We start from the raw sequence: 139304 nt of genomic DNA on the forward strand, positions 1-139304 counted from the left end.
GCTGAATAATATTCTCCCAAGAGATTGTAACTCGCTTAATTATTTGGCTATTTTTGGAAACCCAGGCAGTCAGATTTATTTTACTCATACGTGAGCTCTGCTGAGGAGCCTCTGTCCTGAGGAGAGGACCAAGACAGAGGTATCTTCTGCCAAATTGTTCTCCAAAAGGGCTTTTTCATCGCACTGGATGGTCTCGCTCACTGCAACCCTGCCAGCATTAGATATTTTAATCAAACAAATTGTCATAAGTATCTAGGTCAAAAATATGTACTTTAGTTTATATGTCTTTAATTGCCGATGAGGGGGCACGTTTTTCCTCATGTTTATAAGTTGTCTTTTCCTTGTGAATTATCTGTTCATCCCTTCTTTTTTTTTTTTTTTTTTTTTTTTCCTGAGACAGTCTCGCTCTGTCACCCAGGCTGGAGTGCAGTGGGGTGATCTCAGCTCACTGCAACCTCCACCTCCAGGGTTCGAGCCATTCTCCTGCCTCAGCCTCCCGAGAAGCTGGGATTACAGGGGTCCGCCACCACACCTGGCTAATGTTTGTATTCTTAATAGACACGGGGTTTTACCATGTTGGCCAGGCTGGTCTCAAACACCTCACCTCAGGTGATCTGCCCACCTCGGCCTCCCAAAGTGCTGGAATGAAAGGTGTTTATTGAAGTCTTAGTGTTTCTTCTGTGGGCTTGAATAAACTGTATGCATGAAAAAACAGTGACAATTTAACAGATTTGTTGCAAATAATTTTTAACACCTTTGTTCTTTGCCATTTTTTTCATGCAAAAGGTAAACACTTTGTTGCTCACAATTATTTGTGATTTCTTCCATTGTTTCTAGGCTTAGAAAATCCCTTTCGGAAATTTGAGAGCTGTTCATTTCTGAGTTTTCCATGTGTCTTCGCGTGTGTGTGTGTGTGTGTGTGTGTGTGTGTGTGTGTGTGTGTGTATTGGGGTGGTGTAGTTGCATTTTTAAGATATTTAACTCTTTAATTTAGGGATTAGCAAGCTTTTTCTGCAAAAGGCCAGATGGTAAATAGGTTTCCAGTTTGCAGGCCACATAGTCTCTGTCCCGACTACTCAACTCTGCATGGTAGCCTGCAAGTCGCCACAGACAATGCAAAATGAGGGGGCGAGGCTGTGTACCAATAAAACTTTATTCACAAGAACACTGGGCTGTCAGATTTGACACTTAAGCTGTAATTTGCCAAACCTGTTGAATCCAGATGAGATGTGTCTTAGGGAAGAGTTTGAGGTGAGGATCTAAGGTGCATCCTTTGCAGATTGCTAACCAGTTGTCTCCATCTCTAGTAGCAAATCGGTTGTTCCCTGGCTCATATGCACGCACTGACACTGGTCTGCAGTCAGACCTGGTGCTGGCTGCCTGTCCTGACCCATGGGCCCATCTGTGTGCTGCTGTGCTGGTGATGTGCTTTTGCCTCTTGTACCTGGTATCGTTTAATACCTGACCTGCCGGCCCCACCTCAGCAATCCTAAAGCTTGCTTCTATGTCCAGTGGACTTTAGAACCACTTTGTCAAGTCCCCCTTCCTCCCTCCCCGCCAAGATAAAGCACTGGGAGATACATTCTCTGGACATCCTCAGAGTTCTGAAGCCGCAGATGACTCCGGTCCCCATGGGGTGGGGTGGCGGCTGGCTCTGTGCAGACGCTGTGGGTTTGACTCTCGACAGATGGGAGGCGGGTGTGGGCAGGAGAGCGCCATCCTGAGTGAAGGCCCCCAGCTGAGGATAGCCAGACGGCCCTGGGAACGCCACAGCCTCCTGACTGAGAAACACGAAAACAAAGCCGGCAGTACAAGAGAGCGCGGGAGATTGGGAAGCCACTGTGGGCCGGCAGAAGATGGCCTCAAATGACAGGACTTTGGCCTTTCTGCTGCTATTTTGGAAATCACTGTCCTGACACTCAGAATTCCCTGCACTCCGGCATTTCAAATCAAACCCTGAACTGGATTAAGGCACATGGAGTGGCCGTTTCGAAACTGAACCTACATTCCCACAGATTGCCGTCCAGGAGTGTGATGGTGGCACAGGGCGTGACCAAATAGGAAGGGGCCCTTTCTCCAGATTGGACCAGCCTGGCGGTAACCGCTTGGCTCCCTCAGAGAGCAGCAGGGGAAGGAGAGTGTGTCCGGCCCCAATTCTCGGGCAGAGCAAGGGCTCACCAGGCACAAGGGTCCATTCCACCCCCCACCATGGGCCTCAGCTCCATTTCTCCTGGAAGCATCCAGGACCAGACACTGCCACATCTTGGCTTGGAGCCACAGGCCCGGGAGAGATGGGCTCAGGAGCAGCTGGTCCTGGCCCCTCTGGCTCCTGGGGTCTCTGGGTGCTCTCCTGTAGTCAGAGGGTGGCTGCCAGCTGATGGTCCCACGCCTGGTGCAGGAGAAGAGGGAGGGCTGTGGACGGGCAGGGCATGTCTCCTACCTAGTCTCGTCTCTCCCTCCTGGCCTGTGGTTCATCTGCCCACAACACTGCGACCAGCAGCTAGGCTTGGAAACCTCTGTCCTGGGGAGTGGAGCAAGAGTCCCCCCTTGTAACCCATCCATGGGGCCAGAGAGTAAGAATGCGCTGACCTGGGGGTCACTGCCCCAGACGCCTGCCCTGGTAGCCCCTAGGGAGGCACTCGTGGCTGTGTCTGTAGGTGGGATGGGGTGGGTCAGGGCTCCCAGGCCACCGCCTGGCCCTCTGCGCCCCATCCGCCCTTCCCCGAAGGAGGAAGCTGGGCTATAGCACAATCGTGGGAGGGGGTATCTGAGATGGAGACGGGCAGCGTTGGGGTCTCCCCTAAGGGAGGAGGGGAGGGGGTGAGCACACAGAGCAGAAGTCCACCCCTCCAGGTCCTGTCCCCAGCCCAGCTGTGCTCTCCCGGTGCCTTCCCAGTGGGGAGAGCGGGCATCTGTCCACAAGCACAGAGGGGGCGGGAAGAATGGTGCTGATGACAGATGACGATAAGAGGGTCAGGAACTGGAGGAGCAGCTGGTGGTGGGAGGGTAGGGGGAGCTGATGGGCTGTGGGGAGCGCTGAGGGAGAGACTCGGAGCCCTGCGTTGGTGTTGGGTCCCGGCCTGAGAGGGGGCCTCTGCCTCTGCACTCCCTTCAGGCACTCCTGGAGCACAGCAGGAGCTTTGTGGTGCTTCCTCTGGGCTTTGCCGGAAAAGCTTCGGGCTCATATGCCGGGTTACTTGGTCAGAAATAGTGTCTTAGGCAATTCAAAAATGAACCAGCAATGCTCAGTTCATGCGATTCAGACAGCAGCCAAGCCCTTGATGACCTTCAGGTCCTGCTGTGACAGCCTTGGCTGCAGCTTCTGAGGTATCCTCTCTCTGGGCACCCTCGCCACTGGCTCTTCCTCCATCACCACATTTGGCAGCAGGCATCCTGCCCCCTCAGCTGGGGAAAGTGGCACGGATATTTCGGTGTGCTCGTTCCTTGGGTCTGGGTCACAGAAGGGCAGGCTTGACTCCCATCTTCAGCTGGAGCCCCCATTTGGAGGTCTGCCTTCCAGATCCTTTTATTGGCCTCTGACCTTGACACCAATGCATCCCCCCAGCCTGTCCTCCCAAGGACTTTGGCCTGCTTCCAGAAACCAGGATGCCCTCTCTACCACCCCTGCCAGGATTCCTGATGGGGCCCCATGGGACTCGTTCCCTAGGAGGACACGCGTGTGTGTCCTGGTAGCTCCTTATTGAGTCACTGCCTGTCCAAGCTGGAAGGACTTTGCCCAGGGCCCACAGCCCCATGGCCTCCAGCTGCCTGTAACTTCCTTAATTACCTATTTAGGCCTTGACGGCTTCCGGTCCTCAGAGCTGGCTCGGAGATTGGAAGCGGGCTGGCACGGGCACTGAGGTACCACAGGAGAGCTGGGGCGACTTGGGGCACCTCTCCTCCCATCCACATGCTCTCTGGCTATGAAGGGCTGGGAGGACAGGGACCCGGCTTCCTATTGGACCCCAAACACCAGGTCTCCGTCCCTTTGCAGGCTAGAGTCTTCCACGCTGGCCACAGCCACAGCGTTTCTAGGTCCCCATGCCGTCCGTGCCTTCGGGGCTGCTGGGCAGGCCCGGGCTGGCAGGAGGGGCGTGGGGAGCGCCTGGGGGCAGGGTAGTGGCTGGCCAGGCTCACGCTGCAATGCAGCTCGCACACCCACTGTAATTGGATAATTAGTGTCATTATGCTTCCTGCTCCCTCGCTCTCTCCTTCTGCAGCTCATGCCTTCTCTGGCGGGAAGCAAATGACTGTCCTCCAACCCTCAGTGTAGACTTCTGGCCCCAATCACAAAGGGGCTTCCAACCTCCCCGTGGGATCCAGGGACACCCAGCATTGTGAGGGCCGCCTGTGTGGGAGACAGGAGCACTGCAGGAGTCCGGGCAAGCTTGGGGAAGCATCCAGAGAGGCACACGGGTTCAGCCCCCGGCCGAACGGAATGTTCTGGCTTCACCGGTCGAGCTTGGTCCTGACCTGTGAACTCTGGGGTCCAGCTGGAGTCCAGCTGAAGACTTCAGGACAAGCCTCGGGAGGGGCGCGTGTGGCGGGAGGGGCTGACTCAGCAAAGAGCATTGCCCTGCTTGGCTTCCTGGAGATCTCATGGGCTTGAAGGAACCTCCGGGAAAATGGGCCCAGTCCCCTGGGGACCAGCCTCAGGGTGTGTGGGTAGGTGGAGCCCTGCCTTCTCACCAACCCAGCAAAAAGGAACGAGGACCATTTCGCAGATTAAAAAGTGAAGGCCCAGAGAACTTGAGTGACCAAAGCCAGCACCTGCACTCTGGGACCCTGAGGTTGATGGGGACAGATTTCCTGTCCAGTCACTTTGCTGAACTCTTTTAATTGGTTCTAATCACTTGCTCGTTGCTTTTCTGGGGTTTTCAGGGCAGTATAACTTGGCAGAGGAGCAATGTAGAATCCTCTGGAGCTAGACCACTTGAGGTCACGTTGGCCTCTGCTCCTGGCTTGCCGTGTGACCTTGAGTAGGCTCTCTAACCACTCTGTGCCTGAGCCGCATGTGCTTTTTGGTGGGGATGGCCACCCCATGCTATAGAGGCTTCTGGCAGAGTGATAGTCATCCTGCCTGTCGTCTGTGGCTCTATCCTCTCCCTTCCGCCTTAGCTAGAACTTCTAGGACAATATCACCCCCCAGGGAGCTCAGGGGAAAGTGGGGATTTGGTAGGTCCTGGAGACCTCAGGGAGGCCTCCTGGCTCTCCCAGAACCAGGCTGGATTTGGGTTAGGAGTGAATATTTACTCAGGCTATGGGCTTGGCCTATCTAACAGAGACCCAGCATAACAGTGGCTTCAGTGAGAGAGAGTTGACTTCTTTCTCATGTAAGAGCCTAGGTGGGCAACCTAGGGCCAGCGCAACAGCTACTTAGCCCTCAGGAATCTGAGCTCCTTTGATTGTGTCATACGTGGACTCCATGTGCAAGACGGCAACAGATCGATAGCTGCGGCAGCACCTGTTCCCACATCAGCATTCCAGCTGGCAGGAAGGAGGGGAAGGGCAGAGGAGAACACATTCCTTCTCTTTAAGGACATGGCCCTTGAATTCGTCCCTGTCACTTTTGCTCATACCCAGTTGGCCAGGACATAGTCGGATGGTCATGGTTAGCTGCAAGGGAGTTGGGGGGATGTAATCATTAGCTGGGTGACAAGACACTTAGCTGAAAATTAAAACATGACGTAGGAAGTGGGAGAGTAGCTAGCAAGTTTCTGCCACACACCTCTGGGGATTCATTAACACCTCCTCAAGACACATTTGAGAAATGGAAGGTACCCATCTTGAGGCCAGGCTTTCCCCAGGTGACCTGGCCAGCCCTTCTGGGGATGGAATGGGGTCAGTACCTCTGAAGAAGTGCAGCAAAAAGAGGGGGCCATTTGTGAGCAAGAGGGCAGGAGCAGTGGTGATGGCCTCTCTCCACTGATCTGGTCCTGTGACACCAAATAGGGCACCCACCTGGCTGGGCAGGATACGGGTGGTGTTAAAAGTCACAGAGGCTGTAGGGTGGGGGTAGGGTGTGTGGGGAAGGGTCTGCTTGGGCTTCCATATCCAGTAGGGGGGTTTCCTGGAAGTTAAAATCCATACAAGCGAACTGCTTGCTGATTGGGCTGGTCAAGGCAGTGAAACTCCTGCAATCACAGCGTGTGGCTTCGGCACCACGGGAGGCCATTCAGGCCCAGTGTCCACCAACCTGGACACAGGGCGAAGTGGCTGGTGGGGGCTGCTTGCGTGTTCTATTGTGGTGACATAGGCATCACATAAAATGTACCAAGTTCACCATTTTTAAGTGTGCGGCCCAGGGGCAGAAGCACATTCACGGTGCTGCGCAGCCATCACCACCATCCAGCCGCAGAACTTGTGCGTCTTCCCAAACTGAAGCTCTGGCCCCGTTCAACCCCAACTCCCCACCCCCCAGCCCCTGGCACCCACCCTTCCACTGTCCGTCCCCTCGGATTTCACAGCTCTCCTACGAGGCCCTCGCAGGAGTGGAATCCTACAGTGTTGGCCTTTCTGTGACTGGCTCCTTCTACTGAGCCCAACATCCTCAAGGGTCGGCCATGTTGAAGCCCGTCTCAGAATGGCCTTACTTTTTAAGGCTGAGTCCTATTCTATGGCCTGGATGGGCCACATCGTGTTTATCCAGCTGCCTATCCATGGACACTGGGTTGCATCCACCTTTTGGCTATTGTGAGTAGTGTTGCAATGAACTTGAGTGGACAAACACGTTCGTGTCCCTGCTTTCAATTCTTTGGGGCCTACCCCAGCAGTGGGGTGGGCAGGTCCTATAGGAATTCCTATGGGAATTCTACTGCTTTCCACGGTGGCTGCACCGTCTTCCATTCTGTAGCAGCGCTTGTTTGAATGAGAATTCCGGGCCCGCCCTGGAGCCTCTGAAGGCAGGCAAATGTGTGGTCTCAAGCTTGGCTAGACACCCAGATCCCCCAGGGGCTGGGGTGCTTTATAGCATTCTGGTCCTCCCGCTTCTTAGTGGGAAGCTCTGGACCCAAGACTCTGTATTCGTGAAGTTCCCTGACTGGGGAGGGGTGCCCACCCCAGTCTGGCATGGGCTGCTGTAGATTAGACTAGAGCGTTGGGCCACCTAGGGGCCAGGAGTGCTGCAGAAGTGCATCCACCCAAAGGCGCAGGCTGAATCGGGCAACCTCCTGGGCTCCTGCCACCTCCAGGGTGTTTCTGTGGGTTCCAGAATCCTCCTTGTCTGGACCCTTGTTAACGAGGACTTCCAATGCCTGTGTCTTTCTGTGGCAGTCGGCGCGCCGGACAGGCGGTTGCTTTGGCTTTGCACGCAGCCGCCAGCGGGTCCCCAAGGTGGCCCCTCCAGGGCTGCCCTGCAGGGCAGAGCTTCAGGCAGGTGGGTGCATGCAGGAGTGGGGAGGGGGCGCCATGGTGACGGCTATTGTTTTTGCCCAAAGCTGTTCCAGGCATGAGAGCCACTTGTCATGTGTACAGACTGCACCAGGAAGACGGGGAGGAAGGAACAGAGCACTGGGGGCCGGTGGGGGGCAGAGGGGGAGCCTGTCCCTTTAAATCTGTTTTCTCGGGTTTTATTTCCTTCTCTTTTCCCATCCTCCTCCCTCCATCAGCACAAGTGGAGCCGTGAGGGCCCAGGAGCTGCAGCGACGGTGCCTCTGAAATATTAATGAGGCTGTTCTCTGCCTCAGCTCCTTCCCTCCCTCTTCCCTGGCTGCATGCAGGCCTTGTCCTTGGAACCCTCCTTTCCCCTCCCGGGTGGTCGCCAAGGTGCGTCAAGCAGAGGGGAGGGGGCAGGGGCGGGCAGGAAGGAGAGGGCCTGGCGCAAGGGCAGGAAGATGTGGGAAATCAGGGATAAAAGGGGTCTCCCAGGTGCACACCAGCCACCAGCATCTCGACCTGCCTAGGATCAGACCAGGCCCAGGAGAGGGCAGGGTGGCTGCCAGACTGGGCGCCCTCCTTCCGTGCCCTTTCCCCACCTGCTCCCCAGCTGGTCCAGGAGCCCACCCCGGGCCTGACCTATGAGGCCTGGGCCACACCTCTCGCTGTTGCCTTGGCTTGCTTTTCTTCTCTGGGTTCTGCCAGGCCTGGCCTGTGTTCTAGGAGCCTGGAAGTGGAGAGAGATGGGGGACTATTGTTCTAAGGAATCTCCGTAGTGAGTCATGTCACTGAGTGATGGGCCCTTCTGAAAGGCGGGCCCTTGCTTGTTGGGTCTGTAGGGAGCAGGTGATGGACAGTCTGCTTCCAGGAGGGCCCACGGTGGAGGGCATGTGCCCAGGTAGGCCCCCAGGCCTCCACCTCCTGCCCTCTGCCCCTGAGTTCTGCTTCCTTCTTGCTTCGGGGCCACGGCATCCTGGGCCTGGCTCTGGCATCCAGATGGTCTGAACGCCCAGGAGCCGCATGTTCTCATCACTGAGGGTCCAGTGACTAGGGAGTGACTCGGGAGCTGGGGCTTCCTGGCAGTATATGCCCCATCATCCCTGTGGAGATATATGTCCACGCAGACCCCAGAAACTGAAGGGGTGCTCGACTGGGGTGCAGTAGGGCCGTTTTCAGGAAAGAGGATGGGGTGAATCCCGATGCGTGCGTCACCTGAGATCTGGAGGACGGTGGTGGGATCTCGCCCTCCATCTGTTCTCTCCTCCATAAAGGCAGAGCAGGTGGCCGAGTGGAATGCAGCCTGGGCCTGCTGGGGAGGCTTTGAGGGGTGTCATCAGAGTGCCCCAGCAACGGCGGCCATGACGCATCTCAAGTCACATGGAAGGCAGGGCTGGGAGAACCAGGGCAAAAGCAGGAGCCTTCCTGAGCCTCAGTTTCTCCCTCTGTAAGGCAGGGAGAGTTCTCCTGGCCCTCGTAGGGTGTTTCCAAGGGTGCAGTGAAAGAAACATGTCTGTCAAGAGCTGGCATGCAGATGTGGGCTCAAAACTCAGTGTGTGCCATGGGGTCCTGGGAGGTGCCCCATGGGAGCGGGGGTGCCCCCTACTTAGAAAGTGCCGAGCCTTCTGGAGGATGCTGGGCTGCCCAGGGCCTGGAGGAAGTCCATGGGGGATTAAGCTGGAGGTGCCGGGAGAGCCCCCAAAGCCAGGGAGGGACAACACAGGGGAAAGAGGACCCCTGGGTCTCTGGTCAGGTGGGTTTGAGTCACTGGCTGGGGAGTAGGCACTCTGTTTGAACCTAGTTGGGAGGTGAGGGTGTCTGGGCCCTGCTGGAGAGAAGAGTCCAGAAGGCGGTTGAGTAACGGGCCTGGACTTGGGCCATCCCCTCCAGCAGCCCCTGGAGGCAGCAGCCAGGGACCCCCCTGGCTGTCTCCCACCACGAGGCCGGCCAGTCTGTGTGGGGATGTTGCAAATGCCGGAAGGTGCAAGGCCCCTCTGTGGAGGTTCTCATTTCAATTAAGCCAGTTAAGGTCAGAAAGATGAAAGAGCACAGAAATGGTATGTTCCCTGCCCTTTTGGTGCCTACAGACCGTTCTCGGCAGCCAGCCTAGGCCGGAAACTCTGTCAGGCCTGCAGAACTGATAGGCCTAGTCACCTCGGTTCTTGGCCATTTCGGCGATGGCGGCTGCTGTCTTTATTGGGCCTCAGGGAGGCCATCGCCCAGGCTTATATAGAACCCAGAAAAGCAAAGTATATGCCATTTGGTCTCTACAGCAGCCAACAGTTGCTCTAAATGGGCCTTACTTTAACTGATGGATCCTGTCCGCCCTATGGCCTGTTGCATTCATGAAGACAAGGAGGGTTAGCAGAGCACCCCGACCCCACCCTGTCCTCCAGGATGGAGACTCCGCCTCCCAGGACTCCAAGTTCCTCCTCTGTGGGCCAGGCCCCCATTCACTCATTCCTCCAGGCCCCCGGCCACATGCAGGACTGACCACGCGGTAGACTTCCTGCGGACTCCATACCACGTGTCTCAAAGAGCTTAGGACCCAGCTCGTGGGAGACATGCTCACAGATCATTGCAGTGCCAAGCAGAGTGAAATAGGAATGGGTCATGGGATTATAGACTCAGGCGCAATCAATTTTGGCTGGGGAACTGGCAGAGACTCCTGGAGAATGTTCCACTTGAATTGTGACTAAGAGGATTCATTGGAGGTCAGCAGGTGGAGCTGGAACAGAGGGCGTGCGGTCAGGGCTCAGAGCTGGCAGGGCTGTGCGGCTGGGGTGGGAGTGGGGCTGGGAGGTGCTCAGAAGGAATCTGGCCTTTTGCTTGATGGGGATGGGAGACTGAAACAGGGGCTCGCTGGAGCGATGGTGCCTGAACCAGGAAAGTGGTGACTCACAGCAGGGTCATGACCAGTTGCTGGACTAGAGAGAGACCTATGAGGTGGTCCACAGGACGTGGAGCTTGCTTGCTGAGGGATGGGGATCCTGCAGTGGGGAGGGCCAGCAGGGCCAGCCGAGGAGAAGGAACTTGGCCCCGCGACCATGGCAGAGGGGAGGACTGCCTCCTCGCCCACTGCCCTCCCCATGAGTCACTGGGGGTCCACTCAGACACAGCCATGGCTGCACCAGTCAGGAGCAGCTGTACGACCTGGTATGGTTCTGTCTGGGCCACTGCTGTGGGGTCAGGGGCAGGGACTGGGTGGGGGAGGACAGAGCTGGCCTTGGGTATGCCCTGGTCAGAGGAGGGAGGATGAGCACGTGCCAGGGGAGGGCCACCAGGCCTCGGTGACCGTGCGTGCCACGAGGAACCCCTGCTCTGAGGAGCAAGCATTTCTCTCATGGCCGCGTGCCACCCAAGAGCCTACCACACAAGCCATTCACTCTGTCACCCGCTGGGGGCACAGAGCCTGAACCTGACAGTGGCACAAAGTTGCTACATGGTGGGATTGTTGAGGCATGAGGTGACTGGAGCTCAGGAAGGCAGGGAGAAGGTGCCCTGGCAGGCGCACCATCACAAGCAAAGGTCCTGGGGTGGGGAGGGGAGGCTGTCTCGAGAAGACGAGGAGTCCAGGTGAGAGCCGAAAGCTGCCATTGCTGCCTTGAGGGGTCAGAAGCGGGACACCCAGCTGTCCTCTGGCTCTGCCACTTCCCCAAGCCAGCCTCAGTTTCCCGCATCAGAAAAGCAAGGGCAATTCGTCCACACAGCACCCCCAGAAGGAGCCCGCCTCACCTGGGACAGCTTCGCTTGCTGTCCTGGCCCCCTCTCCTCAGCTCTCACTCCTTCTAGTCTTTTCCCCCCATGCCTGTCCCCAGACGCCTTGCCTCACCTTTGCCCCAGCTGCAACCCCACAGCTCTTGGCCCTCGGGCCTGCCGTTTTCCCTGTCCCAGCTAGAGAGGGACGGGGTTAGTTGAAACTTGTTGAGCACCTGTCCCAGCACATCAAGCCAGTGCCAGGCATGTAGTAGCTGCTCGGTGAATATGTGTCAGGTGACCAACTGCAAGACAGGGCAGGGAGAGGTGGGGAGAGAGGACGGCACAGGCACATGGCCATCATTTTGTCCCCACATCTCCCAGGAGTGAAGGCTGCTTCATGTGCGAAGTGTCGCGAGAGTAAACACGCAGGTGCCCACGCTTTTCAAACGTGGGTCACCGTGGATGGCTGTTTCGTGAAGTATCCACCAGGGCCTCTCCTGAGAATAAGGCCATGGACTTGGCTGTGTCTGCTTTGGCTGCCTGAGGGCTTTGTCCCCTCTCTTCAGGGCTCTGGGCCACCCGTCTCCAGTGGATGCTTCTGAGCCAGGAGCTTCCCCAGAGACGGGGGGTCAGGGCCCTGCTGAGCTGCCAGGAGGGCTCTTGGCTGATGTCAAGGCCAGGCCACGTGCACTGAGGCCATTTCAGTTCCATGAGGATGTGGCAGGCTTAGCTCGGGCTGGGAAGGAGCGGAGAGAGAGGAGCTGCAGTGGGCCCCGCCAAACACTGCGATGGCTGCAGGAGGGGCAGCCTGGGCCCTAGCGGATCCTTGGGTAAGGTGACGGGGACAGGGAGAGGGATGACAACTTTGCGATGCTCGGCAGAGGGGGGAAGGCAGTGTGGCCAGGGCCGTGGCCTGGATGCTTTCAGTGTGGGGAGACTTTAGCTCCTTACTTTGTCATCTGGAGGGAAGAAGAGCGTGGAGGGGAGTGGGTGGCACCATGCTGTGGGCTGGGACATTGGTAGACTCGCCAGCGACCTGTGGCTGCTTTGGCTTTCTCCTGTGTGCCCTCTCCTCCTCAGCCACTCCCTTTATCCCCTCCCTCTTCTCCCTCCCTCCATCCCCCTTCCCTCCCTCTCTTTGCCCTTCCGTCTTGTCCCTCTCTCCCCTCCCCTGTTTCCCACCCTTCCTCCGGGCCTCCTCCTTTCCTCGCCCCAGCCCCCCAGGTACTCTCAGGGCCACAGAAACCGTGAGCCACTAAGGCCACACCAGAAGACCACCAGGGACTCATGGCATGCCCGCTGCACAGGGCGCATCTTAACCAGGCAAGAGCAGGGAGTGAACCGGAGTGGACAAGCCCAGGACTGGTGGTGGGGCACGGGCAAGACCAGCCACTGATCAGTCCCAGCACACTGCCCTCACTTCAGCGTGGGTTCCCCAATGCATTTGGGGGGCAGTGAGAGCCTCTGCCTCCAGCTAGCTAGTGTTAGCCACTGCAGGGTCCTGGCAGGAGGCATTGACACTTCCCCTCCCCCACCTGGGCAAGCCCTCCAGGTTCTGGGCACCCATGGTGGGCAGGACCCAGGAGTGGCCTGGCTGGTGGGGCCTGGCAGAGCATGAGGGCCACTGGCCCAGCCTGGGAGGTGATTTCTGCACTTCGAGGGTCATGGCATAGACTGAGTGAAGATTTGCAGAGAATATTCTGGAAGATGGGACCTCAGTTTTGTCTCAACCACTCCCCTGGCTTCTTCTCGCCTCCGTCTCCCCAGGTGTCCACGCTTAGCAGCTTTCTCACCACCGCCAAACCTTGCCTGGGCACTGGGACCGTGGGTGGCCGCCTGTCCCTAGCTGTGGCTGAGCCAAGATTGCACTTGTGAGAAGGCCTGACAGGCAGCATGGGCGACATGGCCAATAGTTCCATCGAGTTCCACCCCAAGCCCCAGCAGCAGCGGGATGCCCCCCACGCTGGAGGCTTTGGGTGCACGCTGGCGGAGCTGCGCGCCCTCATGGAGCTGCGAGGGGCCGAAGCGCTGCAGAAGATCGAGGAGGCCTACGGGGATGTCAGCGGGCTCTGCCGGAGGCTGAAGACCTCACCCACAGAGGGTAAGTCCCTCTCAGGCTGCGTGCCAGCCAGCCCTGCTCCCAGCCTTCAGAGGAGCGACCTGAAGGCATCCTTACCCCCAAGGCTGGCCAGGGTAAAGGGCCACCTGTGCCCCTCCTCTCAGCCATTTCCCTTAAGGGGGAGATGCCCCGGGTAACCTGACCTGACCCCCTCATCTCCGCACCTCCACAATCAGGAGTTCTCCGCTCTGTAGAGCGAGACTGGGGAGGAGGAGATGGGAACTTCATGGGACACACATGCAGGCGGAATGGGCCCCAAACAGAAACCCTTCCGAGGAACAGGGCAGGGCAGGGAGGAGGAAGACTGCACCATCTGTATGTTTGGGGATTTCCAGTGTGCTCAACTCTGTGTTCAGTTAAGGGGGATCAGAACAGGAGGAAGGGATGCAGGGTGCAAGCTTTCGGAGTTTCGGGTGACCGGGGCCTCTCCTGGGAAGAGAGAGGATGGCCTGGGGATGGCACGAGCCATTTGGGTCTGGCAGGAAGGGGTGACCAAAGCTGGGGCACGGGAGGCCCAGAGTGCTCATCAGAGGTGGCACTGACTGGCCACAGGCTGTCCCAAAGAGGCACAAGCCCAGGGTAGTGTCGGTCTCACTGCTGAGGGAGGCTCTAGAAAGCCCGGTGAGCACTGTCTAGAAAGATCTGGGGTGGAGGCCTGACTATCCCTGTGGGAGGCAATGCTCCACCAGGCCTTGTGAGGCCTGCCCAGCCCTGGTTGCTGCGGTCTGCCGTGAAGCGGGGACCCCCAGGAGCCAGGCCCAGCCCCAGATTCCAGGAGCCACAGCGTTCTGTGGCCCTGCGTGCCTGGCAGGGCTGCTGGGGCTATCCCAGCCTAGTGCCAGGCCTGTTCCCCAGCCAGTGCGGGCTGATTTGATCTGCTGCCCGTCTGGGCAACGCCTGGGCCCACCCATCTCCTCTGCTCCCAGCCGCGAGGCTCCTTGGCACCTCCAGCCTCCCGCTCTGCCCTCGCCCTCAACCCAGAGACTGTTCTCCTGTGGTTCCGGCCTCGGCCCCGTCTGTCTGCAGGTGGCACTCAGGCTACAGGGAGGAGTGAAGATGGAGGAGCGGGGCTGCGGGCCAGGTCAGGAACTCCAGGGTCTGCCTGGGTCTCCCTAGCTTTGTGCCCTGGAGCTGATGCGCCCGTGACACCCGGCCTCGCCGCCGCACACGCCCTCACAGTGCAGCTGCTGCTGGGGCCGATGGCTTGGCTCTGCTCCCGAGCATCTCTTGCCTTCCCTCCTCCTTGCCCAGCCCCCGAGGAGGCTGTGGAGGGCCATTTATCCACAAGGGCTCTGGCCTCTCCCAGATCAAAGGAAGCAGATGGGCCTCAGCTGTCTGCTCTTCCCCTGTCTGCCAGGCCTTGTTAAATATTTAAAATGTCAAGGCCCCTGGGAACCTGCCCGATTCTGCCATGGAGCTCAGGAGCTCTTGCGTGCCTGTGGAGGCAGGGGCACGGAGGCAGGGGCACATGTGGGTGGCTTGGCCTCTGACGGGCTTCCAAGCACCTGGGTCCCCAAGGCCACAGTGCAGGGAGCCGGCCAGGCCTGGATCTGCTGCCCACAGAATGAGCAGCAGAGGACCGGCCCCTCCCCTCTTCAACCCTCAAGGTCCTCAGGCTTGAGCTGTTGGGCTTGAGCTGTCTGGGTGCCAGGAGCGGGTGACTCGCTCCCCGCATCCCCTGGCCCGGCCGTGCACCCGGACCCTGGTGCTCAGACCCGCCCGTCCCTCAGTCCTCCTCAGACACAAGGGCCTGAGCCATGGGTGCAGCTGGCTTTGTTGTGCCCCAAGCCCTATGCCAACCCCCTGACAAGGTGGGCAGACTTGGGGCTGCCCAGGAGGCAGGCACTCCCCCGTGGGGCAGGTGCTTTATGGTGCACAGTGCATTGCGGGAAGGGGACTTTATCTTCTGGCGGTACACTCATCAATCCACTGCCCTCCCTGCCTTGGGAGCACTCCAAGAGGATTCCGGAACCCATCCTGGAAATTGCGCTGCTGTTGTCAGGAAACCTGGGTCTCAGGCTGAACTTAGAGGTGGGTTTGCCTGGGAACCTGGCCCCGCCCAGTCCCCCTCTGGGCTCCACAGGCAGTCCTGGAAAGGAGGGGGCGGATTAGCTGGGAACCGAGACGATATGCTCCTAATCCAATTCCGATGGCATCTGGCCTCTGCTCCGGGCAGGCCGCCCATCTGTGTCCATGCCAACCGGCCAGCCCCTGCCCCCATGCCCTGGACCTGGACTGCCCTCGGGCCTGCTGGGGAAACGTGCTCAGAGCCAGAGGGGCCGCAGCTGTGTTCCTCCCCCCCATCAATGGGTGCTGCGGCGGGGCAGCCGTCGGGACTCCAAGCCCACAGGAAGGCTAAGGAGAAACGAGCAAGGCTACAGCTGCAAGGGCAGGTCAAGGCCAAGGGAGAGGCTGGCGAGGGCGAGGGAGCTCCTGGGGAATGGGCCAGGGGTCCTGGCTGCTCTCAGGGACAAACTGGGCATGTGAGGAGGGGCAGGCAGGAGAGAGCCCTCCCCTGCTCCTCTCCCTCCGCAGAAGCCCCACGGTTAGCACGTGCTTGTTCTTAAGTCACCTGGGGGGTCTTGTACTCCCTAGTACTGTCCCCACCTGGCTTAGCTCCTGTAATTCCAGGAGACAGTCCCAGTCCAGAGCGAGGTGCACACCCCTCAGTTGGGTCCCTGGTCCCCAGCTCCCTCGCCACCACCCAGGAGCTGAGGTTGTGAGTTAACCCCAGGCTCCCGATTGGGGCAGGCTCGGGCCTCAGCAAGAGGCCTTTGGCTCCCGAAGAAACCTGAGCCAGGGGGAGAGAGGCACGGACAGCTGCGGCTCTTCTGGGTGGGGAGGACGCCATGTGGCCATCGCCTAGCTGGGGTGAATGAGCCACGGCTGTGCGGGCGGCAGCTTCTGTTCCACTGCAGCCAGGGCTACCCCTGCCCCTCCTCAGAAGCCCCAAGGTTAGCATGCGCCTGTTCTCCAGGCATCTGGAGGGTCTTGTGTGCCTTCCCAGATCCACTGTGAGTACCCCATGGGCTGGGGCTGGGCTCTCTGGTCATCCCGTCCCTGCAGCACATGGCAGGCGTGAGCCCAGCTGCCCAGGGCTGGGAGCTGCAAGCTGCTGTCTGTCCACTAGGTGTCAGTGTGGGTCTGGTCATGGCCGAGACAGCACTGGGTGCCGGGTGAGCGCTCGGGAGGGCTCCTCCGGATCAGCTGGGGCTGAGAATCCTGGGGCCAAGGGTGGGGCCAGAGGAGGGTGTCATCCCACATGCCTGCCCCGGTAGAAGGTGGCTGAGTGGGTGTCCAGGCCTGGATGCCAGTCACGCATGTAAGCTTCCAGTACCTTCAGGCCAAGGAAGACTGAGAAGTGAGCGTCCTCAAGGATGACAAGTGACAGAATTGGATAGGGACAGGTGGCTCTGATTGTGAAGGCAAAGCCAATTTGGGGGCTTCTGAGTGGCTTTGGGTGTCATTCAAGTCGCCATGTAGACAAGCTGTGAGCCCTGGCTGAGGGATCAAAGTTGGCGCTGGAGCTGCGTTAGAACCAAGGCGGCTGGGTCCTGAGGGCCCTGTGCTCACCGGGTCCTGTCGGGCAGCATAGGTTCTGTCCTGACCTGGGCCACTGGCCAGAGCTCTGACTCATGGTTACAGGGCCCTCTCCACCTCCAGCCTCAGTGGCCTTGTCTGCACCCTGCAGACAGCAGCTGATCAGCAGCCCAGGGTGGGCAGTGTCTCCCCGACCCCTGCAAGGCCATGCAGCCCAGAAAAGGCTTGAAGACTTCCCAGTCCCCTCCCTCAGCACCGTGACTCTGGTTTGGCTTCTCCCCGCCTGTTCCCCACCGGGAACCCACTCCCACTCCCGTGCCTCTCTCTCTCCTCGCGTGACACCGTTCTTCTTCTTTGGGTCTCCGGACCCAAGAACTTGCATCTCCCATTAGCTCTCATGCTCCCTCCCCACTGCTTCTTCCCCGAGAAACTTCTGGAAAGTAAGCCTCCGCTCCCTGTCGCCAGCAGCCACAGGCACCCTGGAGACTCCTGATCCCTTGGCACTGGCCGTGCTCATGCCCCCATCCCTCAGGCCCTGCCCACCCTCTTTGCAGGCTGTTCCTGTCCCCACAGGTTGGGCTGTGTGACACTGCCAGTCTTTGGGACCGGCTGGCCCCATCTTACAGAGCTGGGGAGGGGGGTGTTGGTGACAAGCCTGCTCAGGGAATTCATAGGCTGGGAGCTAGAGAGGTGTTTCCTGACAGGCACAGAGCCCTGGTCTAGTCTTTGGCATCTGGTGCCATCCCAGCCTCCCCTGATTGGTGGCCCTCCCCATGTCTCCACTAAAGTCCCCTGGACACTTGCTCTCCTCCCCAGGGGACCATTGGCTGTACTCTTCTGTCCTGTCTCCTAGTAACCCTTGTTTACCTGGTCATACCCTGCTGGGTCACCTCTGCGCCCCCTTGTTGGGTCCTGTCCCCTGCCTTCCAGTGCCCCCTCAGCGGTAGTGTGGAGGTGGCCAGGACAGCACAGGGACCTGGGACCCGCTGGAGTCCGGGAGCCTCCTGGCCTGTTTTGTCATCTGTGTGTCAGGAGGAGGATGGCTAGGGACTCCCTGTGACAGCAGCCAGAGAGCCGCATGCTCACTCCCATGTGCACGCCCCCAGCAGTCCGCAGAAAGGCTCCTGTCTAGAGGGAGAGTCAGGCGCTGGCCAGACGGCCCCAGAGGGCTGCTGCCACCCCAGGAGCAGTCAGGCAGGGCCACATAGGAGGCCTGGGACACAAAAGGCCGACCCGTCCCATCCCATCCTCCCCTTCTGTGCTTCCCGGGCACTGTGCAGGCCTGGCGGACAACACCAATGACCTGGAGAAGCGCAGGCAGATCTACGGGCAGAACTTCATCCCCCCGAAGCAACCCAAGACCTTCCTGCAGCTGGTGTGGGAGGCCCTGCAGGACGTGACCCTCATCATCCTGGAGGTGGCTGCCATCGTCTCTCTGGGCCTCTCGTTCTATGCGCCGCCGGGAGAGGAGAGTGAAGGTAAGGCCCGGGGACCTGGGCTGGAAGGAGGAAGAGGAATGGGGCTTGAGATGAGGGACGGTCACAGGATGGTGACGTCTCCTCCACTGCTTCCCTTCTGTCCTCCGCACAGCCTGTGGGAATGTGTCGGGAGGCGCAGAAGATGAGGGCGAGGCCGAGGCTGGCTGGATCGAGGGGGCTGCCATCCTGCTGTCCGTCATCTGTGTGGTGCTGGTCACGGCCTTCAATGACTGGAGCAAGGAGAAGCAGTTCCGAGGCCTGCAGAGCCGAATTGAGCAGGAGCAGAAGTTCACGGTCATCCGGAACGGGCAGCTCCTCCAGGTCCCCGTGGCTGCGCTGGTGGTGGGGGACATTGCCCAGGTCAAGTACGGTGAGTGCCCTGGTCTTCACCCAACCCTGTCAAGGAAGCTCGGCTCCTGCTTCTGGGGAGGGTGAGCCAGAGGAGGCCCCCAGCACAGGTTCTCCCCGGTGGCCTGGGTGTCGTCACCTGCAGGAGGCGGGAGGTGGCGGAGGTGGGGGAGGTGGGGGAACACAGGGCAGGGCAGAGTGGGAGAGTTTCAGACACAGCAGGCCCCCGAAGAATCAACTGTCGCCACAGCCTCCACGGCGGGCTTTCCCCCTACAAAGGATGCAAATGTCCTCGTTCCCCAGAAGGAGGAGGGCTCCCAAGTCCCTTTCCCAGGCGGCCCATGGCACCTGACGGGACCTCCCCTGGGGCAGCCGGGAGGAGGCGGTGGGGAGAAAGGCCTCTGCTTCCCGGTGCTCTAGGCGACCTGCTGCCAGCCGACGGCGTGCTCATCCAGGCCAATGACCTCAAGATCGACGAGAGCTCCCTGACGGGCGAGTCTGACCATGTGCGCAAGTCAGCCGACAAAGATCCCATGCTGCTTTCAGGTGAGGGCCACCCTCCTGGCCAGCCTGGCACCAAGGAGTGTCGGCAGCCATGTGGCCCAGCATCCTGTCCACCTCCACCAGGGCCTTCCAGCATAACCTTCAGGTTGGGAATCTGAAGACTCCGCCCATCATGAGGCCTGATGGTGGCAGCTCCAGCCACAGGGCGAGGAAGCTGGCCCTCCAGGCCCAGGAGAGTGCTTTGTGTCCTGAATGGGAAGCCCCAAGCGGAGAGGCTTTCGGAGACCAGCACAGCGCTGTGCTTCTCCCAAATCCAGACCCTCGACAATATCCAGTGGGGGTAGTGTTCCCTTTCCAGAAGGTTTCAATGTAGTTCGGTGTTTATCCCAGTTGGAAACGTAGTGTGAAACGGGACAGGAAGGCTGGAGGCCCTAGGTGGGCCCTGTGGGCCTCGGGGCCTCCTCCAAGCCAGGGAGGAGGCTTCAGCCTATTTTTAAAGTGGACACCGCGTCCCTGCTTCCGGGAGACCCTGGGAGACAAGTTGTGGGCACTGAATATGTCTCCCACTGGGTGGTGCAAATTCCTGTCTCAGACTCTGTGTTGCTATTCCAGGCACTCATGTCATGGAAGGTTCTGGAAGAATGGTGGTGACCGCCGTTGGCGTGAATTCCCAGACAGGCATCATCTTCACGCTGCTTGGAGCTGGCGGAGAGGAGGAAGAGAAGAAAGATAAGAAAGGTAGCACAGCAGTGCCACCAGTCCCTGGTGCTGGTGGGGGCTCCTTCCACGCAGCCCATTCTTTCTTTGCGGGCTGGTGCCATTGGGGGCTCAGGGAGAGCCAGCCCAAGTGGGTGGGAGGCCGGGCCCTCTCTTCTGATTCTCCTTGGAGACTCCTCTTCTGAGGATTTCCCCCCCTGAGAGCCGGCAGGCCAAGGGCCCCTCCAGTGCCGTGGACGGGGAGCTTCCCTGAGACCACCATCCCCAAAGGTTTCGGGATCCCATACCTACCTGGGCAGGAATGGGGTCAGAGGGACAGGGGCTACAGGGAGCCTCATGCTCACCCTCAGGGCCCGTGCCCAGTAAGGTGCCAGCGTGGGAGGCAGCCAGGGAGGTGGGGGTCAGAGGTCAGAGGAGGCTGGGACAGGTGAGGGCCAGGCAGCCCACCTGTGGGTGGTGGCCCTGCCCTGGGGCTTACAAAGCTAGGCAAGCCTGACCAGGAGGGCCCATTCCTCGCCCTGTGGCTGGAGCTGCCACCATCAGGCCCTGCAGCGGGCGGAGTCCTCAGACCTTCTAACCTGAGGACTATTCAGGGAGGCCCTGATGGACAAGATCAAATGGCTGCCACCGCCCCTTCTGGCTGGGCAGCCTTGCTCTGGCCTGGGCTTGCCTTCTGGCCTCTCCTGCAGCCACAACATGGTAGGGAGCCACACCCGCATGGGAAAGCTCTGCTTCCTGCCAGCGACCTCCAGCCAGGGCCCTGGGGCCAGTGCGCGGGGCGTGGGGGCGTGGGGGCGTGGGGGCGTGGGGGCGTGGGGGCATGGGGGCGTGGGGGCATGGGGGCGTGGGGCAGGCAGTCAGGGCCCAGGTAAAAGGTCAGCCCTGAGCCCAAAGCTCCCTGGAGGCAGCAAGGGAGTAGCTGGATGACCCTCTGTGGCCTAGAAGCTTCGCCCAGCCCTGCCTTCTGGCAGCCTGGGCCTGTGTCTCCCTGCACCGGCTCTTCTTTGTGGCACCAAGTCCTGTAGGGCTCAGTGCAGTGCCTCACCCCAGTGAGTGCCCTGGGGGTGCACAGGCAGATGGGCGGCCCTGGGCCTCGTCTGAGCTGGGCTGGAGTCCCTGCCTGGGCTGCCTCCTCATGCCTTGCACACAATGGCCCTCTCCCATTGTCCACAGGAACCCACACTCACTCCTCTGGAGTCTCCAGCCACCCTTCTCAGGCTGCTCACCTTCCCTGTACCTTAAATGAGTGTGTCCTTCCTAACTGTTCCAGGCCTCTCCTTTTTTTTTTTTTGAAATTGACAAGACCATTCAGCCCCTCCCAGGCCCCACCTGGCCCTCCTCTCCAGCACCCTCAGGCTGTGCTACTTAGGAGTCAGAGCTGGAGGGCTTCCTGGAGGAAGGGAACCCTGAGGGGGCCCTGGAGGGAGAGCAGCAGCTGGCCAGCTGGGGAGAGGGTACCAGCAAGACCAGGGGGCTCCCTGCTCGCCCTCCCCGTCTCTCTCGCCCCATCCCCATTGTTTGGTGCAGCCTGCCCGGTACACGCTTAGGATACTTGCCTTCTACCTGCACCCAACCCCCTATTTCTTGTCTCTTGACCTTGACTCCTATGCACCTTTCTCCAAGCGTGCTTCTCCTCCTCACCTTCCCCGCATTCCTGCCTCTTCTGGCGGGGCCCAGCCCTCCTCTTCCAGCAATGCTCATCCCAGACTTCCCCCTGCCTCCCTCCTCCAGAGGCCTCCCAGGGCCTGTGTGCAGGCTGGGTCCGGAGTCCATGCTTCCTTCGGGCCCCCACGGCCCCAAGGCTCTGCCATCTCCCCTGCTGTGCTGTGCGGTCATCGCACTGCCATCTTGTGTCCATGGGGGTCTCCCCTCCCTGCAAGAAGGGCCCTCTGTGCCCACAGGAACCCTGGGCGGAGAGGGCCTGATCAAATGCCCCACCCCTGGCCGAGTTGCGGGGGGGGCCCCTCCCTGCTCCCTGGGGACCCCGGATCCCAACCCCAACTGCCTGGGAATGCAGATGTGGCCCCCAGGAAGCTCCTCTAACTGCAGCTCTCAGAAGGGGTGACTGTGCCCACCACCTGAGCCCCTGGATAGGGCCACTTGGGGCCCAGCCTGGTCTTGCTGGGCTGCTGGGTGCCAGTGCTCAGGCTGGCGCTCCTGTGCTGTAGCCCTGGGTTGACCAATGACCTAAAAGCGCCCCACAGAGTCCTACAGTCTCATTCCTTTGTCCCTTTAAAACACACACTGGGGCCAGGCACAGTGGCTCATGCCTGTAATCCCAACACTTTGAGAGGTCAAGGCGGGTGAATCACTTGAGATCAGGAGTTCAAGACCAGCCTGGCCAACATGGCGAAACCCCGTCTCTATTAAAAGTACAAAAATTAACTGGGCATGGTGGTGTGCGCCTGTAGTCCCAGCTACTTGGGAGGCTGAGGCAGGAGGATCGCTTAAACCTGGGAGGTGGAGGTTGCAGTGCTCAAACACACACACACTGAGCTAACTGCTGGACGTGACTGCAGGGAAAACCGATCCCTAGGCAAGGGCAGCTGGGTGCTGTCTGCCTGGCTTCCAGGGGTTAGGGGCCATCTAAGTGAACCCCTTGAGCTGGTTTGCAGGGAGCAGACATCCCAACTTGGGGAGGTTCCAGCTTCCGGGAACCTCCCACTGCCAGCCATGTGTGACCCAGGGCCCTTCCAAGGCTGGCTTTAGGGGTTCACTGTAGGGCTGAGCTTAAGGCCCAAGGGGGAGCCCTGGGCAGAGGTCTGGCTCAGGAATGCCAGTGTTCATGGTGACCGTGTGCTGGGAGGTGGTGACGGGGTGAGCCTGGAGAGGATGGGGCATGAAGAAGGTGCTGCGGTGGGCAGTGCTTAAGGCCACCAGCAATCAGACCCCTCCTCCCCAACCCCCCTGCCACGCGGCCCCCAGGCTGTGCTGTGCATGTGCCTGTGTGTGCCACACGGTGTCCTCAACCCTTCGTGTCTGTCATCCCTCTTCCATTGTAGGCAAGCAGCAGGATGGGGCCATGGAGAGTAGCCAGACCAAAGGTAACGGGCGCCGCTGCTTGGGCACAACTAGCTTGGAGCCCTGGGGGTGGGGCTGGCGGAGGGCACAGTGTGGGGGGAGGGTCACCTGCCTCGGTGGCAGGAGCAACACTTGGAGACCAGGTGAGTGGGCTGCACAGTCCCGTCCCAGTGCAGAGGGAGGAGAGAGCACACCCCTGGGGCTGCTCAGGGCATCCTGGCCACAGACACTGCTGGCAGCTCAGCCCAGCCACCTAGAGGAGACCTTAGCCCAGCACAGGCGTAAGGATCACCTGTGAGTGGGCGCCCCGAGTCCACTCTGGCCAGATGAGAAAACTGAGGCCCAGAAGGGCTGACTCACCTGAAGCTCTGGGTCCCATTCAGTGTGTTTCCCAGGCCAGCTTCCTCTCAGCCAAGCCTGTGGACCTGGGAGACAGAGTGGTCGGCTGAGGGCCAGAGGCCCGGCTCTCCTCTCAGCCCCGGACACATGGCAGGTGCCAACACCCTGGGGCCAGCATGAGCCTGGCTATGAGACGCAGGAAGCAGGAGAAGGGGTGGGAGGAAGGGGGAGGAGGCCGTCCGTGGCCCACGGAGGACAGGAGATGTCGGCCAATGCAGCAGCCAGCTCTAGGTGCTGGAGTCCATGGGGGACAAGGCAGGTCCTGACCCTCAGGAAGGTCACAGGCAGAGATGACCCAGGCAACGCCCTGTGTGGAGCTGGGTTTGGGAGGGCACTGGGGGGACAGCCTGATGGCTGCAGCCCTGGGTTTAGGAGGTGGCGGCAGGTGGGGCACAAAGCTAGAGGGGCCCAGCTGGATGGGGCAATTGTGTCCTGACGCCACTGGGAAGAGGAGCCGTGGCGAATGGCCTCAGGCTGGCAGGTGAGGAGGAACAGGAGGAGGCAGAAGTGATGGCGGTAGTGCCAAGAGCCCCAGTGGATGGGGGACCAGAGTAGTGAGGGAGAAAGACGAGTCTGCTCTCCCCAGGTCGCTGCATCGGTCCCAGGGCAGAAGAGGGAGGTGGGGTGGCCAGGATTACTCTGGGCCGTGGAGTGGGTGCGGCCAGAGCTTGGCAGGGAGGGAGATGAGGAAGTGACAGAAGCAGAGGAGTGGGGAGAGGAGGGAGCCGGAGTGGGGGACACACCACCACCACGTCGAGGGCAGCAAGGATGAGGAGCACAGGACCCACCAGGGAAGAAGGGAGAGGAGCCGTCTGCTCCAGGGGAGAGGCAGGGAGGGTGCTGGAGGGACAGATGGAGCCCGAACAGGCGCAGGGCTGGCTGGTGGGAGGAGAGTGCATGGGGCTCCTGGGCCTCCCTAAGGGAGGTAGGAGGTGGCTCGGACACCAGTAGGCAGATGAGTCAGCTCAGGGTTCTGGAACATTCCTTGGGCCACAGGCCTCTGCTCTCAGGTATTATTTGAGGCATTCCAGGACCAGTCACCCTGTCTGTGTGCCCAAATTCCTTGTGCTGTGTTTGTCCTCCCTTCTCCTGAGAGAACCATCTCTGTCCCACCTAGAACAGTGCTGGAGCCACTGCACCCACCCCAAGAGGGCCTGGGCTTGGGAGGCGAGAGAAGGGAAGCTGATAGACTTGGAAATAGGAGAGCTCCACTGAATCCCGTCTCCTCTCTATGGCGTGGCACGTCTTTCCCCCACGAAAGCCCCTTATAACCCCTTCTCCCCAGCCAGGCACTGACCTTGGCCATGGGGTTCCTCTGTGTGCAGCTAAGAAGCAGGATGGTGCAGTGGCCATGGAGATGCAGCCCCTGAAGAGCGCGGAGGGTGGGGAGATGGAGGAGCGGGAGAAGAAGAAAGCCAACGCACCCAAGAAGGAGAAGTCTGTCCTTCAGGGGAAGCTCACAAAGCTAGCCGTGCAGATTGGGAAAGCAGGTAGGGACAGCAGGAGGTGGAGGGCCCAGGCCATTGACTGGGCATGGAGGATGCTGGGCTCCTGGAGATGAGCCCAGGCTGTGTAGAGCAGGTGGGAAGGAATGTGGCAGGTGATGTGTGGGCCAGGCAGCCAGGGGCACAGGCCAGGCCGGCAGTGGCCATCAGGGCCTGGTGCAGCCCTTCCCTAGTGAGCCTAAGTCCCAAACCCTCGACGAAGGCCCCGGGTCACACACTGAGCCACTGCCCATGAGGTGCCCCTACCCAAGGCTTCAGGCTCTGCCCCTGGCACACTCAAAAGGCAGCTGGGGGCATGCAGGGCTGGTACCCCAACTTCTGGGGGGCAGTGGGGGATAGACGCTTGCTAGTCCTCCCCGGTGGTGCTTCTCCTGCCATCAGACCACAAAGTCCACTCCCCAACCCCAGCAGCACTCCAGAAGAGGGCACACAGAGCCCCCTTGCAAACAGGCCCCAGCTCACCTGCTGAGCCAAACCCGGGCTGTTTATCCTGAAACGCAAGGCAAATCTACAAGGCCTTCACAAATGCCTCCGAGACCGTGTCCATACCTCCTCTTCCCTCTTCCTGTCCCCCTCCTTCCCTCACCCGTGGCAACCCCTTTCCTCTCCTCCCCGCTCTGTGGCAGGGCTGGTGATGTCTGCCATCACCGTCATCATCCTGGTCCTCTACTTTGTGATCGAGACGTTTGTCGTGGAAGGCCGGACATGGCTGGCAGAGTGCACGCCGGTCTATGTGCAATACTTCGTGAAGTTCTTCATCATTGGTGTCACTGTGCTGGTCGTGGCTGTCCCAGAGGGCCTGCCTCTTGCTGTCACCATCTCCTTAGCTTACTCTGTCAAGGTAATCATAAAACTTACAGTTGATACTGTTTATAGACTCGGAAACTGGGGTAAGAAGTCATTGGGCGCCTTGGTGGCAGTATAAACTGGGGACGTTTGGGATAGCTCAAGGGAGGAGAGGAGGTGCCGAGCAGGGACCCAGGGGGCAGCTTTGCTGATCTGTCAGCTCAGGTCCCTGGGCATGAGATGGGCCAGAAAGCAGGCAGGCGGTGAGGTACCCAGGGGGTCAGCATCTGCACAATGTGGGCAGTAGGACGGAGGGGCTGGGAGGCAGTGGGGAGGCGGAGAATCAGCAGAAGGCCCGGGACACTGGGAGGCAGTGGGAGGAGGTGGGGGGAGCCAGGCGTGGGGTGGTGGGGTGGGAGAGCTGCAGGGCTGGTGGGTAACTGAGAGGGGGCTCGGGCAGGGGAGGTCCCGGGTGCGCATCCCGCCCCCACCATTAGATGAGGTTGCTGATGCCTTACAGCCTTGCTATTGGCTCAGGGCTGACCAGGTCCCCAGTGGGCTTAGTGCCACACATGGCGCTAGCTGAGCAAAACAGAGTCGCGCGATGTTTGTGTTGACATCTCTCACTCCTCCACCCCAACAAGCACCTGGGCCAAATGCCCACACCCTCGCCCTTTGCAGAAAATGATGAAAGACAACAACCTGGTGCGCCACCTGGATGCCTGCGAGACCATGGGCAACGCCACAGCCATCTGCTCCGACAAGACGGGCACACTCACCACCAACCGTATGACCGTGGTCCAGTCCTACCTAGGGGACACCCACTACAAAGAGATTCCGGCCCCCAGCGCCCTGACCCCTAAGATCCTCGACCTCCTGGTCCATGCCATCTCCATCAACAGTGCCTATACCACCAAAATACTAGTGAGCTGGGGCAGGAGCGGGCGGGCAGGGCCGGGGGCAGGAGCAGGGGAGGGGCCTGGCCAGGGTGCCAGGTGAGCTGTTGCAAGGTGCTCATTAGGCCCCCCCTTAAGAACTTTTGCCCATCCCTGGCCTCACAGGTGGCTCTGGCCGGAAAACTGCCTGTAGCTAAGGCAGCCCTTCCTCTGCTCCCTGCCGCCCACACGCTGACAATGTGGTGACCACGAGGGGGCAGAGCTGGGGCTCCAGGGGCAGCATGGAGGGTGGTCTCAGGCCCCCAGCGCCATGCTAGCCCTCCTCATCTTGCAGCCTCCTGAGAAGGAAGGCGCCCTCCCACGCCAGGTGGGCAATAAGACGGAGTGCGCCCTGCTGGGCTTCATCTTGGACCTGAAGCGGGACTTCCAGCCCGTGCGCGAGCAGATCCCAGAAGACAAGCTTTACAAAGTGTACACCTTCAACTCCGTCCGCAAGTCCATGAGCACGGTCATCCGCATGCCCGACGGTGGCTTCCGCCTCTTCAGCAAGGGGGCCTCAGAGATCCTGTTGAAAAAGTGAGTGAGCAGCAGGGAGGCGCCGGGGTATGCACAGAGGTTCTGATTCTATTGTCGTGGTAAAAGAGGCCAAACATAAAATTCACAATTTCAACCACTTTACAGTGTACAGTTGAATGGCATTAAGCACATTCACAATATCACGCAACCATCACCACTACCCAGTTCCAAAACACCTCCATCAACCCGGAAAGAAACCCCAGGCCCATGAGCAGCCCTCCCCAAGCCCCTCCCCAGCCCTGGCACCCACTCATGTGCTTCCTGTCTGTATGGATTTGCCTGTCTGGACATTTCCTATCAAGGGACTCATACACTGTGTGGCCTTTTGTGTCTGGCTTCTTTCCTTAGTGTCAAGGTTTTCAGTTTCCCCCAGGTATTAGACCTCCCTTTCTTTTTTTGTTTTGTTTTGTTTTGTTTTGTTTTGTTTTGTTTTGTTTTGTTTTTTCGCTCAAGCCATCCTCCTACCTCAGTGTCCCGAGTAGCTGGGATTACATGTGCATGCCACCACGCCCAGCTAACTTTTAAATTTTTTGTAGAGCTGGGGTCTCGTCATGTTGCCCAGGGTGGTCTTGGAAGTCTTGGGCTCAAGCGATCCACCCACCCTGGCCTCCCTAAGTGCTAGGATTACAGGAATGAGCCACTGCACCCAGCCTGAACTTCCATTCTTTCTAAGGCTGAGTAATATCCATTGTATGCTAAAGCACATTGTGTTGGTCCATCCATCCATTCGTCCGTCTACCAGCACGTCTACCAGCACGTGAGTCGTTTCCACCTTTTGGCTGTCGCGAGTCACGCTGCTGTGAATATTCACGTACAAGTTTTTGTTTGAACTCATGTTTTCAGTTCTTTTGCGTGGACATCTAGGAGAGGAATGGCTGGGTCGTGGTGTCCACCAAACTGTTTTCCACAGGGGCAGCACCGTTTCATATTCCCACCAGCGACATAGGAGGGTTCCACCTTCTCCCCATCTTCAACAGCACTTATTTTCTGGTGTGACAATGCTGATGGGGGCCATCCTTGTGGGTGTGAGGCAATATCTCCTGGTGGTTTTGATCTGTGTTTCCTTGATGACTAACGACGCTGAGCCTCTTTTGCTGTGCTGAGTGGCCATTTGCCTGTCTTCCTTGGGGAAATGTCTGTCCTAGCCCTTTGCTCATTGCTGAGTTGGGTTGTTTGTCTTCTTATTGTTGGGCTGTAACATTCTTTCTGTATTCTGGATCCTAGATCCTTATCAGCTATGCGATTTCTACACATTCTGTCCCCTTCTGTGGCCTGTCTTCACTCTCTTGATAGTGTCCTTAGATGCACAAATGTTTTAAATCGTGATGACGTCCAGTTGATCTATTTTCTTGTTGTTGCTTAGAGATGATGAAAATTTTCTTAGAGATGATGAAAATTTTCTGGAATTGGAGACTGGTGATGGTTGTGCAGCTCTGTGACTATACTAAAAACCGTTGAATTATCTACTTTAAATGGGTGGACTGTGTGATGCGTGAATTATATCCCAATAAAGCTATTAGAACAAAGTGAGGGAGAGTGCACAGCGTCACCTCCAAATGCCCTGGCTTCCCCACTCCCACTCAGCCTTCCCGGACTCCACACCCTTGGCCTTGGCGTCTCTGTCCCCCACTGACCTGGCCCCTCATGACTGCCGTCCCAGGTCCCTCAGGGCAAGGTCCTCTGCAGGACGCCCAGGGCTCCCCAAAGGCCCAGGCCCACCCTCCTTCCTGGGTTCAGCGGACTGGACCACCAAGTGCACCCTGCCTGGCCGCCCCACCCACAGCGCTCTCCGAGAACTCTGCCAGGTGCAGCGCTCACCGCCAGGGCCAGGACCACCTCCTCCCTGGAGCCATCCCTGCTGGTGTGGGGGCCTCAGCCCTCTTTCTGTGCTTCTTTTTTGGTGGGCACTGAGGGACACTGAGGCACTGCGGACAAAAGGCCCGGCCCAGCTTCACTCTGCTGGCTGTGCATAAATGAGCCAGTTACTCCCCGCTACTCCCATGCCTCAGTTTCCCCGGTGGCATGGAAATCACAGAATACTTATCTCTGGGGAGGGGTGTGAGGGTTCCGTGGGTGAATCCACATCTGTAGGAGGCCCTCCGTCCACACAGCTTCTGTTATGATCATTTCCTTCATCACCAGCCTCCCGTGCAGTGGCAGCACCTGGCACTCGCAGCCCCACTGGCTTCTTCCGCCATGCCTGCCTCTGTGGCCCTCGGCTCCTTTGCTCCCTCCTCCCCCACCTGAATCCTCCCAAGTCCTGTCCCTTTTGAGAAGCTCCCGGAGTCATAAGCGCTCTACTGAGGCTGTGGCTGCCTGGACATGGTTATAGTGATTGTCCACAGACTTCAGTTTTTGCCCATGTTCCACCCCCTTGCCCCATGAAGTCTGTGGTGGAGCTGCCATGAGCCACATGCTCCTGCCTCCCTCCCGGTCTCTCAGCCTGCAGCAGTGCATGAGTGTCCTGGTGCCCTCAAGCAACAGAAATGGATTCTCCCCCAGTTCTGGAGGCCAGAAGTCCAAAAGCAGGGTGTGGGCAGGGCCAAAGCGCCTCCAAAGCATCTCAGAGAGGATGCATCCCGCATCCTCCAGCTTCTGGAGGTGGCCGCCAGTCCTCGCATTCCTCAGCTTGCAGCTGCCCCTCTCTAATCTCTGCCTGTTGTCACACACCCTTCTCCCTGTGTGTCTGTGTTCCCACACGGGGCTCTCCTCTCTGATAAGGACCCCAGTCCTTGGCTAAGCCCCCAATCCAGTGTGACCAGCGCTGTTTCTTGTTGTTCTCTCCCCACCTCCGCCTCATCTCTGCCCACCCCCTGCCTAGGTGCACCAACATCTTGAATAGCAATGGCGAACTCCGGGGCTTTCGGCCTCGGGACCGGGACGACATGGTGAGGAAGATCATCGAGCCGATGGCTTGCGATGGCCTCCGCACCATCTGCATCGCCTACCGGGACTTCTCTGCAGGCCAGGAGCCCGACTGGGACAACGAGAATGAGGTCGTGGGTGACCTCACCTGCATAGCTGTCGTGGGCATTGAGGACCCTGTGCGGCCCGAGGTAGCCACCACCTTCTCTGTGAGCTGCCCTGGTAACTGTGCCCTCTGCCCGAGCTTGTCCGAACTGGTAGGGGCGGCCTTCCGTCACACATAGCTGCTGCGGTCCCTCCGTAGTACACTTGAGCCCCGTCCTGGGTGCTCTCACCCTGACACCCACACAAAGGCTCTGTCCTGCCTGCTGGAAGGCCCTTCCTGCTTGACCTATGGGCCCAGCTCAGGCTCCACCTTCTACCAGGTGAGAAGGTGGCAGTGGCAGGGAGACCGTCGACATTTGGGATCTGATCCACCCAGGACCAATGGACTGGAGGTGGTGCTGAAGCCTGAGGGGACACAGGTTTGGGGGACAGGGTGTGCGCTTATTGGTTGAGGGTTTGGCTGGGGCCACTCTACGGTCAGGACGTCCTGTGGGGAGCTCACAGCAAAGGTCCTGGCGGGAAAGGGAGCCCAGAAGCATATCTCCATATGGACGATGCCACCAGGGGAGTCCAGATGAGGGGACCCCGAGGGCCGCGTGGCAGATGCCATGGCCTGGACACTGGGAAGTCACTTTGTTGTTGAAAGATCCCAGACCCTGGAGAGTGTGGAGGATGGCCGGCCCCGGAGGGAGAGTGCAAGGCATGGGGTGCCCCTCTGTCTCCCCAGGGCCTCTGCATGGCACCCACCTGTGTCAGAAGCAGGGCCACTTTGATCCTGCTGATTACCCTGAGAACTTATATTTGTAGGAGCCACCCTGGGGGGTGGAGGTGCAACCTGGGAGGAGAAGCTTCTGGGCTCTCCTTCGGGAGACAGGCATTCATGTATTGGATGACGTAGCAAAGACACTCAATTCAAAGACAGTGCATCTAAACGCCAGCCATGGCTCATGTCAACAGAGCAGCCTGTGCCCCGAGAAGAACATGGTCACTACGCCCAGAGAGGGAGCACCTCGAGCCTGCCCCGGGAGAAAATGGGTGGTAGCGGAGGAGAGGGGACAGAAGTCCAGCGAGGGAAATGGGCCCCGCAAAGGTGGGCAGCGGCATGAGTCCCGGGCCCCGCTGAGCCTGGGAGAGCAGGAGGAGAGGGCGCTGGTGAGGTGAAGCAAGGCCACACTTGGGGACAGGCTTAGAGGCCTTTCCCTTCAGGAGCCATCGAGTCCCTCTGTTGGACCAGGGAGCAACTGAAGCACGGAGCAGAGGAAGGAATCTTGCCAGAGGGGCCCGGGGAATAGGGACAGCTCCTTTCCAGCTTGAGAGTGGCTGAGAGAGAGTCCAAGTGACAGGGCCAGGCTGCGGAGTCTGGGCAGACCCCCACAAAGACTGGCCAGCCTGCTGGTGGCTGAGGAGGACGCACAGAGGGCCCAGCGAAGTCCTGGGTGCCGGCAACAGGCAGTAGGACACAAGGGCCTCACTGAAACCTGCCAGGGTGCTTGGAGATGCGGCACGGCTGCAGCCAGAGGAGGGCCCGCGAGGCTGGGCCCTGGGGGGCCACAGGAAGCCTGTGGCTGCAGTGGTATTGATGCTGCTGGCGCTGGGCCTGCCGGGGGCACTGGCAACTTCTCCAGACACCTGGCTGGCTGCTGTGCTGTGGGGCCTTGGGGAGAAGGCAGGGAGCAGGGCTGAGCAGGCGAGAAAGGACAGCCTGGCCTGGCCCTTTGGGGCCATGGGGAAAGAACTGGGCTACACACACTGGGCCTGAGGAGGCAGGAGGCCTGGGTTCGCAGCTGCTGGTTTTGAGGTTCGTCACGGCCACTTGGTGGCAGCAGAGGGGTGGCTTCCAGACTTTTCAGGGACAGGCATTCACTGGCTCAAAGGAGAATTGTCTTCCTGTGGCTCGTGATCTTGTTATCCAGCACCCCAAGATCCTCAGAGAGTAGGAAGTGTCCCCGAGGCTGGCAGTGAGGCCAGTTGGTGGTATATGCTGCAGGAACCATTGGATCACCCTGCCACAGCTTAGAGTGGGGTCCCCAGCTGTCCCTCCCTGGCAAAGATCACAGCCCCCCTGCCCATGGCCTCATGGGGCGCCAGGATGCGGGGACTCCCAGGTCAATGTCCTCCCCTGGTGTCTCCCGGCTGCCCTACGCCTGGCTCCGGCTCCTGCGTGTCTACTCCCCCCCCGCCGCCGCAGGCTCCCTAGGCCTGGGGGCTCGGCCACACCTAGGCTTCTGCACTTACCCGACGGTGCTCACAAGCCCCACTGCCTAGGCTTGACCTCCTCATTCAGGTTCCCAGACTGTGAACCTGGCTCCTCCTCTCCCCCTGCCCGTCCACCTCAGTGGCATCAGCTGCCTGACCCTGTCTCTCTGTCCCCGAGCCTGAAGAGCCACATACCTCTTCATTTGGGAACTGTCTTCCCTGTCCCCCCACCACTGGGACAATGCCACCACCTCCCGGCCGGTCTCCTGGCTTCCCGCTCTCAACCCCTTGCAGGCTGTTCGCTTTCTACTCAGCACTGGGGAACCTCTTTCTCTTTCTCCAGAATCTAATATGATGCAGGTGGTCCCCAACTTTTAACAATTTTTTAACTTGGTGCAAAGGTGATGCACATTCAGCAGAAACTTTACTTCGAGTCCCATACAACCATTCTGTTTTTCCCTTTCAGTGCAGTATTCAATGAGTTACATGAGATAATCAGCACTGTTTTCCACAGTAGGCTTTGTGTTCAATGCTTTTGCCCAGCTGTAGGCTAACATAAGTGTTCTGAGCACGTGAATCGGATGGCTTTACTGTCACCTCTGGCGGACCTTGGGCCACCTGCAGATCTGATGGAGGAAGGGGTACTGCCTCAACCCAAAATACGTCTTGCCTCGATGGCCCCACCCACCTCTCGTGTCTTCTAGGTCCCTGAAGCTATCCGAAAATGCCAGCGTGCTGGCATCACAGTCCGCATGGTGACTGGGGACAACATCAACACGGCCCGGGCCATCGCAGCCAAATGTGGCATCATCCAGCCCGGGGAGGACTTCCTGTGCCTAGAAGGGAAGGAGTTCAACCGGCGGATCCGCAATGAGAAAGGCGAGGTAGCACCCGGCTGTCTGCCACCCCAGATCCCCCTTCTCCTCCCCCAGCCCCCTGCGTGCCCGCCCTAGCTCTGCAGCATCCTTGTGCTTCCCCTCCCCAGATAGAACAGGAGCGGCTGGACAAGGTGTGGCCCAAGCTGAGGGTGCTGGCCCGGTCGTCTCCCACCGACAAGCACACACTGGTCAAAGGTAGCCAAGCTCCCACACCCCTTTCCTGGGGTGGCCAGCCCGAGGTTGTCTGCTTCCTGACACCAAAAGCCAGGTTCCCAAACAGGTCCCCAGGGCCTGCCTAGGAAGCCGGGTCCATTTGTCCCATTAGCCCAGAGCAGCAGGGCAGGGGCCCATGAGGAAACCAGGGTTCGGGGAGGGCCAGTGACTCACTCCAAGTCACACAGTGAGTCTCTAGAAGCAGTGGGTCTAGAGCCAGGGACCCAGGATTGTGTCCCCAGGCCCTGACCAGATCCCTATCTTCCCACCCTGGAAGATGATCCAGGTGACGGGGAGCACAGATAATTGGGACAGTCAGGACGGGGTAATCCCAAAGGGTTTTCACAGCCAACCTACCCCCATAGCTCCCTGGGCAGGGCTACACAGGGTTGTGGTGACAGATGGCCCCAGCCCTGCCCTGCCCTGATCTGTCTTCCAGGGATTATCGACAGCACCACTGGCGAGCAGCGGCAGGTGGTGGCTGTGACAGGGGATGGCACCAACGATGGGCCGGCCCTCAAGAAGGCAGACGTGGGCTTCGCCATGGTAAGCCACCTGGTGCCCGCCCAGCTCACCACGGCAGATGGGGCCTGCGTCTGTCCCATGGACATTAGCTTTGTACCAGGAAGTGGGAGCCAGTGTTGGGGCAGGTTACAGAGTGCCTGAAGGGTCTTTCTTTCACATCCTGGCCACTTGGGCCTGCGTGGGCTCTGCCAGTCAGGGGACATGTGGTTAAAGGCATCTGCTGTGATGCCCAAGGTGACAGTGGGCCCCAGACATACTGTGGAGAGGAAGGGGAATGGGGGGGGTGGGGGCTCATCACTGATGGCATTGCCCACCCCCTGTCCTCTCTAAATGGACTCTCAGCCCCAGATGAGGTGAGCAGAGTCCCCAGATGTGCTCTTCCTCCGCACTTCCTTCCCGTTGCTCACCCACTGAGCAGGGTAGCCCTGAAGACACCACCCACACGGCTGGTTGCGGCCCCTCAGTGGCCCCACAGCCACTGAACGCAACAACCTGGCGAGCCCCTCTCCCTGCCCTACCAAAAAGGAGTGTCACCCGGGGAACCCAGCCCAGTCCTTCCCAGCACCCGTAGCCCAGAAGGGAGCTCCAGCCCAAGCTTCAAGAGGTGGCAGCTCTCACAGGGCCAGGCTTGGGGCAGAGGAGAGGACTGCGCAGCTTGGCACAGCTGCAGCTGCGCCTCCATGGGACAGGGACTCCTCTGCAAAGACCCGGCCCGCCCAGGGTGTCCCCACGCAGGACTTCCCAGGGCTCCTTAGCCAGCAAGCCTCTCTGGAGTGGTAAGAACAGACCACGCTGCTTGGTGGCCACATGGTGGCAGCTGGGCTTTATGTGTAAAGCTGTGTTGATGCCATGTCATCAGCACCCTCTGTGTTTATGAGCAAAGCCCCCCCTCACCGTGACACGTGACAACTTACTGTTTGTAGTACAAGAATGTGTTGCATAAAAAAACAAAAAAAAACAGTGTTGTTCTTGGTTTTGGGAGGCGGGGTGGGATGTTATTCAGAAGGGGAGAGCAAGGAGCCAGCCCAGGCGGGCCAGGTGATCAAGGGGGGCTGGGGAAGGGGCCCCCACAAACATTCTGTGTGTGTGAGTGTGTGTGTCACCCCCCCAGGGCATCGCAGGGACCGACGTGGCCAAGGAGGCCTCCGACATCATCCTGACCGATGACAACTTCACCAGCATCGTCAAGGCAGTGATGTGGGGCCGTAACGTCTATGACAGCATCTCCAAGTTCCTGCAGTTTCAACTGACGGTCAATGTGGTGGCCGTGATCGTGGCCTTCACAGGCGCCTGCATTACTCAGGTGGGACACCCGGGCTCAGGCCTGAGGGCCAGATTGTGAGAGTGAGGGTTTTGTTTTCTTTGCTGCAGATTATTTTAATTGAGATCAAATTCACATGCCAAAAATTCACCATTTTCCAGTACATAATTCAGCACTCGAATTTTTAGGACATTCACCACGTTGTGCAACCATTGGCTCTATCTAGTTCCAGAAGATTGTCATCATCTTAAAAAGAAACCCTGTGCTCTTGAGCAGTCATTTCCCCATTTCTCCCCCAAACATCCCAGCCCCCGGCAGCCACTCACAGGCTTCCTGAGTCTATGGATTTGCCTGTTCCGGACATTTCATTCCTATGGGATCAAATAATATGTGGCCTCTTGTGTCTGGCATCTCGCTTAGCACCGTGTTTTCAGGCTCACACACACCGTAGCAGGACTTTCGGCCTTTTCATGGCCTCATAACACTCCACGGCACAGACTGCCACATTATGTCTGTCTGTCCTGATGGACACATGGCTCGTTCCCACTTTTTGGCTCTTGTGAATGGTGCTGCCAGGAGCATCTGTGTATGAGTTTCTGCGTGGGCTATGCGTCCCATGGGAACCCTTTCTCAAGAGTCCCGTTTTCCCCATTGGTGAGTGTCCAGATTTTCTTCGCCCCCCCCTTAGAAAGGGGGTGCAAATAAATAACTGTTTGTTGCTGACAGGGACTTAAATTGCCTGCTGATCAACTTGGTCTTTTCAAAACAATTTTTTTAATTGACATAAAAATCACATAACAAACTTCACCAGAACCATTTTAACCTTTTGAAAGTACATAACTCAGAGGTTTATATCCCTCCACTGTCTATTCCCAGAACACTCTCATCACCCCAGAAGGACACCCAGACCCCGTGAGCAGTCACTCTCTACTCCCCAAACCCCAGCCCCTGGCACCCACTCATCTGCTTTCTCTCTCTATGGATTTGTCAGTTCTGGAAGTTTCCTATGAATGGAATCAGACAGTACGTGGCCTTGTGTGTCTGGCTTCTGTGAGGCTGATTTTTAACCAACAACTCAGAGGAGCTGAGAAGGAAAGTCCAGTTCAGAGTTTCTGCCTCCTCCTGCCCCTGAGGTGCAGGAGACAAGGAGAGCAGCCCTCACTCTGTTGCCCCAGATGGCAGACCCCATCGTCGGGCTGTTTTGTGGTCTGGGGTTTTTCACCTCCGGCGAGGGATTTGGAGCACACCTGCTGCCAGGTGAGAGAAGGGAGGCGGGCACGTGACAGCCCAAAGAAAACGCCCCGCTAGCGTAAAGGCGATGTAGGGATGGAGATGTCTGTTTTCATGGGCATGAAATCCTGGTGATGTGGACCCCATGAGGAGCCCCCAGGAGCTACTGGGTCTCCACCCCCAACCTTCCCGGGCAGGCAGCCCATGGAAAGGTGACTGCCTCCTCTCCGTAGGACTCTCCTCTCAAAGCCGTGCAGATGTTGTGGGTGAACTTGATCATGGACACGTTTGCCTCTCTGGCCCTGGCGACGGAGCCACCCACGGAGTCGCTGCTGCTGCGGAAGCCGTACGGCCGCGACAAGCCCCTCATCTCCCGCACCATGATGAAGAACATTCTGGGCCACGCCGTGTACCAGCTCGCCATCATCTTCACCCTGCTGTTTGTCGGTAGGCTGGCCAGGGGCACCCGGGAGGCCTTCGGGACACTGTTGCCACCACCTCGGGCTCAGATTCTATCTGGTGTGCCTCCACCTGTGTCTCCGCAGCCAGTACGGGTTGGGACGCTGCAGTTCTTGACTGGACAGCACACGGGGGAAGGAGCAGATGGGCCAGGCTAACAACCCTGCAGCCAGGCCTGCCGGTGGCCTGCAGCTCTTTCTCAGCCTCTCCTCCCAGGCCCCTGAGCAGCTGAGAAACAGTTCATGTCTTGACATCCTGCCCACGGCTGTGTAGCTGTGTAGAGTAGGCAGCTTCTACCCAGCCCCAGAGTGGCCACGGTAACCCTAGGAACAGAACAGCCCTCATTTACCCTGTGAAGATTGCTACTGTGGAGTGACCGGGGTGCTGTGCTGGAAGCTGTGAGGTGGGTGGGGGGTGACCGCAAGAGAGAGGAAGAGGAAGAGGGCGTCTGAGGAAAGCCAGCATTGCATTAAGAACATCCCTTCTTAATCCCTTCCTTCCTGCCCTCAGGCTCAGGGTCTGGCCCCTGGCCCAGAGGGGTCTCAGGACTCTGGTTGGTTGAGCCTGGGGTGGGTGTGGCTGCCTTGGGCCTTGGCTGTGAGCCAGAAGTGGCCGTCCCCTGGGACAAGGGACCCATCTCGGGAGCTACACACCGCAGTCTCGCTCCTGAGTAATGCATCATGCGCTGAGATGACTGTGCGTGAGTGGGGAATGTTGCTTTCCAGGGGAGCTCTTCTTCGACATCGACAGCGGGAGGAACGCGCCGCTGCACTCACCACCCTCAGAGCACTACACCATCATCTTCAACACCTTCGTCATGATGCAGCTCTTTAACGAGATCAACGCCCGCAAGATCCACGGCGAGAGGAACGTGTTCGACGGCATCTTCAGCAACCCCATCTTCTGCACCATCGTTTTGGGCACTTTCGGGATTCAGGTAGGAGGGGCGGCTCCACTCTTGGCCTCTGACACTTGCAAAAAGTGGAGGTGGTGGGTTTCAAGACCCCACGTCCACCCCTAATACTGGCCTCCCCACCTCCACTCTCAGAAGGAGCCCCACCCCACCTGGCTTTCCTGTAGCCCCTGTCCTCTCTGCATGTCGGCGAGGGCCTTCTTCATCTTCCAAACGTTGCTGGCCTTGCCCTAGGTTAGCGCGCTGGCTTCCAGAAGGGTTTCGTGAGCCTTCATCAGAACTAAGTTTTCTCACAGATGCTGGAAGGAGTCCTCCCTGGCTTCCTCTAGGTCTGCCATTCTCATTTCTAGCACTTAATTCCTTGGCATGAGGCTGCCATAACTCCAGAAGTTTCTTTTGGAGATGCCCTCTGTGCCCAGTGCTGACACACTAACCTCTGCTTCCCACAGTGCTTTGGACAGGCTGGTTAGCCCCACTGTCTAGGAGGGGCTAAGTGTTCTAAAATATAGTGTATTTGTAGAAAAATTGAGGTACAGTAAGGCCAACAGGTCAAGAGACACTTGCCACTGAAAGACAGTTTATGACTCACAGACCCCAGGAGGAGGGCACATGCCACACCATAGGGGCCCACATGGGAGAGCGCCAGGCAGGAGGTGGGGTGTGAGAGCTGTGGTTCCCTCGGGGAGGAGCGGGTGAGGCAGGGCTGGTAGGCTCAGGACTGGCTAGGCTGCGTCATTGCAGCGGTTCTAGGGCATAGGGGTGCTCCCTGGCTGTCTGGTACCTGGTCCTGGGCAATGAGCGCAAGGGGATAGTGGCCCGGAATGTGACAGTCCAACAGAGGACGGGGTCAGTTTGCATTTGGACAGCTTGCCCCTGCGAATTGGATGCCTCCCGAGGAGGCAGGAGGCCAAGACAAGGTGAACCCGGCAGGTTCTAGGGTCCTCCAGAATGAGGCGTGTCCAGCGTGCCCGCAGAGTGGGTGTCACAGCCTCTGTCTTGCTGAAAATAGGAGCATGGTCAGTGGAGCTGGGCCCCACTCCGAGGCTGGAGTCAGTAGGTGCCTGGCACCCAGGGGAGGTGGGGGCCATGCACTGCTCTGTCATCGCACCCCGGCCTTGTGGTCCTCTCGCAAGGAGCAGCCCGTGCAACTGGGGGAACCAACCAGGGTGGCTGGGCCTTCAAGGGGCTGGAGGACAAGGGTGGCTCAGGAGCCGCGGCTGGACCTGCCTCTCTCCCACTTGCCCTTCGCAGATTGTCATCGTCCAGTTCGGCGGGAAGCCCTTCAGCTGCTCCCCACTATCCACGGAACAGTGGCTCTGGTGCCTGTTTGTTGGTGTTGGGGAGCTGGTCTGGGGACAGGTGAGTGACAGCCCTGCCCCTCATTTCAGACTGCCCTGCAGACAGCTTCTGTAATGGGCCCACTTGCCCTAACCCTGCTTCAGAGCCTTGGGGTCCACACCCTAGGAAGCACACTGAGGGCTCAGGCCTGTGACACACCAGGACCCAGGGACAGGCCACAAGGGAAGGTGTCAGCAAAAGAATGCAAAAGAACACGGCTGGGATGTGACAGGGCCCAGGAAAACTGCCCACAGCTCCCCTTTCTATGATAAGAGCCAAAAATTGCCCCTTCAAACTGGGTGGGTAGCTTGGGAAATCCCCACATATTTTAAAGCAATCAAACAGCACCCTGATCAATAATCCATGGGGCGAAAAGAAAGTCTCCAGAGAAATTAGGAAATATTTTGACCTGATGGAAAGGACAGAGAGTCCCACATCGAGCTCTGTGGGCCTGCAGCTGAAGCTGCACACTGGGAGGTTTCTAGGACCCCACAATTAGATCAGGAAGAAACAGCCTGGGTATTTAGGATCCGCTTATCTCTGTCTTCATCAGCTCCGACTGCCATAGCAAAATACCATAGACTGGGAGGCTTAGACAACAGACACTTACTTTCTCGAAGTCCCGGAGGCTGGATATCCGAAGCCAGGGAGCCAGCGGGGCCAGTTCCTGGTGAGGGCTCCTTCCTGGCTTGCAGACAGCCGCCTCCTCACTCTGTGCTCACGCAAGGTCTCTGGTGTCTCCTCTCCTAGGAGCATTAATGCAGTAGGATCAGGGCCCCACCTTGGTGACCTCATCTAACCTTGATCACTTCCTTACTCCAAATCCAGCCACACTGGGCACTAGGACTTCAACACATGAACTGGAGAGCACAGTTCAGTCCATAGCACTCTGGCTTTTCCTTTTTTTTTTTTTCTTTTTTTTTTTTTTGAGACAGGGTCTTGTTCTGTTGCCCAATGTGGAGTGCAGTGGTACAATCACAGCTCACTGTAGCCTCGAACTCCCAGGCTCAAGTGATCCTCCTATCTCAGCCTCCCAAGCAGCTGGGACCACTGGCACATGCCACCACACCAGGCTAAGTTTTGTATTTTTTGTAGAGATGTGTTGTGCCATGTTGCCCAGGCTGGTCTTGAACTCCTGACCTCAAGTGATCTGCCTGCCTCAGCCTCCCAAAGTGCTGGGATTACAGGCATGAGCCACCACGCTCGGCCTGGCTTTTGTTTCTTGATCTCTGTGCCGGCCTTCTTGCTGGCCCCAGCATTAGTGTCCTCGGGGACAGCCCACCCAGTTCCTCTGTTTCATTTTCAGAATTCTCCTTTCCCTCTGCTACTGCACCTCACCTCCCAATCACACTTGAACCTGGTTGCTCCATGGAGTCCCTTCACTTCCCGAAACCTGGACTCTAACCACAGCCCAGAGGGGTGCCAAGCCCTCTTCTTGCTCTTCAAGCTCCCAGGCCACTGGCCTTCTGGTCCCCCCAGGAATGTGGCACCAGCCTGTAGCTCGGCCTCTCAGGGCTACTGGGTTGTCCTTTTCATTTTTAACCTTGTTCAGTTACAAAGATAAAACAGGTTCAAGTGAAAAACGAATAGAAGGGAATCTCTGTGAACCAGTCCTCAAGTCCCCTCCTGGCCACATTCGACAAATACACTGGCATAGACACACAAGACAGACGAGACGTCTTGTTCTAGAACTCCAGATGCCCATCATCCCTTTCTGTGGCTTCCCCTGCGTCCTTCTAGACTGTTCCCCCCACTTCCCAGTGGCCTACAATATGCAAAGCCATGCCCTCTCTTTACTCCTGCCAGGCTCCTTATCCAGTCACCCTTTCCAGCTGTCACCCTCCTTGTCACCTCCCACCCTCCCTAGCCCCCAATGCACAGGTCTTCTCTAGGCTGGTGTTCCTCCGGGAGATGCCCTCTCCAGGAGAGACTAGGCCAGAGCTCCAGCTGTCCTCTCCCAGGGGAGTTGCGCAAACAGCACCTGTGTCTCCCGGCAACGGTGTGGAGCAACATGCAGGGAGTATTGTCAACCAGGGCAGCTCACCCAGGCCCCGGTGTCCAGGGCTTTTCTTGCGGTGGTTCACAGAGCCATGCTGTGGTCACGTGGCTGGCCTCCGTCTCCAGCCCTCTGGAGGTCCAGCTGTTAGTGTAGACTACGGGGCACGGTCCCCAGCCCCCTGCCCCAGTGAGCCATGCTGCTCTCAAGCAGGATGTTCCAGGGGCTTAGCGATCCCTCCCAGGAGCCCTTGCTGCACAGCGTTCCACTCGGGCCACTCCCCGGGACCTTTGGCTGAATGGAGCTCCATGGAGGATCCGCTTATCTCTGTCTTCATCAGCTCTGACTGCCATAGCAAAATACCATAGGCTGGGAGGCTTAGACAACAGACACTTGCTTTCTCGAAGTCCTGGAGGCTGGCCCAGAGCTCCACGTACTCCTGAAAATGCATCTCAGCCCCCCGGGGGAACACTATGCCAGTTCTCCAAGGGCTGCCAGTTCCCGGGGGGACTGCTCTAGCTTTACTCCCTTTGCTTAGTCACAAAAACAAATGACATCCTTTGGAAGAAGGAGGCCGGCGTCTCCCTCTGGAGAGGGACCTTACGCCAGGCAGATGCTGCTCAGCCCAGCTCTCACGGCCACTTCCGTGTGGCTCCCCCAGGTCATTGCCACCATCCCCACCAGCCAGCTCAAGTGCCTGAAGGAAGCCGGGCACGGGCCCGGGAAGGACGAGATGACTGACGAGGAGCTGGCCGAAGGCGAGGAAGAGATCGACCACGCCGAGCGGGAGCTCCGCAGGGGCCAGATCCTCTGGTTCCGGGGCCTGAACCGGATTCAGACGCAGGTAAGCCCCGCCTCGCTCTCGCCCTGGCCCTTCCACCCCGAAAGGGTAGAGGCAAGCTGGCCAGCAGCAGCTGAGAGCCGGCCGTCTGCACCCGACACCCACAGGGAAACCCTTTGGTCTTGCTGTCAAGGTCACAAAAGCAGCTGCCAGTGTCCCCTTTGCCATTCCGGGGTGTGCCCGCTGATGGCTGTGGCACTGAGGTCGCCTCTCCCTGACAGCTCCTTCAGAGCCCAGGCATCCCCTGTAGCTAAAGGTGTGTGTGGGTGACTAATGGCTCTCTCAGAGGCACAGGCCAGCACTGTCCTCATCACTGCTGGGGCTCGCTTTACTTGGTGGGAACGGCCCCAGGTCATAGGAAAGTGACATTATTGGGAAGACAGGCCCATTTCAAACAGCCACCAGCGAGCTCAAGTTTCACTGGATGACACTGTAAATGCGATGGGGAGACTTCATTTGGGAAGTGAACTCTGGCCACCGAGTTGGTCCTTTCTGGTCATCCAAATCACCAAGGGTTGGGGCCGGCCGAGACCAAGGGCATCAGCTGTGTTCCTCTCTGAAGTCAGATGGCCACCACTGCCGCCAGTATCAGGCGCTTGCCAGAGCTACCATGCTCCCTTGTTCCCATCTCCTCCCGGCCAACAGTTTTGCCAGGATGCTCCAGACTCGCTGTGTCTCCACACCCCTGCCTGGAACTCTCTTATGATCCCACTACAGCCTGGCCTGTGCCCGCCACTCCCCAGAAACGGCGCTCGCCTAGGTCTGCAAGGCTCCCTTCCGGCTCGTGGGGTCGGGCTGTCCCTGCATCGTTCCTGCCTGCTGTGGGCACTGCCTGGAGACTTGCTGTCCTCACCCGCCTGGCACCCCCACCTCCTGCTCAGCCCTCGCCCCACCCTGCTGTGGCCCTTGAGTGCTGAAAATCCCGGCCGGGGAGGAAGAAAGGGCCCATGGGAACCCCACCTGCGGCCTGGCCCCTCTCCCACCGCAGCCCCTGCAGCCTCTCCTTCATGGCCTGCCCCTCCCCCAGCAGCCTCCAGAGGGCCACCCAGCATGCTTCACACTCCACCTCCTTCTGCAAGGCCTGGGCCACCGTCTCTCAGGTCACAGCCATCACTCCCTGCCCCTCCAGGCCCTGTCCAGGATCCCCAGTTGCAATGCCCCTGACATGGAGCGACTGACCCTCCTCCCTGAGGTCCTGCCAGAGTAAGGACACCACTGCACACTTGGCTGCGGAGCCAGGGCCCGCCTAAGCCACCAGCCCCAGCTCAAGCGGGAATAGGCGGGGCCTGAGGCCACACCCCTTCCCAGGGTCTGTCACACATCACCAAGGGCTTGTCCCAAAGAATCATCCATGCAACTTGCACAAAGCTGTTCTCGGTGCCCTGGGTCCTGTGTTCCCTCCCAGTGGTCTCAAGGGCCGAGTCTCAAGGGACCCAGCCTCAGGGCAACCCCACTCCCCGGGCCTCAGCCTCCTTTGCTTGCCTTGGCTCAGCTCAGCCCCTCCAACACCACCCTCTGCGGTGGGACTGGTGGAGCCTCTCTCCATTGTCCTAAGGATGAAGTCCACGCTCCCGACCATGGCCTTCAAGCCCCTGCCTCTTGGTGTCACCCCAACCTTCCTGCACCCCTGCACCCCCGGCTGCCTTTCCAATCATGCCCTCTGCCCGCCTGTGCCACTGCACCTCCCCAACTCCTGCTGCGTCCCCTGGGCACTCATGCTTACAAAGCCCTCTTTGACTCCTCTCACTCTCACCACGGGCTCCTTGCAAAACTTTCCAGAGCTACAGAATCCCCAGAGACCACGATCATGCAGGGCTAGGTCAAGGGGCAACAAAGAACTCCACATTTCAAGAGCCCCCCGGGGTCCAAGGGGCCTCTCCAGCTGAGAACCAGGAGACGAGGCTGGCATCCTAGGCACCTAACACAGTGTAGCCTGGGAAGGATGTGTTAGGTCTGGACTCTGAACACTGTCACCTATGCCCTGGCCTGGCCAGAACACAGAGAGCCCCGGTGAGGAAGGGGAGCAGGCTTTGTCGCCAGATGGCCTGCGTCTCCCCTCCCACATGCAGGGGCTACTGCCTCAAGCACAATGCCCGGACAGGCCAGGAGTGCAGCACAGATAGTCTGTTCTCGTTCCCTGCAATAAATATTTCTGCGCTAAATCTTAAACACATCAAATGTTAGAAGCAGCACTCACATCTCCCCCAGTGCCCTCCTAGCAGCCCAACTGTGCCTTCTATGAGACCATGCCTATGAGCCCCCCAGCTGCCCCCAGATGGGCTCTTATCTATCGTGCCCCTGTTGTGCTACAGAGCCCAAAGCTGCCCAAGCCTGGGGTGGGGGGTGAGGACAGCAGGACCTTGCCCCTCAGCGGCCCACTTCACTCCTGCCGCCGCAGCCGAAGGCGACGTTAGGTTTTCCGGCAGCTGAGACAACAGCCCTGCCCTGACCTGCAGCATCAGTGGTGTCAGTGGTACCCTGGCCACCTGTGTGTCTCGTGTCCTCTCTATGTGGGGGCCGCTGCAGCCTGGCTAGTAGAAGCGAGTCCCATCGGTTAGAGTCTTAGAGTTCCAGTCTGTTCCAATTGTCGGTGCTCACAGAGACACAGGCTGCTGAGTCCCCTGCTTTACCTATGAGGAAACAGGGTGCACTCCTTCCCCTTGGCACAGCCGATCCGACTCTTCCACGGGCTCCTGACCCCCATGGCTTTTCGCTTTGACTTTGTCACATCCAGCTCACCATGTTACTCAGGAATGCTGAACCAGTCGGTTCTTTTAGCCAGCTATGTAAGAGCATCTGCTCTCTTTGATTCGAAATACCTGCTTGAAAAATGGAGCTAAAGCTTGAGAGAAGCCCGTCAGGTTGTACGTATGCCCCAAGCCAAGAAAAACATTTCCTAGGCAGCTGGCCCCAGGTTTCTGCATTTTGGGAACCACAAAATCGCTCCCCAGATTTTGGAGGCTGGCACAAGCTTTTCTGTTGCTAAGTGAAGGCATTTTGTAACCTGCTCGCACCATGGTTCCATACTAACATATGAACGCGCCAGATGGACAGGGTGTCATTCCAGAATAAAAGAGTCCTTCAAACCCAGAACATGTAGCTTTTTGAAGCGCTCATGACTCGGTCTGTCTTTTTTGCATCCCATTATAACGCAAAGAGAAGCTTCGTCAGCAACTGGGCCTTGCTTCTGGCTCAGCTCTTGGGCTTCCAGGTATGGGGTGGTGGCGACTGTGGTATTGTCACTGATGTGGCTCTCCCACTGGGACACCATCTGTAGCCAGGCCAGACCAATGCAAATCTGAGGCAGGAAAGGCATCTTTCCTATCCCTCATCACTTTTGCCGCAGCGAGAGTTCTCTCCTGCATCTAGACAGGAGACCCCCACTGCAAGCCACCGCGACGCCATCACATCCACCATCCTCCTTCCGTGCGCTGACACACTCAGTATGCGTTCCTCACGGTCGCAGCAAGTGCCACGAGGTTCCCCTTGTGACAAGCAAGCGAGTGGGATGTGCTGGGCAGAAGGGGACTGGGCAGGCTGAGAAGAAGGAGAAGTCCTTTCCACAGCGCGTCAAGGGCTGAAGTGGCGTACATCCTCATTTTGGCTGGTGCAGGGGGAGTCTGAACACTCAAGCTGCCTTCTTCCGCGAAGCCCTGGCCGGTTTCAAGACACCCAGTGAACCTGGTGGCCGCCACATAGCACTGCAGGGCTCGGGCTGGAGCAGGTAGCTTTGGGCTCCAGATGCACACACTGGCGTTGCTGTTCACATCATCTCCAGTGAGATGGACATGAGTCCCCATCCCAGCCAAGGGCAGGTCAGGAAATCCAAAGACACTGGGTCAAGGCCCTCCTGCGGGCCTCAGTTTCCCCAGCCTCGCTTCCCCTTCAATTTGTAGGAAGCTGTAAGAGTGGGGACAAAGCGAAGCCATGGCTGCCAGTCGGTGGGAAAACCCCCTCCTCCGCTAGGTCCATTCTTCTGCTGAGGTTTCGAGGGGGCGCCCCCTGCCCAGTCACTCAGATGAGCCACAGAAGCTGGCAGAGATGGGCAGGCGGATGGAGCGTGGGGCATAAGTCCTCCGGGTTTAGAGGAAGCAGGGCGGGTTCTAATAGGAGCGTGTCATGTCCCTCATGTGTGTTGGAGAGGGAAAAAAAGGTTGAGAACTATGAAGTACTTCCTGACAAGTGGCTTGCAAGGGGCATTTCTGACATGTTTGCAGTGTGCCCTGACTTGTGACCCCCTTCCCTTCCCAATCTCATGACCGCTAACCGTCTGCTCAGCAAACCCTCTCTCGGTGGGTGGCACAGAGGCTGGCCTCAGTCAGGGCCCTGTCCAAACATCGCCAGCTCCCAGTGAGCGGGGTGACCCGATGAGGCTTTGCTGTCACCCTATGTGCCCAGTGGTGGCCCCTATCCTTGCCCAGCCCTCCCCTCCGTGATAGCCTGGACAACAGTGCAAGCCAAACTTTATCTCATTTTCTCTCCCACAGATGGAGGTAGTGAGTACCTTCAAGAGAAGCGGTTCAGTTCAGGGTGCTGTGCGCCGGCGGTCTTCGGTCCTCAGCCAGCTTCATGACGTAACCAATCTTTCTGCCCCTCCTCACGCAATTCTCTCTGCTGCCAATCCCACCAGTGCTGCTGGGAGTGAGTCTTGACTTCCCTTTTCTCTCATAAATGGCATCTCTGGGGAAGAATAAGCCTCCCCAGCTCGGCCTTCTCTCTTTTCCAGTCTTGCATTCCGCTCACCGTGGCTTTTCTGTTCTCTCTTTACCGCCCTGTCCAGTCCTTCCCGCCCAGACGGTGTCTCTCGAAAGCCATATTCTTTTAAGAAACGTATTCAACCCATGGCACTTCCGGACCTCCCGTTCTTTGCTTTGTTTGGTTTTGCGGTTTGTGTTTAGTGCTCCTTGTGCCATTGGTTCTCTTTTCTTGAACTTGTCTGCCTTTGCCGATGGTTCTTCATGAACTTGGGCCGCTTCTGGGGGTGTCTGGTGTCAGGCTGGGGCCTTGCTCAGTGTTCAGTGGTGCAGCGTCAGGGCAGCACGCGGGTTCAGGGCTGCCTTCCCGGGGCTGGAGGGGTGGCGGGTGCCTTTCCCACACTGCTTGCCTCAGAAGAATCTAGCCCGCGTACCCAGGAACAGGAGCGGAGCTTCCAGCATCCTCCTTGAAGTGGTTTCCTAAGGATGCCGCTGTCACCTGTTCCCAGGTGGGTTCAGTGCTGGCCAATCACTACTGCACAGGTGGTGCCTGCCCTGTAGGCCTTGCCCCAAGCCACCAGGTGTTAGAGGTTTCCCGAGAACTGGCACTCAGAGGCCGGGCACCACTTCTCTTCAAGACGTTGCCAGGAAAATTTCCCAGCACGCTGGCCACAGTTGAAAGAGAACCCAGGGGCTATCCTAAGGAGGTAGAAACTTCCGTAATTGCTCACATCTTTTTACAAAGACAAAGGGAAGGCCACTCTACCGCTGACCCCACCACCCTGATGGGAGAGAACGCAGGGAACCCAGTGGGCCCAGCCAGGCAGCCTGCTTTTTCCAACAAACTCAAGAGAGTTTATACACCAAATAGTAAACCTTCGCGCGTGGGCCCAGAGCCTTTGCCAGGATGGTTCTATGCTACCTCTTTCCTTTCCTTCTAGCAAGCCCCCGAAGCGCTCCCCTCTGCCAACACGAACACGCCACTCCCCTGCAGATGGGAGTCCTTAACCACGCCTTTTTCCATCACAGACTCTTCCAGCTTGATTTCTTTTCTTTTCCTTTCTTTTTTTTTTTTTAGGAACTGGTGAGAGGTCCCTGGTGGGGGTCACCCCTCCTCTTGCATAAGCTGTCATTTTGGGCCGCTCTGTCCTTTAAGGAAGGGAGGAGGCCCATCCTGTCCCCCTTGGGAACAGAGCACGTGTGCACGCACACACACACACACACACACACACACACACTCCTTCTCCAAACCACAGGCCACGCACACCTCCAGCTTGCTCCACACTCATCATGGGGCCACCTACCCTGGTCACAAATATTGGCTGACACCGTGGCAGTTGGGCTGAAAAGCAGTCGGCGCCTCCAGTGCTCTAGACGTGGGCCCAGAGGGGCCTAGCCGCCACTCCACCCAGAGAGGCCGACAGGAGGTTCTGCCAAGTCAGTTAAAGCCAGAAATGGTTCGTGGCCTCCCAGCACCTTCCTTCCTGGGAGTTGAGGGCAGCAGGGGGCATGGCTGTGCCTCCGCCTCCCTCCCCCTTGCCTTCCTCCGTATGTCTCTTTGCCATCTCTCTCTGTGCTTCCTGTCTGTCTGTCCATTTGCCCATTTGTTGAGTTAAGGGGAAGACAGCCACCACGGCCCCACTCCACGCGTTCCTTGAGCCTTCTCCACAGCTCTGGCCTCATCCCACCCCAGGACCAGCTCCTTGTCCCTCTCCAGGTCCAGCCCAGCCTCTGTGGGGCCTGCTGTCTTTTCTCCCTCTGGATTCCTCCTGCTTCCTCCCTGGGGTGGCCTCTTGCTCCTCTCTTCCTTGGCTCCTAGCAGTTCCTTCCTGCCTTCATTCCGTGGCCATCTGGCCCCCTCCTCCCCACCTCCGGAGCCTGGCAGTGCCGGGTAAGTAGAGTGGGAGAGACGCCACCCCTCCTGCTGTTCACAAGTTATTCCATGGGGGCCCTAAGTGGCGGATAGCCAGAAGGAGGGCAGCTGTCCCTTGCACACTGTGTGCTCCAACAGAAGGTGGGTGGCAGGGCCCTCTGAAGAGGCCCATCCCAGCTGAACATCAGCATCCCAGAAAGGACTCTGCCGTGGAGGAAGATGCTGGCTGGGGACCTGGCAACACCAAGGACATGCCCACTTCTGGAAGCCACCTGCCAGAACCACCTCCTGCCATCATCACAGTGCAGCGGATTGGTTTAGAACTCAGAACCCAGCCCCTACTCCACGCTTCAAGGACCCCAAGCAATCACCAAGCCCAGCACCCTCATCCTAGAGATCAGGGGAAGGAGGTTGTCCCCAAGGGCCAGGACCTGCACTGGGTCCCATAAGCAGCCAGGCCTGGCAGAGTGGGGACTAGCACCAGCGCCCACCCTCTACTTGGAACTTTCTGGTGGATGAGAGATGCTCTGAAGGCTGTGACGGAGCTCCCCTAGACAAGAGGGCTGCCCCAACTAGGCCTGCAGGGGCGTCAAGTCACGTGGGTTCGTAAGGCAAACCCACGGTTTCCCATCCTCTTTGCCTGCTCCAGGCCAGGCTGCCTTTCAGCCCACCAGGAGTCTGGGGCCTTTCTGGGCACTGGAGCTGCCTCCGTCCCAAGCCTTTCCTACTAAGGACCTCACGTCCTCCAGGGAGAAGGGCCAGTGGTTGGTACCATGACATCCCCTCACCCTGTGCCCCTGGGGCCAATGCAGGAAGTAGCAAGGGGATGACTAGGAGGGGTCGAGAGATTCGGGATCGCTGGTGCTCAGTGCTCACACACTCGAGCCCTCCCCACCCTGTCTAACCTCCGACGCCTTTGCTGCTTCTGGACTCAGGAGTCCCAACACAGGCCCCGTCCCTCCTCTGCATGCATTGTCAGACTGTGCCGGCCACAACTTCTGACCCCCAGCTCCAGGCAGCCTCCACTGCCCCTCCCCTGCCTGGCCTGGTGACTACCCCACACCATGCCCCAACCACACACTCACACACCGAGGCCACAGTATCACCCTCCCTGTTGGGTGTCCACATTCCGGAGAGCTGGTCAGGGACAGCTGGTTCAGTCACTCGGGTCTACCAAGGGCAGCAGGCACGGGGGGCTGCGCGTCTGCCACTAGGAGGCATGGGAGGGTGCGCGATCATTTGGAAAGCCCCATCAAAGCCACTTGAGAGGCCCTTTATGTCTGTTTTCCACTGGGACACACAGACACACCCCAGCCACGCATCCAAAGTCTATCCTTCCAGCAGCACCACGCCAGGTCTGTGTGAGATGCTTACTGTTGGAGTCGTTCCTGAGATGCCTCCTGACCTGGCCCAGCAAAGGAGCAGGGGTTAGGCAGCGGGCCATGAGTCTGGTCCCATGTGGTCACCGGGGGTCCCTCAGGGCCGTTTAGTCCCGGTTAATCATGCTGGAAACAGATCACAGCAGTTGCTTGGTTTTATTGGCTTTGGCAACACGAAAACCGTGTGGCCAAAGGGGCCAAACCGGGCCACGTGAGTCCCAGGCTTTCCCTGGACACTCCTTTCCAGGGCCCAGGGCGACATGCTCACCACACTCACAGCCCCGTGGTGGAAGGAGTCTTGTTTTCTGGAGTTTGCTCCATTCTCAGGAAGGTCATGTGCTTTGAGCCAAGCCTCCCTACCTGGTTTCTGGGAACGGTGTATTGGCATTTTTTCTCAGATCTTTGACAGTCTGCACCCTGCCTCCATGCTGGAAGCAGTAGCAACCCTCCCCCAAGAGCCCTGCCCTAGGCTTTCCTGGAACCCTGGGCCCTACCACAGGGGAATGCCCTTCCAGGCAATCCCTAAAGTAGACACCAGAACGCAGCCTAGCGCAGACCCCAGAACCCCTGGTCCAAGGCCCTCCCCATCAGGCACTCCGAGTGTGGACTCCCAAGCTGGGAACCAGGACCAGAGACCTCCCAAGACTAATTGGAGGTCCCGCAGCTGGATTCAGCCAGTACGGAGGCAAGGGCTCAGCTGGGCCTTCCTCCTGGGTCCTCTTTAGTCCGACCACCCGACACTGACTCGCCGCGCCCAGGTCAGTTCAGCTTGCTGGTGTTGGGAGCACAGGTCTAGGCTCACACAGTCCTGGGCATGAGTGTGCACACAAGGTGGGAGGCAATTTTCATGAAACTTGCCAGCTGCAAGCAGTTCTGGCTTGCCAACACACACACAGCCATGTCTTGTCTTCTCCGTTCTTTGGTTCAGTTCCTTGGGGAAAGAGCCAGCTGTGGAGTTTGCATTTTCATTTTTCCTAATTCATTTTTCCTAAGCATGTGACATCCCCGTGGGGTAGAAAGGGGCCTTCGCCTTGCTCTCCCCCACATAGAGAAGTGAGGCCGAAGCCATCGTCTCCTCAGTGTTCGGGCTATCTGAGCTTCGCTTTTCATTGCCCGAGTTGACTGATGGTTCATATTGCCACAGGCTCTTGAGGACACCTTTGTCTCGCTTTCAAGTTGTGATGCACCCTCACGCCTACAGGGGTTGTTTTGGGCCTGGAAACCCTAAAGTTCTTGGCGAGAAGTTCCCCATGGGTCTCCCTGGCTGCTGTGTTCAGAATCCGCTCTAAATTCAAAGCTCAGATGCCTGGGGAGCTGACAGGTCCCTGCCTCCGAAGGAAGGTTCTGGACCAGTGGTTGGTGCTGAGCAGTGGATAGGTAGGGAGGAAATTGACCAGAAGCATCCGAGCTCTGTGAACCTTAGCGGCTGAGACTGAGCAGAGAGCATGGAGCCCCTCGGGTGGGCTGGTGCCCAGCACAGAGGCAGCAGGATAGGGCTTGTTTCTGCTTGAGGAATTAGAAGGAAGAGTGAGAAGATGTCAGGCACAGCTTCTGTCGTTTCGTTGTCACTGCGGTCAGGAGTCTTTGCTTTGATTGTTCTCTTTTCCTTTCCTTTTTCTACTCTTCTCGGTCCTTCGCTTGTCTCCCTGCTTCTGCAGCCCTTCTCCACCCTCATCCTCCTCCCCAGCCCTGCACTGCAAACTCCAGCACTTGAAGGCTAACCAGGGGCACGTCTCCCCATGCACATGGCGGGCACCTCCACTCCAGCTGGCCGGCAGTGGCATCGCACATGGCACTCCACACCTGCACCCCTTCCGCTTTGGCTCAGTGTGGCCAGGGATGGGCCTTGTCAGTCTGCAGCGTCACCCGCCCTGTGTAAGGCTCAGAACTGCTCATCCACGCAAGTCAGGAGCCTGGGCCAAGCCCACAGCACCCAGCATGTCTCCTCTGGGCAGCTGGTAACAAACTGCCCGGGACAGCCTCTCTAAGGATGCGTACTTGAGCTAAGTTCAGAGGAAGGAGAAAGGCCAGCCAGGCAGCAGAAAGGGCAGGGGTCATGGCTCCGGGGAGCCCCTGCGTGGGGTGTTCAGAAACAGCTCCAGCCGGCTGGGCATTGCAAAGTGGGCAAAGAGCTATGGGGAGGGCTGAAGCCAGCACAGGAGGCTGGTGCAAAGCCGTGTGGGCCCCAGACATTCAGCCCCGTCCACTGAGCCCCTGCTGGGTGCAGCGAGCCAGACAGACAGACCCCTGCCCCAGGGGGATTACCTTCCAGTGAAAGGTGGATGTAGGGGGCGCTTGAAGGAAGGAGCAGAAGTGGGCACCACGCTGCTGGGGGAGACAAGAGTGAGGGGAGCCTTCCTGGTGTGGGGTGCAGCCAGAGCAAAGGTCCCCAGGTGGGATGTGCTGGAGGCTGAGGGGTAAAAGAGGGCAGAGTGAGAAAGACCGGGGCAGGCTCCGAGGGCCACAGCCAGTGGAGGGCTTGTAGCGGGGGAGACCAAGACACGCTCTGGTTTTTGGGCCGCCGTGCTAAGGGCATGGAGGGGTGGGGGCGAAGTGCAGGTTCTGGATGGCGTTTGAAGGGAGCCGCGGGGCTGGGGCTGGGGGGGTTGGGCCTGCTAAGTTTGAGACCCAGCTTCGACGCCCAAGTCTGGAGCCGGAGCCGAGAGGCTGTTAGCCGGCAGGTGGAATGGAAGGCCGAGAGCCAGAAGAGAGTACCTAGACCCAGAGGAGGGGCCCTCGGGTGTCAGGGATGGGAGAGGAGGGGCTGTGTCGGACAGTGCTGGGGGACTGTGAGGAGTAAAGGACTGTGGCCTCTCAGGGCCATCAGCCATGATGGGGAACGGAGAAGTGTGGCAGAGGGAGACAGCAGGAGGACACAAGGAGGTGGGAACACACAGTGGGGAGCCACCTCGCCTCACCCGGATGAGATGGGGAGTCCCCCAGCCCAACCTGACCCTCCTAGGGACATCTCTCCCTGAAGAGTGCTTTCATTTCCTTTCTTTTTAAATTGTCACAGTAAAACAGGCTTTTGGGGGTACAGTTCAATGAATTTCCGCACAGTCAGGACGCGGGCCAGTTCCATCGCCTACTGGAAGGTTTGGAGCCAGATGGGGGACCAAGAGTCTGACTCGGCAGCCAGAGAGAGCTCGGAAACTCCACCTAGTGAAGGGACAGGAAGGATGGAGGGCTTTGCTGGTGGGGGTTGGGGTCCCAATGTGACCCCAGGGCCCCGGGCAGGACATAGCGGCAGCAATGGAGGTGAGGAGAGGCTCAGATGTAGAAGATGCTTTTGAGTTAGGATAGGGTCCACAGGACACGTGGATGTCTGGTACATAGGGTCAGGGGGTCAAAGTGCCTCTGAGGTTTGGCCAGAGCCCTGCACTGGGATGGGAAGGCTACTGGTGGGCAGAGTTCAGCTGGAGCACTGATAAGAGTCCTCCTCGGGCCTCCTGCAATTTGAGAGGTCCCTTAGGCATCCGAGGGGGGACACCCGGGAGGCAGCCAGGGCAGAAGTCTGGCAGTCCAGGAAAAGGTGGACGTGGTGCAGCTGGTATCGGCAGTATTTCTGGTGGCCTGATGGTCTCTAGACAGCACTGAGGGCCCTGGGGGCCATGAGATTCCTTTGGGAGCAGTGGGGGGGGTGGCGCGTCCTGGGCTGGGAGCAGAGCAGGAGGCGGTGCAGGAGCCTGAGATGAGGACAGAGTGAACCCAGGCTGGTGGAAGGAGGGCATCCTCGAGCACCCAGGTAGGAGCGCAGCCCTCTGGGATGGGCCTGTCTTAGAAACGTTTGCTGCTTTCCATTGAACCAATCTCCCAGGAATTGATTGCATCCTTCAGTGCTGGGTGGGCTGAAAACACCCCACCTTAAGACAAACACCAAAACATTGTTTAACGGCCCAGGATTAGAATGCGGGGAAAATAGAGCCTAGAGAAAGCTGACTCACTGTCAGCTGTAACAGACTCACCAGGACTCCAGCCAAGCTTAGCACCCCCGAACAGCAGAATGTTGGGGGGCAGCCCTTCCATCCTGCAGCGGTTCACTCAGTCACTTGTGCATTCCCCAAGTGTCTGCTGAGCAGCTGCTCTGGGCCAGGCTCTGTTGTTAAGCCATAAACAAGGCAGATGCCATCCAGCGGGGGGCACGCTGGAGCAGCCGGTGAGAAAAGAGTAGCAGTAGCAGCAGAAGCCCAGCCTGGAAGGAAGGGCTGGCTCCGTGGCCTGGCTGCCCTTTGTGGAGGTCTTTGGAGTTGAGCCAGGTGCAGTGAGACCTGTGCATAGGTTTGAGCAGGGGCCTGGCCTGATCACATGCCCTAGGTCTGAATGAGGCCACCAGCTCCGCGAGGAGAAGGGTGTGGCCAAGGTCATCTGGTGTACTGCCAGCAATCTCACCCCACACAGCCCTGGGGTCAAGGCCTGCAGCATTGTGTCCTTTCTGTGACTTGATGGGCATGGGGAACAGCTGGAGCAGGTGATGATGTCCCAGGCAGCTTCCACACCACAATCCTGTACCAGAAAAGGCCTAAACAATGAGGCAACATCTGCATTGGCTACGAAAACTGAATTCTGTTTCTTTTCATTAAAAATGTCAAATTATTCTCGATTTCTGTGTTACCCCTAATTCAGAAAACAGTCTGGGGATAAAGGCCTGAGTGAGAATAGCTGACCATCTGCCATCTGGAGGATGTGGCTTTCCCGAATCCAGAGAAAATCCTAACCGGATTTCAGATGGGGTGCCAGAAATTTCCAATGTGGAGCTTTTTGGCTTACTTTTTTTTAATTATTATTTTAAATAGGAACGAGGAGTATCACTCTGTTGCCCAGGTTGGTCTCGAACACCTGGGCTCAAGCGATCGGCCCACCTCGGCCTCCCAAAGTGCTCGAATTACAGCCGTGGACCACCAAACCTGGCCCTGGCTCACTTTTTGCACTGGAGAGGTGATGAGGTTGGCATCATTTCAGCTGATTCCGAAGCACTGTGCTTTGCCTAGCTGAGCCCCTGGAGGGCTGAAAGAAAGTCACCGAGAAAAGGTGATTCATTGTCTAAACTAAGGGGCGGCTAACTTTTCCTATACAGAGCCAGAGAGGAAATATTTTTAGCTTTCCAGGCCTGGTCTCTGCTGCCATGACACAACTGTGCCCTTACAGCATAAAACTTAAACCAGTAAAATTTTATTAACCAAAACTAGCAGAGAGCTGGGGTTAGCCCTTGAGCAAGCCCTGACACCTTGTCTAAATCCAGAAAACCAAATCCTAGATAGAACCTTGGCCCCGGAAATGCTTCAGAACTCCCAATGTGTCCACCTGCTCACATAGGGAGGGGTGGACAGGTGTTGAATGAACCCCAGGGTCTGCCTGGCAGCTCAGCGCTCCGTCTGCTGCCCCCTATAGGGATGGCAGTACAAGGTGGGCCAGCTACCACTGGCGGCTGTGCTGACACTGGCCTGTGCGAGGCCAGGCAGAGGCCTCCCCATCAACTCCTGGCTTCTGGAAGCAGGAGGGAGCCCAGGCTGAGGGGCCAGGGAGCAAAGAGAGGCAGCAAGGACTTGAGTGCGTGAGGCAAGGTGGAGAAGCCAGAGGAGGGAAGGGCTCATTCTTGGAGCAGTGCCCTGCCGGAGGGTCAGGGGGCTTCAGAGCTGCGGTGCGCTCAGCTGGGGGCAGAGGGCCACTGTGCTGGGGGAGTCTGGGACACAGCAGGAGCTCTTTCCTGTGGGAAGTTCCGCTGATCTGAGGTCTGCAAACTCCTGTGGGGAGGGATGGCCAGGGAACAACACAGAGCGAAGCCCGGGAGGCGACAGAGACACAAGTTTTGGAATGTCTGACTGGAAGATGGAGGAGGAGATGGGAGAGAGGACAGGGGGAGTGAGGCCAGAAGAGCAGGGGCACCAGATTGAACCAGACTCAGTCAGACTCGGGGGCTATGAGGAGGCCACAGGGGCATCTGAGCAGAGACAGGCTTTAGTGGGTGCAAATCAAAAGTGTGGCCATTTTCGGTCTCAGATACCTCCAGCTGGGGACTGCTGGGCTCTCTGGCCTGGAGCTCTGAGTACAGGCCTGGGCCACAGTTTCTGGTTATAGCCAGATGGGCCCCAGCGCTGTGGCCAGGGCGGAGAGGTATGGACAGAGAGGAGGAGGGACAGAGCCAGGCCAGAGCTCTGGGGCACCCAGGGACAGAAGAGAGGGCAGTGGAGGAGACGGGGCCAGAGCAGCTGGTGAGGTGGAAGAGGGCCAGGCAGGGGCAATGTCAGGAAGCCATGAGAAGTTTCCAGAAAGAGGGATGATCATCTGTGTTGAGTGCCCTGAGGGATCAAATCAGACGAAGATGCAGAAGTGGCCAGTGGAGTTAGCCGCAGGGAGACTCTCGACATGGCAGGTCCCGGCTCCAGCCATGGGAGCTGGGGGATGGAGGGAGACCCATGCGAGAAAGGCCGGCAGTGCCCATAGGCTGGGAACTTGCTCATACCAGCAGGTACTTCCGACTTTCTGGTAAGATCGAGAAGACAGCCCACTCACCAGCATTCTCTCCCTTTCAAATCATCTTTCTTTTCTACCAAATTGGAATTCAGATTGGGCAGAGACCCCAGAGGTCACCAAAGCCAGTCGTCTCCCCAGGACAGGGAATTGGGAGGTCTCAGCCAAGAGCCTAGTGCAGCACTCTCGAGTTCCAGAATACCTGCCCAGCTCAGCCTAGAGAAAGACACTGCCATCTTTTCCTGCATGCGGATCGGTTGACGAGACCAAGGCCCACACCTGAAAACTCTTTCCAAAGGCAGGCAGAGCCACCCCATTCCGTAGCAGCCCTCCAACAAATGGGTGGACATTTCTCATGCCATGACCCCCAGCCATTGATGTGGGTGGAACTTACCAGCACCAGCCGGCCACTGACTGTCTCCTTCCTTCCTTCCTACCTTCCTTCCACGTTTCCTCTCCTTTCCCTTCCTTTCCTCCCTCCCTGCTCCCACCTCGGGCCCTGTCCCTCCACCTCCCACTCCAGATCCGGGTGGTGAAAGCGTTCCGTAGCTCGCTCTATGAAGGCCTGGAGAAACCAGAATCCAAGACCTCCATTCACAACTTCATGGCCACGCCCGAGTTTCTGATCAATGACTACACCCACAACATCCCGCTCATCGATGACACGGACGTGGACGAGAACGAGGAGCACCTCCGGGCCCCCCCGCCACCGTCCCCCAACCAGAACAACAACGCCATAGACAGCGGCATCTACCTGACCACGCATGTCACCAAGTCAGCTACCTCTTCAGTGTTTTCCTCCAGTCCCGGGAGCCCGCTCCACAGCGTGGAGACGTCCCTCTAACAAGAACTTGTCTCAGCACATGCGCACACGCACACTCGGACTCACACGAAGCCACACGCACACATGCACGCACACACACATATGGGGACCTGCACACCTGCAAGACGAGGGAACAACTAAGGTGGCTGAAGACCTTTCTGGCAGGGCATTTGCAAGGACCCAAATCCATTCAACAAGGGTGCAGCCTGCCACAGGCTCCTCATCCGGACCGAGGAAGACGAGGACAGGGAGGAGGAAAAGGAGGAAGAGGAGGACAAGAAGTGGGAGGAGAAGGTTCTTCGTCCAAAGGAGGAAGGAGAAGAAGTAGAAAGTGCGAAGAGCTGAGTTCCCCACCTTTTTTTTTCTATTGATGCTTCTTTTTTAACAAACTACAGTTTTACCGTGTGTTTGCCGTTTGGGCTGTGTGGTGGGCAGGGGGCTGGTTTGGGTTTATGGGGAGCTTTTGTTGCACCCGTGCAGGGGCAATCAGATCAGCATATTCATGCAAAAAAAAAAAAAGTGGAGTGCTCTGCAGGGCTGTGAAGGGTGCCACCTGAGGGAGCCGCCTGCAAGCAGCCCTGCAGCCACAAAGCAATCCGCCCCCTGCAAAAACTAGGCACATCTGCAGTGTACATGTGTGTGCGTGCATGCACATATATGTATGTGTGTGGATCTGTACACACACACATGGCCAGATGCATATTTCAATAAGGAACTATTTACTGGCATGATATTTGCATTCCTCTTATCAGGCATTTTCATTTGGAAATTTCATTATTGAATGTAACAAGGTTTTTTTTCGTTGTTTTTTTTTTTTTTTTTTTTTTTTTTTTCAGGGAACTAGACTGCAAGAATATCTTTCTGGTCAACCCATTTTTGTCCCTCATCACCCCGCCCCCACCCTTCGCTCCTCCCCTCTGCCCGGCCCTACTGAGATTCCCAAGGAGAAGGCCGAGAGGGGGCGCTCCAGTCTGGAGCAGGTATAATTGGAGCATTTGCACTGAGACCCCTGCCAGAGAGGAGAAAACCCTTTCAATGGAAATTTTAATCTAAAAGGAAAAAACCAAAATATTGATGAGAAGGAGTCCTCCAGTTAGTGAAAGGGGAGTTTCGTTTTCAGCTTTCTTTGGTTTCTACTCCAATTCCACATCCTTCATCCTGGCCACGCCCCCCCAACTTCAAGAGCATGAAGCACTCTTGGAGTTGTGGGTCCTGCCCAGAGTTCAGAGAGCAGCCTCAGCTGAGCACAGGTCCGAGGGGGCGGGGGCAGGGCCAAGAGTTCAAAAGAAGCCAATGGAGGGAGAGGGAGCGTCAGAAGCCCAGAGGAGCTGGTGGTGGGAGAATGACGGCAGGGACGCAGCCACAGTTCAGACCCTGTCCCCTCAGCACCTGGATGGACTCCCACTGTTTGCTTTGGCAAATGCCGAGGAGTCCTCAGTAGACCACCTCGATGTCTGCTGTGACACCAGAGGTGCCACCACCAAAGCACTCTTCCCAGCCCAGTCTTTGTGTCCAGAGGCCAAGCTTAAGCCGTGAAGGCATGGATTTGTGGCTCAGCACCAGGTCCTGAGGGGAGCCTATCCTGGCAGTGTGGGCACCTGGTGGCCAAGCCTCAGTTTCCCCCAAATGAGCAAAGGGGATAAAGAGGGGCCCGACTTTTGCCACCCTCCTGAGGAAGCCCCTAGGTCCACACAGTGATGCCATCGGGGACCCTTGCCTTCCACACTTGCAGGTGTCACGTTTTGCAGGGAGGTGTTTGGGCCTGGGGCTCAGCCACTGGGAGACAGTTGGGACCTGAGGAACAGAGGATCGGAATGGAAGCCACCAACATGCACTGGCCCCCTCAGAAGGCTTGTTTCACCTCCACCAGCATCCACACCAAACCAAACAGGAGCAGGCGTCATCCTCACTGTTCCCATGAATGCCATGTCACCCCTGAGCAGGAGCAGTCAAATCTCGGGCAAAAGAATTTCGGTTAGAAAAGAAAATCCCACTTTAAAATGCCAGCTGCAGGTAACTCAAAGCCATCCCTTTTTTCTAAAGGGCACATTGAGAATGTCACCCATTTGTAAACTGTTCCCTGATGTCCTTGTTTAAACGATAATAAGAAAAAGGGCAACTCCATTTGTTGAGGGTCTTTGTGTTCTTCAACGAGAAATCAAATTTGAGAGGTTGAAATTGGAGCTGCGTGCTGCTGCACTCACCGGCTTCTTCTCACTCTCTGTCGTATACACACCGATAGGACCAATGGCCAATAGATATTAAAAGCAAACCCTCACTGCTGCTGTATAAAGTTGCCTAATGTAAATGTCGATTGTTTAGTCCCTAGGTCACCTTTGTGCTGTGGTGTGGAGTTCAGAAACGGGGTACCATGACCTGGAATCTTTTGCTCTTGTTTTTGCAGTCTTCAGGCTGGGGGCCCTGTCTCACTGGGAAGCCCCTCTTTATAAAGCATTATATTACTTGGAATGGCTTGGTCAACTGTGTTCAGTTCATAAATATGTTTTACATTTTTATCTGCCTGTTATAAAGATGAATAAAAAAACTTCATGAGAAAGATCACAGATACATAATAATTTAAAGTCTGTAGTTGAATTTCCTAACTTAAAGAATAGACCAAAATTTCTGTGTATAAAAAAAAATGAAAGGCTCCTTACATCCTGGTCTGGGTAACGTGTGTGATTTATTATTTGGTGACTTATTGTGCGGAACAAAACAAAGGTGCCTTCATGCTGCTTTAACACAGCTGGAGAAGCCCCAGGCAGGAGGGGCTTTCCCCTGGGTGTGCAGCAGCCTGGCCGGATGTGTATGCAGAAGAGGAACTTATGCTGGGATGTTAGGCCCCCAGTGGGAGGGGCTCCAGCTGCTGCAGAAGCCGCGGCTGTCTTGACTTGAAAGGGCCTCTAGTACATGGCATGGTGGCTCAGTCCTGTAATCCTAGCGCTTTGGGAAGCCGAGGCGGGAGGATCCCTTAGGCCCAGGAATTTGAGGCTCCCTGACACACATGCACACTCCTCACTTCTTTTATTGTGGTAAAACACAGATCACATAAAATGTACCAAGTTCACCATTTTTAAGTGTGCGGCCCAGGGGCAGAAGCACATTCACGGTGCTGTGCAGCCATCACCACCATCCAGCCGCAGAACTTGTTCATCTTCCCAAACTGAAGCTCTGGCCCCGTTCAACCCCAACTCCCCACCCCCCAGCCCCTGGCACCCAATCTTCTACTTTCTGCCTCTATGGATTTGACCACTCTAGGCCCCTCATAGAAGTGGAATCCTACAGTATTTGCCCTCCTGTGACTAGCATGATGTCCTCAAGAATCATCCATGTGGAAGCATGTGTCAGAATTTCCTTTTTAAGGTGAATCATACTCCATTGTCTGGATATGCCACATTTTGCTTATGCAATCAGCCATCCATGGACATTTAGGTTGCTTCCACATTTCAGCTATTGTGGATCACGCTGCAGTGGACATGGGTATGCAAACCGCCCTTCCAGACCTTGCCTTCCATTCCTTTGGGCCTATACCCAGCAGTGGAAATACTGGATCCTATGGGAACTGTAGGTTGAACCTTTTGAGAAACCTCCATTTTCCATTCTCATCAGCAGTGCAGGAGCGTTCCAATCATAGACGCCTTCGCTAATCCAAAGCCACAGGAAGAAAGCCCACCATTTCACTCATTCCCTTAATCCACATGCTGCATCCCTGAACACCTGTGCCTGTGCATGCCATGCTCCATGGTCCCACCCCTGCTTGAGCCCGGAAGAGCCAGCAAGGCAATCCTGTGGCCAAGACTTGCCAATGACCACCCTGGCGATGGCGCTAAGACCACACTCCCCTCATTTCATTGGATTTCTCTTTCCCTTTTCGACTTGGCAGCACTGGAAGACGCATTTTCCAGGAAGGCTGCCAAGAGACGAGAAAAATGGCTTCAAAGTCATTCAAAGCATCAGAGTCCAAGCTTCTAAAACTGGCAAAAAGACCAATCAGGCTGGGTGCAGTGGCTCACACCTGTAATCCCAGCACTTTGGGAGGCCGAGGCGGGGGATCACTTGAGGTCAGGAGTTCGAGACCAGCCTGGCCAAAATGATGAAACCCTCTCTCTACTAAAAATAAAAAAATTAGCCGGGCTTGGTGGTGCATGCCTGTAATCCCAGCTACTTGGGAGGCTGAGGCAGGAGAATCGCTTGAACCCAGGAGGCAGAGGTTGTGGTGAGCCCAGATCGTGCCACTGCACTCCAGCCTGAGTGACAGAGTAAGATTCTGTCAGGAAAGAAAGAAAGAAAGAGAGAGAGAGAGAGGAGAAGAAAAAAGAAAAGAAAAGAAAAAAGAGAAGAGAAAAGACAAATTGAAAACAGCAGGCAGAAGAATCGCAGCATGTCCTTGCTGCATTGGTGTCCAAGTGCATCCTGAACCATAAGGATGAGTAAGTCCAGATTGAGCCAAAGTCCATACCAAGACAGCTGGCCCTTCATGGAGAGACATCATGCTACCCCAAAAGAATCGCAAATTTGTGTCTGTGAATCCCTTGTCCACAAGCTTCTGCTTCAAACATGACACAGGTTCCACGGGGGAAAATCAGAACTCACTGAAACAGCTGAGTCCTAGGAGTAAAGGCTTGTGCAGGGGTCTGGGGGAGGTCCGTGTGTGAGTGGCCCGTGGCTGCTCACAACAGAAACTTCTCTCCCAGTTCTGAAGGCCAGAAGTCCAAAATCAAGGCATGGGCAGGCCATGCTCCCTCTGAAGGCTCCAGGGGAGAATCTGCTCCAGGACCTCCTCTTAGTTTTGGGCATTGCCAGCCATCCTCGGAATTCCTTGGCTTGTAGATGCTTCACTCCAACCTCTGCCTCTGTTGTCGTGTGGTTTTTCTCCCGTGTCTGTGTCTCTCCTCCTCTTTTTTTCTTATACCTGAATCAAGAAGCTTTATTCTCACCCACAGCACAGTTCAATGCACATGGGAGGCTCTGTTAGGCTCCAGAAGAAATATAGGCTGTATTTCTGTTAGGCACGTGGGAGGCTGTTTCCGGCTTGCAATTCTGTCACCTCAGAGTCCTTTCTTTCTGGAAGTTCAGATGAGAAAATAGATGGTGTTTACAGTTTTGCTCTTAAGTGCTTACAGTGACATCTATAGTGTCCCCCAGACTTCCAGAGATGAACATGAAGCACATGATTCTATCTAGAATTGGCGGGCACTGATTTTCCCCACCACAATGATTGCCTGTTATTTCAAGCAACTACCATGTTCCTTATTGGTTTTACATTTTAACATACCGGGCCAGGCATGGTGGCTCACGCCTGTAATCCCAGCACTTTAGGAGGCCAAGGTTAGAGGATCGCTTGAGTCCAGGAGTTTGAGACCAGCCTGGGCAACATAGTGAGGCCTCAACTCTACCAAAAATAAAAATAAAAAATTAGCCAGGCACGGTGGTGCACACCTGTAGTCCCAGCTACTCAGGAGGCTGAGGTGAGAGGATCGAATGAACCCAGGAGGCCAAGGCTGTGGTGAGCCATGATTGCAAAAGAAAGAAAAGAAAAGAGAAAAGAGAAAAGAGGGGAGGGAGGGAGGCACGGAAGGAGAAAAGAAGAAAGGGAGGGAGGGAGGGAGGGAAGGAAGGAAGGAAAAAAGAAAAAAGAAAAGAGAAGAAAAGAAAAGAAAAAGGGGTGGATCAATTAGCCCAAGATACACGGGTGATAGAACCAGCTTTCACAGCCAAGTGGTCTAACTCCAGAACCCACTCTTCGTTTGTTGGAATGTTAAAATGTATTTGAATGCCAAAATGTGTCTTGTCTTGTCTTTTCCGTCTGTGTCTTGTCTTGTCTTTTGTCTTGTCTTGTCTTGTCTCGAACTGCTGAGCTCAAGCCATCCTCCTGCCTCGGCCTCCCAAAGTGCTGGGAATACAGGCATAAGCCACTGTGCCTGGCCTAATTTTTTTTTTTTTAATAGACAAGAGGTCTTCATATGTTGCCCAAGCTGGTCTTGAACTCTTGGGCTCAAATGATCCTCCCACTTCCGCTTCCCAAAGAGCTGGGATGACAGGCCTGAGCCACCATCCCCTGCCTATTTTTAAAATGTTTGAGGAATATCCATACTGTTTTCCATAGTGGCTATACTATATCCCACCAGTAGTGTGTGAATGTTCCCTTTTCTCCACATCCTCACCAAAGCTTGTTTTCTTTTGTTTGATAATAGCCATTCTAATTGAAGTGAGGTGATATCCTTGATGTGGTTTTGATTTGCATTTCCCTGATTCCTGACGTTGAGCAATTTTTTCATATACCTGTTGGCCATTCGTATGTCTTCTTTGGAGAAATGTCTGCTAGGTCTATTGCCCATTTTTAAATTAGGTTGTTATTCTGTTGTCTAAATTCCTTATATATTCTGGATATTAACCCCTTGTCAGACATAGAGTCTGTGAATATTTTCTTTAAAAAAAAAAAAAAAAAAGATAGAATCTCCGTCTGTCGCCCAGGCTGCAGTGTGGTGGCGCGATCTCGGCTCACTGCAACCTCCGCCTCCCAGGTTCAAGCGATTCTCCTGCCTCAGCCTCCCGAGTAGCTGAGATTACAGGCATCCACCACCACGTCCAGCTAATTTTTGTATTTTTAGTAAAGACGGGGTTTTGCCACGTTGGCCAGGCTGGTCTACAAACTCCTGACCTCGGGTGATCCACCCGCTTCGGCCTCCCAAAGTGCTGGGATTACAGGTGTGAGCCACCTCACCTGGCCATGAGGGCCATTTTTACCATATTAATTCTTCTGAGCCCTGGCCACCTTCTCTTCCCTTGAGCACTTTTCACTACCACGCTACACATTCTCATTCTGTTTCCCATCTCTCCCTCCACATAAGCAAGGAGTTTCACCTGGTTGCCAGAGTGTAGGCAAGGACTGGGCACACAGTAGCTGCTCAATAAATGTGGTTCTTTGACTGATTAGTCTTAAAAAGCTTACAACAGGTAAAGCAGGAGCCCACATTTAGGAGAAGTTAATCATCAAAACCCACAGGGGAGTTCTACAAAATGAAGGGCAGGTCAGCCGGGGCAAGCCTGCCCACCAGGGAAGCCTGTGACATCTGCTCAGATACTTCATCCTGAGGACACTGAACATAATCGCTCTGTAAAGTCAAGCAAGACTCTGCCCTGACCTGCATCACCCCTGCCCCCGCACCTGCAGGAGCCAGAGCCCACCCTCCTGTGTAAACCTACCAGCCCCCCGGCCCTACGTCACATGCTGAACGTACATCTAGCCTGAAAGGGGACCCAGAGAGCGCCTCCTGGACTAGTCTATTTCTTACCCACTGGCTTTTGAGCAAGGACTCAGAGGGGTACTGGGGGCCACAGCTCTGAGTTTCTCCAGCCTCCCCATCCAGACTGGCTACCTTGACATTTAAAAATGCATTACTTTTAGTTATGTTCGATCAGGACTGGCTTTTCTGAATGCAAGTGATCCTCCCTAACCCCAAGCCTGCCGCCTGATGGCTGGGACACACTCTACCTGAGAGCACTCCGAGGGAACCAGTCTCTGAGGGCCCCTCACACCCCCATGTGCAGCATGCACTGCAGAGCAAAGCCAAGGGTCCCCATTGACTTGCATCACCTTTTATTACACAAAATAGATTTCAGTCATGTTGCACATTCATTCTCCCTATAAATCCGGCTTTTAAAAAATCCATAGGGATTCAGTCTCATCGATTTCATGATTTTCCTTTCATTGATGTCATGCCTCTATTGTAGTCAGAGTCCTCTCAAAGGACAAAAGCAGATGTGGCTGCCTTGGGTCAGCTGCACACAGTGCACTCCCAGCCTGCCCGCTGGTGGCGTGGCTCCCATCATCACCTGGACCGCGACTGCTAGGGACTGTCAAAGCGGCAGCATGCCATCGCCTTCTCCAGCCCTTCTCCAGCAGCACAACCAGTCCTCCCAGCTGGTCCTCTGGGGACCAGCCATCATGGCGACGTGGTGGCAATGTCCCCAGGCAGCCGACCATCCTGGGATTCTCTTTGGGCAGGCCTGGGCCAGGACCTTAGGGGATCTCTGTGTCCATGGTATAAATCTGAATGAGATCAGACACAATATTATCAATGATTGGCTTGGTAAGGTCGTCACTACACACCTAGAAAGAAGAAGGAAAACAGGTTCCAGTTAGACTCCCCCTGTGTTAAACAAGGCACCTGTCACTAAGCAGAGAATCACATTTCATGGGCAGGGGAGGGGCAGAGGGACTTGGCTATGCAGGAAGACGGCAGCTCTCCTGCAAAGCCGTTTAGTTCCAGCCCGTTGAGGCCAATCAAACACTTTACAAGGCCGAGAACATTCCAGATCGAACAGGTCTTGGTGATCTTCTGACCCAGAGAGGAGGGGACCTGTCCAACACCATGCAGGGAATTGGTAACACAGCTGGGTCCACAGCACAGGCTCCTGCCTCCTGCCCGGGACTCCCTCAGGTCCAGGGTCTCTGCGGACACTGGCAAGAGGAGAGGGTGGCAGTCCCTGTGCAGCCACAGGCAGGCTAAGTACCCGGACCCCACGCCTACCCTAACCCAGCTGCTGGGGAGCATGTGGACCCACTCCACAGTCCAGACCACCACGTGCAGGAGCACTCGCAAGACGGCGAAGGACATCCTCGGGGCCCATGGCAGGAAGGTTGCAGCCCAGGGCCACACCACAGGCTGGGGTCCACACCCTGTACCTTCCAAAGGCAGGTCTGGCCTCTGCCCGGCTCCTGGAGGATAACCTCTAGGTCCCTAGAAAATCCTGCCCCATGTGAGCGTCTTGGTTTACTGGACTGTCAGGCGGTCTGTGCTAACCACATCATTTATGGTGAGGCCCTTGGGCCACAGAGTCCCAGCTAGATCTCTGGTGGCTGCAGCCCAAGTGACCAGGGTTGGCCATGCAGGCGCTCCATGCCCACGCAGCCCACCCCCCATGGAAACACTGGCCGCCACGGCTGGGGTGAGCTTCCCGGTTGTGACTCCGTGCACGCTGTCCCACACTGTTGCCGAAAGAAACAGGTGCTGTCTGCACAACTCCCCTGGGCGAGGAGCCGCTAAAGCTCACGCCTGGTCTCTCCTGGAGCCCGCCCTGTGCACCCTGAGCCTTCGCTCACCATAACCTGTGTCCTTTCCTTGTAATAAACCGGAACTGGAAGTGTGACAGCTTTTCTGAGTTCCGAGCACTCCTGGCACAGCACTGAGCCCCAGGGTGCTCTTCGGGATCCCCAATGATAAGGGAAATAAAATAGTAAGTAAAGCAGCAAGACCTTGGTCAGATGCTGCGTCTGTAGCCACCCTGTGCCAGAGCTTGCTGCCTGGGGAACCAATGTACCAATATGATCAAGGCCTTGGGCCAAGTCAAGGCAAGAACTGGACCTACGTCCACCCCTGCTGAATGCTCCCAAAGAACCCCAGGTTCCTCTGTGGCCTACAACCTCAGGTAGGAGATGGTGACCTGGACACCCTCCAAGTCCTGACTCAGGAAGCATAGCTGTCTTACCCTGGGCTCTGGGTGAAAAACAAATACTTCAGAAATGCACACTTGCTTGCTGGGGTCCGTGACCTGTGTGCTCCTGGAAACCCCAAGCTCAGAAGCAATCATTAAAAAACATTCAGGGGCTGGGCATGGTGGCTCTCATGCTTGTAATCCCAGCACTTTGGGAGGCTGAGGTGGGTGGATCACTGGAGGTCACGAGTTCAAGATCAGCCTGGCCAACATGGTGAAATCCCGTCTCTACTAAAAATACAAAAATTAGCCAGGTGTGGTGGCAGGCACCTGTAATCCTAGCTACTTAGGAGACTGAGGCAGGAGAATCACTTGAACCAAGGAGGTGGAGGCTGTAGTGAGCTGAGATTACGCCACTGTACACTCCAGCCTGGGCAACAGAGTGAGACTCTGTCTCTATTTAAAAAAAAAAAAAAAGCAGGACCAAAACGTGGAAGCAGCCTGCATCCATCGATGGATGAATATGTTAATATCATATGGTCCATGCAGACCATGAAATATGAGTCAGCCATCAAAAGAAAGGACATTCTGAGGTGGGGGCTCCAACATTGTGCTCAGCGAAAGGAGCCAGTCACAGAAAGGCCCGCACTGTAGGATTCCACTCCTGTGAGGGGCCTCAAAGGAGAGCCGTGAACTCTGTAGAGAGGACAGTGGAAGGGTGGGTGCCAGGGGCTGGGGGGTGGGGAGTTGGGGTTGAACGGGGCCAGAGCTTCAGTTTGGGAAGATGAACAAGTTCTGCGGCTGGATGGTGGTGATGGCTGCACAGCACCGTGAATGTGCTTCTGCCCCTGGGCCGCACACTTAAAAATGGTGAACGTGGTACAATTTAGGTGATGCCTATGTCACCACAATTAAATATAACAGTACAGAACAGGTGGCAACCCTGGGGCACCTGACAGCAGAAGAGACACAGACCCAAGTCCTAGGAGGAGACACTGCTGGCCTCTGGGGACTTTGCCTTTTTGAGGGCAGTCCATCTGCTTATAAGACAAAAAGCAGCAGTGGCTGGAAAGAGGCAGGTTCTCCTTCTGCTCAGGAACGAGGGGATGGAGGGCACTCGGTGTGGCTCTGGACGTGGAAGTTTCAGCAGTGTTGTGTGATGATCTGCATCATTTCTGACCCCGCTACTGTCCCTGCTCATCTGGCAAGTCAGAGTACAGGCAGGCTTCTCCAGGGAAGCACATCAAGCTGCCATGCCGAGCCCGTGGCAGATAAGTGACAGGTGTCACTGTAAGAAGTGGCAGCCGAGAACACACAAGGAAGAAAGGGTTTCAAAAGCCAGGCCGTGAACTCTGCAGCACCCGGGTGGGTGAGGCCTCCCAGGATCTCACTCATCATGGGGGATCAGGCCCTCGCACCCCGCCAGCCCACAGGAGGCACCTGGATTCCGGAAGCTTCTGGTGCACAGCCCCGAGCTGGGAGGCAAAGGTCAGGTCAAGTTTAGCAGAGCCTTTAAGAAGAGCTGGCTGAACAGAAGTTCCGCACCCCACAAAGGGTAACTTCTTCCCAGTCTGAACGATGACTGGGTGAGTCTGGGCCGCCAGCAAACAACTTGCTGGTAGAGCTGCTTCCTGGCTGTGCAGGGTCACCTGGGCTCGCACTCCTCTGGGAGGGGCTAAGCATGGGACGCAGGTGGTACTGGCACACCAGGTGAGGTTTACGAGCAAGTGCAGAAGACAGAGCAGAAAGGAAGAGAGATGCAGCATAGCCAGGCAGCCCAGGGCCAGGGCCAGGGCCACACCCAACAGATGTCCCCAGAGGGTGTCTGCCCCCCCAGAGTCCAACCCTGAGCACGAGGCAGCCACATTATGTGAAAGTCCCCGAGCAGCCCGAGCATGGAGCAATACTGTCTGTCCACACAGATGGCCCTGCACCACCTGCACACTGCCTCGGGGACAGGGTGCTTCCAGCTTGAGACTGGGAACACGGGTGCATGGGTTCAAAGACACATGAGCACCCGCTATGGTGCCAGGGAGGCGCGGGAGATTGGGGAAGAGATGCCCAGCCTCGGGCACTCACAGCTGACTGGGGATACGAGATTAGACAATAAACACGCAAAAATCAGCGAATGCTGTGGTCTTCCACAAGGCACACGGGCCAGGGAAGAGAGGCAGGGGTACCTCTATGCAGAACAGCACCAGCCACCTGGAAAGCTGTCCTATGCACAGGCCTACAGAGTTCTACCATCTACCCCTCCATGATCTACCTATTAATACCTATCACCCGCCACCCTGCCCATCAGCTCTCTCACCTATCCATCCAGGTGTCTGTCAACTAGCCAGCTAGCTGTCACCTACCTAGCCATCCAGCCCTCTCCATAAAGCACCCCAGATGTTTCTGATGGGAAGCCAGGTTTAGTAACCTGTGACCACAGTCAAGTTCCCACTCAATTCAGTAAAAGCGGTTCTCCGCTGGGGCAACCCTCCTCCCAGGACACCGGCGACATCTTGGTGGAGGCCAGCACTCCTGTTCGACATCCGGGACCCCTAAATGGCAACTGTGCTGAGGGGGAGAGCCTGTCCCAGGCCATCGCAACAGGGTACTTTCGAGCTTCCATGTTCCCCAGCAGCCCGTATCTTTCTTCATGGATAATTAATAGAATTTGGTGAGCACTGCAATACAGAGACTTCCAGAGGGAAAGAGGGCACGTCCAGTGTGCCAAGCAGCCACCTCACCTGCCACCACGGCTTCTCAGCCTCGACCTCGGCGGGCACCTCAACTCCGTAGACCTGCAGGGCCAGGTAGAGCACCGCCACAGCGATGTGCTGGGCCTGGAAACGGAGGCACAGCCCCCCGTGGTAGCTGTCCCGCAGCAGGGCCCAGGCAGTGACGGCAACGGGGGTCCGCTGCCAGCTGTGGCGGTTCAGCCAGTTCTTGAGGGAAACCAGGTAGTGGAGCAGGTACTGCAAAGACACGTGTGTCAGCCTTTAGGCCCACCAGCTGCTCTCCTCATGCTGACATAATCATATCAGCACCTGCTCCAACCCTCCAGCGGCTTCCATGTCCCTTAGGAAGAAGCCCCAAGGCCTTCTGCTGGCCCCATCTCCTGCCCCTCCCACCCCGCCTTCCAGCAAACCCCGTCTAGGGCCTTCGCACTTGCTGAGCCCTCTGCCTGAAACCAGCTCACCGTATGCACCTGCCTACTCTCACCCTCCAGACCCAGCTCTAGGGAAACCTACGACGGCCACCCCCACTGCAGTCCCTCTCCACCACAGGGCCCGCTCTGGCCACCATGAAATTCCTCGGGGCCTGGTGCTCCATAGAGCACCCTCTTCATGGGCAGAACAGAGGGTGCTGCTCCCCATGCATCTGGCCTGCTGCCAAGGGCACACGCTGTCCTCAGCCACAACATCCAAATGACCTCCCAGCCCAGCTGCCAGCTCCTGCTCTCAGAACACTGACATTTTGCCAGAACCTCACACAATAAGACAGATGCTGCGAGCTCTCTGGACAGTCTGGAACACACATGTGTGTGACCCCAGCACACCATGCAGGAGGGATACATAGGTTACTTTCCACCCCAGCCCTGACTGGAAGGAGGGGAAGGGGCTGGCAGGCTTCCAGCCACACCAAGCTATCAGTTCCCCATCTGGGCACAGATCACACACCCCTTGAGGTCTGAGTGCTGCTCTTTCCTAAGCCTTGTCGCCTTGACAACTCCACCCTGCAGCCACCAGGGCATCTCCCACCTTCCCCGAGGATGCTCAGCAAGCATTCTGCCCACTAAGACACCACTGCGCAGAAATCCCAGACCAGGGCTTTCCAGGTACTGAGGTGGGAGTGTGGAAGGCTGGAGGCAAGATTAGAAAGGCAACACGAAGGGCCCATGCGGGTGGAACTGTCTCTCACCTTGGCTGTGGTGGTAGGTCCGTGAACGGAGTCGTGATAAAATGGAACAGAAAAAAATACACACAGGAATACAAGTGGAAGTGAGGATGCCAGTGGACTGTGTTCGTGTTGGCATCCTGGCTGTGTTCCCCCTGGGGGAGACTGGGCCAAGGGTACATGTCACAACTGCGTGGGAATCTACAATGATCTCAGTAAGAGTTCTGATGAAAAAGAATGAAACTCCTAGCCCAGAGCCCCAAACCACAACTCCTCCATCTCTGTCTCCGGCCAGCCTTCTGAGCTGCCCATGCATGGGGCTGCGGTGCCCAGAGCATCGTGTGCCAGTCGCCTAAGCGTTCCACTTTTCCCTTTTACTACTGTTTGAAATGGTTCCTCTGTTGAGACTCACACGTTCCTAGAAGTTCAAAGCGTGCTGCTTGACTCAAGCGATTTGGCTTTCCCCATGGCTTCCTAAGCACAGCTGAGCTGGAGGCGTGCTCCGAGGCATCACAGCATCTCCTGGGGACGGGGACTCTGGCCGGTCACGAAACCAGCCTGCTTCCCCGAGGCCCAGCGTGCACACCATCTATATGGGCCACAGGAGCTGCCACAGCTTCAGCGGACAGCACGGACCCCGCCCACAGATGAGCAGGCAGAAAGGCAGAAGCTGAAATGAGAATTGGCTGAGAAAACCCACAGGAGTGGGACAGGAGAGGCCGGGCGGCCAACCCAGCCACAAACACAGAGCCGGGAGACCCAGTTCCCAGCCGCAGCCCTGCTCTCCTTCTGTGCTGTGCTCTCGAGTATGAGATGGGATGCACTTTTGGGATAAAGAACAGAGACCATGTCTTGAGCCTCTCCAAACAGGCACCAATTCCCCAGCATGTACCTTGTGTGGATGCTGGAAGGAGACCTGGAAGCGCAGAACTCTCAGCATGAGAAGCTCACACTGCACGATGCTGTCCCGGAGCTCCCAGAAGCGGGAGTCCAATTCCAGGGGCTCACCACTTGGGTTAAAGTACCTGCGCAGAGAAATGGCAATGCTTCAGCAGCCAGGGCAGTCTCCCCTGAGCACTGGATGGCTCAAATTGCTTAAGTCACACAATGTCCAGATGCAAACTACATCGTCCATCTGCAGATTAATGTAGGGTCATTTTATTTGTGTTTTTATACAAAAATTCTTCATCTCCACATCTAATGTACAGAATGAAAACAGTAACCAACAGAGGAAAGAAGCCAGCTCCTAGTTTTAGCCAGAAGGGCTGTCCGCTATCTTTCAGCAAAACGTCAAGTGCAAAGACTGGCTGTTGGCGATGGCTCCAGAGGAACCGGAAGCTTGAGCATGCCAGGTCGGTTGTGCTTCCTGTTATACTCAGCCCGGCATTAGGGAGTCTTCATCACCTGAGGTGGCAATGCCCAGGGCTCTCACTCTGGGCCCAAGGAACGTATTTTTTTATCTTATTTTTATTTTTTATTTTTTGAGACAGGGTCTTGCTCTGTCTTTCAGGCTGGAGTACAGTGGTGCAGTCACAGCTCACTGCAGCCTTGACCTCCTGGGCTCAAGCAATCCTCCTGCCTCAGCTACCCGAGCAGCTGGAACCACAGGCATGCGCCACCACGCCCGGCTAATTTTTGTATTTTTGGTAGAGACGAGGTTTCACCATGTTGACCAGGCTGGTCTTGAACTCCTGGGCTCAAGCAATCCACCCGCCTCGGCCTCCCAAAGTGCTGGGATCACAGGCATGAGCCACCACGTCCAGCCATCCAAGGAACATATTTAAGCCTCTCATGGGAATGATGTACTCCAAAAAGTGAACATTTCTCAGTTTTATATTTCCCAGACCATCTTTCCCTCGCCTTGGCGAAGACCCTGCATCCTGCCCCAGCAGGAACACACCTGCTTGGGTCGGCTGTGCCATGCCCACGCCACACCCACAGCAGGGCGAGGCTCCTAAGCAACTGGGACCCACCACCTGGCTGGGTCTGCACCCTCCCGCTACAGGCAAGCTCTTCTGCCTGCAGCCATCCCTGTCTAAGACTTCCACAGAATCTTCTTTGACATGCCTCTCCAAGCTCCCTCTGCTGAAGCCCCGCCTCTGCCCTCCATCCAGCTTTCCAGGCTCCCCATAATCTGGCCCAGCGTTTCTCTCACAGACCCCACTGGCCTCTGACATCAGGCTCCTTCTCACGTTTGCTGCTACTGTTTCTGGCCCTGGTTCAAGGCCATCCAGGTACTTCCTTCCAAGATCCATTGCTGGCACCTGGTGGGCAGGGCCCCATAGGAGCCTTCCCTGCCCTTCCCCCCCACCGGGTGGAGATCAGGAGCCCAGCCAAATGCCATTACCTGTTGGACACATTGATGATGTCACGAGTCCGCAGGTGCTGCTCTTCCACTTTGCCGGCCAAGTAAATTGAAGACATGGCAATCAGGTAAGGGTCATAGGCGTCCAGGTTGGTCTCGCAAAAGAACTTATGGTAAATGGTGCAAGCAGTGGCAATGGGAATGGACCGCATCCCTAGCTTGACACCTGCAGAGAGAAAGCAGGCAAGAGAGGACTTCAATCCAGCGCTGGCTCACTGCGCCAGTGAGGGGAGCCATTGGAATGGGCCCTAGCAGGTACAACCCTACTTAGACAAGGCTAAGAACTTCCAGCAGAGCGTGGCTCCTGCTGGGTCTCTCACTGGGCTCTCAGACTCTAGTGGGTGACCCAAGCCCCTGGGGATGGTGTTCAAATGCAGACTTCCCCTTCTGTAGGTCTGCGGCTCTGAGGTTCTCCACTTCTGACAAGCCCCAGGTCATGCCCATGTCAGGGGTCTGTAGACCACGCTCTGGGAAACAAGGGTTCCGAGTACTGCTCAGTTAGCAACTGGCATAGCAGCTTCTGCAAAACCCTGGAAAAGGACTATATGCTGTTGTGTGTCTGGGTTCACCTTAGCAAACAGCTAGCTAGAAGTCGCCCACCCCACAGCTACGACGACAGAAAAGAAACAGCCTCATGGGTGCCACAAGTCCTGAAGTCACAGTGAAGGATTACACTGAGCACTGGTTTCCTAGTCCACAGGTTACAAGAGGTGAGCAAAGCAAGCAGCGTGACTGCCAAGAGTAACCACTTGCATTGCAGAGAAAAGGCAACGTTTATGGCCACGGCCAGGCACCAGGGAAGGACACCAGCACATTGAAAAGTGTGCTGGCCATGCTGGTTTACGCCTGTAATCCCAGCACTTTGGGAGGCTGAGGCAGGAGGATTGCTTGAGCCCAGGAATTCAAGACCAGCCTAGGCAACAGAGTGAGACCCTGTCTCTACAAAAAAGAGAAAGAAAAAAATTTTTAAGGTGAACAAAACTCAAAACACCAGAGCAGGGCTCAGTGGATTCACTTAGGGGTTAAAGCCCATCCCCAGCCCATCCCTGAATGGCTCCTAAGAAAATCACTGCCCTGGTGCACAGAACCAAAACAAATTCACAACAACCAGGGTTCACAAGAGAAGGTTAAATGACATGCACTAGGCCAAAACAGGAAGGTGAAGAACAACCGACAATCAACCATGAAATGACGGTCAGCGTCCTCTGCCTAAGAAGGTAGATCAGTTCCCTAGGGCTACTGCAACAAATCACCACAAATTCAGCCACTTAAACAACACACATTTATACTCTTCCGATCCTGGAAGTCAGAAGTCCAAAACTAGCCTAGAAGGCTAAGATCAATGTCTAAGCAGGGCTGGCTCCTTCTGCAGGCTCCATGGGAGAATGTTTCCTTGCCTTTTCTAGCTTCTAGAGGAGGGCTGCATTCCTTGGTTGCTGGCCCCTTCCTCCATCTTCAAAGCTTCTAACTCTGCTTCTGTCCTCAAGTGACCTTCTCTGACGGTGACTCCTCCTGCCTTTCCCTTATAAGGATGGGTGTGGTTACACCCAGATAATCTAGGATGATCTCCCATCTTAAGGTCTCTAATCACATCTTCAAAGTCTCTTTTGCTATATAAGATGACATTCACAGGTTCCAGGGATTAGGACAGGGACATCTTCGGGAAATCAATATTTAGCCTCCTACAAAGGACAAAGGTTTGTGCAATACATTTTACAAAGAAGTCCCTCAGAAGGTCTAAACTTGTTATATAGAGACAATTCCTACCTGGGACCCCTAATTCCAGGAGATGCCAGATAAGGTGCTGTTACTGACATGACCTTCCAAGCCTTGTTTTACAGAGCAAACCCCAATTTACACGGACCCTCCGAGCAGACGGTAGCAGATGAGGTGTCACTGCCATCCTTCCCTAATAATAACTTTGCAACTCTTCTTGCAAATTACAGTAAATTTACATACCACTAGGATGAACAGTCCTGCAGCAGTCCTCAGACTCTCTGCCCACCTTGAGTAGAAAGCACATCTGCCCAACCCTTCTTCCCCAGGCAGTAAAGGTAGGAAATAACTACCTGCCAACTAACAGTATCTCCTATCAAGATACTGTTGATGGGCCGGACGAGGTAGCTCATGCCTGTAATCCCAGCACTTTGGGAGGCCCAGGCAAGTGGATCACCTCAGGCCAGGAGTTCAAGACCAGCCTGGCCAACATGGTGAAACCCTGTCTCTACTAAAAATACAAACATTAGCCGGGTGCGGTGGCACACACCGGTAATTCCAGCTACTCGGGAGGCTGAGGAAGGATAATTGCTTTAGTCCGGGAGACGGAGGTTGCAGTGAGCCGAGATCACACCACTGCACTCCAGCCTGGCCAACAGAGCGAGACTCCGTCTCAAAAAAAAAAAAAAAAAAATACTGTTGATGGCTGGATGGAAAAGATGTTTCTACAGAGATCTTGGCTTAATCACCTCGCCTGGGAAGCGCGGAGCCCAACACTATTGTGGATGTCCTGGCAGGGTTCGGAACAGGAGCTGCAAGCAGCCTAGGTCCTCGGAGTGACAGGAACCCCCGGACAGCGTTCTCCAAAAGGCTCCGCGCGACGAAGCGCCATAAAGTCTACCGGAGTGCAGGGCCGCGGGTGCCGGCAGAAGGCGTGGCGCACTGCGCAGAGCTGCGGGCGCCCGGGCTGGTCCCCGCCTCGCTGGAGGCCCGACCCGGCCACGTCCTCTCCTAGGGCCTGCACACCGGTCCACGCCATGGGGATACCTCGCGACTCACTGCTCAGCACACCGGGCGAGGCGCAAAGGGAGAGGTCCTCAGCCCCGAGCCGGGCTTCCCGGCCTCTGCTACGGTGAGCACTCCGGAGGCCGGCCTGGCCAGCCGGGCCCGCTCCGCTAAGCGGGCCGCGGCGCCGCCTGTCCCGGCCTCCCCCAGCCGCGGTTACCTGCCTCCATGATGAACCTCGCCACTCGGAAGTGCACCCTGGCTTCGGGCGCCGGCTGCCCCTCCGGGCCCCGCGCTGTAGGCCCCCCTCCGCCGCCCTCCGGGGCTTCCATGAGGCTTCGCGGCACCGGCGGAAGGAGACGCGGCACCGGCGGAAGGAGACGCGGCACCGGCGCGCAGAGGCCGGCAGAAAATGTGGGTGCTCGCGGCAGGCGCGGCCGCCCCGCCCCTCCCCGCCTCGCCTCGCCCCGCCCCTCCCCGCCTCGCCTCGCCCCGCCCCTCCCCGCCTCGCCTCGCCCCGCCCCTCCCCGCCTCGCCTCGCCCCGCCCCTCCCCGCCTCGCCTCGCCCCTCCCCGCCTCGCCCCGCCTCTCCTCCGCCCCTCCGCCCCGCCCCGCAGGGCCCTCACCCAAGGGTGAGCGCGCGCCTGCGCCACAGAGGCTGCCTGGCCGCGCGCGCAGGCGCAGGCGCAGGCGCAGAGGCCGACACCACCGGCTGGCTGGCGTGTGTCCACCGTCCCCTAGACGCCTCGAGCCCCGCCCCTGGGAGACGCAGGCTCCTCCCCGCGGAGCGAGAGCCCGCGGAGCTGCTCCCAGACCCGCGGGAGGGCACCTCCGGTCACCCGAGCCGCAAATCCCCGCCGTCCAAAGAAGGTGTCGCCCCGGGCTGGCGGCCCAGCGTGGCTTAGGCCAGGTACAGCCGGCAGCGCCCGCCAAGCCCTGGGCTAGGGTCGCCTGCGGGAGTTCACGGGGAGGCGCCGGTGTCTGAGGTCTGAGAAGACAACGGCCACCGGAAAAGGTGCTAGTGTTTGCAGACCCCGATCCATCGACACCCCAAGGAAATGCTGTGCACAAAATTCCAAGAGGGCCTTTTCGAATAGACGCATGAGCGGTGTTTGTGTCTAGATCGTCCAGCCTCCCGGGATCGATTGGGAATCTAGCTTCTGCTTGTCTTTCCAGCGCGACGCACAGTAGGAGCCTAATGTTTGTTGAATGAATGCTGAATATCGAACTCGTGTATTTACCATCTCATTTTTCATTCGTGTCTTCCACAAGCAGGAAATGGTGCATCAGGCTTTAGGGACATAGAACCTCAAAGGGACTCCCATGCTAGTGACAGTTACTTGAGTCATTCTGATACATTCAGATCATTGCTACAATTTCAGACAGCTGGCAATATGGAGAGGAAAAAGCTACTGCTCCCTAAACCCTTCTGCCCAGGCGCCTTGATCTCCTGATGATGTGGAAGTCTCCACCTCTTACCCCCACCCCACACACCCAGTCCGGCCTCATTCTCCTTCCTCAGCACTTCCTGCCTCCACCAGGCTCCCCAAGTCCTCTCTCCATCCCAGCTAGGTTAGTTTCCTGAGGCTACTGTAACAAATGACCACAAACTGGGTTGCTAAAAACAGCAGAAGTATATCCTCTCTCAATTCTGGAGGCCAGACACCTGAAATGGAGGTGACACTAGGGCTTTGCTCCCTCAAAGGCTCTGGCAGAGGATCGGTTCTTCCTTGCTCTTCCAGCTTCTGCAGCCTGAGTGCTTCCTGGGCTTGTGGCCCCATCACTCCAATCTGTGCCTCCGTCTCCACATGGCCTTCTCCCTGTCTTCTCTTCTGTCTCTTATAAGCACACCTGTCACTGGATTAGGGTCTACCTAGATAATCCAGGAGGAGCTCATCTTGACATCCTTATTTTCATTACATCTTGCAAAGGCCCTTCTGCTAAATAAGGTCACAGTCACAGGGATTAGGACACAGACACACCTTTTGGGGGCTGGCATTCAGCCCACAATACCAGCCGCCAGAGTGAGCTTTCTAAAAGGCAAGGCTGAACAGGTCCTGCCCTGCCTAACACCCTCCGGAGTCCCTTCACCTTCAGGAGAAAATGTGAGGCCTTGACCTCACATGCTGGTCCTTGCGGAGTCACCCTATCAACTGACCGGCCTCGGATCTCACCACTTTGCCTCATGGCAGAGACCTTCGGCAGGTCCCCCAAAGGTTATGGTCTCCCGGCTGAACGTCTCTGCACATATTCTGCCTGGTGAAGGAATTACCACTCCACTTCCATCACCCAGCTTGCTCTTGTCTGTGCGTGGGTGTGCATGTGTGTGTGCATATGTGTGCGTGTGTGGACTGACTCAGGGTCCCCAGCTCCCTGTGCTGCTGACACCTGCCATGCCTTGAGCACTGTGTCTGTCCCCAAGCTGTGAGCAGCCCCACCCTCTTCCCTAGCCCAAGGCTGAAACCTGGGCAATGCCCAGAGGGCCCACCTCCCCTCAGCCCCGTTGGTGGAGGCCAGGTCCTGTGTTCCTCCAGAGTGCCCCGGGCTGGACCAGCCACAGCTAGATCTGGAAGGCTCAAGCCTATGTTCCCTAAAGCAGCTATGGGCCTTGGGGGATCAGGCTGCTGCCTCTCAGCTTCCCCCACCACCACATCTGTGCACAGTACACACACACCCCCATGCACACGCACACACACGCATCACACATCCCCCCCACATACACACATGCACACGTGCACATGTGTGAACACCCCAAATCATACAGTGCTTCCCTCTGGCCCCTGGTGGCCCGCCCATCCTCTAGGCACAGCTCGAACTCCTTCTCCTCTGGGCCTCATGTGCTGAGAAGAGTCCGGGCTCAGCAAGTAAAAGGTTCCTGGGAATGTGAGCCGAGAGAATGACTCAATGAACACGTGAATTTTAAAGTCCTGGGTCTCCTCGGCGCAGTGGTTGATGAATGAATAATTCACTAGCCACCAATTGGAGCCAGCAAACCTTTAGGCAGCACCTCCTCTCCCACTGGCAAGCCTGTCCCCATTGTCCCAAAGGTGGCATTCCCTCATCTCATCGCCCCTGGCTCAGATGGTGAGTTCCTTGAGGGCTGAAGCCTGGTTCTCACCCCCAGGCTCGGCCCTGAGGTTGACAGTCACCATCAGAAGCGCGATTCTGTAATATTTGCCAATGCTTCCTTAGCTAATCCTCACCATGTGCCCATACATTGATTAAATCACAGCCTACCCCTCACAATAGCACTATTATGGAAAAGAGTGAGTGACTCATTTCAAGGAATAGGACTCGGGCTGAAGCTCAAAGGATGAGGCAGAGAAAGAGGGAAGAGGCATTTGGGGTCCAGAAGAGAGGCTGTGCACAGGCAGGGCCACGTGAAAGCCTGGGTGGTCTTCAAAAAGCATGGACAATTTCCAAAGCACCCACCCTGCCCTGGTCTTCATCCCGGCAGCCTCATCAAAGTCCAGGCCTGCCACTTGTCCTTAGAAACTCCTCACTGCCTGGGAACCTCCTGCCACAGTCACCTCTCCACTGTACCTTTCAAGCCAGCTCCCTCTCACCATCGGCAAGATCCACAGCCTCCATCTCTGTTCTCCCTCCCCGCTCCCCACTGCCTAACCACCCTTCATCTTTCTATTTGATTATTTATTTATTTATTGAGACAGATTCTCACTCTGCCGCCCAGGCTGGAGTGCAGTAGCATGATCTTGGCTCACTGTAACCTCCACCTCCCGGGTTTAAGTGATGCTCCCGCCTCAACCTCCTGAGTAGCTGGCATTACAGGCCAGGCGTGCACCACCACACCCGGCTAATTTTTTGTATTTTTAGTAGAAACGGGGTTTCACCATGTTGGCCAGGCTGGTCTCGAACTCCTGACCTCAGGTGATTTGGCCACCTCAGCCTCCCAAAGTGCTGGAATTCCACAGGTGTGAGCCACAAAACCTGGTCAGATTGTAACTTTTTGGTGAATCTACTGCCTGGTATTATTTTCTTTTTCAGAGATTCAAGTAACCAGGAGCTCAGTAGAGTAATTGAGCGAGCTCTGAGCACGCACGGGATCTTGGGTGTGACCAAGTTGGACCTAAGGAGAAGTGGTGCCGGTTGGGCATGAGGGCTGGAAAATCCACCCCAGCAATAGATGTGTGGGAGACTGAAACCAGATGAGTGGGTGCCAGGGCCAGGGAGGGAGCACAGGGAGTGACTGCTGATGGAGACAGGGGTGACAAGGATGTTCTGGAATTAGATAGTGGCGATGGTGGCACAACTCTGTGAATACATTAAAGGCCATTGAATTGTACGCTTTAAATGGGTGCATTTTATGGTATGTGAATTATATCTGAGTAAATCCATTATTTTTTAAAACTACCACATGCAATCGTGCCACTGAGGACAAAATCTTCTTATGGGGAGAAGGGGTTTCACAAGGAAGAGCTGGGAGACTGGCCAGCAAAGAAAGTCGGAGGGCAGAGCAGCTGGAAGAAGCAACGTTACAGAGCCAGGAAGCTCTCTGAAGGGCCAAGTGAATGCAAGGAGCTGAGAAACCCAGGGCGTCAGCAGGACAGCCACAGCAAGGGCGGCCGGGCTGTCCTGGGCCTCTGATAGCCCAGGGATGACTCCTGATAGCAAGGAGGCGGTGCGGGAGGGGATCAGAGTGGGGTGTACCCTCAAAGTCCTGCAACGAAGTCAGCGAGCTCACCTCTGTGATGGTTGGAGATGGGGGATCCTCACTGTGGGGGTGCACAGCAGCCAGAGTGGGAGCTGATGGAAAAACCTTGGCCCGAAATCCGTCTCCTAGGCAGCCCCTGAGCCCCTCCTGTGATGAGCAGCTGGCTCCCCGTCTCGGGTGGGTGAAGGCTCCTGCAGCAGGAGGCACCTTGTGGAAGCTCCTGTCCCGCAACCCCATGGGGACTCCACTCACAGCCACTGGTCCCACTGTGACCGTCTCGCTGGAGCAAAGCAGGAAAGCCACTGGCAAATGATTTGCAGTTCCATTCTCATACACAGAGAACTCTAGAAGTTTCCACTTGCCCCAAAGAGCAACATTATGCTTTTACCATCCTTCCCGCTAAGACACTTCATCTCTCCGGCTCCATGCCACAGTCTGTCTCCAGGGACCTTGATCTCGCCGTCCCTCGCATGTCACACAGGTCCACTCTATCCATGACAACATGCTGACAGGATCTGGGGATCAGGAGCAAGTGGCTGAGGAAGGGAGGGAGGGTAGAGGTCAAGGTATCAGGGAGAGAAGAAGGAGGCCTGTCTATAGCGTGAGTTACTCAATTGTCATGCATTAACGGGGCCCTAAATGTGTTATTTTCCTATGGCATATTTGTACAAAAGTATCAAAGTGAAGATGTATTTGTTTCCGTTCATGGTCCCCCCACCCTTTCCTGTGGCTGCCATAACAAAGCAACACAACAGAAATGCGCTCTCTTGCAGCTCTGGAGGCCAGAAGCCTAAGATCCAGGTGTCTGCAGGACCCTGTTCCCTCCTCTGCAGGCTCTGGGGGAGGCTCCTTCTTGCCTCTTCCAGTTCCCGGGGGATCTGGGTGTCCCCTGGCTTGTGGCGGCACCACTCTATTCTCTGTGAATCCACGTGGCCTTCTCCTCTGTGTTTGTGACTTCTTTCCTTCTTATAAGGACACCTGTCATTGGATTTAGGGCCCTAATCCAAGATGATCTCATCTCGAGATCCTTAACTTAATTACATCTGCACAGATGCTTTTTCCAAATAAGGTTCCATTCACTGAGTTCAGAGGGTTTGTTTGTTTGTTTGTTTGTTTGTTTTTGAGATGGAGTCTCGCTCTCTCACTGCATGGTGACCCCTCTGGTGCTGTCCTCAATCTGCTGAGACCAGTACTTGTCCAGCTTCTCTCATTTCTTCCAAGCCAGCTCGTCATATTGGGCCCGGATTTTGGCGAGGTCCTGAGATTTGGGGCCTCTACCTCCACGGTCAACTCAGAGCTGGCAATCTGGGCTTGTAGGCCTTTTACTTCCTGTTCATGGTTCTTCTTCATGAAGAGCAGCTCCTCCTTGAGGGCCTCGATCTCTGTCTCCAGCTGCAGCCAAGTGACATTGGTGTCATCAATGACCTTGCAAAGCCCATGGATGTCGTTCTCCACAGACTGGCATATGGCCAGCTCTGTCTCATACTTGACTCTAAAGTCATCAGCAGCAAGACGGGCACTGTCGATCTGCAGAACAATGCAGGCATTGTCCACAGTATTTGCAGAGATCTGAGCCCTCAGATCATCGATGGTCTTGAAGTAATGGCTCCAGTCTCTGACCTGGGGTCCCTTCTTCTCCAGGTGCTCCCGGATTTTGCTCTCCAGCTTCTGGTTCTCAGTCTCCAGGCTCCTCACTCTGCCCAGGTAGGAGGCCAGGCAGTCGTTCAGGCTTTGTATGGTCTCCTTCTTGTTCTGGATGCCTCCCATTCCTGCCAGACCCCCGGCCACCCCCGTGGCCAGGCCCCAGACCCCATGCCACCCTGGAAGCTGGTGGAGCAGGACACGGAGATCCAGGAACCAGAACCCCCAGCACCTGCATAGACGCTAGCCTCACTGCTGATCAGCCAGGCGCCGTAGCTGGGCGCCTGGACAGAGCCTAGGGACTGGTAGTTGGTGGAAAAGGTGAAGCCAGTGGTGAAGCTCATGCTGTCCCAGGGGGGAGAGTGAGAGGACAGGACTCGGGCTTTGCCAACGACCAAGATGACAATACTCTCTAAATTGATCTACAAGTTCAATGGAATCCTTATTAAAATCCCAGCTGGCTTAAATTAAGAAAGAAAGAAAGAAAGGAAAGGAAAGAAAGAAAGAAAGAGAAAGAAAGAAAGAAAATCCTAGCTGGCTTTTGTGCAGAAATTGACAAGCTGATCCTAAAATGTGTATGAAAATGCAAGAAACTCAGAATAGCCAAAACAATCTTGAAAAAGAACAAAGTTATTTTTCCTAATTTTCCAAGACTCACATTTCCTAATTTCAAAGCTTACCACAAAGCTACAGGACTCAAGTCTGTGTGGTACTAGCACAAAGATACTTCTAGATCAATTGAACAGAATTAAGAATTCAGAAATAAACCCTTACATCTATGATCAATTGATTTTTGCCAAGAGTGCCAAGACCATTCAATGGCAGAAAGAATAGTCTGTTTAACAAACGGTGTTGGGACAATTAGATATCCACATGCAAAAGAATGAACTTGGACCCCTAGCTCAGACCATATACAAAAATTAACTCAGAATGGATCATAGATCTAAATGTAAGAGCTAAAACTATAAAACTCTTGGAAGAAAACACAGGAGTAAATCTTGATGACCTTGGCTTAGGCAATGGTTTCTTAGAAAGGATGTCCAAAGTATCAAACAAGCAAAGAAAAAAATAAATTGGAAAATGAAAAACTGTTGTGCTTCAAAGGGCACCATCAAGAAAGTGAAAAGGCAACCCACGAAATAACAGTACCTATTTGCAAATTACATAGTAGCTGATAATTGACTTGTATCTAGATCATATAAAGAACCAATGCGACTCAATAACAAAAAGAAATAGCCCGATTAAAATTAGGTAAAGGGATTTTGTTCACCGGTAAGGGGATTTTGTTCACCGCTGCTCTGCTCATGTTGCTACTGCAGTTCCGAGGCAGCAGGAAGAGATGCGGCCCCTGGATGTCGTCGAGCTGTCAGAACCGGAGGAAGTGGAGGTGCTGGAGCTGGAGGAAGATTTTGAGCAGTTTCTGCTCCCCATCATCCATGAGATGCGAGAGGACATCGCGTCGCTTACAAGCACTGGCGGGCGTACCTGTGGAAGCGGAGCACACTGTGGGAGATGGACAATATGCTCTTCCAGATCAAAACCCAGGTGGAGGCTTCAGAGGAGCATCCTCAACCACCTCCACAACCCGGGCGACGCAGTGGAGGGCAGGGTGACTAAGAGGTGCCAGAAGGCCGAGGAGAAGGCTAAGGAAATGGTGAAGATGGCAGAGATGCTGGTGGAGCTGGCCCAGAGGATAGAGACGAACGAGTCGAGAGCACGGTCGGTGGTTTACAGCCAATGGATTCTGGTCAGCTGGTGGAGATTGGCTGACACCCAGGAGAAGCTGAAACCAGAGAGCCTTTGGTTTTCTCTATTTTACTCTGTCCACGCCCTGTCCTCACTCACACTCAGTTCTCTGCTATGGTCTGTGGTTGATGAACTCAATATGAGTTTTGATTGTTAGTGTTTTTGTCTGGGGAAGTAAGTTTATTTGGAAAATGCTCTCTCATACAGGAATGAGGGCCTAGACCACGCTCTTGCAGCAGTCACATTCGTTCCTGGGCTTTGGTCGTTATTTCTAAACGTTTGAGGTGCTTTGCTCTTTCTTGTGTGATCTGATAGCTCCCTGGAACTTTGGATCTGTGTGTGACACATGAGCCTCATTGTTGGAGTTCTCCAGCTCTGGAGGGTCTGAAGGAGCCGCAATGATTCTAGAAGATGACTCCATACAGCAACTACTGAAGAAAGGACCAGACTTCAGCTGGGAATGTGGATGGGCCGACCTGGCTGGGACCCAGGAATCTGGAGAAGAGCTGGAGAATGGAGAGTATTATCTGTATTTGAGGACTTTAATTTCTGTGTGAGACCAAAGGAGGAGAGACATATTTTGTTCAAAATTTAAATTTTATGTGGTACACTATCTGATATAACCTGTCTAGTGAGTTTGTTTGGACAACCTAATTCAGCTTTATCTGACATGGAAACTGAAATAGAGGATGAGATCTTGATATTCTGTACAAGTTGATGTAATACCCTGATGCATTTCGGGCACTCGGCATAAAATGAAAGAGATTTGCAAAGACCCTTGAGGGGCTGGGGGATGAGAGAGTGGAACTGTACATTGGACCCTGAACTGGAGTGGAAGAGGCATCTTCAAGGTTCATACATTGTCCAGCTATAAGTTCATTTAAGTAGCAGACCTGATAAATATTTGAGGTCAAAACCCTACCATGTTTTTTTTTAAACTTACCATGTTAATCAAAGTATTCATTTGCTTGAAAAGAAAAAAAAAATTGGGTAAAGAATCTAAATGGACATTTCTCAAAAGACTATATACAATGTGCCGTGAGCACATGAAAAAATGGTCAACATCACTAGTCATTAGTGATGCAGATCACTAGAAAATGCAAATCAAAACTAGAATGAGGCTGGGCACAGTGGCTCACGCCTGTAATCCTAGCACTTTGGGAGGCTGAGGCAGGTGGATCACCTTAGGTCAGGAGTTTGACACCAGCCTGGCCAACATGGTGAAACCCCGTGTCTCCTAAAAATACAAAAATTATCCGGACGTGGTGGTGGGTGCCTGTAATCCTAGCTATTCAGGACGCTGAAGCAGGAGAATCACTTGAACCCGGGAGGCAGAGGTTGCAGTGAGCTGAGATCGTGCCACTGCACTCCAGCCTGGGCGACAGAGTGAGACTCTGTCTCAAAAAAGAAAAAAAAAAAAACTTGAATGAGATAAAATTCACACCTGTTAGGATGACTATAATAAAATTAAAATGGAAAATAACAAGTGTCTGTTTGGAGAGGATGTGGAGAAATCAGAACCCTCATACATTGCTAGTAAGATGTTCAATGGTTATAGCCATTTGGGAAAATAGTCTGGCAGTTCCTCCAAAGGTTAAACATAGAGTAACCATGTGACCTAGCAATTTCACTCCTAGCTATACAGCCAAGAGAACTGAAAGCATATGCCCACATCAGATCATGTGCACGAATGTTCACAGCAGATTTATTCATAATAGCCAAAAAGCAGAAACGACTCAAATGTCCATCAATAGATGAATAAACAAAATGTGGCATATCCAGGCAATGGAACATTATTCAGCCCCCAAAAGCAATGAAACACTGGTCCATGCTGCAATGTTGGTGAACCTTGGAAACATTATGCCAAGCCAAAGAAGCCAGACACAAAAGGCCACAAAATTATATGAGTCCATTTCTATGGCAGATTGGAACAGGCAAATCCATAGAAAGGAAGATGAATGGTTTCCAGGACTTAGGGGGAGAGGAGAATGAGGAGTTAGTGCTTAGTTGATACAGGGTTCCTGGTGGGGGTGATGAAAACGTTCTGGAATGAGATCGTGGTGATGGTGACATAACTCTATGAATATTTTTTAAAGTATTGCATTGTACACTTTAAAATTTTTTTTGTAAAGGCCGAGTTTGCCAGGTCTCGAACTCCTGGACTCAAGTGATCCACCCATCATGGCCTCTCAAAGTGCTGGGATTACAGGCATGAGGCACCATGCCTGGCATGTATACTTTAAATGGGGAAACTGGGTGAAAGGTACATGGGACCTCCCTGCACTGTCTTTAGAACTTCCTGTGAATCTATCACAACTCAAAATAAAGACAAACCAACAAAAAAAGGTGTCAGATGGACTGGGCTCATTCAGGTGTTGGCAGAATCCAGTTCCTTGGAGCTATAAGCCCTAGTTTCACCTTCCCGCCATCAATGATGCCAAGAGCTCTTCCCATCATCTCTGCATCTTTCTGACTTCGGCTTCTGGCCTTGGCCAGTGAAGCTCTGCTTGTATGAGCTCATCTCCCTGTGTTAAGGTCAACTGATGAGTAGCCCAAATCACATCGGCAAAGTCCCTTTGGCCATGTAATGTAAGATACTCACGGGCGTGACACGGGGATGAAGGTCATGGGGGCCGAAATTCTGCCTACCAGAAGTGAATTATTTCAAAGCTATTTTGGATGGAGAATCCCCAGGATCAGTGAGGAGGTGGATGTTGGGGAGGAGGAAGAGGAGATATCAAGGAGCTCTCCCAAGTTTGGGCCAACCAGGTGGGTGAAGGTGCCAGTCTCCGAGATGAGGAACGGTGGGAAGCAGATGCGCTCCATTGTGACACGTGGAGTTTGAGGGGCCTATGTCTTCCTGGGGGTTGTCCTCTAAGGGAAAGGTCTGGACAGGCATAAGAGGGACTGAGGTCACCCAGGACGTGGGTGAAAAGGAGCTGCCGGGGCAGCGGGCCGCCGCGAGCCCCTCCTGGGATCTTCCGCCCCAAGCCCAGCCTGCGATTCCCTCCCTGGACCCCTTCTCCTTCCTCTCCGAAGCCCTCCCTGGAAGGAGCACCGCATGCTGACCGCAGCTGCCGCTAGGGGGCAGAGCCGTCTAAACCAAAAGCCACCCCGCTCCACCGTGCGCGTGCGGGGAGGTGCGCGAGCGCGTGTGCACGCACGGCGGGGGCTCGCTTGACACTGAGTCCGGCTAACTAGGCTCGCCACCCCCACCCCATCCCCCTGCTGCTGGGATCCCCAGGCAGTCCCCGGCCCAGGCGCTCCAAAAGGTCCCCTCTGTTGAGGACTGGGAAGCAGGCCCCGGCCCAGTGCCCCCTAAAGCGCCCGCCCTCCCCTGGTGTGGCTGGAGAGGGGTCTGATCCGGCGGGGGTGAGCTGGGAGCTGGGTCTCCTCCGGGCCCGGGGTTGCGGCGGGGGGCGGTCACTCCCCCTCCCTGCCTCAGCCCCGCACCCTCCACGCCGTGTCTCCGGCATCGAAATTCACAGCAAAATACACAACTAGTGAAGAACTGGGCTCGGGTCCCAGAAATAGGCTGCCCTTTCCAGAGGGTGACGGGAATATCCTCCCTGCTTCCCGTTGCCATGGTTTCCGCTCAGCCACCAGGCAGCCTGTTACGCGGCAGCCATTTGCCGCGACGGGATGCTGCTGCCGCTGGTGTGCAGCAGGCCGCCACGCGAGGAAGGGGACAGACTTCCCTGGAGACCCGCCCACCACGGAGAAGAGGCCACGGATCTAAAGACACCGGAGGGCGGCTACGCGGGCCAGATGGACAAATGCTAGCGTCCCCACCTGTCTGTAGGGGCGCCCTTGGCCTGGGCGCTGGACCTAGGCCATCGGGACTGGAGAGCCTTCTTCTCTTCTGGCCAGAGAAAGAGCAAAGGGTGGCTTCCTGGCAGGTCCGGAGCTGGCACAGCACAACAGAGCCTAGAAAATCACTAGCAGGGCTGAGCTCGGGGTTCCACCGTTGCAGCCTTCCTGTTGGACCCAGTCTGCTCAAGGACTCCCTCACAGCCCAGTGCTTTCTGTTCACCCCGGGGCACTCCCAGCCCAGCCTCCTAGCCTCAGTGAGTGGGAAATGTCTGTACTGCCCACTTGTCCTCAAACGCATGTCCTTGCTCGGCTGCTCCCTGCTCTGCCCCATCTGGAGGGGACAGGGTGAGGAGTCGCCCTGAAGGCCTGGCCCCAGCTTGGGCAACACAGCCTAGCGGGGTGATCACCCCTGGGCCTGCAGCCCCTCCAGCACTTCCTGGGGCTGTGCCGGCCATTCCAGACCATTCCTGTTGGTGGAACTCATGACAGGGCTTGTTTACGCCAGTCAGTGTTCTGACACCTCCCCCACCCCGATCATTAACTTTTCTGGTCCTTTTCAGTTATTAAAATTCAGCCCAGACTCACATCCCATGGGCCTCCCCTCCCCATCCTTGGGGCTGGAATGGACTGGAATGGAGAGGAGGTGGCCTGACCTCCCTTCCCTCCCTTCCCACCCCCCACCCCCCCGGGCCGGGGCAGGCAGAACTTGTGCCAAGGTGAGGGGGTGAGAGGGGCCCCATCTTTGCCTGGGCTTTTTGATGCCTGCCAATGGGGTCGCCCTTTTCTGAGGGCAGGCTCAGCCCCTTCCTTGCTAAGGCTAAAGGCCCTCTGGGATTGGGAAGCGCTGTCCTCTCTGGGCCCCACCAGTGTCTATCGGACCCCCTCAGACCTCTGGCCCCCACACCTTGTGCCCCCGGGGCAGAAGGCAGCTGGGGTAAGAGTGCCTTCAGTCCTGCCAGGCTCAGCAAATGTCCTGCCTTCAGAAACCTCAGCGGGCAGACAGGCAGGTGCCTCCTCAGGAATACGGCATGCCCCCCATCCCCAGGGGGACGTACCCAGCTCTCCCCACAGCCTCCAGGGACTGCGGGCTGTGTCCACACCTCTGGCAGGGCCTTATTTTCTCCCAACTTTTTGGCATTTTATGGATTAAAAACACAGCATTCCCCTAAGGGCAGCCTGCTTCCGCCCGGGCTTCTGTGGGAGTGAGTAAGGCTGGTCTCCTGAGGGAAGTGTGACTCTTGCCGGGGCCAGAGGCCAAGACCAGCCAGGAGGGCACTTACCCCTTTGGGACATCTTGCCCTTGTCCTTTCTGTTTTCTCTACTCAGGCCTCTCCCCTGAGCTGAGGAAACCAAGAGAATTCCTGTCCTTTTGGATAAAGACCTTTTCCTAAGATCGTTTTTTCCTAGAAATAAGCATACTTTATTAAGATATTTTGGACTGGCCGGGCGCAGTGGCTCATGCCTGCAATCCCAGCACTTTGGGAGGCCAAGGCGGGGGGATCACGAGGTCAGGAGTTTGAAAGCAGCCTGGCCAACATGGTGAAACCCCGTCTCTACTAAAAATACAAAAAATTAGCCGGGCGTGGTTGCACACGCCTGTAATCCCAGCTACTCTAGGAGGCTGAGGCAGGAGAATTGCTTGAACCCGGGAGGCAGAGGTTGCAGTGAGCTGAGATCACACCACTGCACTCCAGCCTGGGACAGAGTGAGACTTCGTCTAAGGAAAAAAAAAAAAAGATGTTTTGGACTGATTTTGTGTGTCCTGATGCAGTTTTTCTTTGTGCATTAGACATAGTGAAACACACAGTGCAGCTAAGTGTGGGGCCACACTGCCTCGCTTCCCTCTTCCCCTCACAGAGCCGGGCACGACAGCTGCGGGCACAGGGAGCAATCGCCTGGAGCCAGAGGGGGCAACGCCAGCCCAAGGGCAAATGGGCAACCCTGTGCGAAAGGCTCTGGCAACCAGACCATCTACTTTAGAAGAAAGGAGAAGAAAAAGAGCCCCCAGGAGAGGAAGCAGCCCCTAACCCGACTGACAAGCAATCCATTCGCAGAGACAGAAGGGCCTTCAGTGAATTGGTCTCAAAGTGCTTGATTTCTTAAAATCAGAACAATTGATCATTAGAGAACTGATTAAGCTACAGCCGCTGTTGAATAAAAGGTAAAAATAAACTCCTTCATTTGAATTCCAAATTCAGGCTTGGAGGTGACCTAGCCATGAGGCAAACTGGCTGTGGGTGGACAGGGCTGCACATGGAGCCGGTGGGTGGACGTCACCTGAAGTCTTCTCTCCTCCCAAAGTGTGGGTGCTGGGACCCCAAGGGCGCAGTGTGAATGTCCCCAGCACTTAACACCAGGGTAGCCCAGGTACAGAGGCTGCTGAGGGGCTGGTGCAGGTTCTCCAAGGGCCACTGCTATGCCCAGAATGAGCCTCTAGTTCTGGATCAGAAGGAGCAGGGGGTGAGGGGGGGGTCCCAAAGGAGAGACTGGTTCAGGGGCAGCTGCAATTTACCAACGGGTGCAGAAGTACTTTGACATTTTAGCCGCAGGCACAGCCCTACCAGTGGGTACCAGCTGTTGTGCCCAGAGATGGCAGGGGTCAGAGCCAGTCCTGGGACCCAATTTCTCCCCTCATCTGTTATCTGGAGGGGTCACCAGGGCCTAATGAAGACTTTTGAGGTTTCTCAGCCACAAAAGGATCACAGTGCCTCTCCATATGGAATTCAGCAGAACTCTCACCTTTTAAAATGGCCTAGTAGATACTGAGTAGACACAAAAGGACATTTACAAAATGTGTGTAAGTGTAAAGAACAATACAACGAACCTCTGTGTACTCACCACCAGCTTAGAAGAAAGATAACGTTCCCGTTAAAGGACCTTGGGTGACCCTTCTCATTGCCCCATGTCCCCCACCCCCACTTCAGAGGTGACCTCCTTCTGGAATTTTGCATATACCACTCCTGTGTATTTCTTTATAGTTTCACCATGTTTGCATCCCCAAACAATATATTTTTTAGTTTTGCCTGTTTTGAATTTTATATAAATGGAATCATACTGTCTGTATTATTCTATAACCTGCCTTTCCACTGAATGTGGTATTCCCGAGACTAAGAGCTGTAATCCATTCTTCCCACAAGCATTCTGTTCTGTTGTGGGATTAAACTACAACTGATCTCTGCATCATCTGCTTGGTGGAAGGGGGAATTGTTTCCACTTTTTGGGCTGTTACCAGAGTCCTGATGCCCAGCACAAGTTTCACTAGTGGGCATATCCAGGGGAAAATCCCTGGGCCACCAGAAATGTACACTTGCAACTTTGCTGGGCAATGAAAAATTGTTTTCTCAAGTGGTTGTACCAATCCATATGCCCCCCTGTAGTATACAAGCTTTCTAGCGGTTTCACAGCCTTGTCAACACTTGATGTCGTCAGGCCTTATTTTCCATATGGATAACCAATTGTTCAGCATTATTTATTGAACATCTCCTGCCCCCACTGGCCAGCAATGCCAGCTTTGTCATACATGAAGGTTTTTGTTGTTGTTGTTTGTTTGTTTTGAGACAGGGTGTCACTCTGTCACCCAAGCTAGAGTGCAGTGGCACAGCCTCGACCTCCCAGGCTCAGGTGGTCCTCCCACCTTAGCCCCCCGAGTAGCTGGGACTACAGGTGCCCGCCACCATGCCTGGCCAATTTTTTGTACGTTTTGTAGAGACAGGGTCTCACCATGTGTTGCCCAGGCTGGTCTCAAACTCCTGGGCTCAAGTGATCCTCCTGCCTCAGCCTCGCAAAGTGCTGGGATTCCAGGCATGAGCCACTGTGCCCAGCCCGCGCTATCTTAAATATGGCACCTTTATAATAATTCTTAGAATCTGCTGAGGCAACTCCACCCACCTCCTCCTTCTCTATGAGTGTCTTAGCTATGCCATTTGTTCTTCCTTATAGATTTAAGAACCACCTTGTCAAGCTCCATTTACAAATGGCATTTAGATTACAATTACGTTCAATCTAAAACTTAAATTGGAAAGAACTGGCATGCTCAAAACATTGATTTTTCAGAAAATCCTGGATATGCAAGGTAATGGCAGCCCCGTAAAGCTGGAACTCTCAACAGAGCTTCCAAACCAAAATCACTTTTAAAAAGCAAGCACAAATAAAATCACCCAAAACCCATGTCCTCGTGATAATCAGAAGACAGAGAGCATTTGAACTTCAAAGTACCTAAAACAGATCAAGTCACAAGGATGGGGAAATAGATCCTCACAGGAAATACAAACGGAAACAAGTGAAGCAAACTATATATCGAACAATAACACGACCACCCAGAAAGAGAAAAAAACTCGGCAAGCAACCTGAACGTGGTATGGGACTATATGTCCTCGAGTGAAAAACAAAAATAACTCTAGACAAACCTGGAAATCTACAGAGTAGTTTTCTTCTTTCCAGAGACATGAGTTGATGATTCTGAAACTACTTGCCAAGTATTCTAGGACTGAGCAAATACATAAATATATTGTGGGTAATGGGAGTCAACTTTCTCAGCAAGAGGGAAAGAAGTTACCAACCAGCAAGTAGGAGGAAGACTAGAAGGGACCTGGTGCTGTTGGGTTGAAATTGGATGGGTCAGTATGAACTCATGGTAGATAGATAGATGGATAGAGAGAGAAAGAGAGAGAGAGAGAGAGACAGAGAGAAAGAGAGATAGACAAATAGATAGATGTGGGACTGTATATACATATATACACATATATGTATGCATTCTCTGTGTGTGTGTAATTTCCCAGTAAGCTTCTAAGTGTCATTATCCACTCAAAATGAATCAGGGATCCTAGGAGAAATGGCTGATTCCAGAAAAGGAGACCAGGGAAAGTCAAGATGAGCCTAGAACACCCTGTTCTTCCAGAAAGTAAGAAACCCCCGAGTCCACAGTGATAAAAAGAAATAAGTATAGTTGTACACTGAATAATGACACTTTGGTCAAAAACAAACTGCACATATGACAGTGGTCCCACAAGATTATAATACTGCAATTTTTTTTTTTCTTTTTGAGATGGGGTCTTACTCTATTGCCCAGACTGGAGTGCAGTGGCGTGACCTCAGCTCACTGCAGCCTAGACCTCCCAGGCTCAACCAATCCTCCCATGTCAGCGTCCCTAGTAGCTGGCACCTGCCACCACACCTGGCTATTTTTAAACTTTTTTGTAGAGATGGGGTCTCACTATGTTGGTCAGGCTGTTCTTGAATTTCTAGGATCAAGTGATCCTCCCACCTCAGCCTCCCAAAGTGCTGAGATTACAGGTGTGAGCCACCGTGCCCAGCCTATAATACTGCATTTTGACTGGACCTTTTCTAGGTTTAGATACACAAATACTTGCCACTGTGTTAACAGCTGCCTACATTATCATGGTGTACAGGTTTGTAGCCCAGGAGCAATAGGCCATACCATATAGCCTGGGAGTGCAGTAAGCTACACCATCTAGGTTTGTGTATGTGGCGCTCTAGGATGTTCGCACAATGGTGTAATTGCCTAACAACACTCTTCTCAGAACATAGCCCCATCATTAAGCAACACACGATTGTAAAGGGGGAGAAGAGAAGCTCTTTCTCACAGAAGAAAGTCAAATAATAAATGAAGAACGAATGATGGAAATAGGAAATCGCCATTTGGCAACTATTGTAGTAATGAGTTTCAAGCAAAAAATAATCAATGGATGAAAAAACTCATGGGAACTGGACAGTAGAGACACCTGGAAGATGCCGCCTTAACCACATGATCAAAGTGATCATCATCAGCAATGGGACAAGGGGACTGGTGTCGTGGCCTCCTGATGCCATACACGGAGAGGGAAGCAGCACTTCTGAGCTACTCCCATGGAAAGTGCAAAACCTGGATGGAATCATGAGGAAACATCAGCCAAGCCTCAACACACAGAAATGCTGCAGAATCACTGGCCCATATGCTCCTGAAAACTGTCAAAAACCACGAAGAACAAAGAGCTGGTCCAGACTTAAGGAGACTAAAGGGCTAGGTCAACTGCATAGAACGTGTGATCAGAGGTGCTCCTTTTCTGGAAAGAACATTATGGAAAAGATATTATTGGCACAATTAATAAACTCTAAGGTCTGTAGATTATAGTATATATTTTTTTTGAGACAGAGTCTTGTTCTGTCACCCAGGCTGCAGTGCAGTGGCATGATCATAGCTCACTGCAGTGTCAACCTCCCAGGCTCAAGCAACCCTCCCACCTCAGCCTCCCCAGTAGCTGGGACCACAGGTCCACAACTACATGCCTGGCTAAATTTTTTTAACTTTTTGTAGAGATGGTGTCTCACTGTGTTACCCAGGCTGGAGTGCAGTGGCACAATCATGGCTCACTGCAGCCTCCACCTCCTGGGCTCGTGATCCTCCCACCTCAGCCTCCACAGTAGCTGGGACCACAGGCATGCACCACCACACCTGGCTAAATTTTCTTGTATTTTTTGTAGAAATGGGGTTTCACCATTTGCCCAGGCTGGTCTTGAGCTCCTGGGCTCAGGGATCTGCCCACCTTGGCCTCCCAAAGTCTAGGATTGCAGGTATGAGCCACCGTGCCTGGGAAACACTTGTTGGTGTCCGTCCTTTTGAATAGAGCCATCTTAGTGTGAAGTGGTATCTCACGTGGCTTTGATTTGCATTTCTCTGATGACTGGTGATGTTGAGCATCTTTTCATGTGCTCATTCACCTCTCGTACATCTTATTTGGAGAAATATCTATTCAAATCCTCCACTCACTTTAAAAATTGGGTCATTTGTCTTTTTATTGTGGGGTTTTGTGACGTTCTTGATATATTCTAGATGCAAGTCCCTTATCTGATATATAATTTGCAAATCTTCTATTTCATTCTGTGAGTTGTCTTTTCACTTTCTTGATTGTAACATTTGCAGCACAGAACTGTTCAATTTTGATGAAGTCCAATTTATCTATTTTATCTTTTGTCACTTGGGCTTTGGGTATCACGTTTAAGAAACTATTGCCTGATCTAAGGTCATGAAGACTTACACCTACGTTTTCTTCTAAGAGTTTCATAGTTTTGGGGCTTGCATGTGAGTCTTTAATCCATTTAGGGTGAGTGTTTCTGTATGGTGTGAGGTTGGAGTTCAGCTTCATTCTTTGGCATGTGGATGTTTAGTTGCCCCAGCACCGTTTGTTAAAGAGATGATTCTTTCTCCCATTGAATGGTCTTGGTGCACTTGGCAAAACTCAATTGACCATTGATGTGTGGGTTTATTTCTGGCTTCTCAATTCTATTCCATGGATCTGTGAGCCTTTTCTTATGTCAATACCATGCAGTCTTGATTCCCGTAGGTTATCCTAAAGTTTGTATTTGATAATTCCACTATGGGGTCTATTTCTGCTGCTTTCATTCATATTGCCTTCACTCTTCATATGCCTAGTTATTTTTATTGTTTGCTGAATATTTCCATTGCAAACATTTTTATAGTGATAACTTAAGGACGAGGGCGATGTCACCTTCCTCCAGAGAAGATGCCACTTGGCTGTCCCAGCTTCTGAGGATGCCAGCAATCTAAGATTAGTTCCCCTAATCCAGTTTCAGGTATTGAGAGGCTAAAAAGCTAGCTAAAGTACTAGGAGACTTTCCATTGCTGGATCACCTTTACTCCTAGAGAACAGCCCTACAGGGTCCCCACCGAAATGAGAGAGATGCACCAGGGTGCTCCATGAGCAGGGTCCTGGTTCCCGTGCCTGTCCTGATAGCCCCAGGAGCTGTCAAAAGCCCTGGACAGTTTGTACTCCCCTTGTTCTCAATCTCCAATCACCCTCAGGGCGTGAGCAGCTGCAAACACTGGCCTCGCCTCCCTAGCATCCTGCCCTGGAAATTCTTCATCCTCTTTTTGCTCTATGATGCCTTCAAGCAGATGACTTTTATATTTTTCCAGCTTTTCTAATTGCCCTCAGTAGGAGGGAGGCACGAATTCCCTAATTTATCATGATCACAAGCGGAAGTCCTTCACTGAATTCTTAAATTCAATTACCTTATTTTCCACTTTTAAAAGTATAATTTGGTTCATTTTCATATATCCTTAGTTGTTTCATAGAATGCTGCCTTTTTGATATTTTCAACCCCCTCTTTGATTTCTCTCAATGTATTAAACACACTGACGTTACGCTCTGTAGCTGATAATCCCAGCACTGGCTGTGGGAGCTGTGCTCTGCTGACACTCACCCATGGAGCGGTTTCCTGTTTTACTCGTGTGTTTGGATTTTTTGACTGGATATTTTTCCTTCTCAGGTCTTCACAGTGGGAATGCCTTGAGACCTGGTTGAAGGTGGGTCCCTCCAGAGAGGATTTGCATTGCCTTCTGACAGTTTTCCGGGGCACTCTAACCCAGAACCTTTTTTTTTTTTTTTTTTTTTTGAGACAGGGTCTCACTCTGTCACCCAGGCTGGAGTGCAATGGCGCAATCATGGCTCATTGCAGCCTCCAACTCCTGAGCTCAAGCGATCCTCCTGCCTCAGCCTCCTGAGTAGCTGGGACCACAGATGCCACCACACCCAGCTTTTTTTTTTTTTTTTTTTTGTAGAGATAGGGGTCTCTCTATATTGTCCAGGCTAGTCTCGAACTCCTGAGCTCTGGTGATCCTCCCATCTTGGCCTCCCAAAGCGGAGGGATTACAGGTATGAGCCACCACACCTGGCCCAGAAGTATTTTAAACTAAATTCGCAGTTTGAGGAGCTTATGGCCTATCTGGGTGTTGTAAATCCCAGCTGCAAAGCCATGTGGTGCTGGCTTGTGAGTACAAATACTCAAGAGGAGGTATTTTCCCCTCCCCCTCATGCCAGGCTTGGAAATGAGCAATTCTCCTTGAGGCCTGGTGATGAAGAGGTAGTGGTCGACATTTGCAGTTCATCCTGATGATGATGACAACACCTTTTATGGTCCCACCTTCCTAGTAGCTGAGACTACAGGTGCCACCATGCCTGGCTAATTTTTTATAGAGACGGGGGTCTCACTCTGTTGCCTAGGCTGGTTTCGAACTCCTGGGCTCAAGTAATCCTCCTGCCTCGGCCTCCCAAAGTGCTGGGATTATAGGCATTAGCCACCGTGCCTGGCCTTAAAATCATTTTTCTAAATGCACCAATGATATGGCAAAGAAGTAAGGAATTCCCAGAGTCTGAAAATTAAGTCAAAGCAGGAACTCCGAGAGGTAACCAGAACAGTGAGGCTAACTGTCACCCTCGGGCATTTGCAGACCCTGGTGACTTTGGGCTTCAGTTTTCATGGCCTCATGGGTTGTGGGGACAGAAGACAAGGCCCAACACTTGCAGAATGAGAAGTCTAAAAGGAACCACCTCCCCTACCACCATCTGCACGGTTCTCTCTTCTATCAGTTAGGATAAGATTCAGCTACACAGATGACCAAATATATATATATATCTCCATACACACACACACACATATATACATATGTATATATGTATATATGTATATATGTGTGTATATATGCATATACATATGTGTATATATATATGCAAACAAATGGGGGAGAGGGAGGGAGGGAAGGAGTCCTACAGACCTAACAAGAATAGGTGATTATTTGTAATAGCAAAGTACTGGAAACAACGCCACTATCCATCAGCTGGGCCTGTTTGAACAAGCTGGGGCTGACCTGCGTGTTGGAATACTATGCAGCTAGAGTCAGCATGCTGCCCGGGGCGCCCCAGCATACCAAGATACACCCAACAGTGAGGCACACGACAATATGCCATCTTTTGTATAAAAATGTGGGGATATGAATACACATATATTGTTTGATGAAAAATGTTTTCCATAATATAAAAAATCAAAAAGAAAGATCACTGCCATCCCTAAGAATCAAACAAACAGAAACAGATGAACCAAACCATATAAAAGTTGGCGGCATAATCATATATAGAAGTATTTCAAGTGTCTTGAAACACAGTATTTTGGTTGACCAGATGTGGTGGCTCACACCTGTAATCCCATTTACTCAGGAGGCTGAGGCAGGAAAATTGCCTGAAAAAAAAAGAAAAGAAAAAAGAAAGAAAAGGAAAGAAAGGAAAGGAAAGGAAAAGAAGAGAAAAAGACATGACAGGAAAAGCAGTATTTTTATTGTACACACCTGGTGGGGTATATGTGGTTTTTCTGAAACACAGTCTTGCTCTGTCGCCTAGGCTGGAGTGCAGTGGTGCAATCTTGGCTCACCACAACCTCTGCCTCTCAGGTTCAACCAATTCTCCTGCCTCAGCCTCCCAAGTAGCTGGGACTACAGGCGTGCACTACCATGCCTGGCTAATTTTTTTCTATTGATAGTAGGGACGGGGTTTCACCACGTTGGTCTGGCTAGTCTCGAACTCCTGACCTCAAATGATCTGCCCACCTCGGCCTCCCAAAGTGCTGGGATTACAGGCGTGAGCCACCGTGCCCAGCCCAGAGTCAGAATATTCTTAATGATGGGTCACTTGCAGAAGTTGCTGGGGACTGGCTTGTGACTCTGAAGGGTGATGTATAGAAAGAAGACTCACATGGCTATCTGGCTGTTCCTGCCTCACCTGTTTTTTATGGTGACCAAACAGTCGATGAGGGAAAGCTCTTCTGTTACAGAATTCCAACTAGGAAATGCAGGAAGAATTATAGAATCGAAAAATCACCATTTTTAACCCTAAATAATGGATCTAGGTGCTAAAAACACTGGGCAAAAGGATACTAGAGAATTCTATAAAGGCCAGATCAGGCCGACACCACCTGAATCTCCTGATCAGTCTTACCATCGTCAAGAGGTACGTGAAAAGGGGCTCAGCATCACCAGTTGTTAGGGAGACACAAATCAAAACCACCGTGCAGTGCCATCACACACCTATCCCGAGGCTGAACTAAACCACAGCAGATGCCGGAGTGGTTGTGTGGAGAAACCAGCGCTCACCCATCGCTGGTGGATATGTCAAACCGGGCAGCCACTCGGGAAAGCTGTTGGCAGTTTCTTACGGAAACACACATCTATAAAGGGGTAGCACAGGGGGCTTTGCGGTGAGAAAACCGCTCTGTAATTCAATTGCACTGGCAGTTACATGAATGTACACAGTGATGAAGTTGCATAGAGACGCACATACACGAGTGTGCGCACACAGGAGACACCCGAGCATCAATGTCGCGTCCGGGTTCCGGTTGTGCCTCGGGCGTTCAAGTAGCCAATGTCAGAGGGACCTGTGGGGAGGGGCCACAGCCTCCCAGGCACTTCTCACCAACGTCCTTGTGAATCTAACGGTTTAAAAAGAACAAGTTAAAAAATATTCCAGCAGAAAAAAGAAAAGTATAAATGAAAAATATGGGCGAACTGTTGATGCCAGCTGATGGATCCACAGGGTTTCATTAACTCTCTGTTTATGTTCGAACTTTTCCATGATAAACCATTTTCTTAAGAGTCACCGCTAAATGAGTGTCTGTTGAATAAGTGAAGCATTCATGAATAACTGCAGTCCAACTCTGTCCTTCCAGAGATAATGCGAGCAAGATCCCGCAAGCGGAGATGATTGCTCAAGGTCACGCGGAACAGTCAAGGCTACTGAGATCCTGTCTAGCTCTTTCTCAATGTGTGTTTTTAACTTTACACAAGCAGTACATTATTTTTAAAGGAAAAGTGACCATAAACTGAGGGCTGCAACGTAGGAGGGGGGAAGGGCAGAGGGAGACCCAGGATGCCAGCTTCGCCCAGGGGCAGGGGCGAGGCAGACAGCCTAGGGAGGTTAGAGGATCTGCTGTGAGAGGGTTTCTGCAAGATGAAATCACTCAAATGCCGGCTGTGTTTGGACATCTTGAGAGAACATTTCCACACACGGATGGGGTCTAGGGTTGAGTTCGTGATACGAGCAAACAGCTACCCAAAGGACAATGATTAACTCCTGGGAAAACAAAATGCAGCTCGCATGGCCCCACCGTGAGCAGCATTTATGTGGCTGCATAATTTCCAAGCATGGGGATAGGAAGGGGTAGAACAGCAAAGGTTTGGGGGATGGGACTGATGGAAGCCTTCGAGGAGGCCCCCAAGACGTGGGCGGACCCTTGTCTTGGCACACTCCTGCCCCCACATCCTTCGGGCCCCAGAGCTCCCTGACACCATTGGACCCACTGCCCCCACCACTCTGCTTCCTGCCAGCCCTCCAGATGGCCTGTCCTTGCCCCCTGTGTTTGCTCCCTCCTGAGGTCAGCCCCTCTGAAAGGACACCGGCCCCTCCCCTCTGGCTAGGTTAGGTCAAGGACTTGGCCTCTCCAACGCCCACTCCTCTCAGTCACAAACAGGGACGCCCCAGGCACCAACCTGTACCCCAGCTCAGCCACGGACACATCTGGGCCCCCAGAAGGGCCCTCAGCTCTCCAGAGCCAGAGCAGGCAAGGGCAACAGAGCGTGTGGCTTTGGCGGCTGGGCCAGGAGGAGGGAGGGGTCCCCACTGCAGGGCTTAGCCCTTTCACACTTCAGCAGAGAGCAGCCGCCCCGTCAGCACCCATGTGCTGCTGTCCTCAGAAATGGGGTGCCTGTCGGGGTATGCTGGTCCCCAAAAGATGTGTCCATGTTCTGGAGCCTGTGAGTGGGACCCTTTTAGGAAAGAGGGTATCTGCAGATGTGATGACAGTAAGGCTCTCGAGATAAGCTCAGCCTACATGACGGGGGGCAGGGGGTGCCAAATCTAATGACAGGCATCCTTCTGAGACACAGGAGAGACAGAGAGGAGAAGGCCATGTGGAGATGGAGGCAGAAATTGAGGTGATGCATCCATGAGCCAAGGAAGCCTGGAGCCCCCAGGAGCTGGAAGAAGCAGGAAGGATCCCCCCTAGAGACTCGGCCCTGCGCACGCCTAGATCTCAGACTTCTGGCTTCCAGAGCCGTGAGGGAAGAGACTGCTGCTGTCTGAAGCCCCAGGGTCCATGGTCATTTCTTATGGTAACCATGGGACACTCATTTGGTGAGAAAAAGCCCCTTGAAGCACACGAGTGGTGGGTGCCGTGGATCAAGGGCCTCCAACCACAGTCAAGCCCCAGGGCCGCTGGCTGGGCAGACTGGACCCCACAGAACCAAGCCACATGGAACACCCCCTGACCTGAAGGCCAGGTCCCTGTCAGAACTGGCTCAGGAGGAACCGACTGCGAGGGCCAGGCTGGGCTGGGCCACTGGGAGGAAGGCTGGGGACACAGCCAAGGTGGGGGAGGGACAGGCAGACTGGAGCCCCCTCCAGCTACACCCTCTTGCTCACAGGACTGCACCTCCTAGCCAGACTTCTGGAAAGTCTTCTTGACAGTCACCTGCCCCAACCAGGTGTCACCCCTTTCTCCTTCACCCGCTTTGGACAGTTGCTTCAGCTGGTGCTTCAGCTCCATGACCTCTGGCTTCGAGTAAGGGGGAGGGGCAGGAGGGACTGGGACGGCAGAGCAGCCTGTTCTCAGAGGCTGGCACCGTGAGCAGGAGAAATGAAGGGCAAAGCCAGGAGACACCAAATGTAGGTTAACTGCAAGGAAGCAGGGAAGGGAAGGCCATGGCAGACATGAAGCCTACAGACTGTGGGCCAGAGGTTCCACTGTGCAGACCCACCCCACTGAAGGCTACAGGCTGGCCAGAGCCCCAACGCCTCACAGGCCTAGGAGCCCGGGCTTACCATGAAGCCCAGTAGCCACAGTTTCTGGACCCCAGGGAGGTCTCACGGCTGTACAGGCACTGCCACCCAGGGTCCCCCAGGTGCCAGAGGACAAGAGGTTGGCGAGTCAGGAACCTGCCACAGCCATGCTCGTGCTAAGGGGCTCAGAGGATGCCTGGGCCCAGTGCACCCTGGCTTGGAATAACCTGACCCGCATTCAGGTAACCTTCCGACTCCCCAGCTAGGATGTCAAAGTCATGGGGACGGCCACTTGGTCGAGTCCACTCTTCTATCACCAGCACAGGTGCTTCAATATGTGTTGAATGAATGAGTGAATGAAGAGGTCCAGTATTTCCTGCAGGGAGCAGAGGGTGGTCTGGGCAGCCTCTGAAATGGACGACTGTTGTTGAGGCATGGCTGGCGTACCCTCCCCCTCTTTGAAGGGTAGACGGGGTACCTGGGGGAAAGAGCCTTCCTCTCACTGCCCTGGAGCCAAATCTCTTCCTCTTGGTCAGTCTTCTTGCGCCACCCCTCCGGGCATTGGCCCAGAAGCCACTTGCAAAGCGGCCCCTGCCCGGCAGGTCAGCAGTCCAGGGGGTGAGACAGCCCCTGGCAGAATCAAGGGAGGAGAAAGAGCTGGAGTGTGAAGGTGGGTGAGGAGGGGCTGGGGAGGAAGAGTGGGGGTCTGGGAGTGGGCAGATCCCCTCTCCTCCCTGGGTCCCGGCCACCTCCTCCCAGTCTGGCTGGCCTGGCTGCTCCCCAGCTCCAGTCTCCCGTTCTCCTCTTGTCCCAGGCTGGCCCAGGACGGGCAGGCGAGGTAGCCAGGGCACAGGGGAGCAAGCACTGTCCCACAGCTGTGGTCCTGCCCGCTGTGCCGGGGGCACCTGCCAGGCCAGAGGCAGCTCCCTCCTGGGGACAGGTCAGCAGCAGGCCCCCAGAGGCCCAGCAGGGAAGTCCAGGGTGAAGCCAAGCTGTCCATGGGAAGCGAGCCAGTCCCCCAAAGGACTGAGCCAGTGGGAGAAGACCAGGTCAAAGGGGGCTGTGAGCCACCTTCACGGCACGGTGGGAGCCAAGGCGGCGCCTCCCCCCAGGGCCAACTGTGGAGCCACATGGTCCGAAGGAGGTGGAAGGAGAGTTGGGGGCCCTCCTCTGCCTTGGGCTGACTCAGCTGGCCAGGCTGGCTGCGGGATCCTGGGGGCAGAGGCCTTTCCCACACAGGCATCTAGTTGAAGAAGGAGGTTCAATGAGTTTAAGCATCCTGATCTGCAGGACAGGGACATTAGGGCTTTGCCTTCACCAGGTGCCAGTGTCCCCTTAATATACCGGGGGTTCAGCCCTCCCATGTCCCAGCCTTGCCCACCCAGCCCTGGCTGCTGGGAGCTGAGCATGAGTTAGGTGCCCCCCTGGCCCCTGAGAAACCAGAGCTCAGGGGTTTCTTTTCTTCAGAGACCCTGGGCCCTGGCCAGGAGCACTTGGCCCGCAGCAAGGAGCCCTCAGCAGGCCTGTGCTCCCAGGACGAAAGCCGTCCACCCGGGGCTTAGGGGAAGGGCGGGGACGCCGCTCAGCGAACCTCCGGCTGCAGGGAGCAGGGCCCCCAGGGGGCCCAGTGCAGGGACAGCTTCGGAGCCCCTTTCCTCAAGCAGAGGCAGGGAGGTGCCCAGTGGCCTTCGGCTGTGTGTCCTGGTGCCCAAGCTTGTCCCTTCACCGGGGCGCTGTGGCTGGAGCCTGCGCTTTTGAGGTGTTGTGGGGTGACTGGTTGGTGCCCCCACTGAAAGATACATCCATATCTTAACACCCAGGCCCTGTGATCAGGGCCTTATATGCAAATAAATGGTGTCTGCAGATGTCATTAAATTGAGGATGTGGAGATGAGAGCAACCTAGATGATCCAGGGGGCCCCAAATCCAAGGACAGTTTCCTTAGAAGAGACAGGAGAGAGAGACACAGAAAAGGCCATGTGGAGGCGAAGGTGGGGAGTGCCCAGGGCCCCCAGAAGCTGGAAGAGGTGGGAGGATCCTCCCCCAGAGCCTCCGGAGGAAACGCCCGATTCTGGACTCCAGCCTCCAGAACTGGGAGAGTCAATTCCTGTTGGCTGAAGCCACGTGGTTTGTGGTCATTTGCTGCGGCAGCCCAGGCCACTCCGACACGACGGAATAGGCTGAGCCCAGAGTCCTCCTGGGCCATGGAGGCGGGGGGCGGGGGGACCTTTGCACCCGCATCGTCCAGTAACCTGGTGGGGGCTGGGGCGACCTTGGGAAGGCAGCTCCCGTTGTCCTTGGCTCATTTCCAGAGAGCATGAACAGCCAACCTGCATGGAGGTTGGGGAGTGAGCCCCTTAGGCCGGGGGCCCCTGGGAGTGCACCCCACTTCCACTGCAGGAGGAAGGACCGTGTGCAGTGGGCTGCGGGTCCCGCACAAGCCTAGAAATGGGGGAGCAGGGGCCACCGTGTGCACCATTGCCTGCACTGTGTGTACGGACACATTGGTGGTGGAGGCGGCAGCGCGGTCAGCTGAAGAGCGCGACGCCTAGAGCAAGTGAAGACGACCTTGACAAGCCCATGATCCTGTCAGGAGATCAATCTCCCTTCCAGCATGTTTTCAGTTTTTTACTGTAAAGAATTGCAAACACATGCCCAACCTAGAGAGGATGACAGGGAGCACCGGCCCCGCCGGCGGTCCTCACACAGCCCTCCCTCCTCCTCTCCACTCCCCTTAATGCGGCCCCGAGGCCTGGGGCCTCCTGAGAGAGGTATCTCCATCCCTGCTTTAGGCAGGGACAGGGCCTTGGATTCAGAACCTGGACCCTTGTCTACACCAGCCAGGGCTGGAGGTTGGCCCTCTCAGCCTGGGGACTCACAGGGGTGCCCCAAACTCCAGGAATCAGCCCCCTGGGCCCCCACTGGGCCAGGTCAAAGTCAGTGTGGGTGGGAGGTATTTGCAAGATCGCCATGCAGGAAGTAGGGTCCCAGGGAGAGGACAGGCCCAGACAGCCATCGCCGCAGGCATCTGCCCACATGGAAAGCAAGGCGGTAAGCAGAGGCGATGGAATGTGTGTCAACACCGTGCAAAGGGCCAGTGTGGCCGGGGCTGGGGCAGCGAAGGCGGCAGCCAGGGGCCTCAAGGGGCGGGCAAGAGGCCCGGGAGGCTGGGACTGCCAGGAAGGAAGCCAGCTGCTCAGCCTGGGGCGCCCTCCCTGCGGCCTGCCCGCTCCCTACCAGCCAGACTTCTAGCCAAGCTCCAGAGCCGGGAGCCCAGCTGCCCACCTAGCATCTCACGGGGATGGCCTTGCACACTACACACCTCCACCCAAGTGTACATGCCAAGCACTTGAGCAATTTCTGATGCTGAGCTCCCCTGCCCTGCCACATCTATAGTGGCTCCAGGTGCGGTTGCCTCTTCTCTCCACACCCTTCCCGGGAGCACACACGCAGGCATGTAGGCTGCTCCGAGGGGTTCTGGAAGGCTCTGGCCCTTTCTTCTTCAGCAACCCCCTAAGGGGCTGGGTGAGGGGTGAGCGGCCAACACACATACATGCATACACACACACATCCGCCAGCCTCTGCATTTCATGTACATGTGAAAATCACTTGCTCCCCAATGCAGGTAACATGGGAGGCTGGGCCCTGCAGCTCTGAGGCTGTCTGCACAAACAGATCCTGAGAGAGAACAGCCTCAAGGGGTCTGTCAGCCTGTGGCCAAGTCAGATGGTCACATCCTGTTTGCCCTGGGTGACTGGTCCAGAGGTGGGCCTCCCCGTGAGTACTCGACTGGTAGGGCCAGCAACCGGCACTGAATGCTTGTGGCCCAGTTGTGGGGCAGGGGACCTCCCTCCCTCCCCCAGGAGGCCTGCCCCACCAGGACCCTCTCACCCACACTCTGGAGGGTACAGAGGGCCTGGAGCAGGGGGAGGGGGCAAGGGAAGGGATTAGCCCCAGGCAGCCAGCTAAAACAGGGTCCAGGAGCAAGGCGGCACTGAGGGGCGCCTCAAAGGCCAGCAGCATCAGGCTGGCAAGGAAGCATACGTGAGCACACACTCGGAACACGCAGGAGTGCCTGCCTGTGTGCCTGCAGGCAGGAGTGTGCAGGAGGCCGTGTGAGAACCTGGGGAGGGCTGCGCCAGTGAACAAGGCAGGCCCGTGTGTGTGTGTGTGTGTGTGTGTGTGTGTGTCTGTCTGTCTGTCTGCCTGTGCATGTCTGTGTCTGTGTACACATATGAGTGCATTTGTGCATGACCCAGGGGAGCAAGTGCGCTCTGCCTCAGGGACTCCAGGAGCCGAGCTGGCATTCAGGAAGCATCTTTAGGCTCTTGAACAAAAGGGCAGCCTCTCTGTCTCCCTCCCCACAGCTCCCTCCTCTGATGCGGCAGCCGTGTGGCACATCCAGGCTCTTCAACCTTCAGCCTCACTTTTATCCTGAATATCTACACACTTGCGTGCACACGCACATGAGCACACGCACAAAAGCCCTGTGGTACAGTACGCTCCAGGAATACTATGGACCCTCTTTCTTTTTTTTTTTTTTTTTTTTTTGAGATGGAGTCTTGCTCTTGTCACCCAGGCTGGAATGCAATGACGCGATCTCGGCTCACTGAAACCTCCGCCTCCCAGGTTCAATCAATTCTCCTGACTCAGCCTCCTGAGCAGCTGGGATCACAGGCATGCACCACCACACCCGGCTAATTTTTGTATTTTTAGTAGAGACGGGGTTTTACCATGTTGGCCAGGCTTCTCTCGAACTCCTGACCTCAACTGATCCACCTGCCTCAGCCTCCCAAAGTGCTGGGATTACAGGCGAGAGCCACCACGCCCGGCCTACAGACCCTCTTTCTAGGTCCCTGAGCAGGGGAAGTATTTCTGTGCCTCCGTGCTCTTGCCCATGCTGTGCCCCCAGCCTGCTATGACTTGCTTTCCAGAGCCACCTGGTGAACTCCTACTTTGAGCGGCAGCTCAGTGGCCTGCCCTCTTCCTCTGCAGAACCAGCGGCTTTCCCTGGTCCTGTCCTACCTGTGGGTCTTGTTAGCTACTTGTTAAAAGTGAGTCACTTGCTCCTGAGACCTCAGCCACCATCCCAGTAACTATCACAGACCTAGATTGTCCCCAGAACCCAACTGAATTGGTTCATCCATTCACTCCACAGGCACGGATTGGGAGCTTACTGCATCATGCTTCTCCCTAAAGATAAGCTCTTAGTTAACATCACCAACCATCAGTTACTATACTGGAACACACACTCAGGAAAAGCCATAATGTAGACCAGGATTTAAAGAAATGCGGTTAACTAAGAAAAAACTAAGGACCTTGTTTCAATATCAGCCATGAGCTGCCACTGCTTGTTAAATATGAATCTATGTCAGAGGCAGAATAAACAATTCATCAAACACCTCTTTAAGGAGTTAGAAGGTTCTTATCAAAACCTCCAGCCCTATTTGTGCTTCTGTTATATTGGCATTTCCAAGTGGATGAGAATGTTCACTGGTAGCTTTGTCCCTTTTCCATGGTGAGGGGCAGAGGGAGGTGCAGGCTGTCCTTCCTCTTCCTCAGTCTCGGTCTAGAATAGCTAAAGAAAGCAAAACTACCTCCTCTGAGTTGAGTCTGTTTTCACTGAGACACTCTTCTGTTGCCAGGCCCCAAATGTCATGAAAACTGTAACTGGTTAAAAAAAAAATCACCTGCATAAAAATCTTTAAAATTCATTTCAACAACAAAACTGTATATGATAAAGGGTCATTACACCAAGAAAACATAGCAATCTTAAATGCATATACACCAAACAACAGAGCTGCAAAATATGTGAAGCAAAAACTAATAAAACTGGAGGGCTAGGTGCAGTGACTCATGCCTGTTACCCCAGCACTTTGGAAGACTGAGGCCGGCAGATTGCTTTGGCTCAGGAGTTCAAGACCAGCCTGGGCAACATGGCAAAACCCCATATCTACAAAAAAAATATAAAAATTAGCCGGGTGTGGTGGTGTGTGCCTGTGTCCCAGCTACTTGGGAGGCTGAAGTGGGAGGATCACCTGAGCCTGGGAGGTTGAGACTGCAGTGAGCTGTGATTATCCTACTGCACTCCAGCCTGGGCAACAGAACCAGATCCTGTCTCAACAACAAACAACTCTAATAAAACTGGAAGGGGAAATAGACAAATCCACAGTCATGGTTGGAGATTTTAACACACTTCTCTCAAAAACTGACAAAACAACTAGACAGAAAATCAGCAAATTATAAAAGAACTCAACATTACCATCTATAAACAGGATCTGATAGACATTTATAGAACACTCTGCCCAACAACAGCAGAATACCTTTCTTTCCACATGCCCCTGGGGCACATCCCAATATAGACAATATCCCAGGCAAACCTCAACGAATTTAACAGAGCTAAAATCATACAGTGTGTTCTCTGACCACAATAGAATCAAATTCCAAATGAATCACAGCAAAATCTCCAAACACCAGGAAAGTAAACAACATGCTTCTAAATAACCCATGGGTCCAAGAGGAAGTCTAAAGGAAAAACTTTTTAAATACACCAAAATAGTCAAAAACAAAACTACAGAACAGGAAAATTTGTGGGATGCAGCTAAAGCAGTGCCCTGGGGGACATTTATAGCACAAAAAGAAAGGCAATTGTTTCTCTCCCTAAAAAGGAATCAGTTTCTCAGAGGCGGGTTGGTGCATGGGAGAGGGTTGACTTGAACAATATCTGGAGAGCTCAAAGCTTTCAAAAAATATTAAAACCTGAATATATTGGGAATCTGGAAGATGTTATAGAGCACTTACATTTACTTTCCTGGATCCAGACTTCACATCGAAGAGTTTAATTGAACTCTGGGTCTACCTCCAGCTGGCTGAATTAGTCTGAACAAGTCATTCAGATGTTCAGAGTCTTCATTTCCTCATCTTTTTGAGTTAAATGATAGAGCACTTAAGAAAGCTTCCTGAAACTCCCGAAGCGCTGCATTCATTTGCTAGAGCTGCTGTCAAAAAATGCTGCACACGGGATGTGTGAAAACAGAACACATTTATTCTCTCCCAGCGCTGGAGGCCAGAAGTTCAAGATCAGGGTGTCGGCAGGGCTGTGGTCCCTCTGAAGGCTGGAGGGAAAGGTCCGTCCCAGGCCTCTCCCCTGGCTTCTGTCGGGTTGTGTCTGATCTTTGGTGTTCTCTGGCTTGTGGATCTCTGCCTCCACAGCAAGCTCTATACTAAGGCTGTACTAGAAAATGTTAGCCTTGTCTCTATTGTATCCTTTGATATATATATACATATATATATAGCTCAACCTTGGCTGCCTCCTTGCCAGTCGGCCTCCGTGGCTGAGAGGCGTTCTGCTGTCCCCGTCCTTGTGAAGGTATATGCACAGCTATGTGTGGACGCAGTGTGGCTGCTCTGGCTCCGGACAGGGCCAGCTTCCTCACTGCTTCCAGCCCCGTCTCACCCAGGGCCTCTGCAGCCCTGGGAGCAGCCAGGCTCTCGGCACACATCTCTGAGCCTGCCCAGGAGGATTCGGGCAGTCGCCCGAGCACCTGCTCCCTCATGGAGGCGCACTCTGCCCGGATCCCTCCTCCCAGATGACGAGCACTCACACGAGGCTTCGGTTTCCTCAATAACCAAGGCCTGCAGCTGACTGGTCACAGAATTCCAGGCAGAGGTGTCCCAGGGATCACCATTGTGATGACATGGCAGCTGGCCCTCCTCCTGCCCCTGTCTCCCCTTATTCCTCTAGCACACGCCTAGCCAGCCCCTGGGGGGTGGCCAGCCAGCCTCAGGCCAGGCCAGCTGAGGGAGACTGGGAGGCCTGTGGGCAGCCTGGCCCTGGCAGTCACACTCTGTGCTCTCTGAGACGGCGCACAGCCACCTGGAGCATCATGAAACCATGAAGGGTGCCCGGGTGCCAGGAGAAGGGAGCAGGGCTAGGCCGGGGCTGGGCTGGGAAGGCCGCAGGGGCCTCCGACAGAGGTCAGGGTGCATTTAGAGAAGGGGAATGGCAGAAACAAGGGACAGACAGCAGCAACAGGACCCAGCGGGCTCCCTGGAGCAGAAGTGGGGACAGGTGGGCAGGTGAGGGCAGGGGGAGAAAAGGCTCGGTGCCCCCGGGCTCTGGGGCACACCAGTGCACGGGAGAAAGGGATTCCACAGCAGGCCCATGGTCCTCACCCAGGAATTCCCAGTCTTTCCAAGACAGGACAAAGCCGCAGAAAGAACGAGGCCGCATGGCACACACCAAGATGAGGGTAGGGGGAGGAGCTGGGCAGGGAAGGGACTGCGGGGTGTGCCTTGAGTGCCGCCTGCGGGCATGGGCCTCTCTGGGCCCCAATAACCTAGCCAGGCAGAGAGCTGCCCCAGTTCGCCATGCTCCACTCAGAACTGGGTACCCAGTGCAGTGGCTCGCGCCTGCAATCCCAGCGCTTTGGGAGGCCCAGGCAGGAGGATCACTTGAGCCCAGGAGTTCCAGACGAGCCTGGACAACATAGGGAGACCCTGTCTCTACCAAAAAAAAAAAAAAAAATTGATTAGCCAAGTAGGTGGTGCGTGCCTGTTGTCCCAACTACTTGGAGGGCTGAGGTGGGAAGATCGCTTGAGCCCAGGGGATTGAGGCTGCAGTGAACTGTGATTGATCCACTGCCCTACAGCCTGGGTGACAGAGTGAGACCCTGTCTCAAAAAATAAATAAATAAATAAACAACCCACCAGAAATCTGTGCCCAGGCCCGATGCCAGGCACACTGGAGCACAGAGGCATCTGCAGTGCCCATGCCCTCACCAGCTGGCTGATGCCACGCGGGAGGGAAGCAGAGCACATGCGGGGCATGCCCAGCACTGTGGGGCCAACAGGGGGCATGCCCAGCACTGTGGGGCCAACAGGGGGGAGGGGAGGACACTGCAGGCGGGGAACAGGGAACATGGTGCCAGGACACCGAGCCAAGAAGCAACCTGCTGAGGGGGGTAAGGACCATGCCCAACGCAGGCCAAGGGGTGCCTGGAGGAAGTGGGGCATCTTGCAAGGCGGGAGGGCCCCTCTCAAGCCAGGACATGACACGAATGTGGGGTTCCGCATCTCCCTCTCAGTGCGCCCCACAGCCCATCAGAGGCCGTGTCCAGCTGCTCCTCCAGGCCCAAGCCTCTCCCAGTCATCTGTCATCAGCGGCATCCCCCTCGCACAACCCTGTGCTCATGGACAGATGCCCACTCTCTCCACCGAGAAAGCACTGGGAGAGCATGGCTGGGCTGCGGACAGGACCTCGAGGGGTTGATTTCGGCTCTGCATGCTCACCCCCTCCCCTCCTCCTTTGGGGGACACCCCAACCCTGCCCATCTCCATCTCAGGCACCCCCTCCCACGATTGTGCTATAGCCCGGCTTCCTCCTTCAGTGAAGGGTGGAGGGAGCGCAGGGGGCCAGGCAGTGACCCAGGAGCCCTGACCCACTCCCCACCCACTGCCCCATCCTACCTATAGACACAGCCTCACAGGGCCACCAGAGCAGGGATCTCGGGCTCTTTAATTCCTTCCATCCTGGGGTCTACACACATTGCTACGGCCCCATCCCAGAGCCAGGCCGGGTGCAAAGCCCTGGAGACAGATGCCGCTCCTCCAAACGTCCTGTCTGCTCCTCAGCCAAGGACAGCAGTGGTCCGGGGCAAGCGGGACACAGGCATTCTGTGTTGGGTGGTCCTAGCAAAGGAAAGAAAGGACTTTCGTGCCAGCACCCGCATTGAGGGGAGGCTGGAGAGATGAGTGCCCTGCCAGGCAGATGTGGGGCAGCGCGTACAGCAGGAGGGTGCAGGCACACAGGCAAAGATGTGGGTGAATGTACTTTGCACATGTGATGGACATGAAGTGAGGAAACAGAGAGAGGACTGCAGTACGCTAAACAGTGCCCCCCCAAAATATCTGTCCACCTGGAGCCTCAGCATGTGACCTTCTTTAGAATAAGGCAAGGGAACACGCGACATCCTGCTTCATTCTGGCAACTGCAAGGCGCGAGTTGGGGCTGGAATGTGGGCCTGGAGGAAGTGGGGGAGAGGACGCCGGGGAAGCGAGCAGGAGCCAGATGGCTCAGGGCCGTGGAGCTGGACTTTGTCCTTGAGGCCACGAGGGGCCACTGAAGGGGGCTGAGAGGAGAAGTGGCCAGGCATCTGGGCAAGGACACTTCCTCTGGCCTTGATGCGGAGGATGGGTGCGAGGCTGGGGCTGTCGTCCAAGCGAGAGGGGACAGGGCCTGGGTCAAGAGAAAATCCAGCAATGTGAGGGGTGATTATGGAGAGACAGGAATCAAGGGCACCCCAGAGTTTGGGGTGTGGAAGGGAGAACTTTGGGACATCCAGGTGGCAACGGAGCTACAGGCATGGAACCCAGGAGACACTGATGTCACAGTCATCCCCCAGAAGAGAGACATGAGAAAGAGACTTGGGACAAGGGGCCAGAGTGGGGGAAAGAAAACCAGGAGGGGGTGGGCATGAGGAAGGAGGCCTTAGGAGGGGACCCAAGCAAGCAGGGGCAGGTGGAGGAAGAGCCTCGGAGGCCTTGGAGTTTGGCAGGAGGCAGATGAGTCCCGTCTGGAAGCCGCCACTTCTCAAGGAAGGCGATGCCAGCTGGCCTGGGCTCTGGGGAGGCGGGTGGGAGAACACACAGCACCCATCGGCTGCAGCTCACGAGAAACCAGGCCAAAGGGGGCTCTCGACTTGGAAGCTGTGGGGTGGCATGGAACAATTTTGAGGTGCTCAGGCCTCTTAGGGAGGTCAGGATGGGCAGGCTCAAGGCTGGTGGCCAGGGGATGAGGGCCAGAGGATGGAGGACACGGGGATGGGAGGAGCCCTGGGGGATAGGTGAGCTTGGCTAAGGAGAGGACATTCTGGGCACTATAGGTCCCCTTTTCCTGAAGACAACCTCTGGACACTTCTCTCCCTTGCGGCCTACAGAGCCTACCCAGGCAGACACGATGTGGCTGTCACTGAGATAAGAGCCCTGGGCTTTTGTCTGGGACACGTGAGTTTGAGAAGCCTGGAGGTCACCCAAGGGAACCCACCTGGGGGCAGCTGGGCCCAGGAGCCTGGGACAGAGACCTGGTGTCACAGGCCAGTGTATGAGCACTGGAGTGACGTCAGCCAGGCGGTGGGCTAGGAGGTCCCAACACTCATCCCTCCCCCAAAACAACAATCAATAAGCGACATGCTCAGAGAAACAGGATGGCAGTGTGCTGAGGATCACCAGCTCCTGCTCCTACAGGTCTTCGGGCAACATGAAAAGTGACAAGCGACAGGTAGCACCAACCCAAACTATGAGGACACAAAAGACCCTTCAGAGGCCGAGCAAGGGCCTTCACTGTGGTTCCCTTGGGGCCCTCGAGGTTCTGGCTGAGCTGGGCTGAGAGGAGGGAAGTGAGCATGCATCAGAGACGCCGCCTGCCAGGAGACCCGGCCCAAGAGCTTCCAGGCAGATCTCCCTGCCTTGCCTGTGCTGAGCTCCAAGGAACCATCCACCATCCACCATAGGGCAGTTCTGACCACAGACAGCCAGGAAGCAGGGCTGGGAGCAGGCCAATCCTCAGATGCCAAGGAGCCAGCCTCAGCGCCAGCCATCTGTGACACCTCCCTCTAGCTGGGCTCACCACTGCAGCGGGTAGCACAAGAAAGGCAGCAGCCCTGCGGCTTCTGCTTGGATCCTCTAGAGACGGGACGCTCACCCCTCCAGGAAGCCAGTCTCAAGCTGGCTGCCCTGCCGACTGGGAAGTCCACCTAGGCTCATGGTCCTGGGGATCCCATCCTCAGCCTCCCCTGCTTTCCCCTTTAGGGCTGAGAAGAACAGGCAGCCATGGTCCTCATGGCTCTGGCCAGCTCTCCAACCACGCGTCCTGAGAGCTGAGCCTTACAGGCTGACAGACTGGACCCTGGGTCACCCTCATGGTCCCAGCCCATGTCAGCCACAGCCGTTCTTCTTGGAGCTCAAAGGGCAGTGAAGAACCAGTCTCAGGCTCTGCTCCAGGTGGTGACAGCAGTGGCCAGGACTGATGACTAACTCCCAGAGCCCCTGTGTGCACCCTCCTTTTCTCTGTGTAACACTGACATGGCAGTGGGCATGCAGTGTGCAGTGGTGGGAGGGAGACGGCTGTGGAGATGGTTACCCTGTCGTTGCAGGCAGGGCAGTAAGAAGCCCTGGAAGGGGCTCAGTGACCTGCCACAGCCTTCCATCGGGAAGGCCAGGCTGCATGCCTGAACCCACACGAGGAGCCTTGGCTGTCCCCTTCCCACCCATGGCATCTCTCAGGCAGAGGCCCACTGGTCCTCTCCACATGGATGTGGTTGATCCCTGGGACGAGGCTGCCACCTTTCTCACCTTCCCCCTCCTCTCCACCTTCTCTCTGCCCAGGAGCCGGCCCCGAGGTGTGGGCAGGTCACGTGGCACCGCATCTGCACTACTCTCCTCTCTGGGGCTCTCAGGACCCAAATCAGCCACCGATGTGGGAAGCAGGTACTGAGGGGTAATAGCTGCTCTCTAAATTGAGACAAGAGAACTCCCCAGAGAGCTGGCAGAAATATCCCGAGCCTTCCTGTGGCGAGGCTCTCAGGCAGGAGAATGAAGAGGGGGCAGCGAGAACCCGGGGATGGGGGGCAGCAGGGCTAAGAGAAGGTGACAGAGGAGAAGGCCTGCACCTGGGCTGGGGTGCACATGCTCTGGACCACAGCCTTGAACTCCACCCTGGCGGGGGTGGCCCACATTCAAGGACAGGCCAGGTCTTCTCTGCAATTCGGGTCGCACCCATGGCTCTCCAGCGGCCTTCTGCAACCAGGAGGGAGCTGCCTCCTTCCTTGCTCTGGCTGGGTGGGTGGCTTGCCAGGTGACTGAGGCCTGGGCCAGCAGCTCCCCTCCTGCCTGTCCCCCAGCCTATAAGAAAGAGCCACTCAAGGGCAGAGGCAGTTCCCTGCAGAGGGGCGCCCTGGCCATGGGGCCCTGGCTGCTAGTCTGTGGACCTGAGCACATAGCCCGGTCACTGTCCCCCCATTCCATACTTCAGCATCCTCATCCAGAAGCAAACAAGAAGTGCAGCAAACAGCATGGCTTGTCCTCACGGTCACAGCGCCAGTGGTGGGACGGAGGAGACCCTCATCTGTCCCCGGAGCTGCTGTTACCACTACCCAAGGGGCCTGCACACAAGGTGGAAGCTTCAGGACAGCTGTGCCTCCAAGGGTGGCCCACCCGGAGCCCCTGTCCTGGAGGCCACAAGGCTCCATCAGATGGGACTCCTTGTCTGGAAGGTGACTCGTGGCACCCACAGCTGTGATTCTGTCTCCAGCTGTGCCCCTGATCGCTGCAGGGCCTTGGGCAAGTGGCGGCGGTGGGCAGGAGAGGTGCTGGGTGCTCCCAGACGCCAGAGCAGCAAGAGGCTTAGCAGCCTGAGGGTTGGGATGGATCTGGGTGCAGGAAGCCAATGGGGCCCACCAGGCTGGGCCTTTCGGTGCTGGGAGGAGATGGGGAGTGGTGGAGGGAGGCAGCCAGACAAGCCAACAGGTGTTGTGACAGAGCGCGCAGGGGCAGAGGCCCCCGAGGAGTGAGATGAGAAAAAGCCACAGCCTCCAGGAGCCGCTCTCCACCCCCACAGACATCTGAGCCAGGGCAAGCGCTCGTCACAAGCCCCTGCCTGGGCCTGGCCATGGCTGCCTGTCTCATGTCTTATCTTGTTACCTGTGAGGAGGCACCCTGACTGGAGAAGCATGTTCCTGGAAGGGGGGCGGGGTGGGGGATGCTGAAATGTGGCCAGAAAGGCAGGTGGGCCTTTCCTCCTGGGCCAGGCAGGGCAAAGGTTGGGGGGATCTGCAGCAGGGGAGCCGGGTGGACTGGGCACCTCCTTGGCACCCCCAATCTCCCCAGACCCATCGTTTCACCCTTGGTGGCTCCCCTCTCTCCCGGTTCCCTTAGCCCTGGACGTCCCTGGGCCACGCGGGAAAGTCACCTGCTGCCCTCTCTCCTCCTCTTCCCCTGCACGGGGTCTGGACAGAGGCTCCTTGTCTCCCCTCACTTCCCTTCCCCTGTCCAGCCCAGGGGTGTGGGTGGCTGGCTCTCCCAGTAAAAGGATTATATCATCGGTAATGTATATCCAGACGCACATGCACTGCTGCTCGGGAGGACAAGACAAGGAGAGGGAGCCAGTACAGCTGGCCAGAGGGGGATTGTATTGAACCTGAACCTGAGCCCTCCCCAAATGGGGGTGGTAATGGCTCACCGGGTCCCGGCCTGCAGAAATCAATTGCTGCACAGGCTGGCGCTCTATGCTCTGCCCCCCTCCCTTCCCTCTCACCTACCTCCTGTCCCTCCCTGGTGCTCACACCCCTGGGCACTCAGCTGCCCGGCTGGCCTGCCTTTGACCTCGTCTGCAAGTGACATTTCAGAGCCATTTTGTTTCAAATGTCTGGGCAGGGCTCCTTTGGGAGCGGCTGCAGACAGGTAGGGTGCTTCTGAAGACATGGTAACTGGTAGCGGGGTACATCTAGAAGATGCTGGCTGAAGCGCTTCAGATCTGGGAGGGTGCAGAGGGAGGAGTTGGAGGGTTGATGCGGGGGGGATTGTCATGTGAACAGAAGGCTTCAGCTGCAGAAGCCATCTCTGTAGGACCCAGTGGTTACCCAGAAATGAAGTATTGGATGTGTGTGCACCCTGGCTCCGGAGCCCGCAGATGTGATCCGGGTTCCGTGCAGGGACACAGGCAGGGAGGACCCAGCACTCGGAGGCAGCAGCAGCAGGCGCCGTGGTGTGCTGAGACAAGCCAACAGCAGGGCAGCCTGGGGACCCTGGGCGGGGCCCTGAGGAGGGGGTTTGGCTTATGGCAGGAACATGCCTGCCCCTGTGCCAGGTGTGAGGCTTTGACGGCCATCACCTTTCCCATAGTCTCTCCCCAAAACCTCATTTGCCTAGAGAGTGGCCCGGAATCGGGCCCTGAACAAACTGTCCCTTAACAGATATGGATGCCTTCAGCCAAAGCCCTCCATGTCAGACGGTGTGAGTTGGGCCGGCCGCCGGAGGCACTGCCAGGCTAAAGACCTCTCTACCCCAAGCAAAGTGCAGCTCCCTTGCCCCTCCACCTTGCCCGGGGCTGGCGGTTCCTGTGGCTGCTTTCGAGGTCTCTGGGGAGCACCTTTGGGATTCGGGAGGGCGTGGGGTCTGACAGGAAACAAGATGGCCACTTCCCAGTGGCCATCTCCAAGGAAGGGACAGGAAGGACGGCAGTGGCCTTGGGGTTCCGGGTGGAATGAAGGGCGAGGGCTGGGGAGGCCCCGTCGCCTCACCCTGAGACTCCCGTCAGCAGCAGATGGACCCAGCTGCTTCGGAGTCAGAGGCCCAGCTGTGCCCTCGGTTCTGTGAAGCAAACTTGCACTCACTCAAGTCCCCCTTGGGAGCGTTCTGCATTTTCTTCCCCAGCCCTGGGGATGAAGAGGGAACCGCTATTTCCTGAGGCCGAGCAGGCCTGTGCCTCGAGAGCTCCCCGGGCATCTCCGGGCAGGCCTGGCCTTTGCATGCTCCTCTTCCGGCAACGGATGGGTCTTGTTGCCTGGAGAGCAGAGACACCAGGAGGGCTGGAGTGGGAGCTGTGCAGGGGCGAGGGTGGCATTCTTTAATCCAAATGTTTCTCCGCCAGCCTCTCAGCCCTGAGTCACTAAAGCACCGGATGGTGGCGGAGGGGGGGATGTTAACAAGCCTTGCTAGAAACTCCTCTGAGTCAGCTCACCCACCAAGCCTTTGCCGGGGGTCAGCTGGGCACCCAGGCCACGGGCACAGCTGTCATACGTCCTTCCCAAACAGGAGGCGCCCTTGGTGGAGGGGGAATGTGAAAGCCAGCTCCCTGTTTTTAGGGCACAGCTTCTATGGAATATTGATTTCTTAGGAAAGGTTCCGTAACTTCGGCACATCTAGCAGTACGGGCACCAGTGGCAGCTGCATGTGCTCGCCTGCATGGTGTGGCTCGGGTAGGTGCAAGCTCAAGTCCTGGGCAGCATGACTCCCCAAGGCTGTAGGGGAGAGCCCCAGTGCAGTCCCATGAGGCCCAGCGTCCAGAGCAGGGAGAGGGTTGCAGGGCCAGAGGCCTGCTCCCAGGAGGGGCTGTGCTGCTGCCAAGGCTGAAAAGGTGCAGAGGAGCAGTCGGGGCCCAGAGCTGGGTGGGCAGGCCTGGCTGGCGACAGCAGGACCCTCCCAGCTCATGCACCATGGCTTGAAACTGCAGCACAGCTAGGAGGGCCCTTGGAGATCACATGGTCCCACCTCTCTCCCCAAACGTACAGACCAGGAAATGGAGACCCAGATGGGACAGGGACCTGGGCTCCAGAGGCAAAGCTGCTGCCCTCGTCTCTTCCAGGGGTAATGACTCAGGGGAATTCAGCGCTGCCGCAGACACAGCCAAGCGGCCAGCGGAGCTGCTGGCATCCCAGCCCTGCCTGGCCGCACCTTATCCTGCGCTCACTGGGCGGAGAAGACGGCCCTTGATGCTCATAGCCTCCTGCCGGGTCTCAGGCAATCCCCCACTGCAGGCACGAGGCTGGGCTCATACACTGCTGCTCTGGGAGCCCCAGGAAGGCCGGTGCACATCTCCACGGGCTGTCCTCTGCCTCCCCTCCCCACGCAATCTTCCGCACTCACACTCGCTCTGGCTCGAGGCTTCTGAACTCAGCCAGCCCAAGCCACATCCTACTCTGCCACTACACTATTGTGCCATCACCAGGGAGCCACGGCCTCAGTTTCCCTGGCTGTAGCATGGGGACAATCTCCTCAGACTTCCAGAACTGCTGTAAGGATAAAATGAGGTCCTTGATGGCAATGCGTGTGACCTTTGGCACAGAGGAGAAAGCTAACGGGACCTAGTGACAACAGCCGCTCCCTATTCGCTTCCAGCCCCTCCCCCACCCAAACGTCCTGGCTCCACCCCTTCCAGGCACTGAGGCTCAAATGTTATTACTATTAGCCAGAATCTGACACATGAGAATGAGAGGAGACACTGCAGGGGGACCTGGGGTGGGGGATGGAATTGGCAGCGCTGTCAGCCAGACTTTATACCCTCTCCACTGTGGGAGCAGGAGGTGGCTGTGGGGGACCAAGTTGTGCCCAGTCCTCAATGGGCCCCTTCGCTGGGGTGCCAGTGCAGATTCTGCGCTGTAACCGTCCCCCTAGCCCAGGCCCAGCCTAGTTCAGGGCCCCCAACCCCACTCCCGCGCCCCAAGCTCCGGAGCCCCCACTCAATAGCGCCACTGGGGACCGGGGAGCGCAGGGCGCGTCGGGCAGGACTGGCCTAGAGGCTTGCAGGTGGGAGGAAGGCGGGGGGCGCGTGGGAGGTGGAGGGAGACGCCGGGCAGGCCGCGGCCCCTCCCCGCTCCCTCCCCGCGAGCCGCCAGCTACAGTGCCCCTCCTGGGCAGGGGGCGGAGAAGACGGCGACTGGAGGGGAGGAGGCGGCGGCAGCAGAGGCGGAGGAGGCAGCGGCGGCGGAGGCGGGATTTGGAGTTTCCCTCCGCAGCGGCGGCGGCGGCTGCCCCTCGGCTCCAGGAGAGGCCGCCACCCGGGGTTCCGGTGGCGTTAGGCGGCAGCAGTGGCGCTTCCCGCCGCCCGAGCTTCGGAAACTTCCCGGCCGCGACGCAGGGAACCGGCGCGGAGAACCGAGCAGAGCGGAGGTGAGTGGAGCAAGCGGCGCCCTGGGGACCCCCACCCCACCCCCACCCCACCCGGCCTGGCTGCCCCCGCCCCGACGTACGCTCCTCCACCCTGCACCCCCAAAGTCCTGACAACGCACACCCCACGAGGCCGGCGCACGCGCCCCTACGACACCCATTCGGTGCTGCTCCGCACACCCCCGCACCCCGCCCGTGCACCTCCCGTGTCTCCTGCCACTTACACCGGCTGCACACTCGCGCGCATACAAACCACGCACCACAGACCCGGGTGCCTGTAGTGCACACACTAGCAGCCCCTGCCCCACCACTCACCACTGTCCCCAACTCATGCCAACCCATCGAGACCCTGCCACGCCCCAGTACACACCCAGGCGCACACGCACGCTTCCAACACATCTCTGCGATACCTGCACTAACATAGCTCCCCTACGATGCCCCCACCACCTCGAACTCCCCATCTGCCCATTACTGACACTCCACCCACGTTGCCAGCCCAGAGACACTGCAGTCCACCCACCCCGGAGCGAGGTCCCATCAGAAACCCACATCCCAGCGGCTGACGCTCCCCACGTCCCAGGCACACACCTCCAGCATCTCCAACGCGCACTCTCATCCACCCCGGCACGCGCGCACACCTGCTGGATTCACGCTCTCCAGCACCCTGCCCCGCCCCCATCACAAATAACCTTCGACACCCCCAGCACATCTCTGAGTCCCTCCCTCCCTCCCCCCCAACACCTGGCACGCGGGCTGTAGAGGCTGCAGCATTTGGTGGCATCCCTGCCAGGCACCTCTGACTCTCCTTCGGCAGCGGCTCAGCAGCCTTGGGCCCCCCAGGTGCCTCCCTAAACAGACCTTGAGACTCCCCAGCGACTGGCTTGGCCTCTTCCCTAAGAGATAAAGAAGGCACTTTGGGGTCCAAGGTAGGATACTTAGATGTGGAAGCAAGGGGCCCCGGGGAGGGGCGGGGAGGCGGCGGAGAGAGCCCGGCGCTGAAATAGAGGCGGCCCAGGTGGGACCAAAGGGGCGCCAGCTGCCCGGCAAGCACGTAGTAGGTGGGTTCCATGGGGGCTGGCGTCCGCGCGCGCTGTCTGGGTGCCTGCCTGCGTGTGTGTTACGGAGAGGGCTGTGTGTGCACGTGTGCTTGTGCGTGTCGGGGTGGGGGAGGAGTGTGTGATCGGCAGAAGGAAAAGCAGGAGCAGCTCCCTCAGGCAACAATTGGTTTCATTCATTCATGCCTTCTTTGTTAACGAGCATTTCTTCCGCGAGCGCCGGGCGCGTGCCAGGCCCTGCACTGGGGGCTGGGGCCAGCTTGGGGCCGGGCACACACCCGTTCCTGCCTTGGAGGAACTCCCAGTCCCGCGAGGAGACCGACCAGGAAAAGCAGAAAGCCATCCCCAGCAGAAAGTGGATTTGGTGGAAAAGACACTGGATTTGGCAGGCACGCTGTCGCTGGGACTTGTGCTCTTGGCCATGTGACCCGGCCGCGACAGCCGAAATCCTGTCACTCGGCCCGGCGGGAACGGTGCATTTCGTAGGGGAAGGCGGCGCGGCGCCGCTCTCAGGAGGCTCCGGGGACCAGAGGGCGCACGCGGCGCGCGCGAGGCCTGCAGGCGGCGGCGTCCCGGCGGCCTCCAGGGGGCGCTGGCCGAGCCCGGCGGAGGCCCGGGGCGCCCGGCGGGGGCGGGGGCGGCAGGCGCAGCGCCCACCCTGCGGCGGGCAGCGAGCGCGCGGCCTGGCTCCGCCCGCCGGAGGGGGCCAGACGAGGCCCGGGCGCGCGGCGCGGCCTCCCCCAGCACAGCGCACCCGGGAGCGGCTGCCGAAGGGGCGGCGCCCAGAGCCGGCGCTACGGGGGACCTGAGTGGGGGCGGCCCGGCGAGGGTCGCGGGTGAGGGGGGGTTAGGGGGTTGGCTGCGCTCAGCCCTGCAGTGCGGAGATGGCAACAGGTTCCCATTTGTCCTGTTGCTGGCGCTGCGGGCTCTGTGGGCCCCGAGCACTGAGCTCTGACTTTGGAAATTGAGCCCCTCATGGCCTCCTCCCAAATGCTTTCTCCCGGTGGGAGGGCTTGCCAGCAGGGCTCCGCAGTTAGGTGCAGGGGAGCCCCTCGCCAAGCGTCGGGAGACGTGGACCCTTGGATCCTAGGCTTCCCCTCCCTTCCCCATTGCGGAGGTTGCCTCTCCCCGTCCTCATCCCAGCCCAGCTCCTCTCACCTCCAGGGAGCCCTCTCCAGAGAGCGCCCCTGAGCACCTCAGGAGCTCCCTCTCTAGCCAAACTGAGCCCCCACGGCAGGGCGGGCGGGGGAAGTGGCTGTCCAGCTCCCTGCTGGTCACAGCCCTGTGCCACCCCCACTATCCACAACAAGACTGGCACATGGCAGAACCTCCTGCCCACTCTGAGCTCCCACTCACAGCTGCAGTGGGCCTGGAGGCAGCCCCCAGGCTGGGTGCGGGTGTCCACCTCCACCACTGTGGAGCTAGGCTGTGAGACAGAAAACAGAAGACAAAGTCCCTGCCCCAGGAACACACTGAGAAAGGGGGAAAGTGACCACACTAGGGAGCACAGAGGAGGGAGACTACTGGCTCCAAGTTGGGAAGGCTGCCTGGAGGAAGGGGCCTGAAGAATGAGCAGAATCTCAGAATCTGGGCAGGGGGCATAGGAGGGAGGCCTGGGCTGGGTGAGAGAAGGAAGGGCACAGTCCAGCTGCCCAAAGCCCTTGGGTGCAGGAATTAGGACTCATGTTAGAGGCAGGGACATGGGGGGTGTGGCCAGAAAGCAGCCCAGTGCCAGGGTCCTGGGAGTCCCTGGCTAGCAGCCCACTGCCCGAAAGGGAGGGAGAGAGGCAAACTGGAAGCCCCTTAGAGGTGACCCACCTAGCTTTCCATCACCTGCCCTCTTACCTAACCATGACCTCAGACATTTTCTCCTCTAACTCCATGGCTACTGAGAGGAGTCTTTGGACTCGTAGTTTGCTTTGCATTTTCCACTTACTAGAAAAATGCTTTGTGGTGCCCATTCCCGTGTGCATAACTTTGCTTTCTTTTACTTTAGTTCCTTAGATTCCCAAAAGTGGTCAAAGGGTTGGGATTTTTTCCTAGCTCTTGATATTGCCAGATTAATTTCCAAAGGGGCCGTACCAATATATAACCCTGAAACAGTTGAACAGCACGCTGATTTCACAGCAATCTTGCCAGCACTGCGTGTTCTCAAAAATGAGAACATTTCTAATGCAGTAGGTGGGAAGTGTTACCTCGTTGGTCATTGTTACTTGTTTATTGGAGTGGCTTTCCTTCCACGCCTGAAGTTGAACCTTCCCCCAAATATTCGTTAGGCCCCCGCATCCCCTCCTTCCCACAGTCTGCAGTGTTTTCAGGTTCTTTGCCCATTTATCTCCAGGGGTCTTAACCTTTTGGTTGGATATGAGCTTTATCTTATCTGTCGTACATTTTCCTTCAACACTGTTATTTGCTTTTGTTGAGCTTTAAGCAGAGAAGGGACTTTTAGCCAGATCAGCATTGTGGACACCTCCCCCTGACCCTGGTCTCCTGTCTCAGCGCTCACCACACCTGAGACCTTGTCGGGTGCTCTTGCTGCCTGTGGATCTGTCCCGCCTGTTGTGCCCATGGAGGAAAGGATGGAGGCCACCAGCCTTGGTTGAGTGGATGGCATTCTGACATTGGGCAGGGCTGGGCAGGGCAGGGTGGAGGGCAGGTCGTTGCAGGCCCGGAGGCAGGGAGACTGTTGTGCAAGACATGACAGTGACCTGGCCTAAAGCTGATGAATTTGAGCCCTCGGCTAAGGCAGGGGACAGGGGAGAGAGGCGTGGATGTGAGAGATATTTAGGTAGAAACTACTTCTTTCCACTTTGATCAGCCGAAGGGGGGTTAAGGGAAGGAGGCAGAGGGGGGAGCCAGGGGTGACTCTTAGGATCAGTAATGTGATAAGAGCAGAGTGCCCCAGTTTAGGGCTGGGAGCTCAGGGTTCCTGGGTGCTTTTGGCCAGTCCTGTGCGAGTGAAGCGGGCTGGGATTGGTAGGTATCCAGGAGCTACCCCTGCCTGCCTAGCCCTGCAGCAGAACTCTGGGCCAAAGCTGCACTAAGTTTCTGGTCCTGCTTCCTTCCTCCCCTCCGTGATTTCGGTGGCATCCCAAGTTTGCCCAAGCTGCTAGCTATGAGCCCATTACAGAGATGGGGCCACTGAGATCCAGGCAGGGGAGAAGATGGTCCGGTATCACCCTGTGAGTTGGGTTGGAGGCAGCTTCTGCGGCAGAGGGGCTGGGCTCTGGTGCTCACCCCTCCCCCTGCCTCCCGAGGCCAGGCTGGCGCCGGCCAGGGGAGCCGCAGCTGGTCCCCTGCTGGGCCCCTGACCTGCCCTTGGCCTCTGCCCCGACCCCGTCCCGCCTCGGTGGAAGCCCCAGCTCAGCCGACTCGCAGGTCCCACCCGACTGCTTCGGCTAGCACCCGTTGGCTCACCGGCCCGCCGGGCCCGCCCCCGGAGCCCCGCCCCGGCCCGCCCCTCGGAGTTGTAACTCCACGTCCGAAGGCAGTTTCCAAGGTGGAAGCTGGGTCCGGCTGCCAGGAAGCGGCCGGTGCGCGGGCTGCGCGGGGCTCGGCTTCCACGTGCGAGCCTGCACCGCCGCCCCGCCCTCTCCTGGCGGCCAGGCCTGGGGACTCCCTGCCCCGGGACGGCGCCTCGCGTTCCGCCGTGGCCGTGGCCGTGGCCAGAACGTCCACGCGCGGTCGTCCACCGCCGGATCTCGCTCCAGGTCTCTTTCCTTTTGTTCTCTCCTAGGGGTAGGGGGAGATGGGGGACCGGGGGCCAGGTCACCTCTGAGAGGACTCGCTGAGGCCCAGCACCTCGGCGCCTCCTCTGTTCCCCTGGCCCACCGAGATCTAGGCCTCGAACAGCACTCCTCACACGCACACCCCCAACCAGAGTCGGAAGCTCGAACTTGGGGAGCGTTCGCGAGAAGGCCGAGAGAGGAGCAGAAAGGGGGTATGGAGGGAGGTGGCTGCGGCCTCAGGGTACCCCAAGATGAGCCTCGAAGGGGCGGTTAGCCGCTCAGCCCTCTTCTCGAGGACCCTTCCCCGGGCCGAGCTGCTGCCTGGGGGTTTTCTTGGGGCGCCTTGTTGGGAATCCTCACGGTGGGGGACCTTGGGCTCCCGCCTTCAGGACGCGGGGCCGGCTTCAAGTCTGAGCCCCCTCGGCCCTCCGGTAGCTCACACCGCGCCTTCTCTCTCTCCGCAGCGCCCGTGGCCCGGCCTGTAGGGAGCCGATCGCCCATGGAGGGTCTGGGCCGCTCGTGCCTGTGGCTGCGCCGGGAGCTGTCGCCCCCGCGGCCGCGGCTCCTGCTCCTGGACTGCCGCAGCCGCGAGCTGTACGAGTCGGCGCGCATCGGTGGGGCGCTGAGCGTGGCCCTGCCGGCGCTCCTGCTGCGCCGCCTGCGGAGGGGCAGCCTGTCGGTGCGCGCGCTCCTGCCTGGGCCGCCGCTGCAGCCGCCCCCGCCTGCCCCCGTGCTCCTGTACGACCAGGGTGGGGGCCGGCGCCGGCGCGGGGAGGCCGAGGCCGAGGCCGAGGAGTGGGAGGCCGAGTCGGTGCTGGGCACCCTGCTGCAGAAGCTGCGAGAGGAAGGCTACCTGGCCTACTACCTCCAGGGTAGGTGCCACGGGGTCCTCCTTCCAGGGGGTTCGGGATTCATTTGACCTTAGGCCAGCCCCACTTCTTTTTTTCTAAAGCGAGTTGAGGCCCCCCTCCCCTGATGACCTGCCAGGCTGCTTTGAGAGGAGGGAAGCCTGAGTGTGACCGTGGGCAAGTTCTTCACCCTCGGCAGCCCAATCTCTGAGCCTGGAAAATGGGGAGAATTAGCCTGACCTGAGCTAGTTCTCAGGATGCTCAAGAGCGAAGTACAAAGTGCGGGCTCCCCAGGGTCTCGGCAAGGGTATCCCCACCTCCCCAACCTGCTCAGCAATGAGCAAGGGAGGCAGGGGTCAGACAGCATTGGTGCAATCACGGCTCACTGAAGCCTCCTGGGCTCAAGCGATCCTCCCACCTTAGCCTCCCGAACAGCATATAAAGTGTCAGGTTTCCAGCCCGGGTAAATAGTATCTGTAAATAGAGATGCTGGCTTCTTGAGACTTTAGAACCATTCTGGTGGAATGTCATATTCTCCCCCAAGTTCCCCACATCTTGGGGTCCCACTTCATCCCTGAGGGTCAGGAGATGCCCAGGCAGAGAACTGACATCTGAGTTCTTCCTTTTCTTTAACTGATGGCCGCAGTCCTCCCTAAGGCTGGCAGTACATCTTGGCTCTGTTGAGCCCTCACACCTGCCTCAGCTTGACCCTAGGGGTGTAAGATCCTTTCCGGTGGCTCAGCGTGAGCCCAGCTTCTTGTAGCCCCAGCTGAGTGAGGGTGGCTAGGGCCCCACGTGGGCACCAGGACACACCAGGCTGCTGGTTTTTGTGTTCCCTTTGGGAACATTTGCAAACCCTCCAAGTTGTCTAGGGTTAGCTCCCCAGCCCCAGACAGAGGCACCTGGCTGCCCAGGAGGCCAGGTCAGCAGGCCCCATGCCCTCTCCCCAACAGGAGGCTTCAGCAGATTCCAGGCCGAGTGCCCTCACCTGTGTGAGACCAGCCTTGGTGGCCGTGCCGGCTCCAGCATGGCCCCGGTGCCCAGTCCAGTGCCTGTGGTGGGGTTGGGCAGCCTGTGCCTGGGTTCCGACTGCTCTGATGCGGAATCCGAGGCTGACCGCGACTCCATGAGCTGTGGCCTGGATTCGGAGGGTGCCACACCCCCACCAGTGGGGCTGCGGGCATCCTTCCCCGTCCAGATCCTGCCCAACCTCTATCTGGGCAGTGCCCGGGATTCCGCCAATTTGGAGAGCCTGGCCAAACTGGGCATCCGCTACATCCTCAATGTCACCCCCAACCTCCCAAACTTCTTTGAGAAGAATGGCGACTTTCACTACAAGCAGATCCCCATCTCCGACCACTGGAGCCAGAACCTGTCGCAGTTCTTTCCGGAGGCCATTGAGTTCATTGGTGAGTCCACCCCACCCACCCTTCCCTCCTGTCCTCCCCAAGGCCTGCTCTGGCCTCCCCCTTGTGAGTACTCCTCCCAAGCCCAGCTGCCATTCCCAGAGCCAAAAGCCAAGGTGGCACTTCTAGGGGACAGGCAGAGCTAGGGCGGCCCCCAGAGGCCACTAGCAAAACCTCCAGGCCGTGGCCATCTGGCTCAGGGGGCAGGGCGGGGTCTTTGAGGGCCCTTCAGAAGGCCTCGGCCTCACACACGCCTGCCCTCCGGGTTTCCCGGGCCCTGTCCTGCCCCATCTAGATGAGGCCTTGTCCCAGAACTGCGGGGTGCTCGTCCACTGCCTGGCGGGGGTCAGCCGTTCTGTCACCGTCACCGTGGCCTACCTCATGCAGAAGCTCCACCTCTCTCTCAACGATGCCTATGACCTGGTCAAGAGGAAGAAGTCTAACATCTCCCCCAACTTCAACTTCATGGGGCAGTTGCTGGACTTTGAGCGCAGCCTGAGGCTGGAGGAGCGCCGCTCGCAGGAGCAGGGCAATGAGGGGCAGGAATCTGCGGCCTCCAACCCGCCCTCCTTCTTCACCACCCCCACCAGTGATGGCGCCTTCGAGCTGGCCCCCACCTAGGGCCCCGTGGCCGGTGGGCCGGCCCCTGCCCCACCCCCACCCACGGGTGTCCCTGCCCACTCGTGTGGCAAGGGAGGGGAGGGCGGGAGGGCTCGGCCTGAGCAGGGTGCTGGAGGGAGAGCGCAATACCTCACGCGGGCTGCCATCCTAATCAACGTGCCTACGGCGGGACCACGCTCGGAGCCTGCCTCTTCTGCGACTGTTACTTTTTTCTTTGCGGGATGGGGGTGGGGGTTCCCTCTCCAGGTGGTTGTCCAGGCCCAGGCCCCGGCCCTGGGTGCTCGGCCAGCTCGGCTAGGCCCTGCGCCTCCCTGCGCTTCCCCCTTCAGGCCCAAATGGCCGCTTGGGGGAGACGAGTTTGCCATCGCTGGTGTTGTCACCTCCCTGTTTCTCCACCAAGGGCTTGGGCCTCTCGGGGCTGGGGCCTCCCAGGGGATGGGGACCCAGAGGTGCAGTGGCCGCCCACATCCATGGCCTAGGAGCTACTGGGCAGGTTCCCGGCCACACATCTGGTGGGCTTTTTTTTTTTTTTTCCTCTTTCCCCAGATGTCTTGACGGGATCACTGGGGCTCTTTGTGAGTGAGGGTGGCCAAACTACCGCCAGAGGAGATGGGGTCTCAGAGCGAGAGCTGGGGAGGGGGAGGGGAAGAAGAAGGCCTCACTTTTGCTGCTGCGGGGCCCACACAGCCGCTGCTACTTTGGGGGGTGGGGAAGGGGCCAAGCTGCAGACACACACAGTCATTCATTTCTGTCCACACCCCTGTGGGTGGCGGGTGTGCGTGTGTGTGCTTGTGTGTGCGTGCGTGTCGGCACTCACACACACATGCTAGCCCACTGATGCACCCAGCCCAGGGCTGGCAGTCTTTGCGGCGCGGGGCCATCTCACCCTGGAGCCTGGAGAGGATCTATGCTTGTTTGTTTTTGTAATCCATATCATAGTTGCTTTCTTTAATTGTTCCTTCTGAATAAACAGTTTATTTAAGATACTGAGTAGAGAGAGAAGCTACCTCCTGAGCGCCTTGGAGGGTTTGGGGGAAGGTGGGGAAGGAGGCCTTCTTGGTCTCTCTGGACTGCCCATGGTGGAAAGGGGGATGTGCCGGGCTGGCCGGGGACTCAAGTGCCACCCCACTCCCTGCCCCATGTTATCATTTCCCATCTTGTGCTTACACTGCCCGCTGGCCCACGCTCTGAGTCGCCCATTCATTCACCTCCATTTGAACCCCTAGTCTGCACCACACACTGTCCTGGGGACTAGGTTGCAGCAGTGAGCTCTGCCTGCTCAGAGCAGACTTTCTAGTGGGGGAAGAAACGATAAATGCAACAGTCACAGCACTGCAGTTATGCCATAGATGTTCATTGCCATGGACAGAGCAGAAAAGTGAGGAGCCAGCACTCACAACTGATCCCTGAGACACCCGCCAAGTCAGCCCTGAGCCCTGCCTGGAGCCTCCTTGAGGGCTGCCCCGGCTGGGTGGCATCCTCAGAGTGACAGGGAGGGGTGTGGGCAGACTGGCACATGTGAGTGTTGTGGTTCTCTGGCTGTGGAATTTGGGCTGCAAAGGCCCAGGCTGGAGACTAGAAGAGCCCCACGGAGAACATGGAGACCAACGGGCCACCTAAAGGGACAGAGGTGAACTGCACCTCTCCTCATCTTGGGACACTGCCAATGCCTTCTCCACACCGTAACTGGCGGAGTCTATAAAGCTGTGACTCTCCACCATGGAGATGTAGTAGAGGGGAAGGGCAGCTGGAGGGTGGCAGGGAGCGAGTGCAGCCTGAGAAAGCTGTGGAGGCTTTGGGAGCAATGTGGCCCAGAACCCACAAGATGTTGGGGGCAATCTAAAGGCATATGCGTGAATGGCTGAGCTGGTAGGAAAGAGCAAGGTGATGAGGTGAGAAATGAGGCGAATCCTCTGAGCCAGAGGAGTAAGCCACTCTGGGGTTAGCCCAGGAGCCAGGACCCTCCACTGGAATGCAGCCCCACCAACACCTTGATTTCTGTCCAGTGAAATCTATTTTGGATGGCTGATCTACTGAAATGGAAGATGTGAAATCTGTGTTGCTGTAAGCCACTAACTCTGTGGTAATTTATTACAGCAGCCACAGAAATCTACTAGAACAGGTGACCTAGGAAGACATATCCCAAATAAAAAAGAGGATGTGTGCTGATCTCGACCTTGGATCTGGGGTGAAGTGGAATAAAAGGAAAATGTTCCCCCTCCCCTGAGAGCTTATAGCCACAAGCTGAACTGTTCTTTTAGAGTGGTCTAGGCATAGAGTAGTGGACACTCCAGAATCTCTCTCGGAGGGACTTAGAAACAGTGATTCAGCCGGGCACGGTGGCTTACACCTGTAATCCCAGTACTTTGGGAGGCTCACCTGAGGTCAGGAGTTCAAGACCAGCCCGGCCAACATGGGGAAACCCTGTCTCTACTAAAAATACAACAAAAAAAAAAAAAAAAAAAAACTGAGCTGGGCATGGTGGCACGTGCCTGTAATCCCAGCTACTTGGGAGGTTGAGGCACAAGAATCACTTGAACCCGGGAGGCGGAGGTTGCAGTAAGCTGGGATTGCGCCACTGCACTCCAGCCTGGGTGACAGAGTGAGAGAGTGATGAGAGAGTGAGAGTGAGGCCCTGTCTCAAAACAAACAAACAAAACAAAACAAAACAAAAAACAGTGATCTGGCTGCTGGAGAAGGCTACTGGATTTGTCTTGAAGCTGCATTCAACTATCTTACATAGAGGTTTTACTTAGATTGTGACAGCCTGATAAAAATAGCAGTTTAAAACATAAATAAAATACATTTTTAAAGTTTTTTATTTTAGAAACAAGTTCTCAATATAGAACTTAAATAGGCCAGGTGCAGTGCCTCAGCCTCCCAAAGTGCTGAGATTACAGGCATGAGCCACCACACCTGGCCTATTTAAGTTTTAAATGAAGTGGTTCAGAGGTCATATTGCTCCAGAGTGACCAGCAGAAGCAAGCACAAATCCTCTGTGGAGGGAGGGATGTCCTTTAAACACAGGACTCAAAGCACTGCTATAGAAAATTCCAAAATACGTAATTTTTAAAAATCCTAAAATGTACAAGGAAACAAGCCACCATGAGTTATAGAAACATTTAACATGTGAATTCAAGTATCAGTCCTGCAAAGGTAGCAGCCTTTGAAGTTATATGACAAAGACTATAAGTATAATTAATATGCTTAAAGAAATAAAAGGAAATATTGAAACTGTAACAAAAAAGCAAGAGAATATAAAATGACTAGATACCCTTGAAAGAAAACCAAAAAGAGCTCCTAGAAATGAAAAATATGACAATTGAAATTGGACTTTTAAAGTTTAAACAGCATATTAAACATAGCTGAAGAAAGAAATAGTGAACTGGAAGATGGATTTAAGGAAATTACCCAGAATGCAGCACAGAGAGACAATAAGATAGACAGGTCACACATATATTTAGTTGGATTTCTAGAGGAAAAAAAGGAGAATAGGGAATATAAAATATTTTAATAAACAATACCTGAGAAATTTCCAAAACTGATGAAAGACACTGTGGAAGAGACTGCTAAGTGTCCCCCAGTATCCATTCTCTGCTTCTCCTTTTTAGAAATAAAATGCCCAAAGGTTAATAGCGTATATGGCTTCACAGCTAAAAACTTTATTTCCCATCCTCCCTTGCGGCTAATTGTGGCCATGTTTTTGCTTGTTGTCTCGTATTTCCATTAGAGCCCTTAGCATTTTAATCATAGTTATTTTAAACTTCTGGTCTGATCATTCCAACACCCCTGTCATAGCTGAGTCTGCTTCTGGTACTGGCTCTATCTTTTTGAACTGTGTTTTTTGGCCTTTAGTATGCCTTGCCTTTTTTTACCTTTTTTTACTTTTTTTTTTTTTTTTTTTTTTTGTCAAAAGCTGGACACATACTGGATAAAAGGACCTGCTGCGAATAGGCCATAATGATAGAGCAGAATGTGGAGGGAGGAAAAGCATTCAGTCCTGTGATTAGGTTTCTGTCTTTGGGCGTGCCTGTGCCCCTGGACTGTGAATTTCACCAATGCTTCTCAGACTGTGCCCCGCTTAGGTGGGCCAGGATGGCTACAAAAGACTGAGTTGGGTATTTCACTTCCCTCAGGTCAGTTAGGCTCCGCCAAAACCCTAATAGGTTGGGCCTGGTAAGGGTTACTCTTGAGGGCAGGCCTAGTTAAGAACAGAACGCCCTGGGCATATTTCAAAATGACCACTTTCCCCTCCCCCTGCCAGAAGCATGATGAGATTTTTGTCACTGTAAGAACCTGGTTGAGCTCCTAAAGGTAAAAGTTACAAAAGTATGGGAGCCCCATAAGACTGCCCCACCCCAGAGTTTTAACTCTCAGACTTGTCCGCACTGAGCCCCCAGCAATTCAGCAATTGCAGTTCGGATGTCCCTACGCCAGCACTGGTTCCTGTGCCTGGCCTCCTGCTCTGCTGAGTTGTGATTCTCTGTGCCCGCCTGTCTGTCTCCCCAATTTTGGGGGCAGCAGTTTGCCCGGTGACTTCAATTCTCTGATAAATCTGAGAGGAGTTGTTGATTTTAAATGTGTTCCACTTTTACTCGTTCTTAGGACAGACTGATGACTTCTGGCCTCCTTACACACTGGAGCAGCAACAGAAACTCCCCTGGGTCTGTTTCTATTGACTGATTTTTCTTCTCATGATGGCTTCTTCTACCTGAGTCAGAAAGCCGGAATGTAGAGCTCTCCTAGTCTGTCTCCTTTCTCTCAGGGACCACAGTCCTTCACTGACTGCTGTCCGCCATCTGAAAACAATGGATTTTCATATATTTTGCCCAGTTTCTATCTGTTGATGGTGAGACACTAATTCTGGACCCTCTTATTCCCTCGTGGCCGTATTGATATTGAGAGACTTTACATTTTGTTAAGACAAATATGCATATTAAATTTTTTAGCATAACTAGAATATAAATAGGATGTACTACTTCCAAACTAGTAGAGGAAAATAGCAAATAATGAAGGAAAATATCAGCTAATCAAAAAAAGGTCAAGTAAGGGAAATAAAGAAACAGAAACATTGGAATAAGTAGAAAGTATAATATGTTAGAAATAGATCCAAAAGACAGCCAGGCACGGCGGCTCACGACTGTAATCCCAGCACTTTGGGAGGCCAAGGCGGGAGGATCACGAGGTCAGGCGATCAAGACCATCCTGGCTAACATGGTGAAACCCTGTCTCTACTAAAAATACAAAAATTAGCCGGTCGTGGTGGCGGGTACCTGTAGTCCAAGCTACTCGGGAGGCTGAGGCAGGAGAATGGCATGAACCTGGGAGGCGGAGCTTGCAGTAAGCCAAGATCGAGCCACTGCACTCCAGCCTGAGCAACAGAGTGAGACTCTGTCTCAAAAAAAAAAAAAAAAAAAAGAAAAGAAAAAAAGAAATAGATCCAAAAAGCATTAAGCAAAATAAATAGATTAAATTCTCCAGTTAGACTGGATTTTTTAAAATCCAGCTATAAGCTGTTTACCAGAGACGCATCTAAAGGGTAGAACCAGAAAAGGTTGAAAGGGCAGGACTGGCTGGGCACAGTGGTGGCTCACACCTGCAATGCCAGCACTTGGGGAGGCCAAGGCGAGGAGATCACTTGAGCCCAGTAGTTTGAGACCAGTTTGGGCAACATAGTGAGACCCCGTCTCTATAAAAACAATTTTTTTTAATTTTTTTTAAAAAAAGAAGGCCCAGGCATGGCAACTCACGCCTGTAATCCCAGCACTTTGGGAGGCCGAGGCAGGCAGATCACCTGAGGTTAGGAGTTCGACACCAGCCTGACCAACATGGTGAAACCCGGTCTCTACTAAAAATACAAAAATTAGCCAGGCATGGTGGTGCGTGCCTGTAATCCCAGCTACTCAGGAGGCTGAGGCAGGAGAATCGCTTGAACCCAGGAGGCGGAGGTTGCAGTGAGCCAAGATCCAGCCACTGCACTCCAGCCTGGGTGACAGAGCGAGACTCCATCTCAAAAAAAAAAGAAAAAAAGCCCTGAAACTATCAAAAAATTAGTCAGATATGGTGGTGCGCACCTAGGGTCTCAGCTACTTGGGAGGCTGAGGCAGGAGGATCACTTGAACCAGGAGGTCGAGGCTGCAGTGAGCCGTGATTGTGCCACTGCACTCCAGCCTGGGTGACTGAGTGAGACCCTGTCTGGAAAAAAAAAAAAAAAAGGGCAGGACCTCCACTTATGGCCAAATGCAGATATCAGCAAATAACCTCCCCAAAAAAATAACTTTATATAAAACTGGACAAAATTGACAAAAACAAGCTTTTTGATCTGGAAGTCAACGGAAAATGTCTCATAATCCAAGGGGCTGGATTTTGAGTAAGAACAGCGGGAGTCTGTGGCATTCTGGCCCAGGGCTGCTCCCATCCCTCCTGGCTTGCTAAGCATGGAAGCTATGCCAAGGCGGGGAAGGCATGAAGACCAACAGCTTCTCCCCATAGGCTTGAAAGGTGCTCACTCATTTGGATGATTGGTGGGCAACACCTGTGCCCAGCGGCATGATCGGTGGAAGTGACTTCTTGGAGGTGGGCTGGCAGGGAAGATTTTTTCCATTTAAAAAATATATATTCTAGTTAAAAATTTTAAGCCTGGTTTCCTAGGGGCTACCCTGTATCTGCCTAGCTTGGTGGTCAGCCAATGACTGGACAGAAGCTGTGCTCAAACATCTCAAGCCAGTAAGGCTTGTGTCCTTGGGTCTGGGTGTGGGTAGGGGAGCTTATTCAATGTTCGGGCTGCTTTAAGGTCTTCTGGGCTTTCCACTGGGCCCTCTCACATCTCTTATATACACGTGCATAGTCCCAGGACAGTCCAGGAGAGCGTGAGTAGCATGGGACCCCTCCAGTCTCTGGTCAGCTAGAAATATACTGCCGCAAGCACATCCATAGCCTCAGTTGAGTAGAGCTGATCTGTTTGCCCTTCCCAGCCCGCCCACCTCCAAGAAGTCACTTCCACCGATGACACCACTGGGCACAGGTGTTGCCCACCAATCCAAATGAGCAAGCGCCCTTCAAGCCTATGGGGAGAAGCTGCTGGTCTTCATGCCTTCCCCGCCTTGGCATAGCCTCCATGTCCAGCAAGCCAGGAGGGATGGGAGCAGCCCTGGGCCAGAATGCCACAGACTCCCGCTGTTCTTACTCAAAATCCAGCCGCTTGGATTGTGAGTCATCTTCCATTGACTTCCAGATCAAAAAGCTTGTTTTTGTCAATTTGGTCCAGCTTTATAGTTACTTTTTTGGGGAGGTTGTTTGCTGTTATCCACATTTGGCCATAGCTGGAGGTTCTGCCCTTTCTTTTTCTTTTCTTCTCTTTTTTTTTTTCTTCAGACAGGGTCTCACTCAGTCACCCAGGCTGGAGTACACTGGCAAAATCACAGCTCACTGCAGCCTCAACCTCCCGGTTCAAGTGATTCTCCTGCCTCAGCATCCCAAGTAGTTGGGACCACAAGTTCGCACCACCACACCCAACTAATTTTTTAATTTTTTTGTTGAGACGGGGGTCTCACTATGTTGCCTAAACTGGTCTCAAACTCCTGGGCTCAAATGATCTTCCCGCTTTGGCCTCCCCAAGTGCTGGGATTTCAGGCGTGAGCCACTACTGTGCCCAGCCAGTCCTGCCCTTTCAGTCTTTTTTGGCCCTATTCTTTAGATGTATCTCTTATAAACAGCTTATAGCTGGATTTTTTTTTAAATCCTAACTGGATAATTTAACCTATTTATTTTGCTTAATGCTTTTTGGATCTATTTTTAACATATTATGTTATACTTTCTACTTATTCCAACATTTTGGTTTCTTTTTTTTTTTTTTTTTTTTTTTTTTTTTGAGACGGAGTCTTGCTCTGTGGCCCAGGCTGGAGTGCAGTGGCGCAATCTCGGCTCACTGCAAGCTCTGCCTCCTGGGTTCACGCCATTCTCCTGCCTCAGCCTCCCAATTGGCTGGGACTAGAGGTGCCCGCCACCACGTGTGGCTAATTTTTTGTGTTTTTTAGTAGAGATGGGGTTTCACCGTGTTGGCCAGGATGGTCTCGATCGCCTGATCTCGTGATCCTCCCGCCTCGGCCTCCCAAAGTGCTGGGATTACAGGCGTGAGCCACCGCGCCTGCCCCATTTCCATTTCTTTATTTCCCTTACTTGACCTTTTATTGAGTAGCTGATATTTTCCTTCATTATTTGCTATTTTCCTCTACTAGTTTGGAAGTAGTACGTCCTATTTATATTCTAGTTACTCTAAAAAATTTAACATGCATATTTGTCTTAACAAAACATAAAGTCTCTCAATATCAATACGGTCACGAGGGAATAAGAGGGTCCAGAATTACTGTCTCACCATCAACAGATAGAAATTGGGCAAAATATATGAAAATCCATTGTTTTCAGATGGCGGACAGCAGTCAGTGAAGGACTGTGGTCCCTGAGAGAAAGGAGACAGACTAGGAGAGCTCTACATCCTGGCTTTCTGACTCAGGTAGAAGAGACATAAAAATGTGGCCCATATGGATTGCTTGAGCCCAGGACTTCAAGACCACTCTGGGAAGTATGGCAAAACCCCATCTCTACAAAAAATACAAAAAATTAGCCAGGCATGGTGGTGCACACCTATAGTCCCAGCTACTCGGGAGGCTGCAGCAGGAGGATTGCTTGAGCTCAAGCAGGTGGAGGTTGCAGTGAGCTGTGATCACACCAGGGCACTCCAGCCTAGGGGACAGAGAGGAATTTCAGTTTCTGGTCCGGCATGTAAGGAGCCTGGAAGTCATCAGTGTCTCCTAATAAGAAGTAAAAGCAGAACAGACTTAAAACTGAACACATATTTTGATATGTGTAATGGGAGGCTCTGAGGAAGAAGAGAAAGAGAAAGGGGCAGAATAAATATTTGAATAAATAATGGCTAAACACCAGCATTTGGTGAAAAGCATTCATCGGATCCAAGAAGTTTGAATAACCCCAAGTAAGATAAACACAAAGAGAGCCACTCATAGATATTTCATGGTTAAATTATTGAAAGCCAAAGACAGACAATTTTGAAAGTATTACAGCAGAAGAAATAAATGACCCATATAGAAGGGTACCGCAATAAAATTAACATCTGACTTCTCATCAGAAACAATGGAGGCCACAAGGGAGTGGAACAACAAACTGAAAGCATTGAAAGAAAAAAAAATACTATCAACCAAAAAAAATTTGTTTTGAGACAGAGTCTCAGTCTGTCACCCAGGCTGGAGTGCAGTGGTGTGATCTCAGCTCATCGCAGCCTCAACCTCCTGAGCTCAAATGATCTGCCTGCCTCAGCCTCCCAAAGTGCTCAGATTACAGATGTGAACCACTGCACCCAGCCCCCAAATTTTATATCTAGCAAAACTATACTTTAAAAATGGAAGGTTTAGCTGGGCACGGTGGCTCACGCCTGTAATCTCAACACTTTGGGAGGCCAAGGCAGGCGGATCACCTGAGGTCAGGAGTTCGAGACCAACCTGACCAACATGATGAAACCCCGTCTCTACTAAAAATACAATAATTAGCCAGACGTGGTGGCATGCACCTGTAATCCCAGCTACTTGGGAGGCTGAGGCACAAGAATCGCTTGAACCTGGAAGGCAGAGGTTGCAGTGAGCCGAGATCACACCACTGCACTCCAGCCTGGGTGACAGAGAGAGACTCCATCTCAAAAAAAAAAAAAAAAAAAAATTGAAGGTTTAAAAAAAGACATTCCCAGATAAACAAAGGCTAACATAGTTCATTGCTAGCATGCCTCCTTACAAGAAATACTCAAGGAAGTCCTTCAGGCTGAAAGGAAATGACACCAGTTAGTAACTGGAATTCAAAGTAAGAAATGGAGAGCAGAAAAAATGGTTAATAAGTGAGCTAATATAAAAGCCTCTCAACATATTTTTATTCATTTATTCTCTTTTAAAAACATAAGATTGCATTAAAAAATACGTATTACACTGTCTTTCAGGGTTTATAACCTATATAGATGTAATATACATGGCATTACTAGCACAAAAGAAGTGGGAAACAATGTAGCCATACTGAGGCAAAGTCTCCATATTTCACCAAAATTAAGTGAGTATTCATCTGAGGTGGATTGTGATTAGTTAAGACTCATAATGTAATAGCTAGAGAAAACCCTAAGAAAATAACTCAAACTTGGAGTGAATGAAGCATATTTATGTCTAAATTTCTGCTTCAATGTAATTAAAAATCAACAGAGGAAAATTGGCCAGCACGGTGGCTCACGCCTGTAATCCCAGCACTTTGTGAGGCCAAGGCGGGTGGATCACTTGAGGTCAGGAGTTCAAGACCAGACTGGCCAACATGGGGAAACCCCGTCTCTACTAAAAATACAAAAGAAAATTCAAATATAACAGATGGACATTTCAATGCTCTATTTTCAATAGTTGATGGAACTAGACAGAAGATCAGCAAGGATATATAAAATCTGAACAACACTATCAACAAATTTTACCTAACTGATACCATAGAACACACCATTCAACAATTGCCAAATACACATTTTTTTCAAGTGCACATGAAACATTCTCCAGGATAGACCATAACCTAGGTCATAAAACAAGTCTCAATATATTTAAAGGAATTTAAATAATATAAAATATTTCTCTGACCTCAACAGAATTAAATTATAAATCTAAAAAGATAGAAACCTAGGAAGTCCAAAATACTTGGAAATTATACGACACTCTTCTCAATAACTGGCAAGTGAAACAAAAAACAAAGGAAATTAGAAAGAATGAAATGAGAATGAAAATGAAAACATAACATATCAAAATTTATGGAATGCAGCTAAAGCAGTACTTAGAAGGAAACTTACAGCTTTAAAGGCCTACACCAGCAAAAAAAGAAAGATCTCAAATTAATAACCTACGTCTCTACCTTGACAAATTAGAAAAAGAAGAGCATTTGACAAATTAGAAAAAGAAGAGCATTTGACAAATTAGAAAAAGAAGAGCATTTGACAAATTAGAAAAAGAAGAGCATGCTAAACCCAAAGCAAGCAGAAGGAAGGAAATAAAGATTGGCACAGAAACTAATGGAATTGAAAACAGGAAAACAATAGAGAAAAATCAATGAAAACAAAAGTCAGCTCTTTGAAAAATCAGCAAAATTGCTCTTGGGTAGGGTGACCAAAAAGAAAAGAGAATCAAATTACCAAGATCAAGAAGAGAAAAAGGGGGCATTACTACTGACCTATAGAAATTTAAAGGATTATAAGAGAATGCTTTGACCACTTTATGCCAAAAACATTGGACAACTCAGATGAAATGGAGAAATTCCTAGAAAGACATAAGACCAAAACTGACTTTAAAATAAATTAAAAATCTGAATAGACTTATACCAAGCAAATAAATTGAATTAGTACTTCAAAATATTCCCACAAAAAAAAATCCAAGCCCAGATGGCTTCACTGGTGAATTCTATCAAATAGCTAAAGAATGATTAATGCCAATCCTTCACAGACTCTTTCAGAAAATAGAGGAGTAGGAACACTCTCCATCTCATTCTATCAGCCCAGTATTACCCTTATACCAAGGATGCCACAAGGAAAAAAACTGCATATCAATGTCCTTCATGAACTCCTAGATGCAAAAGTCTTTAACACAATATTTAAAAACGAAATCTAGCAGCACATAAGGATTAGGCACCATCGTCAAGTGGGATTTATACCAAGAACACAAGCTTGATTTAACATCTGAAACTCAGTGTAATACACCACATGAACAGAAAAAGGACAAAAACCATATGATCCTCTCAATAGGTGCATAAAAAGATTCGACAGAATCTAACATCCATTCATGATTTAAAACAGTCCTTTTGCGGGTGGCGGCGAGCGCAGAGGACGCCATGAAGGCCCCGGGCACACTACTAGAGTACAAGGTGGTGGGTCGCTGCCTGCCTGACCCCAAATGCCACACACCGCCCCTCTACCGCATGCGAATCTTTGCTCCTAATCATGTCGTCGCCAAGTCCCACTTCTAGTACTTCGTATCTCAGTTAAATAAGATGAAGAAGTCTTCAGGGAAGATTGTCTACTGTGGGCAGGTGTTTGAGAAGCGCCCCCTGCCGGTGAAGAACTTCGGCATCTGGCTGCGCTATGACTCCCGGCGCGGCACCCACAACATATACCGGGAATACAGGGACCTGACCACCGCGGGCGCTGTCACCCAGTGCTACCGAGACATGGGCGCCCGGCACCGCGCCCGGGCCCACTCCATCCAGATCATGAAGGTGGAGAAGATCGCAGCCAGCAAGTGCCGCCGACCGGCCGTCAAGCAGTTCCACGACTCCAAGATCAAGTTCCCGCTGCCCCACCGGGTCCTGCGCCATCAGCACAAGCCACGCTTCACCACCAAGAGGCCCGACACCTTCTTCTAAGGGCAGGGCCCTCGCCCGGGTGTGCCCCAAATAAACTCAGGAACGCTCCCCCCGAAAAAAAGAAAACATTTCTACAAACTAGGAACAGAATGGAAGTTACTCATGATAAAGGGCATCTATGAAAAATCCACAGCTAACATCATACTTGATGATGAAAGACTAAACGTTTTCCCTCTAAGATTAGGAACAAGGAAAGCATTCTTTTACCACTTGTATTTAATGTAGTATTGGAGGTTCTTGGTAGTGCAATAAGCGGGAGAAACAAAAAGAAAAAAAAGAGAAGAGGAAGGGAACAAGGAAATTATAAGCATCCCAATTGGAAAGGAGTAAGTAAAAATTTTCTTTACTTGCAGATGACACGGGCTGTGTAGAAAATCACAAAGAATCCACACAAATAAAACCTATTAGAACTAATAAAAAGGGCCAGGCATGGTGGCTTATGCCTATAATCCCAGTGCTTTCGGAGGCTGAGGCAGGAGGATTACTTGAGCCCAGGAGTTCAACACCCGCGTGTGTAGCATAATGAGACTCCATCTCTAAAAATATAAAATTAAATAAAATTAAAATTAAATAAAATAAATAAAATAAAATAAAATAAAATAAATAAAATAATAAAATAAAATAAATTAGAACCA

At 55.3% G+C, this 139304-nt stretch overlaps 3 protein-coding genes and 3 pseudogenes across 9 annotated transcripts; 4 read left to right on the top strand and 2 right to left on the bottom strand.

The window, feature by feature from the left end:
- Positions 1–12837: 12837 nt before the first annotated feature.
- Positions 12838–57364, top strand: ATP2B3 (ATPase plasma membrane Ca2+ transporting 3). 3 transcript variants are annotated; one of them, XM_024240656.2, is made up of 21 exons: positions 12848–13171; positions 18010–18207; positions 18320–18577; positions 18976–19101; positions 19672–19797; positions 22779–22820; positions 24522–24686; positions 25328–25542; positions 26169–26411; positions 26718–26959; positions 29781–30015; positions 32830–33009; positions 33111–33198; positions 33656–33762; positions 34853–35044; positions 36466–36679; positions 37417–37628; positions 38856–38963; positions 41600–41782; positions 46267–46380; positions 56717–57364. In XM_024240656.2, exons 1-21 carry the CDS (start codon positions 12964–12966, stop codon positions 57035–57037), a joined length of 3777 nt encoding a protein of 1258 aa, XP_024096424.1. In that variant the 5' UTR covers positions 12848–12963; the 3' UTR covers positions 57038–57364. The 3 variants fall into 3 exon arrangements, with proteins under 3 accessions (XP_024096427.2, XP_024096424.1, XP_054401194.1); XM_024240659.2 differs by lacking the exon at positions 56717–57364 and having other exon boundaries at positions 12838–13171; positions 46267–46806; XM_054545219.2 differs by lacking the exons at positions 46267–46380; positions 56717–57364 and adding an exon at positions 42497–43051.
- Positions 57365–60023: 2659 nt separating this feature from the next.
- CCNQ (cyclin Q) lies at positions 60024–75873 on the bottom strand. Of its 4 annotated transcripts, none has more exons than XR_010138951.1 (6): positions 75646–75873; positions 72687–72870; positions 71232–71364; positions 69190–69417; positions 64614–65129; positions 60024–62080 (listed from the first exon to the last, which is right to left on the bottom strand). XR_010138951.1 is itself a non-coding variant. In XM_024241096.3 (5 exons), exons 1-5 carry the CDS (start codon positions 75755–75757, stop codon positions 65040–65042), a joined length of 687 nt encoding a protein of 228 aa, XP_024096864.1. In that variant the 5' UTR covers positions 75758–75873; the 3' UTR covers positions 64600–65039. The 4 variants fall into 4 exon arrangements, 2 of the variants coding, with proteins under 2 accessions (XP_024096864.1, XP_024096863.1); XR_010138952.1 differs by having other exon boundaries at positions 64614–65069; positions 75646–75868; XM_024241096.3 differs by lacking the exon at positions 60024–62080 and having other exon boundaries at positions 64600–65069.
- A 453-nt stretch (positions 75874–76326) lies between these two features.
- LOC100439710 (keratin, type I cytoskeletal 18-like) lies at positions 76327–83044 on the bottom strand (annotated as a pseudogene).
- LOC129053104 (MORF4 family-associated protein 1-like) lies at positions 81653–84400 on the top strand (annotated as a pseudogene).
- Positions 84401–118268: 33868 nt separating this feature from the next.
- On the top strand, positions 118269–127236 carry DUSP9 (dual specificity phosphatase 9). Of its 2 annotated transcripts, none has more exons than XM_024240742.3 (4): positions 118269–118579; positions 123824–124231; positions 125161–125616; positions 125909–127235. In XM_024240742.3, exons 2-4 carry the CDS (start codon positions 123859–123861, stop codon positions 126232–126234), a joined length of 1155 nt encoding a protein of 384 aa, XP_024096510.1. In that variant the 5' UTR covers positions 118269–118579; positions 123824–123858; the 3' UTR covers positions 126235–127235. The 2 variants fall into 2 exon arrangements, with proteins under 2 accessions (XP_024096510.1, XP_054401207.1); XM_054545232.1 differs by lacking the exon at positions 118269–118579 and adding an exon at positions 123141–123341 and having other exon boundaries at positions 125909–127236.
- Positions 127237–138138: 10902 nt separating this feature from the next.
- Positions 138139–138715, top strand: LOC100434276 (large ribosomal subunit protein eL20-like; annotated as a pseudogene).
- Positions 138716–139304: the final 589 nt, after the last annotated feature.

Source organism: Pongo abelii, chromosome X, assembly GCF_028885655.2.
Source record: "Pongo abelii isolate AG06213 chromosome X, NHGRI_mPonAbe1-v2.0_pri, whole genome shotgun sequence".
Taxonomy (NCBI): Eukaryota; Metazoa; Chordata; class Mammalia; order Primates; family Hominidae; genus Pongo; species Pongo abelii.

Coding starts and splice junctions, on each gene's coding strand:
- DUSP9 (XM_024240742.3), top strand. CDS start 123,859: ATGGAGGGTCTGGGCCGCTCGTGCCTGTGGCTGCGCCGGGAGCTGTCG. Junction 124,232..125,160: donor CCTGGCCTACTACCTCCAGG/GTAGGTGCCACG, acceptor TCTCCCCAACAG/GAGGCTTCAGCAGATTCCAG. Junction 125,617..125,908: donor GGAGGCCATTGAGTTCATTG/GTGAGTCCACCC, acceptor TGCCCCATCTAG/ATGAGGCCTTGTCCCAGAAC.
- ATP2B3 (XM_054545219.2), top strand. CDS start 12,964: ATGGGCGACATGGCCAATAGTTCCATCGAGTTCCACCCCAAGCCCCAG. Junction 33,010..33,110: donor TCCGCAATGAGAAAGGCGAG/GTAGCACCCGGC, acceptor TCCCCTCCCCAG/ATAGAACAGGAGCGGCTGGA. Junction 33,763..34,852: donor CAGACGTGGGCTTCGCCATG/GTAAGCCACCTG, acceptor TCACCCCCCCAG/GGCATCGCAGGGACCGACGT.
- CCNQ (XM_024241095.3), bottom strand. CDS start 75,757: ATGGAAGCCCCGGAGGGCGGCGGAGGGGGGCCTACAGCGCGGGGCCCG. Junction 72,871..75,645: donor GAGGTTCATCATGGAGGCAG/GTAACCGCGGCT, acceptor TTCTCTCTGCAG/GTGTCAAGCTAGGGATGCGG. Junction 69,418..71,231: donor CCTTCCAGCATCCACACAAG/GTACATGCTGGG, acceptor GTGTCTTTGCAG/TACCTGCTCCACTACCTGGT.